The sequence below is a fragment of the Juglans microcarpa x Juglans regia genome, chromosome 1D, assembly GCF_004785595.1.
Source record: "Juglans microcarpa x Juglans regia isolate MS1-56 chromosome 1D, Jm3101_v1.0, whole genome shotgun sequence".
Lineage (NCBI taxonomy): Eukaryota > Viridiplantae > Streptophyta > Magnoliopsida > Fagales > Juglandaceae > Juglans > Juglans microcarpa x Juglans regia.
This window is the reverse complement of record NC_054594.1, coordinates 21,912,573-22,056,751: the sequence shown is the minus strand read 5'-3', so window position 1 is coordinate 22,056,751 and position 144,179 is coordinate 21,912,573. Positions and strand designations below refer to the sequence as shown.

The window sequence follows — 144,179 nt, the reverse complement described above, 5'->3', positions numbered from 1 at the left end:
TAGTGCCTATTAAGTCCATATATATATAAAAAAATAAGTACTCCCACGGTTATTATTTGTGAGATCGTGGGAAAAATATGCTGGTTATCTGATATATTTATTAAACATTGGAACAAGCTGGCCTGATTTGGTTTATATATATATTATATAATATATATTAAGCAGCTTCTGATCGATTTTGGACGTTGTAGCCCAAATATTTGTAACTTTTTTTTTCTTATTTTTACTGTTTGTACTACATATTAATTAATAAAAGGGGTCTGAAAACTGATATTTGCTCGAGATTTTCACGACTGCCCCCACCAATACTTGTGGCCACATGCATCAGCTAGCTATCAGTACTGGCCAATTTTTTTGTTCTCTCTTGGCAGTCGATTGGTTGTAATTTGTCGTGGTTGTAGGAACGACCTCATGTAGTCTTATATGGATACATCAAGGTGAAGAAAAGAAAGAAGCGTTGGTTTTCTTTCATGCTGGAAACCAAATGAACAATATCCAAGAAACATCGGTTTTCTAATTCGAGGGAAACCATGCACATATATATAACACCCAATCGAGAACCATTTAATTACTATGGTTAGCTAGTTAATTAACATGAGAAACGAATAAACTTCGTTTGGTTACTTAACCCACCTCAATTCATCTCAACTCATTATTACAACTTTTTCAAATTTCAATACAAAATATAATAAACAATTCAACTTTTTCAAATATCAAAATAATAATAATATTAAAAAATAATATTCTAACAATATTTTTTCATCACATCTCAACTTAACTCAACTCACTTCAACATCTAAAAATAATTCCTATTCCAACTAATCTTCAATTGGATGAGTTGGTAATATATGGTCACTTAATTATTTAATTTCCTTTCCTTTTATTGAGTTTGTACATGATAACATTAATGTTGAAAGTAATTTATCGGTCAAGAACATTTCTTTTATCTAGAAGGATGAAGGGATCGACGTTATCCTTATAAGTTTTCATTAGTTTTACCACTCCTCTTTGGAAAACTATGTTATTCTTTGATAATATAGAACAATCAATAGTTGGATCAGTTGCTTATCTCTTAAGAAAGAAAATACATAAAGTAATCTTTCTTATTTTGAGAATTGTTATAACTACAAAAAGATTTAAAAAAAGTAAACTCACAAACTAATATACACTAAAACACATTTCGGCTTTTATGACGGACGAAACAATCACAAAAAATAAGCAAACCGTCACAAAAACTTTATTGTGATGTTTGAAACCGTCAACTAGAAGGCATCACAGAATGTTTTTGGTGACGATTTACTGTTCAACCGTCACAAACTTGTGACGGTTGGAAGTCTTCCGCGAGATGTAACGTTCGAACATCATTTTTTTGTGACAGTTAACATCCATCACAGAAATTGGCTTTCACACGTATCAACCGACATTCGAACGTTAACCCGACCGATTAACATTCGAACGTAAAAAATTTGATGTTTGTTGTTTTTGCTTCGCACAAATGATATTTACGTTCGAGTTGTTATCTCAGAGACATTTGAAAGTAGCATTCGGATGTTAAAGGAGAAGTGTTCAAACGTAAAAATTTTAACGTTTGGATGTTGGTTTGTAGTTCGCACGTATCTATTCTAATCATTTGAACATTTAGATTGTTTGTGCATTGAAACGTGCGACCGTAGTGTCTTACATTTGAACGTTTTGTTGGAATTCGCTAGTATTTTGTTTGAACGTCGATTCAAACGTGAAGCCATGTTTGAATGTTTGTTCTTTACATACGAACGTTATAATCAGAAATAGTAATTTAATAAAATTAAAAAGCATACAAATTGTTTCATATTACACCATAAATATAACAACTAATAATATCTTATAGAGTTTTAAAAATAGATAATAAAAGATTCTAATAATGATAATGATAATGATATATTGATTATTTCTTCTTCTTTCCTCATTCATCACGATGCTGCTGAAGTGACATAATACGTTCTATCTGAACCATCATCTCTCTGTATTCGCTCTTGAACTTTAGTGCGTATTCTCTCATCGTGGTCTCTTTGTTGCACTTGCAAACATGTCTCTCAAACAGACTGTCGCAATAAGAGAGACTCCAACTCCTGCTTTCTCGACTTCGTTTGCACAATTTCTTGGCGTACTGCATCTAAATCTTTATTAAGATTCTTAACTTCTAAAGTCGAGGTCGTGGAGGATGAACCGACACACTTGAAAGAACGCCTCAAACCTCTTACCAAACCAGACTTGGTCCCGAGCACTTGTGTGAATATGTCTATATCACTAGAAGAGGATTCCTCAGAAGCTGATTGGATCTCAATCATTTTTTCATACAATTACAACAAAAACACACAATAAGTAATATATTAAAAGAAATGAGGAATCAAACATAATATGAATTCACATGTTGCATAATTTATTCATAGAAAATAACCTCACTTACATAATTATCTTTAACGACAGGATCAACCCACTCACTGTATTCTTCCAACGTCTTGAATTTCTTGAAGTGGTCATGACATCGTCCCTTGTGACACCTAAATAATGTAGCCATCAACTCATTCACAGTTCGCACATCCTCACTACGGCCAAAATTGAGGTCGAATTCATCCTAAGAAGTTAATTGCGTCAAAAATATGAAATCAAAATATCTCTAAAAAAATTTACGTTCATATATAAACTTACCAGTACACAACTCCAAATGTTATCATTCACCTCATTCGGAACATCTCTCCATGATCACACATAAAATGGGGCATAAGCTCGGACTAGTCTACTTATATAGGAGAAAAGCGATGTTACACTATCATCCACTTCTTTAGTGAAGTTATCAAGAATGTTTGACCTTGATTTTTCCATGCCTTCTATTTCTTTCAAAAGCAAGGACAAGTGTTAAGCCATGTTCGCGATGTGACAAGGCATTAGCTAATATTTTTAAAATTATTAAATACAGTCCCCAAAGTATTAAAATATAATTAATTATCAACAAAATTTTCATATTGGTAGGTGTTAACTGGTTGTCTAGCTCCTATGTATTAACTTGTTCAGGAGAGGAGTCCTTAGTTGGGGAGTCGTGAACAGGTTCAGGACTTGGGTGAGGCACATTTCTTCATTGTCATTTTTGTGGCATCCTTGAAAATGGTTAGTATTTAAAAAAAATAGTATAGAATAATTTATAAAAAATGTATTGTACTGTCACCTATGTAAATAAAATATTTAATATTTTTATTCTTCATCTCTAGATGTATTTTTCATGCTTGTTTCAAACTCGACTTCAATAACATCTTCGTCATCATCATCTTCTTTTTCATCTTCTTCATCGACTTCCTCTTCAGACTCTTCTTCTTCGTCTTCTTCTTCTTCTTCTTCTTCTTCTTCTTCACTTACTTCATGAACTGAATGATCATTTAATACAGATGGGTTGAGATGTACGGGTGGGACGTTATCTCTACATAAGGAGATTAGTTCAAGTGCACCGAGGTCAACAAATAAACTAATACCCTCTCCATCTTCTTGGTAGGCCTCTATAATCACAGTGTCATCTTCATCTTTACTATGATCGTGATCCGTTACCATTCCTACATCATAAATATTTCGAGGTACAAATTTTTATACGACTCACCAATTTATCTCTCCACTATCTTCATCGATCCCTTTCAATAGATCAACCAAGTAATAGACTTGGGTAGCTCGAAATACGAATGGATGATCTTTGTACCATTTACATGCATATTGACACTCGTAAAGTGATTATCCCTATGTATTGAAATCCGATCACTGCCTATTTTCCACCAATCACATTTAAAAGTATATGTCACATTTTCACCCAGGTATTTTAATTCGATAATGTCACGTATGACACCATAGTAGTCAATATCATTTGTTTCATGACTTCCCTTGACCAACACACCACAATTTTGTGTCTTTCGATTACGTTTACGGTCAATAGTATGGAATCTATAACTTCGAATCGTGCATGCAATGTATCGAAGTGCTTTATGTGAGGGACCACAGGCCAATGCATGCAATTCAGAAGAAACTGATGCGGGATCATTAGCATGTTATTCCAAAATCTAACAATTGAAATGGTAACAAAATTATTAAAAGTAAACAAGAATTAAAATGGTTCAAAGCGATTTTAAGTCATGGAACATTTAAAATGCATACGCGTTGTTCAAACCGTCCGAGAAATTCTTCTTCGTGTCTTGCCTCTATATTCTCTACGTCTTCTATCCTAAGTTTGTCCATGTACTTACTGTATGAAAGTACAAAAGAATAGAATATTTAAACATAGGAGTTATATAATAATTTTTCAACTGGAATTATTCTATGTATGCAGCAGCATATCTGAGATAGTCATCAATCTTGCGACAATTATTCAACACATACCACCAAACTTTTTCTAACTATCCACCAATTAAGTCGTATCCCGTTTGTGCACCCAAGTGCTATACATTCTGAAAAAACACTGATAGCTCACGAGGGGGAGGAACAGCAAGATCAGCATTTCGTTCTTCATGATTAAATCGTGTCTCAACACCTCGAAAATATAGAGAGCAAAATGTCAACCATTCATTGTGTATATAAGCCTCTGCAATTGAACCCTTAACTCAGGCTTTATTCCCAACAGTGCACTTCAATCTATCCAAATATCTTTCAACTAGATACATCCAACGGAACTACACCAAGTCACCTAAAACTACCTCCCAAGATAAATATATTGCTAAATGGACTATTACATAAAAAATGATAGTGAAAAGATATGCTTGAATTTATACAGTATAGTAGCAATGTCTGCTTTCATCTTCCATAACATATCTCAATTTACAACCCGAAAATCCTTGAAAAACATGTAAAGTTCAGTTATGGTGATGCATACATTAGAAATCATTTTCCCACGAATTCCCACCAGTAACAATTTCTGCAAAAATACATGACAACAATGAATTTTCAATCCACTTATTTTCTAGTCATCAGGGATCACGCATCTACTGAGATTGGAGGCATAACCATCTGGATACTTCACACCTTGTAACTATTTGCAAAAATCCATCCTCTCATCCATTGTCATCGTAAAATATGCAAGCGACATAACCACTCTGTTGCCTTCCATTCATAAATGCAAATTATATTTATTTCCAATTCTCTCAAGATCTTTCCTCGTCTTGATACTGTCCTTCGTATTTTTGTTAATACTCATCAATGTCTCTAGAATATTATCACAAATATTCTTGTCTATGTGCATTACATCTAAACTATGTAACAACATGCATGATGGCCAATACGACAAGTCAAAGAAAATACTATGCTTTGTCAAATTCAATTCTGCAGCGCCTTGTTTTCTCTTATTCTTTCTTTGACCTTTGCTAAAATTGTTTGCTCTAACGTCCAGTAACTGTTCGACTATCTCATCCCCAGTCAACTCCTTTGATGCAGTTTTTTCCTCAACTCTCCAATCAAATTTAGCACATTCCCTTCGTCATGCATGATTTGCTGATAGATACCATCGATGCATCTTCTGCGATTATTTTACGTAACTCACTTGCAGTTTCTTTATTACACGTAAGACATGCTAACTTCCTTTTAGTACTCCAACCGGAAAAATTCTCATATACTGGAATGTCATTTATCATCCACATTACTGCAGCATATATCTAAAAAGATATTGACGTATATGCATCAAAAGTTCTTACTCCTGTTTCCCATAAATCTTCCAACTCTTCAATTAACGGCTGCATAAATACGTCAATATCATTCTTGGGTGATCTTGGGCCGGGGATAAGTAAAGTTAACAGAAAGTTTGGCGCTTTCATGCACCTCCATAGTCGAAGATTATATGAAATTAACACTACGGGTCAAGTGCTGTAACTTGTACTCATATTGCCAAAAGGATTAAATCCATCTGTTGTTAGTCTTATACACAGATTACGAGCTTCATTGCCAAACTTTGAGTATTGATCATCAAACTTTTGCCATGCAAGTAAGTCAACTGGGTGCCTCATATATTCGTCATCCTTAACTCATTTCTCCTCGTGCCATCTCATATCTTGAATTATTTTTTTACACATATATAGCCTTTGCAATCTGGGTTTCAGAGATATATAACGCAAAATCTTCGTCGAAATATTTTTCTTATCCTTTCACCTCGACTCTCCGCTTACAGGACAAGCCTATTTTTCTTCATTCTCATTCCAAAACAAAACACAGTCATTTTTGCATGTATGTATGGACTTGTACTCAAACCCTAACCCCTTCCTTAACTGTTTCACTTTATAAAAAATTTTCGGCAATGCAGAACCTTCAAGAAGCAACTCATTAAATATGTCCAAGACCATGTTGATTGTTTTTGTTGACATCCCACACAACGACTTAATGTGAAGCAGCCATACAATAAATGACATTTTGTTGTATTTTGTACATTCAGGATAAAGCTCAGGCTTTGCATCTTCCCACATTGTAGAGAAATTCTCTGATTAAGTCCCTCAGCCACTTGAGGCATCCTCGTCTATTTCATCCATTAACATCACAATTTCAATATCACCTAACATCTCCTCCATCGCATCCCACTCAATATCTTCATCCATGTGCCACATATCAATACCATGACCAAACATAACCTCGGTTGATTGTTCGTATGGCTCATCATGCAATACCCATTAAGTATATCCCAAATCCATACTATTCACAAATATATGACTTTCTATTTCATCTAATTCTATAGCGCACAGAGTTTTCCACCCTCGACATGGATATTTAATGTAACCGCAACAATCGAACAGAATCCCTGCATGTGCATAGTCATTTCCAAGTCTATCACGAAGACGCATCCAACTTTTATCAATTTCTAAAAAAACCTATCCATTAGTATAATGCAAACTAATTTCACATGCATCACATGCTCCAATTATTACTGCTCTTTAGATCTTCTGTAGTTGGTTCTATCCCATTCAAGATTTTATCATCCATATTGTACAAATTTCATCACTCTTCTACTTTCCAGGTTAGTAGAAATTTCAGCAGCACCTGCTCATAGTTCTCCAAGTATACATGTTCACAGAGAGGGATTATCATCCTATGAACAGTATACCAGATTCACAAATGAGGAAGACACCAAAATTTCATACTAAACATGTAAAGTATGAGTAACAAAAATATGCAATATAGATAATATAATCTCAAACTGGCCACACTAGATAATTTAGGAATTAGTGAACACCTAAGCATACACTAATTCCCAAACGGGTCAAAGGTTGTTCATTCAATGTCACACAAAATCTAACAAATAACATATAGATATATACGACACACAAGCTATGTCGAGAGTTGTGAAACTTTGTTCTAAGTAATGTATGTGGAGTATGTTGCCTGAATTGCTTAGAAATTAATTATGTTAGTATATATAAGTTAAATTAAAGTTAAAGTTATTTTTTATTTATTAGTTATTTACTAAGTATGTTATGAATTACTTAGTATTTTTTTTTATCTTATTTGTTTTATTTACTAAGTATGTTATCATGAATTACTTTGTTTTATTAGTTATATAGTATAATCTAGCATCTTATTAATATATAGTATTTGTTTAATTAGCTTTTTGTATAATATCTTATTAATTAATTATATTAGTATATATAAATTAAATTAAAGTTAAAGTTATTTTTATTTATTAGTTATTTGTTTTTTATTAGTTATTTAATAACTATTTATGAATTACTTAATATTTTTTTATCTTATTTGTTTTATTTACTAAGTATGTTATCATGAATTACTTTGTTTTATTAGTTATATAGTATAATCTAGCATCTTATTAATATATAGTATATGTTATGAATTCTTTACTTTTTCTATATTTTCTATATATCTCCTAATTGTATCTCCTACATTCACAATATTATTAAATTCACAATATTTTTTTTTTTAAATTCACAACATATTCACAATTAATTACCAATACATTCACAATATATTCACAACATGCATATTCACAACATATGTATTTAATTGGGATGGGCTATGCTATATTATGGGCTAACATGTTTATGGTCCGTGACTGTAATTATGAGTTTACTGTGTATATTTCGGGGTCGAGATCACATGTTTGCATGTACAATATTATAAAACCAATTTACGGAGTAATATAACCATGGGTTTTAATCGTGTATTTGTTTGGAGAAACTATGTGAAAATCAAAATATTTTGGGGAGAGTCGATATTTTAGAATTCCGAGGATTGTTAGATATTAAGGAAAAATATAGAATTTTATATCTTAGGTTTTAATTATGAAGTATGTGTTCAATCAGAAATTTATGCAGGTTACATGATTATTTTATAGGTAAAAATTATTAATTGCTCGACACTATTGTGAAAAAATTTAGAAAAATAAAAAATCTAGGTAAACGGGGTTCCTATGCTAAACTTTGCATAAAAAGAAAATGAACTGAAATTGATTTTATGAAAAATGTGTATGATATGTTTTGAAAAGAAATGTGGAAACAACCTCAATTATTTGTTCTGCATTACTCATGAAATCTGTATAAAAGAGGAAAGTATTTTTGTCATGACTTGTATAGACATGTGTAAATTTTTGGCATTCTATCTTTGAACAATGCAAAAAGAGAGAATACTAATTTATGAAAATTGTGCATGTGATGCAAAGATGTTTTGAATCTGTTTTTGAATATGTGAAATGATCTAAATTTGTTTCAGTACTCCATTGTGATATGATGTGTCATTTGAAAACCTTTGGCATGACTTTCTAATTCTGTATCTGATTCTGTTTCTGGTCATGATCCGATTATTCTGATTCTATTTTGCTCTTATATATGGCCTTGTCACAGGTGATGGCCCTGTCACGGGACATAATAGTAACATCTGACCCTGTCACATGATATAATAGTGACCTCTGGCCCTGCCACTAGATATAATAGTGACCTCTAGTCCTGTCACGGGACATAATAGTTATATCTGGCCCTGCCATGGGATATAATAGTAATCTCTGTTCTGAGTGCAATCACTTTGATATTATGGTGATTTATGTTCTACTTGGCTTTCCGCAAAATGCACAACCATACCATGGAGGTTAAACATGTTCTATATTATGATATGATACTCTAATATGATATAATAAGATGATGATGTTCAGTGTTATGCTAAATGACATTTTTGAATGTGAACATTTTGAAATTGTCGCTCTGATATTCTGATAACATATTTTTGGATTCTGCATTTTTGAAACTAAAATGTTTTGTTCTGCATATGGAACTTTGTGGAAAGGTACATATTTACATATTAGTATATGCTCTCTGCTTATTGAGTTGTTGATAACTCACCCCTTATCTTAACAATATTTTTCAAATTTTTTAAATATTTCAGCTAAGGATCAAAATTATGGAGCATGGGTGAGATGATTTAAGTATAGTGGATTAAGCATGAAAGGTTTCTATAAGTATTGACAAATTTTATCAAGTAATTTAGTCATGTTCTGGTGAGTTGGTATTTTGTGAGGTTGATTATATTGAGATAATTGATTTAAAATAATAATTTTATATGGCATGGAGAATTTGAAATTTATATTTGTATTGTGATATATAATTTTAAGTAAAATGAAGTAACTCTTCAACCCTTTCGAGATCAGGGCGTTACACCTCCACTCTAATTTTCTAACCAAAAACTAATTTTACCTTCGAGAATATTCCATGTACTTTAAGATATTGTAAAAGGAAAAGATCTACTAATCAACTTCCATAACGCAAAATGATAATGTCGATTCATATCTGGCTTAAAGTATTTTTGTTCCATAGAGGGCCCATAATGATTTGGAATTAATGGCATATCATGCTAGCTTACTAGATCATTCCAATTTTTGAAGCCCAGTCCTCCTTTAATAAGCATAAAAATGTGTGTCCAAGACACCTATTTCTGCTTGAAAAATATTAACTGTAATTAAGAAAAATACTAACTTACTACTCCAATTTTCAAAAATTGATATGCTAAAAATTATAAAATTTAAAATTTAAAATTTAATTTACAAAAGGAACTTGAAAAAATAGTCTTTATAATTTTTTTTTTTAAGTAAAATTTTTATTAAGTATATGTAACATTACTCTTTCTGCTTGCCCTACCCTTCAAACTCAACCCAAAAAACCATAATTGTAGCCAAGTAACCTCTAGATCCACATATATGAAAACAATTTTAAAATTAATTTTTCAGTGATGTCCCTTAGCATATAAATAGGCTAGAGTTATTCTACTCATCAATCTTACACCGCACATCTACTAAGTGAACAAAATAAAAATAGGTATGTGGTTTAGAACTGTTGACTAAATTTTTTCAATAGGATGACTTCTCATGTACAATAATCAAAATTTAATTGTAACATCGTGGGAAAGACACCTACGCTATTTAAAACAATATGGTGACATGGATGACTCGAATATGTATTTTTCTATTTTTGTACTACGCTACAAAATAACAAAAAAAAAAATCTACTTCTCGTCTCATATAGTACTACACACCAATATATAATTTGTCATTTTTATCATTCTATTTAAACACACATATATTGATCATGTGTAAATATGTATGTTTAAATAGAAAAATAAAAATAATAGATTATATATTAGTATAGTATGTAGTATAGAGATGATAAATAACATTTCTCGTAACAAAAAGGACATGAATCAATTCATTTGCTAAAGGTTTTCGTATTTTGGGTTTAGACCAAATTGTGGGGTGTTGTCCGTATGATCAATCTCTTCTTGTTAATTAATTTCGATCCTTAATATATAATTTTTAATACCTTCAAGATTTTGTCACACACCAGTTCACCCATTTTATGTGAGGCCTACAATTTATAAATAATTTTCAATATATATAACATTTAATGGTACTGTTACGCGCTGGTTGATCAATCAAGTCATGTTCTAGTAACCCATTACATAATAGGCCTTAAACTCCAATAATCCATAATTTAGTAATCTAAATAATTTAAACTTTTTATTAACAAGTCGGTGTGGACAGATGACAATTAAGAGTACGTTTAGATGTTGAAGTGAGTTAAGTTGAATTGATAAAATATTATTAGAATATTATTTATTATTATTATTATTTTGGAATTTAAAAAAGTTAAATTGTTTATTATATTTTGTATTGAAATTTGAAAAAGTTGTAATGATGAATTGAGATGAGTTGAGAAGAGTTATAGATCCAAATGAAGCCTAACTCTCTTCATTATTGATTTAGCATTACGTGATTTGTAAGAAAAATTTAAAAATCAAATATTTTATAAAGGGCCTTGTTTGGATATAAAGATGATTTCATCTCATCTCATCTCATCTCATTATTACAACTTTCTCAAATTTTCACACAAAATATAATAAATAATTCAATCTTTTCAAATCTCAGTACAATAATAATATTAAAAAATAATATTTTAATAATATTTTATTCAATTCATCTAAAAATATATAATCTTATCTCACTATTCAAACTAGTCTGAAACTATGTGTATTCCTATATATGTCGACTTGTAAATAGAAGAACTCAAACAATTAGCGTAAATCATATCATGCGAGCAGTACATGACTTCTCAAGGAAGCCGGACTTAAAAAGGAAATCCAGCCCTTACGACCATAGATACTTGGATAAGAAGAAGAGCATGTTCCCATAACCTAAGCGCTACGAATTATACAATCATGACCTTTTTCACACGTATACTTCGTAGGGAAGTAAAGTTAGTAACGCGTAACTTACCCTTGATTGATAAATATTGGATCGCCGACTCGAAGCCACGTACGGCATGAAGGCACACTCACGCGTACACGCATATGCACACGCTTCCAATTTGAACCACCAGTCCTCGGTGATTTCAAGGTTGACCTCTATGTCTATCCATCACTATAAATATAACTACGGCTCATCCACCAAATATCTTGTCTAACTTCATCGATCTCCGAATATTCTATCCTCTAAGCACACTTCAAAAAATGTTTCATCGGGAAAATCATCATGGCCAGGGACACCACGGCGGCCATTTTCACAGTGGAGGGTATCACGTAGAACATGGCCATGCCAGAGGACATCACGGGAGGCATGGTCCTCATGGATTGGGGGGGCATCACGGAGGGCCTAATTACCACGGTGGAGGACATCATGGTGGTCATGGCCTGGGAAAACTTGGAAAAATGTTTCACCATGGAAATCATCAGCTTCAATTCCTCATCAAAAGACACAATCGCGGCCACCATCATGATGGAGGACATCACGTACAACATGGTTACAGTGGAGGAGGATATTTTCATGACGGTGGACATCACTGGGGGCATGGGCAATATGGTCATGGTCCTCATGGGTGGGTGCATCACGGAGGGCCTGCTCATGGTGGTGGGCATGGTTATGGTCATGGCGGAGGACATCATCCACATTGACATGTATTTTCATGGAGGGGCGGCCAGGACATGATCAGCAATATTAGCTGCCACATTAGCTAGAGATCATCATGAGATCGTTATACTAGCTAGTGCCTTATTAAGTCCATTTATATATAGAAAATAAGTACTCCCATGGTTATTATTTGTGAGATCGTGGGAAAAATATGCTGGGTTATCTGATATATTTATTAAACATTTGAACAAGCTGGCCTGATTTGGTTTATATATATTATATAATATATATGCAGCTTCTGATCGATTTTGGACGTTGTAGCCCAAATATTTGTAACTTTTTTTTTTTTATCTTATTGTACTGTTTGTACTACAAATTAATTAATAAAAGGGGTGTCTATTCATTTGCTCGAGATTTTCACGACTGCCCCTACCAATATTACTTATTATACCGAAGTCTTGTACGTACAACTTGGTTAAGCTTACTTATGGCCGCATCAGCTATCATTACTGGCCAATTCATGTTGTTATATATATTTCATGGATTCATCAAGGTGAAGAAAAGAAAGAAGCGTTGGTTTTCTTTCAAGCTGGAAACCAAATGAACATCAAAGAAACGTCGGTTTTCTAATTCGAGGGAAACCAACCATGCATATAACATGATCCGATTGAGAACCATTTAATTACTAAGGTTAATTAATTAATTTACATGAGATCAAACGAATAAATAATTCCTATTACAACTGATCTTCAATTGGATAAGTTAGCAATATATGCATGCAAGATGATAACTTTAATGTTGAAAGTAATTATATAGGTCAAGAACATTTCTTCTATCGAGCTAGAAGGATGAAGGGATCGACATTATCTTTATAAGTTTTCGTTAGTTTTACAACTCCTCTTTGGAAAACTATGTTATCTTTGATAATTTAGAACAGACACTAGTTGGAATTACTTATGTCTTAGAAAAAAAATACATAAAGTAATTTTTCTTATTTGAGAAGTCTAAATTTGCACAACAGACCGAAAAAGAGGAAATGGTTATCCCTTGTCCACAATGGTGATTCGGGCGTCAATACAATGGTCTTCTTGTTCATCCATAAAATATGTAATAAATAAGTTTAAGTAAAAATAAATATAGAGAGATACAAGGATTTACGTGTGGCCGCACACCCAATCCCGCGTGGAGGCCAATTCTTACCAAGGAATCATAAAAACCCCCCCTTCTTGACATGGATGATTCAAGCCCTTGCCCTTTGGGTAAACCAAGGGCAACAATACCACTAAGCAGTAGTATGTTTGGTTAGTGAGATGATCTGAGATTACCTTAGGCTATCCCACTACTATTTATTACATTTTTATTACTATTCATTACTTTTTTACTATTTTCTCATTACTATTCATAGATTATTTGAGATTAGCTCAACATCTAAGGCCCCGTTTGGTTCCTCAAATGAGTTCAATGCAGTTCATTTTTAAGCATCTTCTACCATCCAAACACCAACTTGAGTTGCATCGTAAATAAGTTCAATGGGACTATACAATACAATGATGTAATTGGTTTTGACTTATGGCAAAGATTCTGTAGTGGCATCATAATGCTTGCAAAACCGAAGGCCGAAAAAAAAAAGAAAAAAGAAAAAAAAAAGGTCATGTTTTGTCCATTTTTCCCTTACTTGACTTGAGGTGGATGGCTGCAAGTGCAGCTTGGAGGAATTCTTTTGCCCTTTATAGGATGTGACACCGGTAGTTTATTTTTGGTATGTCAGATGAACAATTGAATTTAATGATAGGACCCATTTATTTTACAACTTCTTATAAATATATCTAAATGCATCTTAACATTCAAACACATCGAAACTCATCTTAAGTGGAACCCACAAAACTCATCCAACCATCTCAACTCACTACTATTCATAAAAAATTCAACTCAACTCAACTTACCTCAACATCCAAACGCAGCCTAAATGTCACCCGACTTATATTACATATATAGACCCAAAATATTATACGATTTATAAACTTTCCATAACTTTTCTCCTTCCAAAATAATTGATAACTTTTAAAATAAACCCCAAAATATTATTAATAATATATATTATTTTGAAAATATTTCCAACAATCTCCCACCATTTTCACAATACATCTTGGTTAGAATAAAAAACCTTATACACAAAAAAAAAAAAAAAAAAAGTATCTTTTGGACTTGAACCTTCGCATAATGAAAAATACATCAAAACTAATGAGAATGATATAGTAGACATGTTTTGAACTAGCAATTCTATAAGATAAGCTGTATATATCTCACATATAAATTCTCTTCTCTTTGGGTAGTTCATAAAAGCCGATATGTGGATTAGCCATGTGTCTATATCCTGGTTTTATGAGCGCTCTAGAGACAAAGTCTAATTCACATAGGAGGCTGCACCACCCCTGACACTCATATAGGTAGACCTATCAAAAATGTCATGTAACTAAACACCTAACATAACTCTATTATAAATCTAATAAGAGCTTATTCCTCAACCTCTCATTTTCATTACCGTACCAAGCACTTCGAATCTTGGGATGGTAAATTAGTTTGAAAACTAATATTAATATCATAATGCTTGCAAACCACAAACATATATTATACTTTTCTCACTAAACTCAAGTCTTGATATGTTCAAGAGTTGAGTCGAGTTTTTATTATTGGTGATTTTATTATTTTCACTTTAAACTCATCCCTTCGATGTCCCACATCAACTCTCTTGCAAGTTTTTTAGTTAATGGATATGCCAGTTCCAGCAATATCTCATAAAATCAATCGTAATTACGCCTTCTGTGAGTAATTGCCTTAATATGCCTAGACTTGCCATTATATATTTGGCTCAGGCCTGTGACAATATAGCATGACTGTCACAATGCAAAGATATCATTGGCATTGATTTTGGCCAAATCTGATATCTCAATCAATAATTTCTTAGCCACTTTGCCTTTTTGCTACAAGAAAACAATATTATAAACTCAGTTGTCATAGTTGAGCAAGTTATGCATGCTTGCTTTTTTAATCCAAGGAGATTACTCATCCACCAAAGATAAATTCCACCCATTGGTTGATCTATGATCATCATGCTTAGTTCTCAACTGACATCTATATTCCTTCTTCAACTGAAGGAAACCTGTTGTACTCAATACCATAATTCAAGATATTTCTCCAAAACTTTTAAAATTCTTTGTATAGCTATGCAATTAACTTGATCTTTTGAATGCATTATATAAACATAGCAATATATTTTAAAATCATATATAGAAGTCACATTTTTTTTTTATTTGTTTGCATGCATATTCATAAATTAAATCATTTCATTTCTTGGCTTCTAGCATTAATGTGTTCTAAATAACAATGCCGTAAATAATATAAATTAAGCAAAATATTAACTTAATTATTAATATCAAGTTTCAACATGCTTTCACTCAGATATCCTTTCCCCATGAAATTACCCTTTTTGGTCAGCATAAATTTATGTGACTCAAAAACCAAAGTAAACCCAAATTTATTCAAGACTACTAGATACAAGATTATTTCTAACTTCTGGTACATGATATACGTCTATAGGAGTAAGAACTTTTCTGGAGGTAAACTCTATTTTTATTGTCCATTTGCCTTTAACTACAACAATGGATGAATTCCACATGTAAAGAACATGATCATCTTTCATTGGCTCGTACCTCTTGAAGAGGCTCATGTCTTTACATATGTTTTGTTGCTCCGAAGTCAATCCACCAAGAGTTATCTCCTTCAAGAGTGCTGGTCTTAGAGATCATATCCTCAAAATTCTCTCTAGAACCAGAGTTTTGTCGTTTCTTTTTAAGAAAACAACATTCTCTTTTGTAATGGCCTTGTTTGCCACAATAGAAGTAACTTACTCTCACATTCTTCTGATTCTCATTTTAGAAGTAACTTCTTTTTCTACCAAAATTATTCTGCATGTTGGAGATCAAAGAGTCATGCCCTTCATTACTGTCTCTAAGCCTTATCTCTTCTTCTATACGAAGATGTTGACCTAATTCTTCTAAAGACATTTTCTCCATTCTATGTTTCAGATTTCTTTTATAATTTTTCCATGATTGAGAAAGTTTATCAATAATGGATGAAACTAATATTGATTCATCTATTTTCATGTCATGATGAGAGAATTTATCAAGAATAAGCATAATCTCATTGACTTGTTCAACAACATACCTAGAATCTACTATGGTATAATTGAAAAATTTTGTAGCCAGAAAATTCTTATTTGTAGCATCTTTTAAAAGATATTTAGCCTCAAGTGCATCCCATAAATCCTTGGGGGTTGTTTTCTTCTGGTAAGCGTCAAACAATGTGTGAGCCATTACATTATAAATATGTCGCTTGTAGATGTAGTCATCTTGTTCCCTTTTGATCCTTGCTCGACTTTGAGCGATTGTCTTATCCTTATTTGCAGAAGGCCTAGAAGTGATTAGAACATAAACCACTTTGAGACTGACCAAGAGGAAATGCATTTTCCTTTGCTAGTGTCGAAAATTGGCTCTATCAAAACGTTTGAGTTTTATAAAATCCGTAGCAAACTCCCTCAAACTATGTGACATTAGTAATCTAAATATTGTCTAAAGATTGTTGGTGCAAAGGGGCTGTAAAATGATAAAATAGTAAAAGAAAAGTTTGCTTCAAGGCATTTACAATGTCGCTTTCCTTAATACAATATATGTCCCCGCCAATAAATGTATACATATGGGTTACAAGCGAATTTGCCTCCAAGATACAATGAATTCCAGAATAAGTCTGTTTGTTTAACTGCGTTATGCACACACGAAATTAGACTCTGAATACCCTCAAATTTTACTATTAATCTAAAAGATTAAAAATCTGTTCTCTGTAGAATGAACAGATCCTAATAATAAGTTTTGAAGAAATGAAAACTTTTGAGAGAGAGAATTTCAAAATTGGCTTTTGTATCTTTTTTAATTTGTAAGTCATATATCTATTAATAAATGGTCAAAGGATGCGAATAAAAGGTTATAACTTTTAATTTCACTAACATTGGTTCCAAATAGGTATATTTAATATACCTAATGCCAAGCAATGTATACATTGGACACTTGGGGTTGGCTGGGCACTATGCTTTGCGCCCCGCCGCAACCCAAGCCCATGTGCAAGCCCTTCCTATCAAGGAATCATAAAAAACCCCCCTTCTTGATGGGGTGATTCAAACCATTGCCCTTTTTTTTTTCTTTTTTTTTTTCAAAATAAACCTCTGTGTGTTTCCTTTTCGTTATGTATTCAAGTGATTACAAAGCCTGTCATATACAACTTTCCGAACAATCTCAGGTTGGACAGATTCCATCCACACCCTTTCCAACTCTATAGACAATCCTAGCTTGGCAAGGCTATGTGCCACTTCATTACAATCTCTATGAGCAAAACTCAGTTTCCACCCTCTGCAACTTCTAAGTTCCTTCTACAGATCCCCCACCACTTGACCCTCCCATGATTCCTCCTCCCCTTCCTTATTCCCTCCACCACCCTTTTTGCATCCCCTTCAAACCATACATTGTAGAAACCCAACTCCTTGCATAGTTCTACAGCCCTTCCCAAAGCTTTACATTCTGCTATGAAAGGAGAAGTAACATACTTGAACTGAGCACATAAAGATATAAGCACACCCCCCCCCCTACAGTCCCTTCTTACCACCCCTGCTCCCATTATTTTTTTAGATCCAATGCCGCATCAAAATTTACTTTGACACTTGGTTCCTCAGATTTTTGCCAGGGTCTTCTCTGCTGAGTCTGTCCCATCTTCCTCCCAATTGATTTGCTATCTCTTTGTGCTGCTTGGAATTCATCTAAACTAACTAGAGCCTTTCTCATGACACTATTGGGGCTTGAGAAGTTGCTGTCAAAAACTTGATTATTTCTTCTAGTCCATATCCCTTGCCCTTTGGGTAAAGGCAACCATATCACTAAGTCAATAAATGACTTATATTATATATATGGATCCAAAATATTATAAACCTTATAAACTTTCCATAACTTCTCACATTTTAAAATAATTCATAACTTATTAAATAAATCTCAAAATATTATTTAATAATAAATATATATTATTTTAAAAATATTTCCAACACTTATTATACTTTGATCATCTTCTTCTTTGGACTTTGATCATTAATTGTGCAGTAGTCAAGCACATCCAAAACTTGTATCTAGTATTACTTGAATAAAAGTGAATATTAAAAAACAAAAACTTTGGGACTAAACTTTTAGATGTTTGCGCATTATCTAACCAAAAATAGAAAAAAAAGCTATTATCTTCATCATGCAGAGTATAAAAGACTCGAAGGAAAATTATTATCATTTTCAAGGGAAAATTTATGTTAAGACTTGCTGCCAATTTGTATGGATATGAACATGGGAATGGACCACATTTTTAAAATAAGGCCGAGGGAGCCCAAGCACAATATGATATAAGAGATTTAAAATGAAGGCGCCGGGGTCCGTGGCATGGCTTATTCCAGCCCACCTCAGGTCTATCTCTGCCTTCATTTTCTCGAAGATAAAAAGAACTTGTGCTAAATCAACACAAAGTATTGAATGAAAGATGGGGCATTTAGTGAGAGAGGAATCAAAATGTGCATTCTAGGAATAAGATAATGCTTTTGTTTTTGTTTTTTCCTTTCTGAAATAAAATTGCATTTTTTCATTAATCAAACGTGCTTTCAGACATTACAATGGATTGTACACATGATATAATATATACATATATATATATATATATATGTATATATTAAAATATATAGAAGGTATAGATGCAATAGGATTGGACACATAATTCTATACCCCTGCATATTTGGATCTGTGTACATGATTTATATTGCAGCTCTGCATGATCAGTAAGACTTCCCCAGCTAGCTCTTGATCTTCTATCAGATTAACCATGATTGCTCAAATTCACATCCTTCTAACTTAAAAACTTTTACAACTTGAAGAAGAGCACCACCCTCCACTGTAGAACAATGCGTTGGAGCCCCCAAAGTCCTTACAGAATATTACAGCTGCAAGAGCTGCCTTTGATTCTCAATTTAGGGGTGGCAATTTGTCTTCGCGAGTCGAGTCATGTCGTGTTAAGTTATGAATATTAGATTATATGAGTTAAATTAAACATGATTCGTTTAATTAAACGAGTAAGATCATAAAATCCTAACACGAACTATATAAATAACAAGTGACACGACACAACCTGCATAACCCATTTAATAATTAACTTTTATTGGATTAATCTAGACACGATCCGTTCAACTCGTTTCAACCAATTTTATAGAAATGGGTTGAGTTGTCTCATATATTTGTTTTTTAACACAATTAATATAATTTCATATATAACACAAAGATAATTATATAAATCATTCACAATTACAATTGAATTCATGTTAAAATATTTTATAGTCATTATCTAAACCAATAATATAGAAGAAAATTAATGTTTTTATAAAATAAAATTATATATTAACAAAAAAAAGTTTAATAGTTTGAAATATTAATCAGTCAAATATTGTTATTAATATTACATCCTAACAACAATAAATGCATATAAAACTAAACATTTTATAGAATTTGAAAATAGAATTTATTCGTGTCGGATTGAATGCAGGTTTTCGGGGTCCACCCACAATTAACCCGTTTATTAATTGTATCTTATTGGATCAATCCGTTTTGATCCAAACTCATTTATATCAAACTCAAGCCCGCTTATCTCATATTATGTTCGTATCAAATTCACGGGTTGTATTATATATTATCACCCCTAATTTTTATATCCCACATCCTAATTAGCTTTGTAAAATTCCGCTCTTGTTAATTGGTTGCCATTTCTCAATATTAATTATCTTTCCTTACTTGCATTTTAAAAATCTTGTAGCACCCCTTTAACTGAAGAAGATCCTCTCTATTTCACTTGAAATAGATAGAAAGTTCTAAATAAAAACCATGGGTATTTTAATCATTCTACGTCACATCGACAAGTAAAATGAAAAAAATAACATGCATTTTGCACTATATTTGCGATACCACATTCTGATAAGTGATAAAAGTAAGTGGCGTATAGGATTCTACATTTATTGGGAAGAAGAGGTTCTTACTCTTTATAATGTTCCAATAGAACACAAATTCTATCATTGACTAATCTTTTTGGAGTATAGGTCATGTAATTTGGGCCTTCTATTGTAGAGTTATAAATGGAATCAAAGCCTATCCCAACCAGAAATGTGAGACTTGAGTCATGCCACTTAAGATGAACTAGCCTAATGAGGACGTCGGGAATATAAGAAAGGAATATAATTGTTCTGATGGAAGCTCCAATTGTATTATTTTTTTTTTAAATGTCAAATATCATTCATTAGAGCAAATGTTGAATACATGGAGGATAATCCTCAATAAGAATACAGTCCTTCAAGCAGGTGAGGGCAAATTTTGCCAAAACATGGGCAATTACTTTGACTTTCCTAGGAACATGTTGGATAGACCATCCATGAACCTTGGATAATAACACCTTGATGTCTCTAATAACCATACCAGTTGAACTCCAACTCTCCTTTCCTTGTTGGACAGCCTCCACCACACCAAGAAAGTCCCCTTCTAAGATGAACTGGTGTAATCTCAATTCAGCACACAAAGAAGTAGCTTTGAGAGCAGTTGCTGCTTCTCCTAGAAATGGAGCAGGAGTTAAGGGAATAGTTGAGCATAAAGAGGCTATGATGTAACCATCCAAATCCCTGATAATCACACCAATTCTCAATCTCGAGTTGCCTTTATCTATGGCTGCATCCCAATTAGCCTTGAAGAATTTTGGTGGAGGGGCAGACCATTGTGTGATATGAGGCACCTGGACCTTAATCCTTTTTTCCGAGTTCTCTAGCCAAGTGTCAATGGCATTCAGCTCAGCAAGGACCTGTTTAGACACTTGGATAGGAGGGTGCAAATGCTGCTCAAACAACCAAGAATTCCTTATGTGCCAAACATCTTTAGCAGTAACAGCTATCTCTATAAGTTCCAATGGGGATAGTTGATCCAACATTGGCATCAAAATTTCTTTAAAGGAACCATCCTGCATACATAGTTTTTGTATCCTTCTAGAGGATAGTTTTTGTATCCTTCTAGAGCTCATAGACCACACATCTTGGGCTGCTGAACAAATCCAGAGAGCATGTGCAATTGATTCAGGATGCATAAAGCAGATAGGACAAAGTGGAGACTCCACCACCTTTCTCTTGTGCAAGTTGAGATTAGTGGCAAGAGACTCACTAGCTGCTCTCCACAGAAAAGATTTCATGGCTTGGGGTGCCTGGATACCCCAAATCTTCTTCCAAAACTTCGAGGTGATTGACTGCTCTGATGGTTGTCCCAGTTTATCATCCTTCATAGTGCCCTGTTGGTGATATGCACTCATCACCGAAAATTTACCATCTGTTGAGCATCTTCAAGTAAGCATATCATGGCTCCTATAAGGACTAATGATCATCTTACTTATTAGATGATCATTAGTAAACCCTCATCTTTTTCCCGTCTCCTACTCTCCATAGTAAACCCTCAGAGAGAATGGGTCTTGCTGAGAGGAAGCTCTTCTATATAAATGAGTCATTAGCTCTTGGTTTAGCTGAAAGGAGATCTGAGTTGACAAAATGCATAGCCTTAAGCACTTGGGTAGCAAGACAAGTAGGATTTTGAAGAATCCTCCAGCCTTGTTTAGCCAATAAGGCTAGATTAAAATGTTCAAATTCTCTAAAACCCAAGCCCCCACTAGGTTTGGGTTTACCAAGGGCCTGCCAACTCAGACAGTGGATTTTTTATCTATTATCCTTTTGACCCCACCAAAAGGACTGCAGCAGGTGGTTGAGGCTCCTTATAATGGTCTTTGGTAGTTTGAAAATGCCCATGCTATATGTAGGGATTGACTGCAGGACAGCTTTTAGCAAAGTTTCTTTCCCTGCTTGAGACAACACATTAATCTTCCAATTAGCCATCTTAGTCTTGACTCTATCTAGAATTGAGTTGAAAGCTTTGGTTTTGTGTCTTCCCACATAAGAAGGTAATCCCAAATATTTATCAAATGGACCAGAGACTTGAATTCTTGCTTGCTGTAATATGCTTTGTTGGACCTCTACTTTGGTATTGCTGCTGAAGAAGATAGATGTTTTGTCAAGATTAAACCTTTGTCCCGAAACTTGTTTATATTTGCTGAGGACTTGTTGTAATCTACTCCACTCTTCTCGTTTGGATCTACAAAAGACCAGACTGTCATCTGCAAAAAAATAGGTGATTCACTTGTAGTCCACCTCAAGCTGCTGGAATCCCAGATATTAAGCCCTGCAATTCAGCTTGGTTAAGGCAGTGGCTAAGAAATTCAGTACACATGATGAAAAGGTATGGAGAGAGGGGGTCTCCCTGCCTGATTCCTCTAGAAGGGATAAAAGGCTCTTGAGGAATACCATTAATTAAAATAGAATAATTAACAGTGGTAACACATTGCATCACCAAATCCACCCATTTACTGTCAAAGCCCATTTTAAGCATCACTTTATGCAAGAAGCTCCATTCCACATGGTCATAAGCCTTGCTCATATCAAGTTTTAGTGCCATAAAGCCATTAGATTTCCCTTTTACTCTAGTTTGCATAGAGTGTAGCAATTCATATGCAACTACTACATTGTCTGAAATGAGTCTCCCTGGGACAAAGGCACTTTGAGTTGGGAAAATTATGCTGGGCAGGATGAGTTTAAGCCTATTTGCAATTGCTTTGGATATTATCTTGTAGAAAACGTTGCAAAGGCTGATAGGTCTGTAATCTATGACTGATTGAGGAGATTTCTTCTTAGGAATTGGAACAATTGCAATTGCTCCAATTGTATTATTGACTAGTCATTTTGGAGTATAGGTTATGTAACTTGAGCCTTCCATTGAGGCGGTATAATATTGATATTATCCATTTCACTTGAAATGGAGAGATCCTTGACTTCTTTAGTTTAATTTCTTGATCACAACATTTAGATACTTATAAAATAGAATAAATCATCCTTTCCTTCCACTTCCTAGTCATATTATCGTTAATCAATTCATGATAAACTTGCGTTGTTTGAGCAAATATCTTATGAGGAGATTGTATAATAGCAAAAGAAACGGGTTTTGGAATTTATTAGCCTTTCTAAATCGAGGTCTTGTTACCATTAACAACTCTCCCAATCAATCATTCTTTCAAAAGATATTGAGCCTCTCATATAATTCTCCAAGTATAGGACAACTTATATGGCCACGTTTTGCTTCCATAATATTTCAGTTCTTGTAATATATTTTTTGTGCCACGTATAAGGATGTTGACCTTATGATATTGCAAGGGAAAGAAGGGTTACTTAATGTAGAGGAAATCAAAAGGCTACAGAAGGAGGTGGGTATCTTATTAGAGCAGAGAGATCTAAGATGGAAATAAAGGGCAAAAAAGGTAAAAGAATAGGATCTACCAACTAGGAGATCTTCAAATCTACTAAACCATCTAAAGATGTGATTGGTTCAAGCCTGCAATTCATAACAGCTAGAGTTACAGTAGAGATGAATGAAGCTTTAAAGAAAGAAATAACTAGAGAGGAGATTGAAGCTGCTGTTCAGCAAATGGGGCCACTAAAATCAACAAGACCAGATGGGTTTGGGGCATATTTTTTCCAAAATTTCTGGAGCATAGTGGGAGATCAAGTTTGCACTCTCGTTAAAAAAATTTAGGGGAGAGGGAATAGACTAAGACCTTAATTATACTCTGCTTAATCCATAAGGTTAAAACTCCTGTTCTAGTTAGTGAATATAGGCCTATTAATCTTTGTAATGTTTTATATAAGATTATTGCAAAGACCTTAGCAAATAGGCTGAAAACAATTCTCCCTAGTATTATATCTAATCATTAGAGTGTTTTTATCCCGAGAAGACATAACAGATAACATTTTAGTGGCTTATGAGGTTCTCCACACTATGAAGACTAGACAAATGGGTAGAAATGATAGTATGGCTCTTAAACTAGATATGTCAAAAGCCTATGACCATGTTGAATGGGATTATCTTGAGACAGTGATGAAGAAGCTGGGTTTTGGTGATAAGTTTACTGCTTTAATTATGGAATGTGTTACTACTACCAATTACTTAATCCTAGTTAATGGTGAACCTGGTGAGAAGATTTTTCCAAAGAGAGGGTTAACACAAGGTGACCCTTTGTTTCCATATTTATTTTTGTTATGTGTTGAAGGTTTGGGCACTTTGATTGATAATGCAGAATTTAAGGGATATATTAGAGGAGTTCTTGTGATAAAGGGGAACAAAGATAAATCATCTAATGTTTGTAGAAGATTGCATCATTTTCTATAGGGCTCTTTTACAGGAGTGGAATAGGATTGAAGAAGTTATGGGTTTATATTAGAGAGCATCTGGGCAGTGTCTTAATAAAAAATAAATAAAAAAAAGACATCAATATTCTTGAATACAAATTCTAGTAATTCTGAGCATCACAAAATTATGGAGGCGGGGGTGTTAGAGCAAGTGCAAATTGTGAAAAATACTTAAGGTTGCCTTCAATGGTAGGGAAATCTAAGTATACATCTTTCAATTGCATTAAAGATAGAGTATGGCAAAGATTGAGCAATTGGAAGAATATGTTTCTGTCATAGTGTGGGAAGGAAATACTGCTTAAAGCAGTTATCCAAGCTATACCAACTTATCATATGAGTGTCTTTAAGTTACCGAGTAGACTACGTAAAGAGATATCTTCCATGATGGCAAGCTTTTGGTGGGGATATAAGAACAATGACAAAAAGGTTCACTGGAAGAGCTGGGATAAATTGGGGGCAGCAAAATCTGTGGGAGGTTTGGGTTTTTGAGAGTTTTAACAAAGTCATGTTGGCCAAACAATTCTGGAGATTTTTTATTAATCCACACTCCTTGGCTACAAATATTTTTAAAGAATAATATTTCAAAAGAGCTAATATGGTAGAAGCAAAAGTGTTGTACTTTTATTTGGGGGAGTCTGTCTTTGCTTAGAGTGGCTGGTATGGAGAGTTGGCAATGGTAGGGATATTAAGATTTGGAGGGACAAATGGTTACCTACACCTTCTTTATTTTGTATCCAATCTCCAGTTAAATCTCTTCAAAATACCTCTCAAGTCAGTGATTTAATTGATTCAAAAATGGGTTCTTGGAAGATTGATCTTATAAAAAATGAGTTTCAAGAAGCTTAAGCTGAGGTAGTTTGTAATATTCTCATTAGTAGAATTGGTTTACAAGATAAAAGAATATGGGGTTACACAAAAACAGGTACATTTACTGTTTAGAAGTGCTTATCATCTAGACATGAGTATTAGGAAGAATTTGAGTGCTCAATCCTCTTGGGCTACAAATGAAGTTGAGATATGGACAAAGATATGGAAGATGGAGATCCCTGAGGTGGTGAAAACATTTATATGGAAAGCAGTAAATGATATTCTACATACTAAGTCCAACCTATACAAGAAGAAAATCATAGATAATTCCTTGTGTCCCATTTGTCATAGAAGTGAGGAATCAACATGTCAAACTTTGTGGAGCGGTGAAGCTGCAACAGATGTTTGGGCAGAAAGTCTAAGTCTAGTAAAAAAGTGGTCAAGTCATGAAGATAACTTTCATCATATAAGTATGGTTACAAAGCTACAACAGAGTGATTAAGAATTTGGGGCATTGACTATGAGAAAAATATGGTTGAGAAGAAATGATTACGTTTTCTAGAATAATTTTACAAGTCCTAATACATTTATGCAACAAACAGTGGAGAATCTAGAATTCTATTAGCAAGTTCAAAAAGATTTGTTACATTTACAGTATGGGGCTGAAAGTATGAAAGCAGAAGTTAGATGGATAACTCCAGAATGGAAGGTGGTGAAGTTAAGTTGGGATGTTGGCTTTGTCTCTAAGAACAAAAGAATGGGGGAAGCCTGAAGGTATAATTGTTCGAGATTGGGAAGGGGAGGTTTTGGTTTCAATGTGTAAGAGCATACCCTTTGTAAATCACCCAGAATTTTATGCATTGTGGTGAGAGAAGTCTAGGCATATTTTATGTAACTTATGAAATCATGTTTTATAAAATGAACTTGAACTTTGTAATTTAACTTAATGAATACCCTACAAACTCTCTTTTAATTTACAAAATAGGTTTCAATTTTCAATTTTAGAATCTTTTATATCCTTAGGAGGAAAGAAAAAGTCTTAAAAAATTCTGTAATTCCCGTCTTATTTTATAAAACTATTTTCTAAAATCTCACCACAGAAACGGATGTTACACATCTCACTTTTAAGTGGCCTAAGTGGCCTTACCCTTGAGTCAACCATAGGTTGTGTATGGTTCCTAATTTTGTAGAGTAATCATAAAGCTATAACTATAATTTTATAACCCATTTATAATCAAATAATTCAATTATGTTATTTCATAAAAACAAATTTTAATTTTACAAAACTACTGGCAATTTAATATACAGTTTGTATACAAATTGTAAGGTTACCATTTTTTATTTTTTGCAAATTAATTTTGTAATTAATAATGTATTATTATGCTACAAAGTAATTAATTACTTGAGGAAGAAAATATAAAGATCTCATTTTGATCACAAACAGTATTTCATACATATGGATAACTTAATCAATTTTATGTGATCGATATAAAGTTATAAACATTGAAAGCAATCACAAAAGGTATATTTTTCTCACTTGATCAAGTTTAAATATAGGAGTATTAACTCTATTCTTTCTATTTCTTTTCTGTGAGAGTCCAAGTTTTCTTTTATTATTTACAGAAATCAATAATTTATAAATCAATCAATCAATCAATAATTTTATATATGTGTGTGTAATGGATAGAGCTTAATCTACGCGGTTTTCATGATTGTGTCACGTTAGACTTGACTTGTAATACATGTGATATCTATTTGGCTCCACTAAGGACCACAGCCTCTTTCTTAAGATTTGGCAACGTGGGGCATTTACACATTCTACACATCTACTTTCTACCGACATATCAAATTATTCAATAGAATCTAAAATAAAATAAAAAAACGGAGGAAAACACAAACAAAAAGGCCTAAAATCAAAAGCAAAAGACTAAAAAAAGTTAAGAAGCACCCAAATGGTTCGTAATTGGACAAATGGTCTTGTCATGTAAGATGGAAGAGTAATACTATTTGAGAAATAATACTAAATATATAAATATTATATAATTATTTAAAAAACAATAGATATGAAATTTATATAAAAAAATTATTTTTTTAATAATAAATTTTACTCCTTTTTAAAATAACTACACAATACTTACATATTCTACAACTACATATAATATTACTTATATTATTTATAATCGTGAATTATATAATTATTGTATAATTTTTTTAAAAAAATAAAATTTATTATTAAAAAATAAAATTTTTTTTATAAATTTTATATTTATTTATTTTATTTAAAAAAATCACACAATTATTATATACTTTACATCCATAAATATCATTTAGCAACACGGACGGACACCTTTCTGCTTCAGATCAGAGGTGCCATTACTTTCTTTTTCTTTTTTCTGTTTTGTCCTTTACCAGATTTTTTTAAATGTCGATTTATCTGCGCTTATCCTTATGGATAAGGACTCTCGATGATGACGTGCCAAAAATGTTGTCGACTTATGGGGTATCAGAGATTTATTATGATGGACTTCTGAGGCCCCGCCCACAAATCCAAATAAATCCAAACAAAGCCACGCGTTTCAACTTGCCAAGTTCAATCCCACTTCCCAACTTTTTTTTTTTTTTTTTTTTTAACTTTTTTTTTTTTTTCAAATACATAATATATAGATGATGAAAGAAGAATTTAATTAATTTAATAAAAATTAAATAAAATTAAAAAAATAAAATATATATAATATGTAATGTAAGCTGTTGTATAACAAAATTCAAAAAGGAATATACACAAATGTTAAAAAAAAAAAAAATCATTCAATACAATATTTTATAACCTTTTTTAGTTAGGATTAAACTCAACATCTCCATCTAATAACTTTTAATTTAATATCGAAGGGTGTTATAGAGAAGTCTTATATTCTACACATTATTTAAAATATATGTAATTTTATTTTTTTATCTTCATATTTTATAAGTATAAGGTTTATGTCTAAAATTTTTTTTTTAATAATCATCTTTCTTTATTTTATTCTTCTTTTTAAGAGGGATTAACCCATTTTTTCATCTTATAAATAGGTCATATGATGCCTGGTATGATTCATAGCAAACCTACTTATCTTCCACCGAATCATCATATTTTCTGATCTCAGAAATTAAACCAATCTCGGGTCAAAATGTCTCATCTCGAACACCCACCTCATGGAGGACATGGCCATGGTGAAGGGCATCCGGGGCCAGGAGGGCATGGTCATGGTGAAGGGCAGCCGGGGCCAGGAGTACATGGTCATGAAGGGCGGCCGGGGCCAGGAGTACATGGTCCTGGTGAAGGGCAGCCGGGCCCAGGAGGGCATGGTCCTGGAGGGGGACATCAAGATGGGCATGGGCATGGTCCTAAAGGAGAAGGGCATCATGGAGGAGGCCCCGGCCATGAAGGGGGTGGACATCGTGAGGATCAGCACGGCCATGGTGGAGGAGGAGGGCATGAAGGTGGTGGTCATGGTCATGGCGGTGGGCATGGCCCCCATTAAAGATATCAGATCAGCTTCCTCCTCACGGAAGTTGATCGCCAATGTCTACGTATAATTAATGTTAGAGAATAAGGTGCTCTCTGTGCAGTGTAGACAGAAAGCTCTAAAAAGTAATATATAAGTTGTATTTGTGGAGTGAGAGGCCATAGGATATGTGCTCGATCATGTTATGTATGTTTCCCAGTTCATGAGGTTCTACATCTCTACTACTCAGTCCTCCCACATTAATATATACGTCTTACTACTAAATGTGCAAGTTATACCAATAAAGGAGCCTTTTTTTTTCTTTAACTTGTGAAAGATTGGAGACTTGTTAACAAATTATTAAAAAGAAATAATATTTTTTTAAAATTTATTTTATATATAATTAAAAAGAGAAAAGTTTGAGGTCGGATGGATGTGAAAGAATTATTCACACTGGCTCATAACAAAATGCCATGTAGGCATTCCAAGATGAGGAACTTAGCACTTGCATGCACTCGACGCTCTCTCTCTCTCTCCATCTCCCCATTTGCATTCGTCATTTCGAAGCCAGCCCTCTCATTTCTCTCCCTCCCGAGCCCCATCTTCGTATATAGTCTTGTGAATGAGTGGACATTTTGTGTTTTCACCATCCACTTCTTGGTCCAAGAAAAAAAATGAAAAAAGTTGGGCTCAAAATATAATGCCTACATGGCGTTTTGTTATTGGCCAATGTGAATAATTCTTTCACACCCATTCGATCTCAAGCTTTTCTCAATTAATTAACATCAAACGCAAGATTAGTGCAGCACAACCTTGAAAATAAATAAATAAAGAAAAACGCTTGTTGCAAGCTCCTTGTGTAAACGGTGTACAAACGTGACTGACGTGGAGATACTTGATGAGAGAGAAATTGAGCTGATGAGAGAGATGAGAGAAAGCTGAGGAGAGGGAGAGACCGCGCTGCTAGAGCTGATGAGAGAGGAAGAATTTATTTTAAATCTGAAGTGATATAGACGATTGCATCCCGATTATATCTACTGTTTGTATATAAAAAAATTAATAAATAAATAATAATAAATAATAATAATTGTCTGACCAGTATCCCAGAAAATTGCTACCTCAGTCCCCGCAATCGCCTCCATTTTCCTCGATCACCATGTCTCGACGTTTTAAACATTTATATCTTGTCGGCCACTTAATAGCCATTTGCTTTCGGCCTTCTAAATAGTAAATTATAAAAATCTAAATTAATCTTAAAAAGAAAGTAAAATTATAACTTGTTCTTCAATTTTAAAACAAAACAACTTTATTATTTTAAATTTACTTACTTTTTTAAGCAATTTGTAATTTTATATTAGACTGTTCATCTGAGTTGGATTTTTTCTCAGTCCAGTCCAGAACTCGATTATCCTGGTTCCGGTCCGGAATAATCCTGGGCCGGTACCCACTTTTTAAAACCCAGGCCTATCCGGCTCGGATACGGTTTTAGACACTTGGTACCGGTTTAGGCATCGTTACCCCTCCCCGGGCGGGAATCACACTCTCAAGTCTCAACTATCATCTACACTCTCTCTACTCAACGAAGTCGATGCCCTACGCCTCCCTCCCCCCGATTACTTTCTCTCATCTACTCTCTCTCTCTCTGCTATCTGCGATGCCGAACGGTGGAAGTGCTTGAGCTTGGAATCCAAGAAATTAGACTGTATTTCCGTTTGGGTATGTTTTCTTTATTCCCTCTGTTTTGTTCTCTCTTTGTTGATTTTGGATTTTTATTTTATGAGAATGTTTGAATGTCTGAGTAGTATTTTTATAGATAGATCTGTTTGAATGTTTAAATGTTTGAAGAGTATCTGTTTAGATCTGTAGAGCTACAAAATGCTAGAGTCGTGGGTTATTATTATTTGGAAGATTTGTTTATATCTGTTTGGATTTGTTTAGATCTATTATATCTGAAAACATATATATTTATATATAATAAAGATTTGTTATGATTTGGAAGAAATGGTTTTTAGGATGTTGTATTTTTGATTTTTCAAGATTTTTTTTTTTAAATTAGTTGTGTTTCTGCGTGGAGTTTGGAAAAAAATTTAGGGCCTTTGGGTTCCAAATTATTTTTAGGAAAAGCAAAGACTTTAGAGAGTTAAGATAGGTTCAATCTAGTTTCAGACTTTAGAAGTTGTAGCCTTCCACTTTTGGTCCATTCCCATTGCTATGTTCTGATTCATTGACCTGGTATTCTATTTAGGTGGGAAGATCTACATTGGTTTACATTTTTTAAAGCTCCATGTTTCCATCAAGCTGATTTATTATCTTTGGTGAAGCAACTAGTCCTCTAATCACATTTCTATATTTAATTGTGAATATCTTTTACAAATTTCAACCTCGCGCATTTATTTTTCTTGTTAAATATCCACTTTGAGGCCAACTTTGGGGATCAGCAACAATTTCTTCAAGGTCATGGTACTGCACCAACTATTTGAACTATAGTTTATATAAACATACTTGAAAAAAAAGGTTTGAAATTGCATACTTCAATGAAACAAAGAGGATGTGCTTTAGTCAGGTTTTGTTGTATGCTTCAATAAAACAAAGTTGAGTACGTACTAGCACAAGTACTACTGTATTAAGCATTTTGTTATTCATATTGTTAAGCGAGTGAGGACAAATGGAATGTGTAGCTTTTTGATAATTGACTACTACTCTGTTTTATGCTCTTATTTATTAATTTTGTTAAGAGAAGTGGATGTCTAGGGATATCTATTTGAATGAAAACTCTACAAAATATTTGTTAGTGTGGGTGTATTTGGAAAAAAAAAATAAGAATCCATTCACATCTTAATTTTTAATTTATTAAGTGGAATTTGTCTTAATCCTTGTATATAATCATTGTTCAAAATTTTGTGTGTTTTGCAGGATCTCTGAGTCCAATTACTTGAAATTGGTGTGGAGATTAAATCATTGATAAACATGTTACTGATTTTGCAATTCATATATTGTAATTTTGTATATTGTAATGTAATGTATAAATAACAAATAATGTAATATGTAATGGATTGCATTGTGATGCATGCATCAATGAATTTATGCATTTAGTATTTAGAACACATTATGCGTTCCAACTTAACTTCTTTAAAAAAAAATTTAAAAAAAAAAGGCTCTTATATAAAAAATAATTATGGTTTGAAGTTTTTTGTGTTTTGCTAATTGAGCTTTTAGAACATAAATATTATGCATTTCCTAAACTGGATTTCTTAGGAAAAAAAATAATAAAATAAAGGCTTTTACTTTAAAAAAAAAAATCTGGTTACAACCCGGAACCTGGATTTCAAACCCGGGTTCCCAGGTCAAAAGCCGGATAAACACCCCTAATTTTATAAACAAATTCTAAAGGAAAATCTTAAAGAAAATTAGAAACCGTAAATACAACTTTATTTATTCACTCGTATACTTGTGTTATTCGTGCATGCATTGGTATCCTCAGTTATTCCTTATTTTATATGTACTTTTTTTTATTAAAATTGGAGAGGCCTAAATCTCCTCCCGATCTCAAGGCCCACCTACACGACTTAAAGATCCACAGGCCTAAAGGAACAAACCTACGACAAGCCCCAAACGTCGTGAGGGCCACCCATTCAGAATCCACACATCATCAGCAGGTGAGGGATCGATCCCGTATCAGCAAGGTAGTTTCGAATACATCCTTGCTGATCAAATAAGATCAAATAAGAAGGGAGATTCACTTCACTAACCCGAGTCTAATTCTAAAAAGAGATTAGGTTGTTACAGAGACTAGAGCAAGCCCCTTCCGACCTCTATATATATGAGAAAAGGCGCACTAGCCAAGTAAGTGAATCTGAACCCCTATTCTTTATGTATGTCAAGCAACATCTAACTTAGGCATCAGAAGTGTTTCGGTACCCTTCAAGCCTTTCTTGGTTCTCGTATTGTAGGTCCATAGAAGATGCACGCAGGAGAGCGAAACATGTCCATTAAAAGAAAGGGCCCAGATGGCAAGCCCAAGAATCCCCCCCAGGGGGAGGGGGGACCTCAATGTAGACTGCCCACCCTTCCCCTCGGCGAGGAAGGCCCACTGACAGGAGAGGGACACCCCCCACATTTAATGAAACATTCAGGGACGCATGCTAGGGACATCTTGGAAAGGATAAGTCGCCGACAAATCAACATCTCGAGAAGCATGACTTACGGAAACCTAGGAAGATGGGTTGCGTTGGAGGGATCGAGGAACGGTGTTCGAAACGGGTAAGATAACTCTGGTCTTAGGTTTTGGATCCCCAGCATCATCTGACTTTGGCATCGAAGGCTCCCCAACCGTAGCCATCCTTCTTTTTCTCCCTCTCTTAAGAATCAGGTAGTAGCTCAGGTGGACAATTACAAAACATGCCTTAATAGTTGGTGTCGTCCGTGTGATCCAAGTTATCTTGGCCTAACAACATCAGAGTGCATTTTGTAACTCCTACCGTGACCCGCGAACGCATGGCTGGAGTGTCTTCGATCCCGACGGACAACAAGCCCACACCATGAATGGAGGAGCAGATGACAAAACCTCCCCCTAAGGTGGAAGAGCCCTAACATAGTGAGGGAGGATGGACGAAATCGGTGTGCCCCGCCTCACCGGCTCTCCCTCCACCCCCTAACTTGTTGACCAGGACATGGAAGTCCGAGAAAAACGGAACCTGAAACAAGGAGAGATCAATGAACCTCTTGAGCTGGTACCGATGGACGTCGCATGCCCAGAGAAGAAGGTGAGGATTGGAACGATAATGAGCCCATAAGCAAGATCCTGATTGATAGAACTCCTCGCGGAACATTAAGATGTATTCTCTTGGAAACACTCCGACATGTGCGGCATCAACACAAGAATGGAAAAGGTCAACTGCCTACTGGCAGTAGGGTTCATCTAGGAGGCCCACTAATCGGAGTGGCTTTCCAACGTGGTCCTCGTCCGAAAGTTGAACAGCAAGTGGAGGATGTGTATGGACTTCAACGATTTAAACAAGGATAGCTTCCCCCTACCGCCTATTAACCTAATCGTCGATTCAGCATTAGGCCACAAGATGCTAAGTTTCATGGATGCCTACTCCGGTTATAACCAGATACGGATGAGCCTAAAAGATGAATAGAAAGCCGCTTTCACAATGGACCAAGGTCTTTACTGCTACCGGGTGATACCATTTGGTCTCCAGAACGCCGAGGCCACCTACCAAAGGTTGGCCAACTAGATGTTTAAAGAGTAGACAGGGAGTAATGTGGAGGTGTACCTCGATGACCTCCTGGTCAAAAGTCGAGACCCCGTAGGACATCTAGACGACTTGTATGAAGCCTTCGCATTCCTCCAAAAATAAGGGATGAAGCTCAACCCAGCGAAGTGCACCTTTGGGGTTGGGTCGAGGAAGTTCTTGGGATTCATGCTCTCGAAGAGGGGGATAGAGGTGAACCCCGAAGAAGATCCAAGTCGTGCTCTACATGAAGCCTCCCCGAACCCTGAATGACGTCCAAAGGCTTACTGAGAAAATAGCAGCACTCAACCAGTTCATCTCCCGATCCACCGACAAGTGTGCGCCATTCCTCCAAGTGTTGCAGAGAACTCGTGGATGGGATGTTAGCTGTGAGGAGGCACTTGCCCAACTCAAGACATATCTTGCCAACCCGCCACTATTGAGTTAGACGGTCCTAGGGGAAGAGTTATACCTCTACCTCATCACTACCATCGTCATCTTGGAGGTGCTGGTGTGGGAGGAAGGCAAGGCACAGCGCCCCGTTTACTACATTAGTCAGGCACTGAGGGGAGCACAACCTAAGTACCCACCCATGGATCTACTGGTGTTTACGTTGGTGGTGGCCACCCGTCGACTCAGGCCGTATTTTAGGGCACACTCGATCAAAGTCCTCACCGAAGCATTGCAAAAGAAGATCCTACAACACCTAGACATGTATGTGTGTTTGGTGAACGAGGTCGATCAAGTTAAGCACATTCGACATCAACTATGTTCCCCGGACAACCATTAAGGGGCAAGCCCTAGTAGACTTCATGCCGGAAATGATGAGGCCATGCAAGGAGAGCCCCATTCCCCTAGCCCGAGGGTCGCCCGTGGCATGTCTATGACTACTGGTCGTCGTGCCCAAAGGGTGAGGGCTTGGGACTGTATGTAGTCTATGAAAAGGAGGAAGAAGCATACCATGCAATCAGGCTCGACTTGAAAATCACTAACGAGGCAGAATATGAGGATCTTCTGGTGGGCAGGCTCTTTTGGTAGGCCTCGCCATCGCCAAGGCAATGGGTGCAATGGATATGAAGGTAGAGGCGGACTCGGAAGTGGTGATGAATCAGGTTAAAGGAGAGTACATGGTGAAAGGCGATAAGCTCCAATTTCAACATCGAGCAAATTTCCCGAAAAGATAACTGGAAAGCAAACCGGCTAACTAAAGCCGCATCAGGTATGGACAACGCCAAGCTTCCATGGAAAGCTACCATGCGGGTAGTAGAAATCCAGCAATAGGGGGCCGCAGTCGCCGAATTGGGAGACACCACCCCAGATTGGGCTTGAGGGATAGGCGAGTTCCTGACCACTGGAAAGATGCCGACGCAGAAGGAAAAGGCGAGGAGGATAAGGAACCAGGCCACACGCTTCACCTTGCTGATGCAAAGTTGTACAAGCAGGCCTTCTCTTCCCCCCTCCTCAGGTGCATCTCCCAGGAGGAAGCTCAATACGTCATGACAGAGATACACAAGGGGTTTGTGGCAACTAATCAAGCGGAAGAACCTTAGCAGGACAAGCGCTGAAAGCAGGCTACTATTGGTCTCAGGCCCTCCAAGACATGGAGGAATTCGTTCGGAGGTGCAAGGCATGCCAGGTGCACACGCCTGTCTCTCACTATCTACCGATGGAGATGACACCTATTGTCTCCCCCTAGGCTTTCATGCAATGGGGGTTGGACATCATTGGACCAATGCCGAAGGGATAGGGCAGCGCCAAGTTCATCCTAATAGCAGTGGACTACTTCACCAAGTGGGCCGAGGCAAAGCCCTATGCCACCATCACCTCACTCAGTGTGACCCGATTCTTGTGGAAGACCGTAGTGTTTAAGTATGGCAATCCCCAATCATCATAGCCAACAACGGCAAACAGTTCGACTCGAATCATTATCGAAACTGGTGCACCAAACTGGGAATAAAGTTAGGCCCCATTTGGATAGTAAGTTGAGATAAAATGTGAATAGTAGTGAGATTGTTGAGTTGAGATGAGATGGTTTTTAAAATTTTGTGTGTTTAAATTTGAAAGTGAGATGAGATGGTTTTAACTTTTTGAGATTTGATAGTTGTGGATCCCACCAATCATTGCATAGTTTTTATAATGATTGAATTTATAAATAAGTAATATTAATTAATAAATTACCTACCCATAAAATCTTCAAATTGCATAATTAAAATTACTGAATTTTCTGAATTTATATTAATCAATTATTCTTAGCATTTACAAAATTTATAGAAGGTCATAATTCTAACAAATCGAAATTTTATTTTAATATATCATTATAAATAGATGAGAAGGATTCCAAAACAAGAAAGATTCAAAATGTACTTACTAAATGCTAATAAATTTCAATAATAAAATTACACTTACACCGAGAATAGAATTACATGCATGTCAAGTTAGGAAAACTTTCTATCGGGTTGGCCTTGGATGGACTATAAGGCACGCAAGGAAATGTCAAGTTTGGGAATGAGGTGCGTAGATGGAGATGAGTGAGGGGAAGGGGTTCGAAAATATGAAGACCTGTGTTTTTTCCTTTCTGTTGAAAAAGTTGCATCCGTTTTTCCTTTCCTATGAAAAAGCAAAAAAAATTGACAGTAAGTTGAAGAATTTGTCATTATGTGAAAACACAATCTAAAACCATCTTTAAAATTTTACAATTGGTGTTTGGATACGAAACTATCTCTCCATACATAATCAGCTGCATCTCAACTTTGTATCCAAACTACACTTAAGTATTCATCTCCAGGACACTCGCAGGCCAACGGCCAAGCAGTGGCCACAAACACGACCCACGTGGGAATTCTAAAGAAAAGACAAGCAGCCAAGAAGGAGGCATGGGTGGAAGAGCAATCAGGCATCCTATGGGCCTACAGAACCTTGATGCGAATCCCCACTGGGCAAACTCCCTTCACCCAAGTATATGGAAATGAAGCAGTCGTACCCACAGAGGTGGGCATGCTGACCTTCCGATTTCAACATTTCAAGGAGGAAGTGAACGACGAGGGCCCAGGCGCTAGCCTCGACCTAGCATATGAAAAGAGGGACGAAAGCAAAGGCAAAAGTCGCCACTGGCTAAAGAAAGACCGAGCAATACTTCAATCGGAGGGTCAAACCCCGGTCATTCAAGGAGGGGGACTTGGTATTGAGAGAAATGGTCGATGTTGAGCACCTCCCTCACTGCAGATAATTGGGGAAAGACCCTCATTAAGTCCCCCTATGAAGAGGTCAATTCAGACTCAAGTAGAGTTCCCGAGAATTGTGATTGGCAACCTCAGCATTAGCAAGCGCCAACTCGGCTCGCAGCAATTCCAACGAAGGGAGTCATTAAGCCCCACTATTAGTCAGTCTCACAACTCGACCTCCCCCTTGAGTTCCTTGAACTCGCTTTGGTAGTAGTTGAGTTCCTCATCTCACCTGGCAGCGTCCTCGTAGAGGCAAACGACTTGATTACGAAGGCAGGCGCAATCGCCCCTTTCAAGTGCAACCTCACACAAATGCCTGTGAGGGCCTCAACTGCGCCATCCCTCTCTGATTGAGCTTTGATCACCTATTGCAGGCTTGGGCCGTGAACTTCCGCAACTCTTAAACCTCCCTCTCTATCTTGAACCAACCATTAGCAATCCAAGCAGGTAAGTGGTCAATCCAATGGAATACCCAAGCAAAGAAACTATGGAAACTGAAAGAGGCGAGAGGCTAAGTCGGGATGAAAAAGAAAAGGGAGGGGCATACCATAGATAAGATCCCTCTAAGTTGGAACATCATGTCCCTGACCGCCTCAACCAAGGCGGTACTCGAGCCCAAGCCGCTACTAGACCCTCCCGTTCCATGCCACTTCCTACTAAAAAAGGACCATGTTTGTGGAATCGGGAAAAGGCAATTCGGCGGGGTGACAAGGTCCGCCCGACCGTTCCCTTCTGTGCTCAATGGATCTGTGGCCACTAGCCTAGAAGTCTCATCATTGGCAGGAGGCTCATCGACCGTAAGGGGCTCGTCATCCAACGGCCGTCTAACCTCATCAACGTCGTGGCACCGGGTGCGAACCACCAGGTCCCCACAAATAGACTCTCCACCCAGACCTCTCTGGTAGGAGCAATTGAGGAAGCCTCCATCGCGTTCTGAACAACCTCCAACGACGGACCGAAAGTAAGGCGTGTCCCCTAGAAAATAGTTGACGGAGGTGTGTAGGGAAGGGCACTATCCTCTCTAGTGGCCCCACAAGAGATTACCACCATGGGAAGATCATCGAAATATTTGAAAGGACCGCCTGTGCCTATTGGGACTAATGGGGTCATGTCCAAAAAGGTTGCAAAGAAGGCCAGGTCGAGCTCCCGGTCATCATTGTCCTGCCCATCCGATGTCATCTGCCCACGTAGGGTGGATCACCCAACACCCGTGGCAGCTAGACAGTCTGCCTCAGCCTACTCCATGAGGGCCTGAACATCATAGAGAAGAGGGGTCGCGATGCTCAGCCGAGGGCTTTCGACTACCTTGGTATCGAAAAGCGATAACTAGTACTGACCAAGCTGTTGTTGGGATCTAGGCGGGGGTGGAGCACTCCCCGTACCGGAAGGGAGTTCCGGACCCTCCACACTAAGCCCGGGGCCCGCGGAGGACTAGACAGTCGAAGTGCGACCTTGCTTGTGAAACCCATCAGCCCACGAACTGTGATGTCTCTTTCCCTCTGAATAGGAGGCAGTCCCTTCAAAAAGTCGTAGCCCAAAACTCCAGACCGATCCGACATCACAACGAACAGCTCAATGTTTGGGCAAGTCAGTAAGGCCTCGCTCCACACATCCTTTTGGTGCACCTCAACCTAGGCTTGAACTCGCTCGATGAGCGCCAGCTCACGGGCAGACAGACTCACTGCGAAGTCTCGATCATATGGATGATCTCCCAAATGTCCCTGATGAGAAACGCCTGGCGAATTGTCTCCCATGGGGGAAACTCCTAGCCTTGCCCCGATACGAAAAACTTCTTCATCCAACTGCTCACCTGTTTGTACTGAGGTTCCACACGAGCAACTTTGGATCCCGTGCGAGATCTAAAGCTGCACACATTGCCCTCCTAAAGCTGGATCTGATGAAGGTGGAAGAATTCTCTCACAGTCAAATCCGGTTAGTCCTTGCCCAAGTCACATAACACCCAACGCCAAACCACGCAACAAAACATAAGGATCCTCCAGGCATTGCAATGAAGCTGCGCCGGGACCAGTCCGATGAAATCCTAAACATCTTAAACCGAGAGGCAGAATGGGAGACGCAACCCATTAGCAAACATCATGAGGTAAAAGGCGACCTTTGAGGCGAACCCATTTGAGTCCACAGCCCCCTGTCGGGGCCTTGGTCTCTCCAAATTGATATACTTCGATATCCTGTACGAGCTACGTACGGCATCGATGTCAGTCCTAGAAATGGACGAGGACCAATGGTACCCCTCAAATACCCCTCAAAGAACTATGAAGCCTTGAGGGATAGCTCGTCTTACCGTTGGGGAGGAGCTTTAGGACACGGCGCTCTACCCAAAATATGAGAAGAAGATCTAGGGGCCATTCACTTCGACCAAGGTTCGAACACACAGGAGGGGAGAACAAATGAAGAAAGAAAACAGTCCGAAGTGGGGGAAAGGGAGACCCAACTTCAACCTTTATAGTAAAGGTGTCCTGGTCTCCATGCGGGATTAGAGGTAAAGGCAAAAGTTGGTTGTACCACATGACGGCTTAGAAGAGCACATGAGGTGAGGGCAGGAGAAAAGAAATATACAATTCTCACCACACACGCGGCAAGAATTGACGGGGTAACTAGAAGAGAGAGATAGATGGCCCAAATGGCAGGCCCAAGAATCCGTGTTAGGACCTCGATAAAGACTGCCCACCCTCCCCCTCGGCAAGGAAGGCCAACATCCCTATGGAGTCGACATTTTGGAGAATGATAACCGAAAGCATAACTTGTACGTCGAAAATGTTTTCTCGTGTCTCTTCATATGCATCGTCATAATAATGTGTTTTTATTCATATCTCTGATTGTTGCTATATAAGTAATTATTTAAGATTAGTAATTGAAGAATGTCTTGTTCACAAAACTTTGTACATCATACACAAAATTAATAACTTTCCCGTGTAATACACGATTGTATTAAACATATGACACCTTTTAGAGTGGCCCTCACAGCAATTTCGTGAGTGGACGTGTGGTATCCTTGAGGTCACTTTGCAAACATGATCACGACTCACGAGATCGCTCACAGCCACCACGAGAAGCCTTGCAAAGCCAAGGCCTAATTGTGGGGTGGCAGCCACCCATGAAGAGAGTTAGATTCCTCCATTTGGACCAATTGTTTATTTTTTTAATAGTTTAACTAGTATTTTAGATTCGTTTAGTAATTTTGAGATTTAAAATACTTTTTATACCTTGATTATAATTTTTAATAAATTCCTTGATTTATAAGTAAGATGACATGTCAGTTTCTTTTTGGCCAACACATGTCATATTTGTCACATGGTCTACAATGTTGTTAAAAAAATGCCGCATGTAGATTTTCATAGGCAAGAGAGGGGCAATCGATTTCACGACCATTAACAGTCGTGCGCATTTATATAATGCATGTGCTTTTAAATGGATGGACACTTTGGAATGTGATTTTTTATTAGAAGTAGAATAAGGAAATATATATATATATATATATATATATATAAATTGAGCTTCTTGCTTCTATGAGATCCAATTGAACAATCCAACTGATACAACATTAATAGAGCCTCAAAAAGATCTTACAAACCATCAATCTACTCATCCATTATCATAGTTTTGTACATGCACAGTGATAGACCAAAGTCATTGGGGGCTTGGTGGGCTCAGTTTCTATTGGGTGTGTTGGCTTGTGGCCATTAATTTTATTTACATGTTACTGTTGAATTGGGTCATGGCCCCAGTTATAGTTTTGTACATGCACAGTGATAAACCACAGTGATAGCTATTTTTATTTTATTGTTTGGTTATGTTAGCTTTGGGCCCATTACTTTGTAGGAGTATGTCAGTATTTATAGTTGTGTTGGACGCATTTGAAAATGATCCAGAAGCTTAATATACATATTTTCTATTCTTCTCTCTCTTATTCTCTTAAAGGCTAGGTCAATCTCAAATCTGACCAATTTCCTTCTACTTTCTTTTACATTTTCTATTCATCCAAGCACCAACCATCAGGAGTGCTACATCCACCAAACACAAGCTAACACTCTCCTAGGACGACCTTGCTTCCACAACATCTGGAATTCAACCAACAACCTCCAAACCACTCTCTAGCCTACTCCCAAGTCTCCCCTTATGGCCTTAATAAAAGCCATTCAACACAACCCAAGCTCTCAGCCCATCCAACCCCACTTCGCCAATCCAAACAATCATCAACCAGTAACTTTGAACACACAAACTCTCAGGAGCACACCAAAACAACAGCAACATAGCAAACAACAGCAAAGCAAACAAGGGCCCCACTATTCATAATTTTACTATTCACAATGTAGGGTTGTGGAGCATGATTGGTTTGTGAGTTGGAAAAGGCCCAGACAGATTGTTTGCTCGACTGTCGCTCAACCTGGCACTCAAGCGAAGCTCAAGCAGTGAGTTTGCTCAAGATACGCTCGATAGTTTGCCTAAGCGAAACTTGGACAACGACAACCTCGTTCGACAGTCTGCTCGAGCCAATGTTGGATTGGATGTTCACTCGTGGTGCACTCGACACCCGCTCGAGTGAAGAACCTTGTTTTTGCCAGATTAGAATTTCCAAAATTGTTTACTATACATATGCTATGTTTTGGAATAGAAATGTATCAGATTAAACAAAGAGGGACATAAACAGTGTAGAGCAATATTGTGTGAGAGAAAAAGTCCTAGATATAGTTGAGATTTGTTATTAGAGTGAAACTCTTGTAACTCACTATGTACGATTGTAATTTCCTCTGTAATAAAATCCATTCCAGCTCTGTGGATGTAGGCATGTTGCCAAAGCACGTTAAATATTGTGTGTCATGTGTATGCTTGATTCTAGTATTTTTGCTTTTATTTCGCTGTCTGTCTCATTATCATTGTGTGTGGGTGTGGTGTCTTTCACAACACATGACTCCAAAACAAAAACCCATGTGCCACCCACACATACAAAGAAAAATCCTAACTTTACAAACTCTGAAACCTTGATCCATGTCCCTTCCCATAGTTTCCCATCAACAACTCCTCTCTCTGTGGAACTATTCATAGATAACCTTCCACATCAACTCTATTGACAAACACACATTAATTACATCAATTGTCTCATACCAAATCGCCAAAAGGAACAAAGAAACTATCCCAATTGCTAGCTGCACCAACTCAATCCTCCACTAGCAACACTCTACTAGACATCCACATAATCTATCAACACCAAGCATCTCATCCCAATTAAAGAACCCTCTCCCTTCAACTCCCTCTATAGACACTTCATTTGATTCACAAGCAATCCCTGCAATCTTCTCAACACCTCCACCTCCTTCCCAAACCCCACCTTTCGCCAACAAAACTCTCACGACCTCAAACAAACTAGCACAATCTCCCCAAATCTACACCTCCTCAATTCCCCAAAGGGCCAAAACTACTAAATTTACCCTTTCATTCTATAAAAGCTACACTTAACCAATATACAACCCACACTCCTTCCCCAAATAACACACATCTACCAACTACAATGGCAAACAACTTTCCTCCACCCCTGCTCACCAAGCCCCCTTTGACCAGGTAGATAAAAGTTAATGAGGCTAGCTCTTGGTAGAAGTTGCTGGTATTTTAGAACAGAGAGGTTAGGGGCCAGACGCAGCGTTAAGAGGAGATTTACACCCTCCAGTAGACTTGTGACACGTATGCTTTTTAACAAGTTAAAAATAGAACCGATTACAGGTAACCAAATCTCATACACCCCCCCCCCTCTCTCTCTCCCCCCTCAAGCCAAAGCTCTCACTTTCTCTCACGCCTCAATCATTGTCCCTCCCTCTCCCCTCAAGCCATCACACTTGGTTCTCTTTCTCAAGCCCGCAACTCTCTTTCTCACCCCTTAGTCGCTGCAATGGTTGTAATGAGAGAAAGTGAAATGTGTGATAGCTCATAGCTGGGTTATTGGTAGCGGTTCTTGGACGCTTCAAGATGACTACCACCATGTTCAACGGATGCATAAAGGGTAGGAATATACCAATTGATATGGAAGTAAAGAATGTAGGAACAAAAGCAGATTGCAAAAGTGTCTTGGCATAAGACATAAAGGGAAAGGACAACATCAATTGATATGGAAACATATAAGTTATTCAGGAAAGCCAAATGAAAAAGCATCGTAGAGTAACTTCATGCTCCTCAGGGTTTGTAACAATTCCAGGTATCCATATCCCAATTATGTTTTCCAATTACATTTTCTTGATTTAAAGACAACCATAATAAATATTCATGCATTCATACCACAAGTATAGTAGACGATGCCTTGAGTTAGCAATTGGGTTGAGGGGAGAGGGGGAGAGCGACTGAGAGATGAGAAAAGTGAGAACTTCGGCTTGAGGAGAGAGAGATGAGAGCAAAAATAGGTCTTAAGAGAGCAAGAGAGGGGGGGGAGAGAGAGAGGTTGGGGGGGGGGGGTAGTGTATGGGATTTGGTCACCTGCATTTGGTTCTATTTTTTATTTGTTAGAAAGCATACGTGTCACAAGTCCCCTGGAAGTTTTTCAGCCTTAACACCACGTCTTGTTTGAGGTTTTTCAATTGGAAAATGATTTACTCATAATATTTTGTACAACACATTGTACAACAATGTGTTAAATGAATGGTATTTTTGTAAAACATCTTATAAAAGTAACATAATTTTACAAAAATACCCCTCATTTAACACATTGTTGTACAATGTATTGTATAAAATATTGTGGATATATCATTACTCTTTTCATTTTTAGAATCCTCGGTGATATAAGAAAGAGAAAGAAAACAATGTATTAGGAATATAAATTATCCAAGACCCCCACCTATTGGGAAGATTAATATTATTCATGCAACTATTTATAACTTATTTAATATGGCATTAGTACTAATTCATCAAAAATACTAAAGTTGTTTTTCTTTAATCTCAAATTTTGTGTAACTGTTTTTCATTTAAAACAGAATTGTAGGAAAACTTGTATGTATATATCATCATTGTACTAAAAATTTTAAGGGATTTCTCTCTATTTCAATTTGTATTTACAAAAAATGAAGAACTTCGCTTACACTTGGGTACCATGGGTGTAGGGCTGTAATCGAGTTGAGCCGAGCCAGTCTTTAGTTTGCTGAGCTCGGCTTAACTCAAAAAACTCGAACTCAAAATTTTTATTTAGTCTTTGTTCGAGCTCGACTCGATATGCTAAACTCTCAATTCTGCTCGAGTTGTTTATTTATTTTTTTAATAAGATTTAATAATTAATAAATTAGATAAATAAAAACTAAAAAACCTAATTTTAAATTTGTACTACTAACAAGTAGAACCTCTATTGAATTACAAGATTTTAAAAATTTATAAATAATTAATATCTAACTAGTTGATATTTATCCATAATAATAATATATTATATGTCTACATAAATTATTAATACATACTAGTATATAAAATTATTAAATCTTATCGACCAATTATTGTACAAATTATAAAATATAATTATAAAGCATATTCAATATATATGCATATATAGGTTACATATTATATATTTAATTATAAAAGGGATATGCTTATATTATTTAGCTAATACATATATGTGTGTACATAGGTGTATGTATATATTTATCAATATATAAATGATTTTTAATCAAGTCGAGCTAACGAGTCTACTCGAGCATAAACAAGCAGGTTTTAGCCGAGTCAAGTCGAGTTTTTTCAGATGTGTCATTTACTAATTGAGCAGGTATCTGTTTTCAAGGACGAGTTTTTTTTTCACGAGTCGAGCTCGATTTGAGTTTAACTAGACAAGTACCGAGCGGTCTATCAAACAGACTGACTCATTTACTGACCTACCTGGGTCAGTCCATCAACGATTATAGTGCTATCAACTACATTGATCATTGTTGGTTAGAATACTTAGTTTGATCTTTTGATAACCACACCAAAGTCCGACAAATTGTGTTCAAAAAGTTGATCAACTAAATGAAAAATTTAAATAAGCTATATATATATGGCCTCGTTTGGTTACATAGATGAGATGAAAGTTGAATAAAATATTATTAGAATATTATTTTTTAATATTATTTTTATTTTGAAATAAAAAAAAAAGTTGAATTGTTTATTATATTTTATTTAAAAATTTGAAAAATTTGTAATAATTAGATGAAATAAAACAAGATAAGACAAAATGGCTTGTTTGCCTAAGTGTTAGGGGAAAAAAAAAAAAAAAAAACATCTGACACAATTTTAAGAGTAAAATCTTAACTAATAATGTAAGTATAAATTACCAATTATTTGATAGTTATAGAAGATTGCCGATAATTCAATATTGTGCTAGACTTGAGAAAAATGTAAACACAAAAAGAAGAAAAAGATTTTAAAAAATTAAGTAAAAGTGTAAAACATGTATTTACAATTTACCCAACGCCCATTTGTAAATCCTTATAATTTGTATTTTCCTTACATTTATTATATTCAGTATATAATAATTTAGAAAGCCAACTGTAAAGAAAGAACAAGTATTGTTTGATTATACAGATGAGATGAGATGAAATGAGATGAGAGTTAAAAGTTGAATAAAATATTTTTAAAATATTATTTTTTAATATTATTTTTTTTAAGATTTAAAAATTTTAAATTATTTATTATATTTTATATAAGAATTTGAAAAAATTCTAATAATTATATGAGATGATCTTATCTCATCTATCACACCAAATCAGGACTAAAATCTAACATTTTGTATTCTTTTTCTTTTTTTTTTTGGGCTCATAATATAATTTTCACTCGAAACAAATAAAGATGAATACTATTATTAATTTGAATAATTTGTTATATTATATTAACTAATAACTGGAAATTTATAAGATAAAGGAAACAAAAACCTTTGGAGAACAATATTCGGGACCGTACAGATAACACCGTGGAGAAAAGTCAACTGCTCTAAACGGCCTCAACCGTACAGGTTAACCACCGCCACCGCATCTCATCTGTATCTCGCGCGATCTAATTTGTACCCACTTAACTTTAATTCCCTCGAGAATCCTCTCTCTCTCTCTCTCTCTCTCGCTCTCGGGCTCTGATTTCCCCTAAAGATCCGTCCAATTCCCCCACCCGAAGATGGACGAAGGTCCGACTACCAGCGGTAGCGGAGTTGGTGGTCCGGCGCCGTTTCTGATAAAGACGTACGACATGGTGGACGACTCGACGACCGACGAGATCGTGTCGTGGAGCTCCGAAAAGACCAGCTTCGTGGTCTGGAACCCGCCCGAGTTCTCCCGCCTCCTCCTCCCCACCTTTTTCAAGCACAACAACTTCTCCAGCTTCATCCGCCAGCTTAATACCTACGTGAGTCCACCCCCCACCCCGCGATCCGATTCCCTCCCTTTGTTTTTCTATTTCTACTTCCAATTTCATTCTGTTTTTGTTTTCGTGTGTCTTTTTTTTTTTTTTTTTTTTTTTTTTTGGCTGTTGTTAGAATCTCCGGATTCAAATTGGGTGTTTTATTTTGGTACTGAGTTTCTCAAATGTTCTTTCCGATAAGTCTGGCCTGAAAATTTAGCAAGTCAGTGCTAAATTAAATTAAGAAATTGTTTATCGTAGTGATCTTGTGGTGTCTGTAATCTCTCCCTTGATCACTCTGTTTTAGCAACTACGTGGTAGCATTCTTTTCCATGCATTCTGATTGCTGAAGTTTTCAATTCATATCCTTGCCCTGGAACCAGCGATTGGCATGGAATGAGTTCAATAGACAGGAGGGAGAACTCGATTCTGATTGCCCCGGAACTAGTTCAAGTTTTTCAGGGATTGACTGTTACTCTGAAGCACCTAAATTTGTTACTGATTAAAATGCATTTTCTCAACCACTTGGTTTTCCTCATAACTTTCCAGAATTTACCAATAGACCTATGAAAAAGATTATTTTCCAATAGTCTTTTCCAGTTTTCTAAGTTATGAATAATTTTTGGCAACCTTTTTTACCATTAGTTTTTGCAACATTTGCCATCAGTTGTTTTTGGTAGTCCACAAAGAGGTGTTATGTAATTTTTGCAACAACCCATGTACAGAGGTCTTATTTAATTAATCGGAGATTGTTTGGTTTTGATGTGAGCAGGGATTTCGAAAGATTGATCCTGAGAGATGGGAGTTTGCCAATGAAGATTTTGTGAAAGATAAGAAACATCGTCTTAAAGATATCCACCGCAGAAAACCTATTCACAGCCACAGTAATTCTCAAGGTTCTGTGGTGCATCCAGAAAGAGCAGCTCTTAATGACGAGATAGAGAAGCTTATGCGTGAGAGAGCTACACTTGAGGCAAATGTTTTAAGGTCAAAACAACATCGGTCAGCTGCAAAGTTTCAGTACGAAGACCTAAAACAACACGTGGATAAGATGGAGCAGAGGCAGGAGAAGTTGCTGGCCTCCTTAGACAAGGCTCTTCAGAACCCTTCTTTTGTGGAAATTCTTGTTCAGAAAATTGAATCTATGGGTTTCTCAGCATATAATAAGAAAAGACGACTGCCACAGATTGATCACTCACAGCCAGTTGTAGTGAACGGTTTTGTGGATAACCATAGCAGTTCTAGATCTGGGTTTGGGAATGATTCTCATCAATTTTCAAATAAAGTAAGATTAGAGCTATCACCAGCTGTTTCAGACATTAACTTGGTTTCACATAGCGCACAGAGTTCCTATGAAGATAAAGCATGTCTGCAGAGAAAAGTATCCGAAGAAGAACCAAAAGGTGGGCAGACCAGAACTGAAGGGTTTGTATTTCCACCTGAAACATTAGAACTCTCAGATGCAGGAACGTCTTTTACTCAAAAACTGAATTCCAGTTTGTCTCAAATGGTGCCAACCAACGAAGCCCCTAGGCCCCAACACTTGCAGCCAAGTTTGGACTCTAATGAAGAAGGTGATAGTCATATTTCCTTCCATTTAAATCTGACCCTGGCATCTTCTCCATTGCAAGTCGACAAAAGTCCTTATTCAGCAAGGATGCCCCAACTAGCAAAGGAAATTGGGAAGTCCCGTGATTCAAAGTCTAAGACCAATGGTGAAGAATCTGATACAACTACTCCTATGAGAAAATATCAGGCTGATGACACAGATTTATCTTCCTCTCAAAGGGCACCAAGAAACGATCAAGCGCCTGTGGTGGCTTCTGTTAGAATAAATGATGTCTTTTGGGAACAGTTCCTAACTGAAAGACCAGAATGTTTGGACAATGAAGAGGCAAGTTCTACATATAGATCAAACCCAAATGATGAGCAAGAAGGGGGGAGTTCAGGCCTTGGAGTGTCCGGAAAGACCAAGAACACAGAGCAGCTAACCCTTTGACCGTCAATTTATTATGAACACAATGACAACTTACAGAAGGCTACTCTCAGTTCTTCCCATGCCTTTGGTAGGTTAATTCATACAAAACATGCCGTGAAACTGTCTGTTATTGGTTTGAAAAGTTCTTGCCAAGATGCCAGTGGTCCTTGGTTGCTGCTGGCTATTATTAGAGGTAGTGCCATTGTTCCGGAATGAATGCATTAACAGTGTGGCATTCATGTGTAATGTGAAACCAAGCATCTGATTGTATTAACAGTGTGGCATTCATATGTGGAGAAAATCAGGCCGATCCATCTTGCTGAAGAAGTATTCGTGTGTTCCTAAAGTGATTTTAAATTTGAAGTGTGATACCTGATTTAGTAATATTGGTCGAGTGACACAATTGTAACGGGTGTAAATTAAAATTATAAATATTTTGAGGTGTATAAATTGAAAAGTGTGAATATATGTGATGGTTGATGAAAAAAAGTAGTTTTCTCCTATTTTTTCTATCCTGTCTTGTTTTTCCTCCCCTCCACTTTTCCCTTCTCTCTGTAGGGGTACCATGAAAGGTAATTGAGTTTTTATAATTAATGATTAAAGCTAATTGATTTCTATACTCCACTTTTCTTAATCAAACATGAATTAAAGATATAGAAGAAAGGGTGGGATAACCCGTATAAAAACCTCGTTACAGCAATAATAATGCTCGAAACAGGGGGTAAAATTAAAACAAAGAGAATGAATCAAAAGTTCAAGCCCATGTGAGGGACCATTAGAAGGCAGCTTAATGTGTTAATAAGTGGATTGATTATCTATGGTTGGAGCCTCAACCTGAAACGAGTCTAAACAGGATGCATTGTTGGAGGCTACAAAGCCATGAGTTGCCTCAGCTGGAATTGGCGGGGGCTTGAAAACTCTCGTACAATTCATGAACTCCACATTTTGATGAAAACAAAGTGCCCTAATGTTGTTTTCCTTGTGGAAACAAAATGTAATAGAAACAAGGTGTAGTTAGTGAGGAATAAGATGGGATTTGATTGGAGTTTTGTTGAGAATAGCAAGGGTCTAAGTGGTGGTTTAGCTTTCTTGTGGAATAGTACAAGCACTGTTTGTTTGGACTCTTACTCACAAAATCACATTTCCATTGTTGTTACAAGAAGTGAAGATGGAAAACAGTTGTTGTTGACTGGTTTCTATGGGAACCCTAGCATTGCTCAAAGGAGTGAGAGTTGGAGATTACTTAGATGTATGAAACCTAATAATGAAATGGCCTGAATGTGAATAGAGGATTTTAATGAAATCTTACATCATCATGAAAAATATGGAGTTGTTACAAGACCTTATCAGCAAATGGAGGATTTACAAATAGTTGTGGAGGGTTGTGGTTTAAGTGACCTTGGATTTCAAGCAAACAAGTTTACCTGGAGCAACAATAGAGAAGGACAAATGTTCACCAAAGAGAGATTGGATAGATATTTTGGTAACCTACCATGGTCTATGATGTTTGATTGCACTGTTGTTATAACCTTAACTGCACAGACTTCATATCACAATCCTCTTTTGATTAAAATGGGGGTCAAAAGGGAGGAATTAATAAGAAAAAACCCAAAACTAGCTCAAATTTTAATCATACTCCTAACTAAGGTTTTGCTCCATAGGGACTTCAACAGGTTCTTCCTCTAGGAAGAAATATTTTACAAAACCAAACAAATAAAGGGGAGAAAAACTACATTAACTCTGAAAAATTAGTGCTAAGAGGGAAACCCACATAGTTATAATCATCAATTCCTCTCAAAAGCACTGAATCTGTATTTATATTCTCTTCAAACATCACACTAGATCGCCCCAAACACAACTTAATCATACATTTATATAGAATATCGAAACAAGGTTTTTAAAAGTACAATCATAACCAAAATTAACGATGTGGCTGGTCTCATCAAGGCTTTCCAACCTCTAACAGTACAATTCTATTCTCGGCAGTAAATTTGTACTCTCTGTCTCTCTGCAAGCATAGAAATTTTGTGCGCATTTCCGTTGTTATCATAAATAGTGTTTCCTTATCATAAATAGTGTTGTTCCCTTTCAAAGCTTGCCAATAATTACAAACACTTTATCTATATATTTGTTTAAAACTTAATATAAAAACCAATATCTTGGATTAAAGTAGGGATCTTCGTGCTTGATCTCCATCAAATATTTTTCTACACGTCTTGCATTGGATGTAAAAAATGTGACAAGATATGAATACAAAGAAATGTTTATATGTTATCATTGCAAGCACATAATCAATTCACAACCACAGTATGCATGTTTGGTTCATATTTTAAACTATAAGCTTTGCTATCACAACTTTCACATTAATTATCCATTCTCAATTATGATTATATTTTCATTGCCTTCAATTGTTGAGCCTATGTTGAGATGGATGGCAATACTGGACAATTGGTAGCTTCATTGTTTGGGCCAACTGCAAAGGAGACAATGGGTTGCACAACAATTGACTTCATGAACCACACATACGAGCTGATCAATACAATAACCTAACTAGTCAGCAAGTACAAATGGTGCTACATTTTACACAAAAAGAAAAACAAAAGTATATTTATAACTACACAACTATATCACATATAGAACATTATAATCCTGATAGATTCACTTTTTCTATCGAGCCACCACAACCTTGTCAAAATTATGATGTATAAATTTTACGTTTATATCCTTTCAGTTATTCAATAACCACTCTAAGACAAAAATTCATTTGATGCAAGATCATTTACCCTATCTGCAAAACATTACAATGCAAGCTTCGGAGAATGAATGGATTAACCAACTCGGCGTAGAAATAAATCAGCTTCAGCAACAATACCATAAAAGATTCAATGTCCTTTCTATCCATGTTGTGGACGAAGTAACAACATGACATACAAATACGCATCTCCCTCAAACTGCTTAATCACCATTTTGAGAACTTGACAAGACATTAGCTAGATATATGCTCCTACTGCAAAAACACTATAATTTTCATTCCCATGAGTAGCTTTCTTTGTTGAACTTGTGTGAGACTATGGTCTATTTTAACTCATCTATACCTAACTTAGTACTATATAAATATAATAAAATTATTGTACATCTTTAAGTTCATGCATTTTATCCGTTCATCTATTAGCCTTTGATTTAGGAATTTTGAATAGTTGCCTACTTGTGTTAGGTTTTGTGTTAATATATGGTAGGCAATTGACTGATCAATCTTACCTACTCTTTGATTTTTTTTATTATTAATTGGGAACTAATAGTTAATTCAATGAGATGCAATTTTATGTTGCATGTAAGGAGTTCTACTATATAGCATAATGCCAATAGCTTTGATGTATAGTTCTATGTTCAATAATTGTGTGTTCACTTCTATGTTCCAAAAATTATGTTGTATAGCATAATGTCAAGAATTATATTGTATTTAATGTCAGTAGTTATATTGTAATGCCAATAGTATTTAATGTCAATAGCTTCTATAATGCTATACAGTATACTATTGCCAATAGTTTTGACAATGTCACTAGTTATACTATAATATCAATAGTTATAATGCTAGTATAATTCTTAGAGTCAGACACAAACTTATACATTAAATATAAAAATTATACATTGAATTTTATTTAATGTATGATGAATATAGAAGTGTCTCATAAAAGCTATGTGCCAATAGAATTGAAAGAACTATACACAAGATTATTGGCTATGTTCCAAGATACTATAATTTTAATGTCAATAGCTTTGTGTTGTTGTATGTGAGACAATAGCTTTGATGAAAAAATTGATACACCTGGTGTCTATAAGATTTGAAAGGATATGCCAAATCTCATTCAGGCAGTCAAATTGGCACAAAATATGATTAATACATAGAAAACCTAGAGAATTTTGCAGCAATATAAAAGACGATTCCTATTTATTTACAATGGTATACTGAACGGAAATGAATGATAAACATTTTGAAAATTGTGAGTGAATTGCATAGGAGTTCAAAACTTCTTTTTAATATTTTGTTCTTTTGGTTAGCCAATAGATTCTAATGTGCCCATTTTTTATTTTTTTAGTCTATTTTCCTATTATTAATTAATTTTTCTTCTTATATATTACCTGTAAGCTTTGGCTCTACCTTTCATGTGTTTTAATAAAATTTTCATTCGTTTCTAAAATATAAACATGCAGTTCAAGGCTGGTGGGATTTATAGACACAAATAAAGAAGAGTGGAAGGAAGATCTCATAGAAGAAGTGCTGGGAAAAGAAGAAGCAGATATAATTTGTAAAATCCCTCTCAATAAGCTGGGGCTGAGTGATAAACAAATATGGGGTTACACAAAAAAGGTAATTTTTTAGTGGAAAGTGCATATCACTTGTATATGAGTCTAAAGAGGAGGTAAAAAGGAGAATCTTCGAGTATCTCTAGTGAAGGCCCAATGTAGAGGGAGATATGGAAGTTGCATGTCTCTGCAGTGGTTAGGAACTTCATATGGAAAGCAGTAAAAAACTGCATTCCCACTAAAGAAAATCTGGCTAAAAGGAAGATAGTAGAAAACCCATCGTTCCCCATCTGTAATAGAGAAGTAGAATCAGTAAGTCACTCACTTTGGAGTTGTGGTGCTGCAATAGATGTGTGGGCAGAACTTTCCAGTCAAGTCCAAAAATGGAACAACAGTGAGGTGGATTTCTTCTCAATTTGGAAAATGTTAGTGTAAAAACTGAAATAGGAAGATCTAAAGAAAGTGGTAGCTATAATGAGAAACATATTGCTGAGGAGAAATAGGGTAATTTTTTAAAAGAATTTCTTAAGTCTGAAAGGGGTCATTAGAAAAACCTTGGAAAATCTGAATGAGTATCAGATGATACAAAAGGAGAAATTGGTGCTTCATACAGTAGTCGAGTATTCTCGAGTTGGTGCTAGATGGAAGAGGCCAAGAGATGATAAAGTGAAGGTGAACTCGGATGCAACCTATGATTCAAAGAATATGAAGATGGGGAGTTGGAATTGTCATAAGGGATGGGGAGGGAGAAGTGCTAACTTCTCTATGTATGAGTAAGATGAAAATCAGTCACCCAATCTTAGCTGAGATTTATGCATTGTAGCGTGCAATGGAACTTTGCACAGAACTGAATTTCTCCAAGGTGGTTTTTGAAGGGGATGTCTTGGTAGTAATAGAGGTTGTTAATAGCAATGATGAAATATGGGTATGGTATGGCCAGTTGATAAAGGATGGTCTAGTAGAGATTTTTACATTTGTATTATAAGATAAACTTTGAAATGACTGATTATAATTGAAATAAAAGTATACATGTTTACTTCAATATATACATATTATATAAACATGCTAGCTTCAGTTTTGGTTATTTGTATTTAATATTTGTAACCTAAGTTGGTAGCAATGTTGCCAAAGCAAAGTAGATATCATTTCCATACATAAGCTTATTGGACTTAATTCTTCTTCAAGCTAAAACTATTTAGCAAGCAATTATATGCAACTAGCGATAATGAAATCTCTCAACTTCAAAAATATTATTGTTTAATGATTACTCGAAACCAAAATGTTGTGGAATTGTTAGTTTGGAAAAGAGTTCATTTCCAATAGATATTTATGATAGAAAAACTAGAAGTTTTCTTGATTTTGATTCATGTGAAATGAGGAATATCAATTCTACATTCCTAACTTGACTTTCATAAATCATCCCTGAATTTACTTAATTTTGCCACTTTTTTTAATCAATTGCAACTATTGTCTGCTACTATTTTTGGTAGGACTTATGTATTCTTTCAACCAGGCAAATGTGTCTCGCTTGTAACAATATGAGAAATTATATATGCAGTCTTATGTATGCAATTTCCACGTACTCCCTTTAAAAAAAAAGTATATAAATTTGGAATCCACATGAAAAAAAATCTTTTTTAACGGTAGACTCCATTTTTTCTCAAAGGAAATGCGTAAGGCTTATTGTCAATTCACAAAAACATATTGATTATGAGAAATATTAATAATACTACCTTTTTTTAATGCAAACTATGCATCAACTGATAATTTGATTTAGATGCCTTGTCAAATAAAAAATATTAACAATCCAAATTATTAACAAGAAATGGGATAGTTAACTCATTAGAGCACACCAATCACTCTTTGGGTTAGTTGCATGAAGATGGTCATGACCACCATTAAATCCATATATAGAGGTGGTTGTGCTCAACCCAATTAAGCCCATGGTCCTTATGAGTTATGAGGATGGTCGGTTCTACGAATTATGTGATGATGCTTTGCTCAAGCCAGAGTTTTTTTTTTTTTTTTTTTTTTTGAAATATCTCATCCATTGATAAACTGTGCTAAAACACAAGCTGATTACAAATTGGAGTCTCCTACAATTCTATTACACATTCTATCACTGTTAAGGTATTTTTTTTCCCAACATATGTGCAACTAAATTGGCTTCTCTGTTTACATGCTTAAAGTGACAAGAACTGAATCTATTAATTAAAACTTTGATGTATGTAATAAGCATTCCAAAGTAGTTGTTCTGTTGATGCTTCTTTTGTATTGCATGAACCACTAGATGTGAATCTCCTTCCATTACAACATTTTTCATGCCAAGTTCAATACAAAAAATGACTGCTTTAAAAGCTGCCATAGCTTCTACTATTAGGAGTTATGGGATGAAAGTCAACTTCTTCCTCATTGTGGCCAAAACATTCCCTTGCTCATCCCTAACAGCTACTCCTATTCCTATTTTACACGAGTTTGTGTCCACTGCAACATCCCAATTTATCTTACAATAAACATGTGGAGGACATTCCCATATAATTCTACTAATATTATCTGGTATGCTATGGTTGATTTCTGAAATTTGCAGCTTCTAATTCAATCCTCATTTGACTCACTCTATGTATCACTTGTTTTGATTCAATGAAGATATTCCTAAAAGTAAGTTCATTCCTTCTCCATCATAAGTTCCAAAGAGTCAATATAAATTCCATCATTTCCTCCTTGTCGAGCTTGTTTTGCATATATGATCTGATTGAAATTGGTTTGTGTTGTCTGACTCTTCTGAATCTTTCTGGATGAGGCACTCCATACATCAGAAGCTGATACACAATTCTACAAAATGTGTTCTACTGTCTCTGATTGTTGAAGGCACATTGGACAGGTTGAATCTTCCATAATTTTCTTTCTACATAAGTTAACTCTAGTTGGCAAAATATTTTTGTAAGCCCTTCACAAAAAGTTTTTAAAAGCTGGTGGAATAGGAAGTCTCCACAGTTTGGACCAGTTGTCACTTGGGAATAGTTTATAAGATGTTTCAGCTTGCTTTCTAGCTTGCAACTCCATCTGAAGATGATATGCACTCCTTACTGTAAAATCACCATGTGTTGTGCCTCTCCACATTAATTGGTCCTGTTGTCTGCTCAGGCTAATAGGAATCTAGGTGATTAGATCAGCTTCTTGAGTGTTAAAGACAGCTTTGATTAAGGGGACATTCCATTCTTTGATATCTTCTTGTATAAGTGTTTTGCATCTCTTTCCAACAGATTTATGCCACTTTGAGGCTTGAACAAATTAGGTTGAGGAACCCAAGGGTCTTACCAGACTCTGACTGAGCTACCACCACTTATTCTCTAAATTAAACCCTGTTGCAATAAGTCTCTAGCAGATAAGATGCTCATCCACATGAATGAAGGAGCAGTGCCCAGTCTTGCCTTCAAGAATTCTAAGTTAAGAAAGTATTTTGTTTGCAAAACCTTAAAAACTAGGGAATTAGGATATTTGAGAATCCTCCAACCTTGTTTTGCAAGCAATGCAAGGTTAAAGCATTCAAAGTCACGGAATCCTAATCCCCCTCTGCATTTTGACTTTCCCATTTGAGACTAACCTAACCAACCTATCTTTCTCTCTTGCTTGGTTTGACCCCACCAGTAACTTACCAATAGTCTGTACATTGTTGTAGCAATCCTTTAGGAAATTTGAAGACTCTCATTGCATAAGTAGGTAAGGATTGTAACACTGATTTAATCAAAACTTCCATTCCTGCCTGTGATAACAATTTTATCTACCAATTACTCAGTTTAGCTCTAACTTTGTCTAAACTTTCTCTAAAACCTTGATTCCTTAATTTACCTATCAGATTAGGTAGACCAATATACTTTTCACATGAATTTGTACTCATGACCCCTCCTACACAAGTGATGCAATCTTTGGTTGAGTTTGCAATGTTCTTGCTAAAAAATATGGAAGATCTTTCCTCATTCAATCTCTGGCCAGATGCTGATTCTTAGAGGCTTAAGAGATGAAGTAGCCTACTCCATTCCAGTGATGATGCCTTGCAAAAAAGTAGACTATCATCTGTAAAAAAAAATAGATGATTTAAGTCGAGTTGATCCCTTGCTAATGGAAGACCTATTATCTGACCTTCACTTGCTGCTTTGTTAAGCATCTGACTTAGTGCTTCTGAGTATAGAATGAATAAGTATGGTAACAAATGGTAACCTTGTCTAATGCCTCGAGATGGAATAAAGCTAGGTTGTGGTATTCCAGTGATTAGAATAGAATATGAAACTGAAGTTACACATTTTATAATAAGATATGTCCATCTCTTGTGAAAACCCATTTTCTTCATCACCCTTTCAATAAAACTCCACTCTAACCTATCATAGGCCTTGCTCATATCCATCTTAAAGGTCATATAGCCTTGCTTTCCTTTCATTTTACATTGCATAGTCTGCAAGGCTTCAAAAGCTACTATTACATTGTCTGTTATTAGCCTCCCTTGAACAAAGCCACTTTGTGTTGGAGAAATGATGTAAGGCAATATCTTCTTCAATTTGTTGGCTAAGACTTTTGCCATGACTTTATATAAAACATTACACAAGCTGATGGGGCGAAATTGTGTAACATTTATGGGATTTTTTGTTTTTGGAACTAAGACTATGAAAGTCTCATTAATGGCTTTGTCCCATCTGTTTGTGTTTAGTGACAATGTGATAGTTTCACAAAGATCTTTACCTGTTGATTTCCAATTCTGTTGATAAAAATCAACTGAAAAACCATCTGGTCCTGGTAAACTCATGGGATTCATGTGGTGCAATGCTTCCTGAACTTCTGTCATCTCAAAGTCTTTGATTAATTTGAGATTCATCTCATCTGAAATCATATGAGGAATGGATGCCAAACATTACTGTTGACCCGAGGGCTGAGAAGTTATGTACAAAAGAGAGAAGAAATTCTGAAATGTCTTATTGATGCCTTCTAGAGAAGCATGTGAAATGCCTGCCTCATCAGTGATCTTGTTTATGGCATTGTTTTTCCTCTTTTGAGTAAAACAATTGTGAAAATATCTTGTGTTCCTATCTCTTTCTGTCAGCCATTTTTGTTTTGATCTTTATTTCCATTTGACTTTCTCTTGCTTAAATCTCAGATTTACTATTTGCTGGAGCTGTTTTATTTCTTCCTAGGCACCACCTATGTTCATCTCTTTCATTTGTTTAATGTGGCTCATAAGGTTTTCAATGTCTTGATTTATGTTCCTTTCTTGATTTCTATTCCAATATATCAAACAGTCTTTGCATCTTTTAAGCTTGTAGGCTAGTGATGTCATAGATCTGTCAACTGGATCATTTTCTTTCCATGCCTCTTTAATCTGATCCCCACATGAATTTTTCAAGCCCCCAACTGAGCTCATATCTAAATGTTCTATGTCTTCTATTAATAGGTGTTGTTTGAGTGTTCAGTTGTGTTAACAGAAAACTATGATCAAAAGAACATGTTGCTGATGTTGAGACTGAAATTGCTTAGAACATCCTTATGCGAAGTGTTAGCCAAAACCCTATCAAGCCTTTCTTTTGTAAAATCATAACCTTCTCAATTATTTGACCACGTATATTTTGTATCAGTATAACCCATGTCATTCAAGTCAGTATCTTGCTTAACTTGTCTGAAGGCTTCCATTTGAGATCAAGGTTCTTAATGTTCCTCCATACTTTTCATGCTGATAGAGAAGTTCATTGAAATCTCCCATACACAGCCATGGTCCATTATCTTTGGGTTGTAACATCCTCAAAAGTTGCCAACTCCCTTCTCTCTTGGCAGTAACTGGATCTCCATAAAATCCTGTAAGTGTCCAAGTCTTTCCCCACTAAGAAGGTAAAACTTTGACAGAGATATGAAAACATGTGTAATTTTCCACTTCAATGTCAAAATTAGACTTCCACATCATTGCCAATCCCCCTCTGGTATCTCTACTATCTACAACAAAACTTCTATCAAATCCTAATTTATTCCTTATGATCTCAATTCTCTCTCTTGTGATTTTATCTTCAATGAGAAAGAGAATTTGTGAGAGCTATTGCTTCACCATAAATTGAAGCTCATTAACTATTTGAGGGTTCCCAAACCCTCTACAGTTCCATGACATGCATTTCATTGCTGTTGGTGGGGCTCTATAGTAGCCTCCACTTCATTTTCCTGATTTATGCTCTTTTCAGAATTGAGCCCCTCTTTTACCTTCTTTGAAATTCTTTGCTGGTCTCCATTCTTTTCTTTGTTATAATCTCTCTTCCTTGTACTGAAAATAGCTTGGTTGGATTCTCCACAATCCATCTCTTGACTTCTTAACAGTTTAATAGCTCTGGTCCTTCTTTTCCAACCCAGTGTCTTGGGTGGTATAACCACCTTTTCTAGAAAGTTACTATTGGTTTTGTTTTCATTATCTGATGTAAGGGTTGCCTTTTGTTGATCTTCCTCGTGATGGAGTTGCTTCTATATATCATCAGTTTCTTCTTGATATGTCAACTCCTTATGTACAATTTGTTTCCCCTTGTTTGTTGATTCAGTAACTTGTGATAGGTTCTCTGGTTGTTGCTTAGGAGAGAATTCAAGAGGAACGTCCTCAGTGTATACATGAGTCATCTGCTTAGACATATGAGTTTTGCTACTTTGTCCCTTTATATTACCCTGTTGATCTTTTATAATTTTGTTCCCCTTTCCCCCTTCTCTTTTGTCACCAATACCCATTAAATTAAAAGCTATAGCTCTCAACCATTGGCCATATTGAGATGTAACAGTTCCCTTGTTTATCAATCTATTTTTTTCCACTAAACAACCCTTATGAACATGCTAAATTGCTCCACATTGAAAGCAAAATAAAGGGAGCCTCTCATATTTGAAATCAATCCAGCTTTGTTTGCCATCAACTCAAATTAGTTTCCCTCTTGGCAAAGGTTGAGTTATGTCCATGTTCAACCTGATTCGAAGGTATTTTCCCCACCCTACCCCTTCCTCATCCACATCCACAGCTAAAATCTCACCTATTGAAGATCCAATTCTTTCCTCCCTTCTATTGTCATAGCTGCAAGAGGCAAACCATATAATTGAATCCAAAATGGTTCATGCGTAAACAGAACTTCACTGGGAGAGTTGTTGCTATCGAATTGTTGTATGTAGATTACGTGCTTATCACTGGACCAAGGCCTGCCCTTTAATACACGTTCCATGTCCACAGATTTCTGAAATTCCACTAGGTATCTATGGTGTCCCACTTCATGAAAAACTATACTCTCTTCAAGATTCCAGATCTTAGTTATAGTTGCTTTAAAAGCTTCTTTGTTGAGGTTCTTTTCTATAGGATGAATAACAGAAGGCATCTATGTGCTTTCATGTCTGCACGTTTGGTCTCTTCTCTAGTAAAGAAAACCTCTTCTCTCTTTGCCTCTGTTAGGTTAAAGTTTGCCCACATGCTTGACAATTCTTCTGTCATGTTTACTAATCAGTTAACTAAAGTTCTAATATGTTATCTATCCAAACCTTGCTCCACCGCCTTATCTTCAAGAAGAAAGGACTCTCACCTTACCCGTTAAGGAAAGGACTCTAGTTGAGCCAGAGCTAAGCTAAAATAGATTGAACTCTTGAGGCAACTTGAATGCCAATACATTATTATAATTCCAATCTTCAATCAATACTCACTTCTAATTCAAATGAATTAAATTTAAAAGAAATATTTTAGTCATAAAAATAAATTCATAAATTGATATTATTTAATATGATACATTAAATTATAAAATTATTTTTATTATAAAATAGATATAACGTATAATATAAAACCACGTCGAATTACCGGTATGATTAGAATATGCTAACAAATAATCTCTAAGAGATTCCTTCATTCCTCGGTGGTGCTTGCTCCTTCAAGGGGACAATTGTGGTGGGGTAATGATTTCGAAAAGATTCCCATTTCCCACGATCAGAGAGGAAAGCCATAGGCACTGTGTATTTGCGTGTAGAAGAAATATTCATTGATGGTGTTTGGTCCCTCTCATTCATCCGCGGATACCCAGTGACCAGTAAGTAGGTGAGCGCCCACTGCCTCGTACTCAAAACCTAATATATTTATTTTAGGCTATTCAGTTTTCCATACGTGCAGACTTCATTCCTTTACTTCAGGTACAGTGTTTTTAATATTCTTTCTGGACAATGGAGGAAATTATCAACATTTCGAACTTATTTTTATTGAGTAACGTTATATACAATTGTAAAGTGTATAAGTATTGTATGATTGTTTTGAAAAAATATGAGATTACTATTAAAAAATTAATTTTTTTCATGTAGATCTCATATTTTATTTATTTTTTTCAAAGTAATTACGTGACGTTTACACACTTTACAGTTGTTCGTAGAATTACTTATTTTTATTAGTTTATCCCTTTTTTTTCAATTTTGGGGTGCCTCGTAAAAATTAATTAAAAAATTTATGAACAGAATATGGTGGATAATTTAGAGGTTAATATTTATTTTTATTCACTTTGAATTATAGAGAATAATTTTTAAAACAGATTTCTTGTATTCCACCAACAAGAATAAATTAGAAATACCTTCGTCCAACAAATAGGTTTTTTTTCAGTTTTTATAAACAGTTCATGAGAAAGTGAATACTAATAGCCTAAAATTTTTTCAAAATCAATGAAATTAGATAAAGGAACGTTGTTCCTATCAAAAAAAAGAGATAGAGGAACGTTGAAATTTTATTCTAAAACCACAGAAGTTCTGCAAAATGATTTTCATGCTCTAAAAGGACGTACAAGTGGGTTGGATGGTATGGTAGACAACAGTTATCGCTTTCGTGCTTCACAGTTCATCACCTTAAGGTAATCCACGTCTAGAACTTTGGAACAGTATGTTCCATTTATGACCTTTCAACCACCAAGAATCTCGGTTTCACAATTGACAACACAAACCCAAAACAAGAACACTTGAAACACTTGATCAAAAATGTCCATTCCCAGCCTGGTTCCCCTGACCTTCCTCTACCTGGTACTGCTTTTCCTCCATACCCAAGTGTCGATCTGCAATGGGGTCTCAGTTCTGGGCCTGGATTCGCTGGAAAACAGTGAAATGGATGCAATGGTGAAAAGGGTTTGCACCCAAAAGATTGGGGAATGTTTTTCAGATACTGAGATGGATACGGAGACCAACAGGAGAGTTCTGGTGATGCAGAAGAAGTATATAAGCTATGAGACACTGAGGAGGGGCATGACTCCATGTGCTAAACCGGGGGCATCATACTACAATTGTCAGGCTGGAGTGGCAAATCCTTACAACAGAGGTTGTGAGGTCATTACTAGATGTGCAAGAGGTATCACCAAAACTTGATGATGATGCTAGGTGCATTAGTTTGGGGAAATGCAAGTACTCCCTCTCTTGATTTAATGTTTTATTGTTGGGTATTAATCATGATTGTACTTTTAAAAACCTTGTTTCGATATTCTATATAAATGTATGATTAAGTTGAGTTTTGGGCGATCTAGTGTGATATTTGAAGAGAATATGAATACAGATTCAGTGCTTCTGAGAGGAATTGATGATCATAACTAGGTGGGTTTCCCTCTTAGCGCTAGTTTTTCGGAGGTAATGTAGTTTTTTTCCCCTTTTATCTGTTTGGTTTTGTAAAATATTTCTTCCCAGAGGAAGAACCTTTTGAAGTCCCTATGGAGTACTTATCAACAAAAAAAAGTCCCTATGGAGCAAAACTTCAGTTAGGAGTATGATTAAACTCTGAGCTAGTTCTGGATTTTTTCTGATTAATTCCTCCCTTTTGGGTAGAATGAACTTTAAAACTGAAAGGGTAAATGAGCCAAAAGCTACTTTTTGTGCTTAGATTGTGTATTTATATAATCTTTCTGGAGTATTGCATTAATCTTTACTTATCAAGAAAAAACATTATTGCGTCAATCTTCAAGATAGAAAAGTATATGATCTGGCCTTTCCTTTTTTTCAACAGTTTCTTTAGTTCAATCTCACTTCATGGAATTTTGGCACCTTACCCCGTGCCACCCCCTCCTTTTTTCTTTTCCAACATGCCATATTCATGTTCAGAGAGCCAGCAGCCTGAGGTCTTTTGGGAAATTTTTTTTTTTTTTTTTTTAGAAGAGGACAAGAACCCAATTTTATTGATGCCCTCACTTATGGCAGAGGAATACCGTGGAACCAATTAGACACCTTGAGCTTACAAAAGAGCCAAAACCAAAGTGTAAAATGAACTAAGATAAGAAATCATAAAACTAAAGCCCTTAACAATGAGCAATACATAGTTATAAAATCATAGCCTATTACTTACATCATAACACAGGCAATTCTATCCTATCAAGTCTCAAAAGACCTGTTAGCTCCTTTGGGGCCAGTTCAAAATCTACCGTATTCCCCTTGACACCTTCTTTGGCAAGAAAATCAGCAACTTGGTTTATCTCTCTATGTGCGTGCCTAACTAATAGATTCAGATCCTTTGCAGAGTCAGAAATTCTCTCCCAGACCTCTTGAATAGACCAGTATACATTACCCTTTCCATTCCATCAGTTACTCAACAGTTGGTAATCCGTTTCGACCACAATATTAGTCTGCTGCTGCATCATGCAAATTCGCAGGCCATCAAGCAATGCCTTAGTCTCAGCCATGGTGTTAGTGCCGCATCCATAATAGGCCATAAAACCACCCAATAGACCCCCTCTAGAATCCCAAACAACCTCTCCACCACCACATTCACCAAGATTCCCCAAACTACACCCATCAATATTTAACTTGACAAAACCCAATGGTGGGAAAGACCATTGCAGAATCACAATTTTTGTGCTTTTAAACCCAAGACAGGAAGTCCTAATCTATGTAATATAGCCTCATCAGTTGTGCTTACCTTCTTGCAAGCAGACACTTTCACCATTTGTTGAGATAGCATGCTTTTAATCTTAAAACAAACCACATTAGTAGGTTCTGATTTCTCTTCCATACGAGCTTTGCACCTTCCAAACCATTCTTAGGGAATCAAATGCTTACCATTCTTGTAAAGTAGCCCATTACAAAGTCCAAGCTGATTAATTTTATGGCATGTCTTGATGTAAGGGATATGCATCTCCCTCATGATATAATAGGGGATAACCTCATCAACATGTAACCAGTGAGAGCCTTGGTCGGCACTGCTCTATTGCTGCTTCATGCTTCACTGTGCTCTCCACCATCCTCTAACTTGAAAAATTAGCTTCCTGCTGTGAGCTCCACCATCCTCTAACTTGAAAAATTAGCTTCCTGCTGTGAGCAGGAAATGCCACTCTGAAATGCCTAATCCTATTGCAAAATTTTACTTCAGGCCCCGTTTGGTTTCACAGATGGTCTCAAACCCATCTCATCTCATCTCAACATCTAAACACCATTCAAGCACAAGCACTTTTCATTTCACATTTTCAACTTTTCAACTTTTCCATCTAATCATTACAACTTTCCCAAACTTCCACACAAAAAATAATTCAACTTTTTCAAATTCCAAAACAAAAATTATATTAAAAAATTATATTATAACAATATTTTAACTTTATAATATTTATATTCAACTTTTTCTCTCTCCTTTTCCAAAACCCCATAAAGCATCTTAACTCAAACCATTTCACTACTATTCACAAACTATCTCACTACCATTCACAATTTCTCATCTCATCTTATCTATGTAACCAAATGAGGCCTAAGAATATGAGGCTGGAACTTCTCACACTAACTTCAGTGTAAATTGCTGCTCACTAGTACCAATTGCTTCAAAACATTTAAATATTGTCCTCAAACTTGGTCATAGATTCTGATTCTGTGTCATTGTTCTGCCATTTCTCTCGGCCAATTTTCCAGTAGATACAACAACGATGTCCTCAGTCTCAGCCATGTACCTAAATGATTTTTTAAGATAAGGTTGTTTGTCACTTCGTGATTCTATTTTTTCTTTGGAATGCCTAGCATTTTTTTGCGAATTCTGTGTCTAGGTTCTGAGTTTTTCCTAAAGGCTTACAAACACTTTGCATGATTCTGAAGTTAGAGTGAAATAACATTGGTGTTAATGGCATGGGAGAGAATATAACATAACTAGTTGTGATCATTATGGCACCTGCTACATGTAGACCATTCCCTTTACCTGTTATTGATAAATACTATAGTTTAAGTTATGATCCAGTGGTTTCAGGTTTCACCCCGTGTCTTTGTACTTGGCTCTACTGCCCTCATATTTCCTGGCAGCTTCTTTAAGTCTGGCAGTTTCCACTTTCTGTATCACGAGAATATTGAGTGCCTTTAAATAGGCTTTATCTGGAGTTACATCATATTGGTTTCTTCCACAGGATGTTGTCGTTGACATCTTTCTGGATGGGCATGGTCACCTGATGCCAAAACAATTGCTGGACGTGCATAGTCACTATGTTGTCTTTCTTCTTTGGTGTTTCTAAGTTTAAGGACTATTGCTGCATAATCTCCACAATTTCCATTCTCTTTTCTTCCTAGATCCATGACCCAACCGATGAATATGATCCCTTGTTTCCTACATTGTGCATCAAATTGCTCAAGCAAGTTGAATGACAACATTGTCTTTAGTTGTACCTTAGGCTGCCTCATAAGCAAGCTAACCCCAATTCTCCAACACTCATGGATGTCCTAGGGACTTTTTGCCTGTGTGCAATATTTGATCATTCAATTTACAAACTTTTTTTAGTCCTTGTACATTTCACTTTCTTCTTTTCATTCTCTTTGGTAGTATCAGAGTGGCCTTGGTTGTTCTATGCATTGCAACTATGTCGTCATGAAAGGCAAAATTCCTAGCAGCTTGTGATATGAATAAACTGCTACACTCAAACTTAATGATACATAATTAGAACAACTAAAGTTGTGCCACATTTTTCAGATGATGCATATGTTGTGCCATTGACAAATACTTGATTAAGTCTAAAAATTGTGATGGTTACTTGGATTATATAGTCTTTTTTTTTTTTTTTTACTTGGAATCTCTATAACAGAAAGCTTGCAATGTTAGATCCTAATTAGCAATTTCATCTAGATTTTAATGAAGTAACTAGTCTGAAAACTAGTGCATCCTAAAATTCAGAGTAAGATCATGGGGCAAATAACCATCTGCCTTCTCTGCACTTAAAAGTTTTGGCCAATCACTGGTCCTTGCCTGTACTTTTTCATTTTTAATGCATTTTCTCCTCGTTTGTGTTACTTTTTGCTCATTGAGACGGCTAGGGTAGCTGACACCTAACATGATGCTTTTTGTTCTTGGTAAATTGAGGATCTGAAAGTATGATTGATTTTGTGATTAGAACTCGCACGGCACAAGTCAAGTTTTGTTTAACCTCAATTGCAATAATAATCTGAATCCCTAGAATGACCTTATGAAAAACCACTGCCAAGTCTTGCCCCTGGCCTCCTAGTCTTAGATCAGGGGAAGGAACTATTTGACGAATTTGCAAAATTCTGTCCATGGAAACAAGTTTCTTTTCTTGGGAAATTCTTCTCTCTCTTTTATTTGCTTTTATAACTCATTTATCCTGTAGAATTGTCTAGTGAAATGCGTCCTCTCTCTTCAACTGGATTTGCTCAAGAACTTACTCTTCTGGGTGTTCTTGAACTCTTTCTTGAACAGTTTGAGAGTGTCATTCTGCAGTCAGTACCAATAGTTTGTAGGCGTACTGTCAATGGGCAACCAGGCTTTAATCTTAAGTTTCACTAACGGTGCTTTATGGTGATGCTGGGAGTTATGCTCGCATTGTTCCAGCTGTCAGAAAGGGCCATCATAAGACAGAAATGGTTAATGGCTTTAATGAAGTGAAAAGAGTGATGTAAAATTACATCAGTTATGCTGATGGCTAGTATTTTCGATAATCTTATCTGAAATTTTCCATGGTTTAATAATGAGTTTTTCAAATAATCTGCTCAATGAGACGCTTTAAGTTGTTCCATTCTAAATGCAATGTGAGATCTTGGTGTGTACAACGGGCGGGGTATTCAGATTCAAGAAGCATGCCTGTGCAAGCTAGAGCCTGGAGTTGGCATGCCATAGTTCAAAGATGTGAAAAGGCGCTGTGCAGGACTGCAGGAGCCATTGCAGATTATTGTCTCTGGTGGGAAAGAATAGATATGTGGAGAAAGGAGATGGACTATAGAAGTTCATTTCTTACGCTGGAGAAAGCACTCAACTCAATGTTGATGGAGAAATAAGGCAACAAGTTAGAGCTTGACACGATACACAGAGTAAGTACTGTTTAGAGGAATAAGACAAGGCAAATATCTTTTAACAAGTTGAAAGTTTGATAAGAAAGAAGAAAAAGTTGAATAATTGATTTAACAAAAGGCAAAAGGATAATCCTAAAAAAACGAAAGTTTCCACAAGATTAGATTTTTAACCTACCACCATTACCGATCTTTTTCTTTTTCATGAAAGCTAAGAAGAAGAACAGCCTCTTCTTTTGTCCTTTTGTTTTCATTTCGGGGGTAGGTGTACGTGGAGGATGAGATAACCCCATTTGTCTATAATTTTATTTTATAAAATTGGAAAATGCAGTAACGATGATCCGAGTGAATGTTAAAAGAGAAATGGTATTTGTAAGTCGAGAAATGCGTAAGTATTATATAATTATTTTGAAAAAATTAAATAAATATGAGATTTGTATAAAAAAAAAAAAATTAATTTTTTAATAATATATTCTCCTCTTTTATAAAATAATTATAAGATACTTACGCAATACTACTCCCATAAAAATTGACGACTTTATTTGTGCTTTTATATACATTGTGTACTGTGATGGGATTCGTTTGATTATTTGGATCCTCCATAGGCTTTAGGGACCTCTATACCTTTTTGTTATTTTCGGATTTTTCGATTAAAATCATTTCCTAAAAATAAAAAAATTAAGCATCCTCTCTCTCTCTCTTCTCAATATTTACTTCGGTCTCGTAACAAAACGCTATGCATAACTTATTATTCATTCTCACATTTTATATTTACAATTTTTTTATGATGATATTTTTTATAAAGAAAATGATAAAATTACTACTCTCTTACTACTTATTTACTACTCTTTTTATATTTTTTTAATTTTTTATTTTACTTAATAGTTAAAGAAGTGATTATTAATAAAATTATATATTTTTTTAATTTTTTCTTAATGATTAAGGATGTTAAAAAAATACTTGAAATAAAATAATAAAAAAATAAATATACTATAAGTAGTAAATAAGTAGTAAATAAATATCACTATTCTTTTTATAAAATATTCAAATATTTTTTATAAGATGTGAAATATGAAATAATGAATAAGTTAAATTTCTCATTTTATGTTGGGTTTAACATTTAAGATTGTCTTTACTTCTCGATACACTGTTTGTATCGAGAAATCTAATCCATTAAAAAAAAAAATATATATATATATATATATATATATATATATATCAATTCATCAGAAACAAACGTTGCTGACCGTCCACATCCTTGGTTTCTTGCTTGTCACCAGTATGGACCTTTCCAAACTTGCATAAAAACACACACTTCCGCTTATAAAATTATATATAGGAATGCAAAATATCAACTGTGGAGGAAAAAGATGGCCGATTAACATTCGATTAACGGGGAGTTTCATTACTGGAAAATCCCCCAATTGTATAAAGAAGACTTATAATTAGAAAATAACTTTAATTTCTTTTTATCAATATATCATTAGAGAATAACTTGAAAACGAGGGAAAAAAAAATGCAATATTGTCAATTAATAAAATAATAACTATAAAGTTAGAAACTAGATAAATCATAAAATAAAATAAAATGAAAAAAAAAAAAAAAAAAAAAACTAGAAGGCTGCCAAATCAAGATAATGATATAACAAATAGTAGTATTTTTTTTCCCCTTTTGAGTGATAACAAAAGCAGCAAAATTAACAAAAGCAGCAAAATTCAAAGAGAAGCAGTTACAACACATCCCACATACACCCATCCATCCTTATTCATTTAGAACCCAACCAGGTCGGTCTTCTTTCAACCGAGACCCGGCAATTTCTTTCCTTCCAACACATTCCACCCACCAGACACATACAAAAAAAAAAAAAAAAAACCCTAAAAAAAATCATACCTAGCATCCTACCAAGTCATGAAGCCGTAACAGACATAATCATGCCCTTCAGATACCATATATATATTATTTTCCCCCTCAAGCTCTCTCATTTTCAAGAATTCCCTCAATACCTGTAGTGACCAGGCTTGTAAGGACCCTCAACGGGCACGCTAATGTAGTCAGCCTGATCCTTGCGGAGCTTGGTGAGCTTAGCCCCAAGCTTGCCAAGGTGAAGTGCTGCAACCTTCTCATCAAGGTGCTTAGGCAAAACATAAACCTTCTTCTCATACTTCCCACTCGCCTTCTCCGTCCACAGCTCAAGCTGTGCAATCACCTGGTTTGTGAAGGAACAGGACATCACAAAACTAGGGTGCCCTGTGGCACAGCCCAAGTTCATGAGCCGACCCTCAGCCAGCACAATGATGCCCGTGTTCGTCTCGGGAAAGACCCACCTGTCTGTTTGGGGCTTGATGGTGATGCGCTTCACGCCTGGGTAGTTCTCGAGCCCGAGCATGTCAATCTCGTTATCAAAGTGACCAATGTTGCAAACAATGGCATTGTTCTTCATCTTCTTCATGTGGTCAACCATGATGATATCCTTGTTACCGGTGGTTGTGACGAAGATGTCAGCCTCTGCGACAACATCCTCAAGGGTCAGAACTGGGATGCCTTCCATAAGGGCCTGAAGAGCACAAATCGGATCAATTTCAGTCACGATCACTCGAGATCCAGCTTGCTTCAGGGCAGCAGCACAGCCCTTTCCAACATCACCGTAGCCACAGACAACAGCAACCTTGCCAGCAATCATTACATCAGTAGCTCTCATCAAACCATCGGGGAGGGAGTGGCGGCACCCGTACAAGTTATCGAACTGTTTCAACCAAGATCAACAGCCATTATAAGATTATGGGTGACAAAGGAATCAAGCAGTAAAAACTTTCAATTTGCTAAGAAACTATTTGGCACTTCCACTAGGCTTTAAGATCCCCTCCCAACCAGGAACCCGCTAATGCATAAAAATTCAGCTTGTTATTTGAGAAACCATTGAAAAAGAAAACTAAGTCCGTCCAATATTTATTTGCAATCTTGGAAAGCTGACGAAGGCCCAGTTTCGAGAAAGACATACTAAGCAAAGCAAAGCAAGGAACAAATTGGACCTAAGATTCGAAATCCTAGGAATCAATATTCAAAGATCCACTAGAATAACCATTTTGATAGAATTTCCTTGTTGGCTGAGATCAAATATATAGTAAAGACTCGAAATTTCAGGCGTCAACTAATAAGAATGTGCATGTTTCCTTGAAGTTAAAGTGTAAGAACAATGAAAAGTAAAGGTAGAAAAAGCAGGACCTTTATACAACAGATCTGATTCAAGACTATTGAGACCAACTAGATCTATAAGCAATCCAATTATAGGATAAAAACCTAATAGATCTGAAGCAACATATCAATTAACACAAAGAGGGGAAAACAAACACTACCCAGATCTGAAATAAAATCTCACAGATCTACAAACATAAAAAGTGAACAAAAAAGAAGATTATTACCTTGCTCTTGGTGACAGAGTCATTAACGTTAATAGCAGGGAACAGCAGAGTGCCACTGGACTCCATCTGGTAAAGCCTCTTAACTCCAGTGGTGGTCTCTTCCGAAACTCCGACCAACCTGCTCTTCATCTTGTGGTACCTCTTGGGGTCAGTCTTGAGCCCATCCCTGATAATGGTCAGCACAATCTGGAACTCGGCATTGTCGGTAGAAGCCGGGTCCGGGAGCTTCCCAGTCTTCTCGAAGATCTCCTCGGCCTTGACCCCCTCGTGGATCAAGAGTGTGGCGTCTCCGCCGTCGTCCACGATGAGGTCGGGGCCACCGCCGGGGCCCCAGTCGAGGGCACGCTCTGTGCACCACCAGTACTCCTGGAGTGTCTCTCCCTTCCAGGCGAACACGGCGGCGGAGTCACGGGCTATGGCGGCGGCGGCGTGATCCTGGGTGGAGAAGATGTTGCAGGAGCACCAGCGGACCTCGGCGCCGAGGGCGGTGAGGGTCTCGATGAGTACGGCGGTCTGGATGGTCATGTGAAGGGAGCCAGTAATCCTGGCGCCCTTGAAGGGCTGGGAGGGACCGAACTCAGTGCGGCAGGCCATGAGACCAGGCATCTCGACCTCGGCGAGCTCGATCTCAAGGCGGCCGAAGTCCGCCTGGGACATGTCCTTGACCTTGTACTCACGGCCACTCGTGGTTTTCTCCACTAAAAGAGCCATTTTCAAGGGATTCAAGCGACGAAGGAAGTAGAGACTTATGCAGATAGGAAGAGAATTGGAGGGCTGTGAGCGAGGAGAATCAGGAGAGGGAGAGGTGCTATAAATAGGTTAAAGTGGTCATATAGAAGGTGGGGATTAATGTATCGGGTTGGTGGATTTGGTAAATGACAGCGAAACGTTTTTGCGTGCGACACGGAACATCATACGGCGGCTTCGGCCAATGGACGATGATGCCGGGCGAAGGTCTTTACTATTTTAGACGCGTGTTAATTTTTCATTGGCTGATTTTATAGGATTTATGAAATTGTTCTGTACTTTACCACACTGGGTGCACTTCTCGTTCTGTTTCTCAGTTCAGCTTGGCTTGTATGCTGAATACTTGCCACAATTTTACAGTCTTGACATTTAGGAGCGGTGGATTAATGTGATTTGTAAATTGTAAAATAAAAATTAAATTATTTATTATATTTTATGTAAAAATTTAAAAATATTATTTTAAGATTTAAAAAAATTGAATTGTTTATTATATTTTATGTGAAAATTTGAAAAAGTTGTAATGATTAGATGAGATGAATTGAGGTGAATTTTGAATTCAAATGAAGCCTTAAAACCTCTCATTTTTATTATTTTCTGCTGAGTTATTTTATTTTTAATTCTTTCTATAGACTGTATTATTTATATTACTTAAATGACCAAAATATATCTTTTAAATCAGATCGTATCATATAAATATTGAGAAATATTATGTATCAATTACTATTCTCTCTCATATTTTATATCTATAATTTTTTCATAAAGTGTGGGAGTGTTTTTTATAAGATGTAGGATGTAGGATGGTGAATAATAATTGATAAAAAAAAATTTCATAAATATTGTACTAAATGTGCTATACACGAAATAGATTTTTTATCAAATAAGTAATTTCATAAATTTTTTAAAGGGAGGCATGCCACATTTATATTTTTACTCTTCAACTATAACTATTTTTCAATTTACACCATAAATTACCAACTCTTTCAATTTACATCCTAAACTACATAATTTTTACAATTTACAACTTTAGTAAAGGATATTATAATTGTGTTACCATACATGATACAAAAATATTTATAAAAATAATTTAAGATATAAATATATAATTAATGGATTTATCAATACAATAATATATTAATACGACACACATTTATAGTAAGTAAAGATGAATATCATTTTTCCTTCTTTAACAAAACAAAAAAAAAAATCTCCAACGTTAACTATTAGGAAAAAAATGTTAAAAGTAACTTGAAAAAAAAAAAAAAAAAGCCATGCATAGAAAATGTAAGAAAACATGAAAAATCTTGAAGCATGAATCATTAACAAAAATCTTAATTTATATTTTAAATATTCGCTGAAAAGACATACTACTTTTTTTTTTTAATAAGCTTTTATAAAATAGGAAAAGGACAGTGGGCCCCAACAGCCGCTTTGAGTTATTACTCAATAGATAAATAATGTTAAGTACCAATTTTAAAATAAGTATGTCCTTTATAAAAAAAAGTAGGTCTACTAAAAAAAATAAGTTTTTTATACTTTAGAGTCTACGTTTTTATAAAAATTTAAGCAAAATTTGTGTGGTTAGGATTTGCACAAAGAATTTTGTTATTCATTATTTTCACATAATACACTTATTTTTATCATTTTTCAAATTTTTCCTTTTTTTTGTTTTATTATTTTTAAACTAATTAAATTTATTTATTTATTATCTATATACCATATACTTAATAAAAAAATAAAAAATTATATATAATATGTGATACGAGAATGATAAGTAAAATTTTTCTTATACCATATATGTTATTAGAGATGGGCTTACATATGGTTTGATGAGTGACAATTCATAGGTTCGATTTTCCGACATGATAGTAGGTTGCGTTTGGATGTTGAGTTAAGTTGAGTTAAAATAATAAAATATTGTTAAAATATTATTTTTTAATATTATTATTATTTTAATATTTGAAAAGGTTAAATTGTTTATTATATTTTATATTAGAATTTGAAAAAATTATAATAATGAGTTGAAAGGAGTTAAAAAACGAAACGAAACCTTGACCAAACTTATGCCTTTTTAACTCTGTCGACCAACCGGCATTGTAGCGACTAAACCGCCGTTAAAATTTGTTAGAGAATTCAATTTTATCATTTTAGGCTTTAGCTGGCCATTTATATAATTCTTTCGACGGTCTTATTTTCTTTTATTATAAAATATGAAATTCTTCTCAACATTTTTTTATTCATTTTAATACAAATTATTTTGTAAAATTATTTTTTTACTTTCTTTTAGTAGTTAGTTCCCTTTTTCATATTAAGAATTAAAAATTTATTTCCCTTCGTTAAATTAATTGTTGTCTAGAAAAGACTTAACAACGAGACTTTCAAACATACATATCGGTGTATTTTATAACTTAAGAAACTAATTTTTATTTTATTTTATAATCATATAAAGTAAAAATACCAAATTTAAGAAAAAAATTAATGTGACAATATAAATAATTGGTCAATAACTTGTACACCTTTACAAGACCTTAACCAAGCACCTACCCACCACCCAATTCTTATTTTGGTTCCTAGAGAAAGTGGGACTTTGACACCAATTAAGATTGAGGCTTCGTCTAGTTACGCAGTTCAGATGAGATAAAATATTTTATTAAAAGTTAAATAAAATATTATTATAATATTATTTTTATTTTAAAATTTAAAAAAATTAAATTATTTATTATATTTTATACGATAATTTTAAAAAATTGTAATTATTATATAAGATAAGAAGAGATGAGATAGTTTTGTTTTGTATAACCAAACCAGCTCTAAAATAATTTATTCCATGGACATCAACTTGGAAGGTGATATACACGGGATAAAAATGTCATCCAACAGAGCATGAGTATATAAAGACTGAAAAAAATAAAAACAGAGCATGGGTTTGTAAAAAGAGAAATGAATGTTGCTAATGGTATAAAAAATGATGAAATGAGAAGAGGGAGGGAGAGCACCGGAAATAAAAATGTGAGATTTTTCTCAGCTCAAAGTCTCCATGGTCATATATTTTTCAAGTGTGTTTGTTGTCACTTGTCAAAATATGTTTAAGGTATAAATTGGCAATCATCATAAATCAGGATTTAAATTAAGGGATTAGATCCCCTATATTTCGTAGGGCCTAAAATGGGAAAGACATAGGCACATATAGTGAGTCCCAAGGTTTAAAAAATGATTAGATTTAAGCTACATCAGTTAGAAATTGAATTGATTTTAGTGAATTTTTTGAATCATTCATTGAATCGCTTCATTCAATTTAGTTGGTTCCAGCCTGAATCATAACGGATCCAGAACCCGGACCATCACGGTCCGGGTACGGGTTGGGGACCCGGGTACCTGGTTTAAACCCGGTACCCGGGTCTTTTTAAATAGAATCCCGTGCGAATCTCCCACCCCCGACTCACCTCTCCCCTTCTCCCTCTCTCTCTAGTCTCTGGTTGTCTCTCTCGTTGGCAAAAGCAGAAACCCTAAGTGCCTAGCCGCTGCCATCGCTCGTTGTTCCGGTACTCTCTCTCTCTCTCTCTCTCTCTCCGAAGAAACCCTAGCCTCCTTCCCTCCCTCCCTCAGTGTCGGCGAAAAAACCCTAGCCTACCTCCCTAAGTACCGACGAAGAAACCCTAGCCTTCCCCCTCAATGCCGATTGAAGAAACCCTGTCATCCTCGTGACCCCATCATTGTCGTTGCCGACTCGCCTCATCCTCAAGACCCAAGGTTTGTTCTCTGCAATTTGGGTCCATTTTATTCCGATGTGGGTCTGTATTATTACCTTGGAATGACGACGATGAAATGCTACGGCTTGTGTAGCTTTTGTTCAGGTAAGATTTGGGTTTTTTTTTTTTTGTTAAACATGGGTATAAAGTATATGCTGTAAGTTTGATAGATCTGGGGTTTTTTTTGTTATTTTGCTAGTAAACAATATCATGAAGCAGTTGTGGATAATGTCTCTCCATCAACCATATATGGTTCTGAGCATCTTTTACGGCTCTTTGGTATGTTTGTCTATAATAAGTACTGATACTTTTGAATAGGCATTGGATCATCTGTAAGAATGTTTTTTCATGCGACCAATATGTCAGAATGCCTTTGGTTTGATGAAACTGATGTGGCATGCTTAGAGTATTACCCTCTCCTTGAGCTTCTATTCTTTTGATCTCTCAAGTCAATTTCTATATTTTCTAGTGCTGGTAATGTTTGATGAAACTGATGTGGCATGCTTAGAGTATTACCCTCTCCTTGAGCTTCTATTCTTTTGATCTCTCAAGTCAATTTCTATATTTTCTAGTGCTGGTAATTCTTGGACTACATGGCATACACAAATTCCTATTAAGCCTACAAGCAAGTTGTTTATAAAATGGAATCACAATTTTTTCTTTGCATTTATGCACCAAAGAATCTCATAATCTGCATACACTTGCCCATATCTTCATTTATAAGAGTTTATTTGTCTTAATGTTGTTTGGAAGCAAAGTTTTGTTTTTAATTTATCTGTCTTTTAGGCTTCTACTAATGGTGATATTGTTTTGGTGTTTGCAGTTAAGTTGCCTGAGCTTTTGGCATATGTGAATATTGAAGAGGAAACGCTGACACGCTTGCAGCAGAAATTACTTGATTTTTTCAAGTATCAACTCAATCCTCACTCTATTGCATTGAAATATAGTATTTGACTGATATAAGTTAATGTAATATATTATTTATAAAATTTTGAATTTTTTCATGATTCGCTGAAGTTTAAAAACAGTTGGGTGGGGTTGTCGATGTCATGGGACTGAATTGTGACATTTTCCCTTCCATGATTTGTCACTGTTTTTCAGCTAACATTTGTTTCTTCGTTTTTGCTTACAGAATGTGCAGGATCTCTTTGTCAGATCACTTGAAATACTACTTGCCGGAATTATTTTGTAATTCGTATCTTGTAGTTTTGTATTTTGCAATGTAATGTAATGTGTAAATAACAAAATAGTGTAATATGTAGTGGATTGCATGCATTTTAGTTTTTCATTTTTATATATTTTTATTATTCTGGAAAATGTTAGTATTATGCTTTTTAATGATGACTCAGAAATTGTTTTCATAAAATATCATGCTTTTATAAAAAATTATGATTTTCAACACTTTTTTTAAATTTTTTTTAATAAGTATAAGAAGAATTATGGTTTTCAACATTTTAACTATAGGCTTTTATAAAATAAAATAAAAATACTTCTAAACGCTTTACATGAAAAAAAAAAAAAAGGTACAATCCGGAACATGGATTTCCGAGTTTTAAAAATCCGGATTCACCCGGGTTCCGGCCTGGGTCTGACCCGAACCAATCCAGTCCGAGTTTCGGTCCGGATATACCCGGATTCCCGGGTCGGAACCCGGATTCCCGGGTCGGTACCCGGATGAACACTCCTAATTCAATTGATTTAGGTCAATTCAAACCAATTCTAATCGATTTTAGGTCAATTAAAACTGATCCCAACTGATTTAAAATTGTATTTATTTTTAAATTTTCTAACAACTAAGTTTTTTGTTTCTTTTTTACTTCTTGTACAAAAATATGATAACACTAAATATATTACAAAAATATGATAACATTAAATATATATTAACATTTTTATCATTGTATTCAATGAGAGTCGTAGAAAATTGAGAGATAAAACATGTAGCTCTTTATTTTTTTAGTTGAACAAAAAAACTAGGAGATGAATATTTTGTATTAAATTTTTAGTTGTGTAAATATTTCAAAGCATTTACACCACACACCATGCACCTGACATAATCTAATTTGGAATATAAGTTTTAAAATTTAAATTTTATAAATTAAATTATGTCATTTAGATGGCATGTAGAGTAAAGACCTTCAAATAGTACTACTCGTATAAAATACTACATTTTCCATCTGTTTATAACTTAATAGTCTTTATCTTCTTTACATAAGAGGTAAAAAAAAAATGTTTACAAGTGAGGTTAAATACATAAATTATATGTTTTTTGAAACTATTTAGATTCATATCATATTTTTATTGAAACTAGTCAATGAATTTATAGTTTATACTTTTTTATACATAATATTAAATGCTTGAATTTCATTATATATGATTTTTAATAATTTTTATCAATATTAAAATAACTGATTTAAAATTGTTATGAATGACCTGATTTCAATGTATTGAATCACAAGATTCATTGAATTAATCTTTACTTGATTCCGAACCTGATTCTTATTTTTTTAGGCTTGGCGAGTCCAACAATATTTATTTTATAAATTTTATGCAAGTCACTTTGTGTCTCTATCTCTATCTCACTCTAGCCCTTAAGATTTGGACAAAAACTCAATGGAATCTAAATCCCAAATTAGAAGTATGTTAGTAATTGTCTCATAATTTTTTTGGTCAACAGATTTAACCATTGTGAAATTTACACATTCTAAGACTGCAAAGATAAAAAATTGAACAAGATGGATGAAATCTCTCTCGTCTACCACGTTACACAATTGGTAGGCAATCCGTGAAGATAATTTGTGCCATTTTCTGTTCTCATACACATTGTCTAATTTGTGAAATTGTAGTACATGTTTACAATCGTAGAAAAATGAAAACTCAAAAGACGTGGAAACTCTCCCACTCAAAAATAGAACTTAAGATAATTGAGAAATTATCAAAGTCAAAACAATTAAAGTTGCTAGCTTGCCAAGAGTTTGTTGTGTTGTGAACCCTAAATAGTTGGGGTTGATGATTTTTTCAGAGTGTTGAGGAATTGGACACGATTCAAATAAAGTATTAAGATATATGCATTGAGGTAAATACATATATTTAATTATTAAGATATAAGGACAATTATTGAGTAGATGGAGGTGTACTATGAAAGAAATGCTACTCATTAAAATGTAATCTTTTTCTTTTTTTAATTTAAACACACATATTTGTGGATGTACTATCTGCATCTTACGGTGCGGGGTTGCTCTCATCCCGCCCGTCGCCCCCGCATGGGGGGGGGGGGGTGTTTGCACCCAGCAATCCACCCCCTTGATCTAGGGGCAGGCCCCTCGGCACACGCGGGGGTGGACCCATCATCCATCTACCCTCCATCCATTGCCCCTCATGATTGTGAGTTGTCCTGGCCGAAATAAAATACACATAAAAGAATTCAAATTCACAACAATACACATCAAAAGCCAAAACTAGAAACCATATCAAACAAAAAAAGTCCGAAATTTAAGGATATGAGGAAAGGAAAAAAAAAACTAAACATTGTTGGCGAGTCTCCGCTGCCAAAGATGAGAGAGAGAGAGGAGGAAGAATAAGATGGAGCGTGGGCCGCACCACCACGGTGAATGCGAGAGGGAGAGAGGGCAGCTTCGCCGCCCACAGTAGATATTTATACATCAATATATGTGTATTTAAATAAAAAAAAATAGAGCACTAGCAATGATTTACTTATCTTTATCTTCATCTTCATATTTGCATAATATGTCTTTAAATTCATCTACATTGACTTATGCATCTCTAAATTTTTACATAGCTATGAATAATGCTTCTTAATTTGAAGAAGCATTATTCACTCTCCAAATATTATTTTTAATATTTTCTCTCTCTCCTACCCATTAAAATCAACTTTATGAAATTTGTATTAAGATATTTTTTATATATAAAATTTGTATTAAGTTAATGATACAAAATGTTTTTTAGTACATATTAATATTTATTAATAAAATTGGTCATTTTGATATATGAATTTGATAATATTTAGATATATGGAATTTGTATTTTTGAGCACATGGTGTTGATTGTAAAATATATAAATAATAATTTTAAGATAAAAATAAAAAAATAAAAGATAATAATATCTTATTATTATTTGGTTCAAATATGCATATTACAATGTGAAAGTTTTTCTTAATATATAAAATTAATTTTTAAAAGATGTAATTTTAAAGATACATATAAAAAAACTAATACGGCTTCGTTTACTTCTTAAACTCATCTCAAATCATCATTACAACTTTTTCAAATTTTAATACAAAATATAATAAACAATTCAAAATTTTCATTTCCTAATTCGTTAACGAGATAGACGATTCTGTCGGTCGCTTCTGCTGCATAAACCTCTACTGTACAATCACAACTGGAGACAATAGGCTGTTCCCATTACCGATTCACAGAATAATAAGTACGGTCATCGTGCTATGCTACTGCTAACCGCGCTCGCCACGAAACGAATCCCACTTCACTCATTCAGTGTCGGTCTTTGTTTTTTTTTTTTCCCTAAAAACAAACATAAATACGAGATCGTGTTGAAACGTGAGCATGTCTGGATCAATGGACGGTCCTACTACTGGCATGTTGCATACTACGGCAGGATAATATTACCATGTGACTCTGTCTGGGTCCAAGGGGGTGCACGTAGCCTTTTACGGCGACTTTTCTCACATACGGAAAAACTAACATGAGAACGCGACTATGATATGGTTCATGAGCTCATGCACTCCCACTTAACAAATTCAGCGAGAATGTCCCCCTCTTCACAGCATAACCCAACCTCTATTTTTTAATACTTTTAGCATTTCTTGCTAGAGAAAACTCCCAAGAAAATAAATAAATAAATAAAATAAAGATGAATAATATAAAATATTTATTATGTTTAACATATATATATATATATATATATATTAATAGGTAGGTGAATAAAATAAGAGTAGAAATGAGAGATCAAGATCACATTTTGACCAAAGAAATAATGTCAACATTATGTCACCTTCTTCATAGTGCAATTTCATGATATGTTTTTTACTTTTTGGTTGTTGTCTTAAAATAAAAGAAAGTAAAAACAAATTAAACAAAATCCTTTGACTTCCGACATCAATCATGGTTCATAGCCTTAATTTTTTTTTTTTTTTTTAATATGAGCTCATAGTTTATTTTTTTCTTCCTTAAAACCAAAGTACCTACTTAGTAGTTCATGTCGTAGTTCTTGATGAAGTTGTGGGCAGGTTAAATACCAATGGTTAAGTACCCACCATTGAACCTAACCAACCCTTGTGCAAATTTACCAACCCATTTTTAATGTGAGCTTTTCTTGGTCATTTTTTACCCATTTTTTATATTTATAATACCAAATATCACTATAAAAAAAAGGGGTATTTGTAGACATTTTTTTTTTTACGAAAATGACTATTTGCGACTAAAACATATTCATTTTAACTAGAAATAGTCATTTCATTAAAAATAACTGATCATAAATAAGTAATTTTCTTGTATTGTATTGATGTCATAGACATATTAATACCTACCATGTCATTTTATATGTTAGTCATTGTCACCTTAACGATGGTATGCTCAAAATGGTATGAATACATGTTTTTCTATAAATATAATTACGTGGAAAAATTATATTCACAGGCCAACAGGGAGGACACAACCTTCACATCTTCGACGTGGCATAATTCTATTTGTCAAAGAGCTTAATTTTAAAATATCTTATGCAAATATAATCTTGTGTCAATGACGGGAATGGTATATTTTTCACGCCGGTTTACAAATAAAATGACTTAATTGCGTATAGAGGTTAGGCTTCATTCGGTTTATAAATTTATCTCAACTCATCTCAATTCATTATTATAATTTTTTTAAATTTTAACATAAAATATAATAAACAATTTAATTTTTTCAAATTCTAAAATAATAATAATAATATTAAAAAATATTAAACATGTTAATATTAAAAAATAATTAAGAGTATAGATATGATTAAACATGTTAATATATACCGACCCCTTGGGCAGCTGAGCCCAATGCCCATCCTTCTAGTATCTTTTTTAAGTCCTGGACTTTCATATTATTATTATTTAATATTAATAAAGGGACTCCATCTACCTGATAGTTCTTCTTATTTTTTCTTTCTTATTTCTTTTATATCTCAAATTACTATATTTTTCCAATTTGTATCCTAAACTACAAAATTATAAATTCCAACAATAAGTTATTATTATTTTTTTATATATAATTTATATTCTTGAATTAAATTTAACTGATAAGATCGAGATTGTGATCTAAGATGCTAAGTATTAAAGAAATATGATGTGCAAATTAAGGTTATGCTATTTTGAACACAAAATGGAAAAGTGTGATAGTTTAAAATCCACTATACTTTCTCTATATATTTATTTATTTATTAATACATTGATGTGACTTAATACGTTACATCAAATTATAAAATTATTTTTATTATAAAATAGATTTAATAGATCATATAAAACTAATCAATTTATAAATTTAAATTTATGTGATATTTTTATATCTGTAATAATTCTCGTATGTAAATCATGCATCTCTCCCCGGGCAAGATAGAGACAGCTTCAGATCCTATGCTTCTCTTTGAACAGAATCAAGTTGAGACAGGACATAACAAGAATGCTCAAGCTAATTGTTTCGCCATTTACGCTCCTCACTAAAAGGTGTTTGAGCAGAACTGTACGAAGCAGGTGCTCTTTTCTTTTCTAATAATACTATATAAGGTTGTGAAATGTATAAATATCATGTAATCGTTTTGAAAAAAAATATAATTTATTATTAAAAAAATTAATTTTTTTTATATAAATTTCATATTTATTTATTATTTTTAAATTAATTATACAACGCTTGCTTACTTACTATTGTAATTATCATTCCCCTTTCTATCAATGGAAAAATTACTGCAGGATGTGATTACTTGTCCAAAACTCCTAGCTAGCTACTTGGGGTTGGTGTGGGGTTGGTGAGGGTGCATGCTATGGAAGTCCAGACTTATTTACTTTCATCTTAATCTTACATTAAAAGCATGCATGAAATGACTAACATCGTCAACATGGCTTTCCAGTAGTACTCTTTCTGGTTGAAATTACTTGAAAACGCACTGCCAACAACCGCATAGACTGCAAAAAAAAAAAAAAAAAAAACAGAGAGAGGTCAGTATCAAGGGGGTTGGTGCCTTGCAAATTACCAAATTCCCTGATCTCAACAACCCCCACAAACTTCCGAGTTTCATTTTCCGAACCACAATCTCCTACCATTTTACCAACTCTTACAAAGACATGCATGGGCGTGAACACATGATCATTAATAAACTTCCATTTATTCCCATAAAAGTTAGGAAACTTGTTCAAAGCATTGTCATTAGCTTAGCTAAATGCTTTTTTATCTTTAAATTTAACTAATATCATTCACATTTGACTCGTACATTGAATTAGTCAAATTGATTTAATCTAAAAGTGCTACAGTAATTCTATCTTTCTTTTCATATTTGAAAAATACTATAGCAAGTCTAAAATGAATATATGGGATTATTATATATTTATATATATGAGGTTTTTATGGATTGTATATATGAGATTTTTATTTACATATGAAATAATGCACAAATATGTACATATGAGATTATTATATTATAGATTGTTGGATTGTGAAAATGAAAATAAATATGATTGTTAAAAATTATTGAAGATTACAAAAATAAAATAAAAAATTAATTAAAAAATATAAATTAATTAAAGAAATATAAATAATAAAAAATAATAATACTTTATTATTATAGAGAATGTGAAAGCTAATTCAATGTAGATTTTAAGTATTAAGTGATTAGGTAAAAGTTAAAAAGTTACATATTCTTCAAATTTTGAATATTGGAATGACCAATCCAATGCGAATGCATACTTGCATGTTTGTGATGACATCATTTTCTTCCTTTGTAGATGACATGCATCCTTTATTAGTAGAGTAGTCTAATGTGGATTTTGAAATATATAGGTTTTTCTAATATAAATAATTGCTTTATTCTTTTACATATTTTATTGGATTACCCCAAATAGATGAACAATGACTAGTAGTTCCGGCAACTTAATGATAATTAAGGGAATGTTTGGCTGTTAATATGAATGAAACGTAAGTGATATCACATGAATTAATCGCTCCAAATTTTTAAGGATTGAGTGCTTGTTTTGCCTGTCTGTGGTACTGAGCTACCATAACAAAAAGAAGTGTGCTTCCTTAGATTGTTGTTGAGAATTCGTTGAAGAACTTCACTTTCTACGTTAGAGTACATGGAGAAGTATGTCAAACTGTCTTTAGTGAAAGCATAACATACATAGAGATTAGCATGGTCAGATCTTGAAAACCAACGTTTAGAGAATCTAATAGTATGATACACATAGTTGTAACAGTGATTGCACATGAGAATTAATCACTCCACTTATATCGTGGAACTGACAGTTTTGATAAAGTATCAACTTGTACAAGTGATGCGGAGTCGCACCTATTAAGTAGTGATGTGGAATCATGGTGGTCGGTATTGCCAGAGTTGATTGGCCACTCACGCAGTGGCCATACCCTGGCCATCACGGGTGGCCGAAAGTGACCACCCTGCAAAGGCTTGAGCTCGGCCACCACATGGTGTTCGCCAGTGAAAAGGAGAGTTCAAATAAATCATGTCATATCGATTAATTTCTAATTAATTATTAAACGAGTCGAAACTGATGATACGATACGACTTATTATTTAAATAGATCGTATTATGATTTAAAGATATGACACATTTAACTTATCGGGTCGGGTTTGAATTGAGTCATATTGTCAAATATCCATATCTATTCCTTAATTTGCATATCGAAATAGCTAATATATTTTTTCTTACAGAAATGCTATATACAACCGCCTGAGTAACATTTGGGAAACCGTTACTCACGTGGAAATCAAACAGTCAGCCGATATATATTTATTTTTGTTAAAAGTCTGAGCGGGTCACTATTATGGCAGAAGATGAGATATATGCAAATGAAGACAAATTACAAACAATGGATGCAAGAAAGAAAGTTGGAGATGAGAGATGAAGAATGGATGCTAGCTACAGATAATCTTCCTGTAGAAAATTGGCCTTGAAAAAAAAAAAAAACCTCACTGACCCAACTACCTCATCTTCATCTTCTTTGCGTTAGATTTCTTGTTCGATATTTTCGTCCTTCATTTTTGGGTCTTTTCTTTGTTATCTTCTCTCTACCCTCTTGCTCCTTCCTAGCATTCATTCCTGGGTTTGCTTTGGCAAGTTTTTATCTAGTTTTTTTGGAAGAGAAATCACAAATGTCTGTGACTATGGCTTCCTTGGGTGTTGGGACTCACTTCAATGGATTTCACCTCAGTAGATTTCAGCTTTGAGTGGATTAATCGAAGGGGGCTTTGATGGTTTCTATCGTAGGTTCATGGAAACTAGATCTGAGTGGAGAAACGAAGGGGTTTTGAGCAAACCAGCTCTGAGTGTAGAAGACAAAGAGGTTAGCTTCGTGGGTAAGTGAAGAAGACGAAGGGAGCTTCGATGGTGGCTTCGTGGAGACCAGATCTAAGTAGAGAAGAGAAAGGGGTTTCTCTGAGTGGAGATGATGAAGTGGTCTTCGATGTTGGCTTCGTGGAGACAACCAAGGGTGGAGAAGACAAAGGGATCTGCTTGGTTGAAGTGGAGAAGACGAAGAGAAGGGGAGGGGCGTTTGAGTCATCAAATGAAACATGATTTTTCATATTCACGTGGGCAACGATTTCTCAAAGGCTACTCAGAACGGTTGTATATGCATTTTTTGTTTTTCTTAACGTGAGATATAAAAAAATTGACTCTGGATATTAAATATAAAGATTTAAAAAAGGGATAAAATTAAAATCTCCAACTTGTGTGGTCTAGCCACCTCCGCACACCTAAATTACCTAATACTCCAACTCCCACCAACAAAAGGGCTAATTGGTACTTTCACCAGCCGAAGCAACTCCTATAATTATAACCCAGATTTCACAGCATTTCCTTGTCCACTCCTCTCCTTCTTCTGTACCACTCTCTCTCTCTCTCTCTCTCGAAATGGATCCCGTAAACGATTGGGGAAACACGCCTCTCCAAACCGTCGACCCAGAAATCCATGACCTCATCGAGAAGGAGAAGCGCCGCCAATGCCGCGGCATTGAGCTTATCGCCTCGGAGAACTTCACCTCCTTCGCCGTCATCGAGGCCCTCGGCAGCGCCTTAACCAACAAGTACTCTGAGGGCATGCCCGGTAACCGTTACTATGGAGGTAACGAGTTCATCGACGAGATCGAGAACCTTTGCAGGTCTCGTGCCCTCCAGGCCTTCCACCTCGATCCCACCAAGTGGGGCGTCAATGTCCAGCCCTACTCCGGCTCACCTGCTAACTTTGCTGCCTACACGGCCGTGCTCCAACCCCACGACCGCATCATGGGTTTGGATCTTCCTTCCGGCGGTCACCTCACCCATGGCTACTACACCTCCGGAGGGAAGAAGATCTCCGCTACCTCGATTTACTTCGAGAGTCTACCCTACAAGGTGAATTCCACCACTGGGTATATCGATTACGATAAGTTGGAGGAGAAAGCCTTGGATTTCAGGCCCAAGTTGATCATTTGCGGTGGGAGTGCTTATCCCAGGGACTGGGATTACGCCAAGTTCCGCTCTGTCGCCGACAAGTGCGGCGCGCTGTTGCTTTGTGACATGGCTCACATTAGTGGTCTTGTTGCTGCTCAGGTATATGATCTTTTATTTTTTATTGCTGATATCTTTTGATCTCTTTGTGATTTGATTGGTTATTGCTATATTCGCTGGGATTAGATCTGCATGTGACGTTTAGGTTGTTTTAAGAAGGAAGAATTTATCAAATTCTTGATCTGTTAATTTTCTAATCCAAGCATATTTGTTAGTTTGCGAACCTAACCTTTTAGCGATTGGTTGTGTAGATCTGCATTTGCACGGTTCTTACGCTTTTAACAATCATTTGCAATGATGTAATTCGAATTCGTTCCTCAGCTTTTGGATGCATTGTATTATAGATTTAGTAGATCGTAAAAGTATGTTGTGGGAAGGAAATGGGTGGGTGTCTGGTTTCATGACGGTATTGTAGTGCCGGATCTGGAATAATTGTACCGGGAGATTGTAGCTATCTATTGAAAGGCTGTGCTTTCTATTACACTGCCTCATGCAGTGGACATGCAAGTTCGGACCTGCCATAGTAACATCCCCTCTAGAAAAAAGTAAAGATAAGATGGGTATGAATGTGGAAATATATTGTTGTTAGCGCTTTATCCTGTGTAATTTGGTTAGATGTCAATTTGATCCTTGGAAATTTGTTTATAAGTGAATGACTTATCAATCTTATTTTTTATAAGTGAACGGATTGATTCTGGTTGCTTGCAAAATATGCTGAGCTCGAAGGTATTATGAATGTCTTTTTACTAGGCTTCCTTTTTTTCTCTTAATTGATCTCTTTGTCCTGTACAGACAGTCAAGTTGTAAGTTAAACTAAATTCAGTCTCAGAATTTTTTGTCAGAAATATGTTCAGAGCTTGGCACGAAGTCTTGATTTCAAATCCTACAAATAAATAATGCATTCAATTATTGGATCCCTTCTACACAGCATCTTTGGATTGCAAATCAATTAGAGCTTTGAAACATTTGCATTCTCGTTTATATATGGATCTTACGTTCCTACTTAACTTTTCAAGACCTAGGTGTTTCTTGTCTAAGTATATGCTTTTCTTTTTGAGTGTAGGAAGCTGCAAATCCCTTTGAATTCTGCGATATAGTTACCACCACAACCCACAAGAGCTTGAGGGGTCCTAGGGCTGGTATGATCTTCTACAGGAAGGGGCCTAAACCAGCCAAGAAGGGCCAGCCAGAGGATGCAGTTTACGACTTTGAAGACAAGATCAACTTTTCTGTTTTCCCCTCTCTTCAGGGTGGTCCCCACAATCACCAGATTGGTGCCTTGGCTGTTGCTCTGAAACAGGCCACGTCACCTGGGTTCAAGGTCTATGCCAAACAGGTCAAGGCCAATGCAGTTGCCCTTGGAAACTACCTGATGAGCAAGGGATACAAGCTTGTCACCGGAGGAACTGAGAACCACCTTGTCCTGTGGGATCTTAGGCCTCTTGGGTTGACTGGTAAAAGAAATGATATTTTAGTCTAGTAAATGTAACTTTTGTGAGCATTGGTTCCACTAATACAATTCTAATATGTTAATGGTGTTCTGCAGGCAATAAGGTCGAGAAGCTTTGTGACTTGTGCAATATCACCGTGAACAAGAATGCTGTGTTTGGTGATAGCAGTGCTTTGGCTCCGGGAGGAGTACGAATTGGTGAGAACTACCAGATAAACTAGTTTTATTTTAACGGTTTTTTAGTGATTAACTTGGAGAGGAAATGAAAGTATTCATGAAAAATTGTGATGTTACTCCGAGGTTAAGATGTCTTTAAATACTACTCTTTTAACGGTTGTATGCATACCTTGGTAGAATGACTTTTAAAGAGAACTTGACTTGTATGAAAGTTTGATAACTGAAATTACCATTGATATAAAACGACATTCTTGGGACAGTTTGTTCATGCAATCAGGCTTCTTTGGTTATGGTTTTCATTTTTTTATTTTTATTTTCCTTTCACGTGATAATATGAATTGCAGTTGTTGTTCGTATTTTAATTGTTGGGCATCCTTTTTCTGTCATGGATAAGTAACAGTGAGTGTTTTCTGGCAGGTACCCCGGCCATGACTTCAAGAGGGTTGGTGGAGAAGGACTTCGAACAGATAGGAGAGTTCCTTCACCGGTCAGTGACTATCACTTTGAGCATCCAAAAGCAGTATGGAAAGTTATTGAAGGACTTCAACAAGGGCCTGGTTAACAACAAGGACATTGAGAGTCTCAAGGCTGATGTTGAGAAGTTCTCAGCCTTGTTTGACATGCCCGGCTTCCTGATGTCCGAGATGAAGTACAAGGATTAGGTTTAGAGCTTGTTCATTGCTATTATATTTGTTTACTAAATTGTCCACGCAAGGGAAAAAAAGAGAAGGCTTTCGTTTGGCTTTTGTCCTCTGTTTTTTTGATGGTTTTGTTGGTCGGTGTTATATGGGAGTTTGATATCGTATCCTCTCTTTCAGTAGCATCTCTCGTCCTACCTTGTTTTCTGATCATTTCTTTTGTGACGTGGGGAAATTATTAAAAAAAAAAAAAATCATGTGCTTTTCCCCCCTACTAATGAACAATAAATTCCAATTTCTTTATTTTTTCTTCTTTTTTCCTTCTTTCTTTTGAGCAGTGTCCGAGTCATTAATCTCAGTAACTGTGATGCTTTTCTGTTTCTTTATTTTATTTTCCTTATGTTTTGTTTTTCCGTTGCTTCCTTGTATTTTTCTTAAGTAGGCATAGCATTTCTCTTTTTTAAAAGCATTGTTTGGGTCATTACCCTTTATTTGTTTTTTCCTCAAAAGAGGACATATATTTTTCCTCCCCCGGCCAAGGAAAAATATGATGCAATATTTTTCTTTTAAAAAGAGGATATGACTGAAAGATGGAAGAACATAATTCATAATCTGGTGTTAATTAAGACGGATGATAGGGTCTAGTAGTACTCTTGTACCTTCATCAATAAACACCTCCCAATTATTTTACTTAGAAGGCAAACAAGGAGATTTGTAAGATCCGATTGAAGGTGATGCGTCAAGTTAATGGAGAAAGCTCAAGAAGATTTTGAAATTCGAATTGTCATCTCATTACCTAAAGGAAAATACTATATGTCTGTTTGGTAAGGAAGTGATGCTCCCCCCAGGAATTTGATAGCACCTTTAAAGCCCCTTGATGCATATACCCCACCCAAGTGCGGCATGGCTCTAGCTTTTCGTTTTTTAGAGATGATGCGATGCATCTTTGTGTCAAGACTCCATGTTTTGTGTCCCATGACCAAGCTGTCAACCAAGCCATGATAAGCCGGCCCATGGCTGATGCCTTGATGCTGTCACTGACAAGTCTGGACAGCCTCACGGCCCATGCCTCGACACTACTGCCGACATGCCCTGACAGCCCTACGGACAAGGCCTTGCACTGTGGCTGACATGCTCTACCAGCACCACAGCAACCCCACAGGCATGCCATGGCCCCTGCCATGACACGCCCAGGACGCCCAGTGAAGCTAGTGACCAGGCCAACACGCGCAGCACATCCAGCATGTCCATTGCGCGCAGCAGCCCAATGCCCAGCACGCACGCCCCACGTGTGTGCACCACAGTGCCCAGGCACCTTACTTGGGCCATGCCAGCCAAGCCAGCGCCCAGGCCATGCCTAGGCCATGTCAGCCACATGCCTACCAACATGCCAGCCATGCCCATGGGCCAACTTAAGCCACCATGGGCTTGCTTAGGCCACCAAGGGCCAATGCCGTGGGCCCCACACTACTATCATTTATTTATTTTATCAAGGGACCTATTGGGGGTTTCCACTTTGTAATCTCTATAAATAGGACCCTTAGTCATTTAGTTGAAAACTTTTGATCATTTGACATTTTTCCCTAGGTGGAACGGTTTGGCTTGTTCTTGTGAACACTTTGGTGCTTTTGCACTTGGGCTACTTGAGTTACATCCGTGAACCCAAGGAGAGGATTAACACTTTGCAACTCGTGAATAGGTGTTGTCCATTTATCTATCTTTGTTTCACCACCTTGAAATCTGTGGATAGGTGTGATTCTAGTTTATCCAATATATGAGAAGTTTCCTTTCATTTTTGTGCATTCTTGAATTGGTGTTGAAGTTGTTCATCATCGTGTTATTAAATGTTCATGCGTGTTCATCCATTTCATTGTTCATTCGATCCATTCCATACCATATACTTGACCACCATTGTGTTTGTCAAACTTTCCATAAGTTTGTCAAACTTTCCATAAACCACTTCATCCATCCAATTTGACCTAGCCGAAATCCCCTTGTCTCCATCTTTCCATAATAAGCCACTTACCATACCTAGCCTCTATAATCTCCATAAACCCTAACCGAAACACTTGTCTTCCATAAACTATAGCCATCCCTCAAGAGTCTCACTTGGCAACTTCCTTAATTTTAGAAAAGTTGACTCATCTCAATCACATCCCTTAATTCTAGAAACTTCTCTTGAATCACTCAATCCCTCCAATCACTCAACCAATCCCTAAAATCTCTCTATTCTTCCAATCCATCTAGTCAACTAAAGACTTCCATCATCGTGCCATATTCAAATCCCATCTACCATATCCAAATCTTATCTTACCATATTCAAATCTCATCTACTATATCCAAATCCTATCTTGCCATATTCAAACCCTATCTTCCATCTCCAAATTCCTAAACTCTAGGAACAACCACATACTCATTCAAATACCTTCCAAACCCTAGCATCACTCTTCCACATCATTCTCAAACCCTAGCATCTCATCCTACACTACAACTCTAAGCTAACTCTTCCAATCTCGAAATCATCCTTAGCCACCACACAAAACCCTAGTTACACTTCACGCTACCAACCATAATCATCATCCAAGTGGCCCCAACATTAAGGGCAGCCTTCTAGCCTTCCACATTGCATCAAACACCCTTATTCATCCCTTAGATCACCCGAATTCATCATCATCATCATTTCACCACTAAACACATTACCATCATCAACCTAGGAACTCATCATTACCATCATACATTGTCATTATTGTTCAAAGTTCAAGCAAGAGGGCTAAGGCAATTGGTCATCACAAGGAGAACCAAGGCGAGGACAACACAATATACAGGGACTAGATCGAGATCCCTAACACTTTGACTGTCTGTTGTATATTCAAGATTAATGTAAAAAGCTTGTAACAATGGCTTTGTTTGTTTTCTCATTTTATCTCAATCTTCCCTCACCCATCACCATAAGTGCATCACTCATTCCTCCTTTTATTTTTACATATATTCACCCTTCTCTCTCCCCGTACCTAATTTTTTTCGTATTTCTTTTATTATTGTATCTACTACTACAACTACTACTATCAACCTCTAAACCTATTACTTTCATCAATCCCTATTTGTCAAGGACCAAGTCAACCACAAAATCAGCATGTAGAATATTGAGGCAAATAATCAGGAGAAGTCATTAATCCTGAAGCCTAAAGTTTAGCTATTTTAAAATTTAAATTTGTAACTCAAAGGCACAATTCATGACATCTATTATGCATCAATTTGCCTTTAAATAGTCTGTACATGATATACATTCAAATCAATAAAAATACAATTTCAAACACTTTCCTTATTTTAAATTCTACATGGTATCAGACTGAACCAATCAACTAACGTCTAAGATGGCTTCTTCCAATTCTTCAAATTTTACTACTCTTCCCACCTTTTTCACCCCGCCTGCTGTCAATATCCACAAATTAACCAAAGACAACTATTCTACATGGAAAGCTCAAATGATCTCTTATCTTCTTGGCCTTGATTTATTTGGTTACATTGATGGAACCATTCTCAAACCCCCTGCCACTCTTCCCTGCATTGCCAGTGACTCGATTTCTCCTTCTCCCAATCCTACGCATGCTCAGTGGATTCGTCAAGATACTCTCATCCTGAGTGCTATTATGTCCACACTAACTGAGCCTATTGTGGCTTAGATTTCCTCTCAGCGTACATCCTATGATGTCTGGCATGCTCTTGAACAAACCTCTACTTCTCAATCGAAAGCTCATGTTGTCCATCTTCACTCTCAACTTTCTAATATATGCAAAGGTTCCCAGATAGCCACTGATTATTTCTTCAGTGTAAAGAAGATCACTAATGAATTGGAAATTGCAGGCTAAACTTTGTTATGTGATGATGTGATCACATATATTCTTGCTGGACTTGGCCACGACTATGACTCATTGGTCACTATTGTTACTGCTAAAAAGGACTCTGTCACTCTAGAATAGCTCTATTCCTTGTTGTTAACAACTGAGGCTCGAATTGTCGCCAATAATTCAACCTATCTTATTGTCAATGGATCTGCTAATATGTCTACTCGCCAGCAAACTACTTTTACACCTCGAGGTTGTGGAGGCTTTCGAGGGCTAGGCGGGGCGTGGTAACTATCGTGGTGGATCTAATTCTGGTAACTCCACCTCTTATCATGCTGGCCTAGGATAGTTTAATCAAGAGCCCACTTATTGTCAAGTTTGTGACAAACCAGGACACACTACCAAGAAGTGTTATCACAAGTTCGATATTACTTATATTGATCAACCTGCTAATAGACAAATGCAAGCTATGGTTGCAGCCAACAATCAATCTGCTGATAATGATTGGCATCTAGATATGGGAGCAACACATCATCTCACCAATGAGATGACCAACCTGACCCTACGCAATGATGATTATGATGGCATAGAACAAATTCAAGTTGGCAACGGTGCAAGTCTGAGAATTACTATTACTGGTTCCTCTACTCTCTCAACTATTTCTAAATGTTTTCTACTATAACAGATTCTTCTTGTTCCTGAAATTCAAAAGAACTTACTATTTGTCAATCAATTTTGTAAAGACAATAATGTATACTTTTAGTTTCACGAGTATATTTTTCTTATAAAGGATTACCTGGGGAACGTCCTTCACTAAGGTCCGCTTAAAAATGGTATCTACTCCTTCTTTGCTTGCTTGAATCCTAAACCACACCATGCCTTCTCTGCTGTCCATCTACCACTCAGTCTATGGCACAAAAATCTGTTCAGAAGCATTGTAGGAAGTCTTCATTATCTCTCTTTCACTCATCCGGATATAGCATTTGCAGTTCATCATGTCAGCAAATTTATGCATGACCCAAAAGATCCTCATTGGAAAGCTGTAAAGCGCATTTTGCTCTACTTAAAAAACACAATTTCCTTTGGACTATTCTTGCCAAATTCATCATCATTAAATTTTCAGGCATTTGCAAATAGTGATTGGGCAGGAGATCCTGATGATCGTTGGTCAGTTGGTGCCTATTGTATTTATCTCAGATCAAGTCTAATCTCATGGAGTTGTAAGCAGCAAGCCACAACCACTCGAAACATCACAGAGGCTAAGTACAAAGCCCTTGCTAATGTTGCAACCGAATTACAATGGTTACAAAAACTTTCGGCTGAACTTGGTATTCAAACTACACATCAACCCATTATTTGGTGTGACAATATTGGTGCAACATATCTTTCTGAAAATTCTATTTTTCATGCTCGGACGAAGCACATTGAGATAGACATCCACTTTGTGCGTGATCTTGTCAAAATTGGAAAGCTACAAGTCAAGTTTCTGTCCACTAAAGATCATATTGCTAACTTACTTACCAAACCTCTAACTACTAACCGGTTTACACATATTCGGTTCAATCTTAATGTCTGCGAACTTCCCTTGAGATTGCGGGGGCGTGTCGAGGATCAAGTCAACCACAAAATCAACATGCAGAATATTGAGGCAAATAATCAGGAGAAGTAATCAATCCTAGAGCCTAAAGTTTAGCTATTTTGAAATTTGAATTTGTAACTCATAGGCACAATTGACGACATCTGTTATGCATCAATTTGCCTTTAAATAGTCTGTACATGAAATATATTCAAATCAATGAAAATACAATTTCAAACACTTTCCTTATTCTAAATTCTACAATCCCCATCATATTCAAGATATGATCCTGCAAATTCAAACTATCCATATCTAGATCCAACCTCACTTGGTATAGATCTTGAACAGTCCAAACTATTCCCCCTATTGCTGATTTTTGCAAATATAGGGAATTCATATAAGTTTTCCTTGCAAAGATGGTGTGGCAATCAATTAGAAGTAAGGCACACATACAACATCATCAAAGCTTGCTAAATGCTGAACAAACATAGCAGTCCACTTGTGGACTATATCCCAAACTATGCAGATAACTTCTTTTTTGTTTCAAAAATGCTCCTTTTATTGGTAGCTAGTGTCAAACAAAGGAAGGCCTGACTCCAACGAGTTGGAATCCACAACTCTAAATAGAGTCGGAGTCTTTTGTAGACTCAAGCTTTGAGTGACCACTAACTCCAACTTTTCTCTGCATGTTTGGTGTTGGAGTTATTTTATTTGGAATTGAATGATCTATCCATTAATAGTACGTTGATTGGTATGGACTCTTCGAGTGAGGGGTTGTGATAGGATTCTCCCTCCTAGATTGGATGAAGAGAGATGGGGTGTAACCGCAATATGTTCTATTTATGGGGAAAAAAGGAACATTTTGTTTTTTTGTTGGAAGAAAGCACACCAAGGGCGACAATGAATTTAGAGCCACCTTCTTTTAGCCCCGGTTTGGATTCGCAGATGAGTTCATCTGGTAGTAAAACCATCTCCAATCCAAACGGTGTAGTGAAGTACATCTCATCTATTTCGTATACGACAAAATGGCTCGTAAACGTTACTTTTTGCTTTCTAGAAGAGACTGCTTTCTCACGAGTGTAATGAAAACTCCTCGGCCCCTCACCCACTCACCGTTAATTTAAGCACAATTTATTTATAAAAAAAATTATTTTATATATATAAAAAATAAATATTTAACGATTTTGGAAATAATTAAATTTTTATTTGATATTTTACAGAATAATTTGATTAGAAACAAAATATTGTCATCTTATAATATTATTATGAAATATATTATAAAAAAATAAAAATTCGGTAGTTAATTTATAAATTATTATTACTTATTTATAAATATATTTATAAATAAAACAAAATCATTATAAATACTATGCAATAATTTGTGGACTCACATCAATCTCATCTCCAAAAAGTTAAAACTATATCATCCTACTTTCAATCCAAACACAAAATTTTCAAAAACCATCTCATCTTAACAATCTCGTTATTGTTCACAAATCATCTCAACATTTCATCTCTAAATCCAAACTGGGCTGAATCTTTTCCCAGAGTTCGGTTATTTTCATCAATCATTACATTATCAGGATTTTTTTTTAGACATAATGATTGCGTGGAATGTAGCCATTGAGAATCATCATTTTGTGGATTTCTTCCAAATTGTCTATGCATTTTTTTCTGAGTTGAAAAGAATTTTCACCTAAATTAGTACACTATCATTAACTAAAAGGGAGAATTGGTAACTCAAGGAAAAATCATCCTAATTTGACGGCTACAAGAGTGAATGCATACTTTCGAACCCATAACCACTACTCCACCCCTTGGGTTTTTAATGTCAATAACTGATGCTTTTAAATAGTGAACAGTGTTCTTAAGCCATTCGCAGGCACTTGAGGACATAACTACCATCGATTTATTCGGTTCACCATACCTAATTTCAGTGTCTTCCAAATTATGGATGCAAAATGATAACAGTAATGATCAGATGTATACCATTTTACATTCTTTATAAAGCTACCTTGCTTATTTTTACCCTTATTTAGCTTATTCCTAAAACACATGAACTACAGATTTTGAAAATAAACCTTCAAAATCATGATAACACAACCAAACCTTCTCCTTCCATGTTTTGCCTTCTGTAAAGCTCATTGGTTAATGATGAGGTACACTTTAGATGGAGCAAAAAATATGCTCATCAGAACTTCAGTGAATGCCAATTAACTGTTCTATACAAAGCTTATATACAACAGAGAACTCTAGCATTCTGCACTGTACAGAACCTTCAGTATGCTTTTACATCCCAACAAATGACACTCCGCACAAAACCCTTTTGGAGAAACCTCAGTCAAATATCTCCTGTGCTTCAATTATACTGTGCTGACTGAAAAAGAAAACGGCACGTTAGGGTGATTGAAGCAGCGCATGAAATGAAACCATGTGTGGAGCAGAGAAATCTAATATAGGGAAAAAAATAAAAACAAAGCAGAAGTAAAATCAGTTTGAGCACGATAAGATTATGGTCTTACTGATCATCCTTTGTGACCCGATAATATTTTTCTGCATGCTGCCGTTGACCAATTAGTTGAGCAAAACGCTCATCATGAGTAATCACTATCAGCTGAAAATTTTCCTGGCCCTTTCTGTCCTCCATAATTCTGCAGAAAAAGCACAGAACATGGGGTAATAAGCAGGCCTTCATTATGTAATGGAGTCTCCAGTGACGATATAGTATGTTCATACCTCAGAAGGGCAGCAGCAAGACTCTCTGCATTTGGGCCATCCAAGTTTGTGGTAGGTTCATCAAGTGCTAGTATACCACAGTTGAGGCAGAAAGTCTCAGCTAAAGCCAATCGTATTATCAAGGAAGCAAGGACCTGAACTAAACAATTAGTTTTCAATTCCTTGTAAAGGAAAGAGGTAGTAGATAACGTTAGCCTTCAGTCATACCCACCTTCTGTCCAGCACTACACCTACCCCTCATTTCTAACTCTGCATCACCAGTCTGCATGAGAACCTATATAAAAAATGCAATGGATAAATAGAAATAATTGACAAAATAAAGGAGTTATAAACATATATATATATATATACACACACACACACACACACAACACACACACAAGACAGGAACACCTCAAAAAGAATTTCCATACCCTGTAGCTGTAGGACCGAGTCCCAGCACCTTCAGAATCTGAATGGATACTAATGTAATCTATATCTTGTCCTCTGTATGTTTGCTGCCACAATTCTCGAATAATTTTATTTATTTCCTCCATTTTCATTGTGTGGAAGCGCATAAGAGCTCTGAAAGGAATGGATGAAAGAAAAATAAGAAATGTATCTATTAAAAACATTGACATTGTGATAGAAAATAAATATAATAGAAAAGAAGATGGAGAAGAGAGGAGAGAGAAAAACTTTGAGGGCTACATCTTTGCTATTCTCAATTGTGATTGAATACAAAGCATTGATCCCTATTTATAGGAAAATTACATTTTTTTGATGAATAATAAGAAAATTACATGGAGATGAGATGAGATAAATATATTCGAAAAGCAAATCTCTTGATTTGATAATAACAAAAATCAAATTGGTTGATTTGATAATTATGAAACCAAATCAAAATAATTATTGATTTGATATTATATTCAATATCCCCCCTCAAACTCAAGGTCTAGAACTTTGAAACATTGATGAAATTGAATGTAGTCTTCATATCTAGGGGTGAAAGTTGGTAGGTCCGGACCGGAGAAATAGACCGGACCGACCCGGGACCAAGACCGGTCGGTCTCGGTCCCTGAATTAAAATATATATTATTTATATAATAATTGTATAATTAATTATGTAATTTTCATCTAACCTATCACCATTAAAAATATAAAATTTTAAATATGTTATTAATAAATTAATATTCTATCAATTGACTAATTATATAGTAATTATATAAGTTAAGAATGTAATTTTCATCTAATTTATTATCATTGACCATATAACATAATTTTTTATTGAGTTAGTTACATAATCCACATTAATAATTTACTTAATTTTAATTTAGTATTTTAGATAAATTTTTTATTAATTTATTTAAAAAAAAAAGAAAAAGAAAAATATAATAATAAATGGGCCAGACCGATGGCTACCAATCCACTCCGGTCCATAGGGATGTTCAGTCCGGGGAAAATGATGGACTGAAAATTTCGGTCCATCACCCCCCGGACCGGAACGGACCAATTTACACCCATATTCATATCTATTGATTGATCACCAATGAGATGATGAGAATGAGATTGGTGATAAAGTGACTGGCAGTTGGAATATCAAATCTGGAGCTGTGGCCAACAATGGGTTGATAATGGGCCAACAAAGGGCTAATAATAGGCCACCAACCCTTTCCACAAAGCCATCACTTGATGGTGGTCATCGTATCAATTTGAAGGTAACCCCTCCTTCATTCTAGCCGGCAAATTGAAAGCTTTGAAAAATGACCTTAAGCTTTGGAATTCTCTATCCTTTGGAGACATAAGGGAAGAAAACCTTGGTGGAGGGGCTTCAACAGTTTGATAGTGTACTTGAGGATAGAGCCCTCTCTCCTAAAGAAGTAGTGTGGAAGACAGAGTTGGCCTCAGAGTTGGAAATAGTATTATCTCTTGAGGAGATTTCATGGCGTCAAAAGTCAAGAGCATTGTGGTTGAAAGAGGGAGACCGAAGCACAAAGTTTTTCCATAGTGGCTAACTTTCATAGAAGAAATAATACCATTGAGATAATGAACATCAATGGTATTGAGTTATTGAGTGCAGGGAGGCCCTAGTGATCCGGGATCATGTGGTCGATTTCTTTGACCAACTGATGACAGAACAAAAGGGGTGGAGGCCAAAGCTTGATGATCTTGGTTTTGACTCTATTGAGCCACATACTGCGTCATGGTTGGAGCGCCCATTTGAGGAAGTGGAGGTATACAATGTGGTAAGACGCATGGCTAAAGACAAAGCACCAGGTCCAGATGGCTTCACCTTGGATTTTTTTCCAGATATGCTAGGAAGTAGTAAAATTGGACATCATGAATGTGTTCCAGGAATTGTTTTTGGCTAGGAAGCTTGAGAAAAGCTTAAATGCTACCTTTATTGCACTGATTCCAAAGAAACTTGGAGCATCGGAGGTTAAGGATTTAGGCCCATTAGCCTCATTAATGGGGTATACAAAATTATCTCCAAAATGCTCGTGAATAGGTTAGGGGAGGTGTTGGGGAAGATAATAACGAAGCCGCAAAATGCGTTTGTTCGAGGTTGCCAAATCCTTGATTCAGTCCTTATAGCGAATGAAGGCCTAGATAGCAGATTAAAGTCTGGCTCCCCGGGGATTATTTGCAAATTAGACATGGAGAAGGCATACGATCATGTAAATTGGAATTTCCTTCTTTATTGGCTTGAAAGATGTGGTTTCGGGAAGAGATAACGAACGTGGATAAATTGGTGCATCGCAACGGCAAAGTTCTCTGTCTTGATTAATGGCAGTCCCTTCAGTTTTTTCAGTAATTCCCGTGGCTTAAGGCAAAAAGACCCGCTCTCCCCACTTTTATTCGTGATTATCATGGAGGCTGTCAGTAGGATGATTTCGGCAGTGGTTACAAATGGGTTTGTGGCTGGTTTCTCGGTTGGTGAGCCCAATCAGGGCATTATTACTTTGTCTCATTTACTTTTTGCTAATGATATGCTGTTATTCTGTAAGGTAGATCAAAACTAGTTGAAGCCAGTGAAGGCTTTTTTACTATGCTTCGAAGCAGAATCAGGCCTGAAAGTGAACTTTGATAAGTCAGAGTTAGTGCCAGTGGGGAACGTCAACAATACTCGGCAACTAGCTAGCACTTGCGTGTAAGGTAGCCTCTCTTCCCATGACTTATCTGGAATTGCCTTTGGGAGCCGCTTCACGGGCTTCTTCCATTTGGGATACAATCATTGAAAAGATAGGAAGGCAATTGACAGGGTGGTTGATTAACTCTCATTAAGAGTACCCTTTCTAACTTACCTACGTATTTCTTGTCTTTGTCCCTATTCCAGCTAGTGTGGTGGCTCGGATTGAAAAACCATACCGTGATTTCTTATGGAGCAGGTTGGGGGATGAATTCAAATTCCACCTAATCAGTTGGGACAAGGTGTGCAGGCCGATCTCGTCAGGTGGGTTGGGTATAAAAAATTTGATAACATTCAATCGAGCCTTACTCGGGAGGTGGTTTTGGAGGTATAACATGGAACTAGAAGCCTTATGGAAATTGGTGGTTGATTGTAAATATGGAAGCTTGTGGGGTGGTTGGTGTACCGGAGAGGTAGGTGGAGCTAACGGAGTGGGGGTTTGGAAGCTCATCAGACATGGGTGGGAGGAGTTCAATTGCCATTCTCAGTATTGGGCTAGGGTTCCCGGATAAAGTTTTGGAGGGACAAATGGTGCGGGGACGAGGCCTTAAAGGATTCCTTTCCAACTATATTCCGAGTGGCACGTGATCAAGAAGCCTCAGTAGCGAACCTCATGCTTCGATCAGGGGACCAAGTTCAATGGATGTCACGTTTAGTAGAGTGATGCAAGATTGGGAAGTAGACAACTTTGAGGCTTTCTTCAGCCTATTATATTCTGTGGTGCCGAATGGACAACAAGCTGATAGGCTATGGTGGAAACCGGCGGGTAAGGGTGCCTTCTCGATTCGATCCTTCTACAAGTCCCTTACACCTATACCAAACAACCAGTTCCCATGGAGAAAAATTTGGAGGAATGAGGCGCCTCCTAAAACGATCTTCTTTACATGGACAACAGCCCTGGGGAAGATTTTGACAACTGATATTGAGGAAGCGCAAGGTCGTCATCCTAGACTGGTGTTGTATGTGTAAGCAATCTGGCAAGACAGTAGAACATCTCTTGTTACATTGTGAGACAGCTAGAGCCTTGTGGACTGAAGTGTTTAGTCGGGTGGAGTTATCGTATGTAATGCTCGCAACAGTGGTTGAGCTACTGGCTAGCTGGACTCTCTCGAGAGGAGTCCCACAAATTAAGGAGGTGTGGAAGATGATCCCAACCTGCATCATGTGGTACATTTGGCAAGAACGTAATGATCGGACTTTCGATAACAAGGAGCGTTCACCCGATGAACTTCAAGCATTATTTTTCTGTACTTTATTTCTATGGGCCATAGCTTTAGATTTATTGGTCTGAATTTTTATGATTTTCTTGTTTCCTCTACTTCATTCTAGAAAGGCCTTATCTCTTGTATTCATCTTGTGTACTTGGGCTATGCCTATCTTTATTAATATATCATTTACTTATAAAAAAAAACAATAGATCACCGACAATGGGCTACATATAGCCTTTGTCAACTATAGGATCAAAATCAAAAGGCCAAAAATGGGTCTAGGGCTTCAAACAAAGCTCACAACAGACTAAAACCCAATAAAAATGGCTCACATCTAATAAAGATATCCTAAATGCATGGATTTGAGACGAAACATGGTTGAATGGCGATGAGAATTTTGCAAGGGGTAAAAGTAGTAGAAGAACTTTAAAAGAAATAGTCCACAGGATCGAGCCTGGCATTAGCAAAGGGCTCTAATACCATGAGAAATCATCACTTATTCCAAAAACTTGAACTTAAGCGGAAGTGTGGTGGGCCCATAGCCCACAAGTCCCACAATTGTAATCTGTCTTTGATATCATGATAGAAAATAAAATAAAATAGAAAAGATGGAGAAGAGAGAAGGAGAGAAACTTTGAGAGCTACATCTTTGCTATTCTCAATTGTAATTGAATACAAAGCATTGACCCCTATTTAAAGGAAAAAATTTCATGGTGATGAGATAAGGTAAATATCTTTTTTGATAAGATAAGGCAAATATCTTTGAAAATCAAATCTCTTGATTTGATAATTATGAAAATCAAATGAGTTGATAATTCTTGATATGATATTATCTCCAACACACTTTCCATAACAGAACTTGGACAAGTTAGCATCAGTCATTAGAACTGTAAAACAATGCCTTCTCTAATTTTCAACATCAGATAAGAGCTTATACATAAATATAGCAGCTGAACATTGCCAAAAGGAGATCCATATCAGAAATATGGCAATCAAGAAGCACGTTCTAAAGGTCAGCGTGGTTGCAATAGGATGCTGGGCACTGGATAAGCAGACAACTAGAAGTAACTGGGTCATCCCATTGGACCCACCATTAATGGTTCAGTTACAAGGACAATGAATGGTTATCATGTATAGATATTGGGACTCGTTGATAGTGTACTTTTGAAGCATCAGAAATTGTCCAATGAAAAAAATAGAGGAAAAGAAGAGCTTCACTGCAGTAATGAAGTTGAGATGTATGACCCAAAATTTAAGATAGAAAAAACAGGTATATGTTTGTAAGAAAATCTAGAGTAGCATCAATAACGGACAAGATTAGTGAAAAATAAAAACCAAAACAAGTGACTGATCTTTTCTTTTTCAATTCAGTGGGCCTTGAACACAATTCCAACCTAAGAAAACTGGTCATGACAAAGTGACACGGGATGTCCTATGATTCTGTTGGATTACAAGTTGTCTGGAAACATTTTTTTTTATCAGTAAAAACTCGTGTGAACTAAGACTTGTCCGAAAGAATGAGAACCTAACACCTTAAACTAATGGATTACAAATTCTTGTCTGTCACACAAACAACGTGAATCTAACACCTTGGTGGTGAACCATCAGAACAATTTTAAACAATTAGAAAGTGAGCCAAAAATGTATATATCACACGCTGCTAGATTCGAAGGATGATACACCTTGGATGGTGCAGATAAGTAAAAACAATATGTGCAATCAATTCAAAATAGGCAGAATTTTCTAGGGTAAAGTCTTGAACCCATGACCCCACCCTGCATCCTCTAGTCACAGGAGATCCCATTTAAGTTAGAGCTCATTGGATAAAATTAGAAGTGAAATGATGTTCAAAAACAACATAATAAATTGGTTTGAGTTTTGCCATCACCTACCTTAACCCAAAAAATTGAGGAAGAATTAAAACCTCAACTAAATTTTTTGATCGGTAAAAAAAACCCTCAACTAAATATAACAGGTGATGTAAAAACAAGAATACTATGCTTACTTGTCAAGGGCATTGTAGTATCTGTCCAAGTCCTTGTTTGCCATCTCAGTTGTCTGTCACAAAAAATTCTCCAGATATTAATAATATACAGGTCTTATTAACAAATAAGGAAAACACTAAAGCAATTAGAACAAAAATATCAAACCTTAAGCTGGATTAGCTGATCAAAGTACCGTTTGTCAATGTCCTTGTACTGTGCCTGTTTAAGATCAATTTTGTTTTTCGAAATATTGCTTTGGTAAACAGACATTGTTCCATGACACCTGTTCAACTGTTAGGAAAATTACCAAGGTCTTAATTCTTTTCATGTAAGTAAAGGTTGTTGCTTCAAGATAAAACTTTTATAAGAGAGAGAAGCAATCTTAAAAGCATAAACAAATTGTACAAGATGGGAATTTTATATGCACATATGCACTGCCTCTACCAAGAAATCCAACACCAACCACATTCAAGTCACTTTTCAACTAAGATTCATTGCATTCTAGAATGTGTGCACTTTGCAACCATAACAATAAAGTTACCTTCTACTTTTTCTCCTTTGTCCGCTCCTCTCTCCCTTTGTCTGTGCAATACCCCAGATAATGTGATTATGTATATGAAGGTGGTGAATGAAGATCCCACATTACTTGAGAGGGAGAAGTTTGAAAGTGCACATTGAAATCTATTAGTAGTTTAGAATACCCATTGCAAAAAGGGGTGGTAGTTCAAGGATGCAAAATGTTATTTCTCTTTATTCTCATATGCCAAAGCCCATTACTAATAACTAATTCATTAAGTAAAATATTGGGCAGAACCCTAGTACATGCAAAGTTCACAAGAGAAGCTCAGGAAAAAAAGTATACAAGAGAAACATCCAATAATAGATCTCACGTGTAATATTCAAAAGGTCCAAAAACTCCCACAAGAACATAAACTCCATTTCAGCGCTGGTAACTTACAGCCCTCAAAATTTGCCATGTTTTTCCTCTCAAAATACACCGCATGATACTGTGAGAACACCAACTAGCAAACTACCCATTACTAAACTAAACTCATCTAATACTAAAAGAGTACCACGGTCAACGACTGTGGCTTAAGTATAGTAATTACAGAATTAACAAATACACTTGGTTCAATAAAGGCTCATTAACTTAATAAGGCCTTTAAGTTGTAACAACAGCTTATGTCAGCAACTACATAAATTATTAAATAAAATTAACCTTGCCTTGGCGGAAAAAAGCTGAATCTAAAGTAAATTAAGATACTAATGACTTAACAAAATACCATAGGCCCTTGTTCCTAGGCTAAAATCTTATATGTTATAGGGCGCATGCCTTATGCTTTTTTTTTTTGTTGGGGGGGTAACACTACTTAGCCTTAGGCTTAGGCTTCCAAAGAGGGTATTTCTTTTCTATCCACTTATAACCATACAGCATCAGCGATTCTCAGCCAAAGGACACTTCTGGAAGTAGCAGCCCCAGCAGTGAAAGCTATCCCCAGAGGAGGAAGGACATGGACCTCCCCTAACTACTACCAGTCGCACTTCCTCCTCCTGGCCCTCCCTTCTTACTGCCCAAAAAAATGCATATGAAAAAGACATCTTTGAAAACTTTCTGTGTATACTCAGCCTCCAGCACAACTAATTGTCCCCAGCACCTTGCAGCTTAGCTCATTATTTATTCCGTTCCAAACTTTTATTTTTTTATAAGTAAAAATTTATTAATATCAATAGGCGTAACCAAGTACACTGGGTGTATACAAGAGAGAGAACACCTAGCCCATAGTAGAGTACCCCTAATAACCAGTAAGTCCATCCCCACAGCAAAGCAAATCGTTTCCACAAAGCTAAGACACCAACTGAAATTCCCTTAGAAGCTACATTCTACATACTACTCCCGAAACTAATACTACACCCCTTCCTACAAGGACAGAGGAAGGTTTCATAATCCTGCCCTCCCTCTAGTCCTTCCTCGACTTGAACTACCTCCCTTAGTGTGGTAGTTGATTGCCAAAGTAAGACGCTTTAACACCCTGCTCTTCTTAAATCTTGATTTCGTTTCAAGTGACCCGCCTCAACAGCAGTGAGTAGTGCTGTGAATTGGTCGTCAAATCCTCCACATGTAATCCCCACACACTGCTGTATTTTATTAACCTTTTGCAAAACCCCATCCGATGATGAACCAGGTAACGGAAGAGATATCAAGAAGACAACATCTTCCCCAGACTTAGCTCCCAACTGTACACCAGGCTCTAAACATTCCTCATCGCAAGGCACCAACAACAAGCCCAAAATTTCCTCCACACCATCCCCTGCATTCAAATGCCATACCTCCTCAACAGCACCCTTGTTACTGTCACAGGATGCCTGAAAAGATACCGACAAATTGGTTCTCTCTGTCATGAGTGGTGAGGCCATGGTCACCATTGGAGGTTCTGGGTTGGCGGCAAACCCACAAATTTCCTTCACCTCCGACGAGGGTGTCGTCGTTTCGTCGGTGAGAACTGGAGATGCATTACCCCCCTACGATCCAATATGTGCCACTTTGGCAGACCCTAGACCTCCCTCAAGCCTCGGCATGACACTCAAGCTCCGGTGAGGGTACCATCGTTTCTTCGGGGAGAACGCTGACCCATGGAGGAGGGCATTCCATTTTGGTTGTCGCTACACCGATACCCGACGTAGAACCCACTTTGAATGACCCTATTTTCCTTTTGACCCTCAACACTCTTCTAGATCTGGTTATAGAGACTAGGCCGAACCCGACTTTTTGCTTTCCTTTATCTGAATTTAACGGATTCTTGGACTCCCTCTTATTGGGCCTTACAGCCTTATTACCTCTAGCTGAAAGCAAGTCTGTTTTCATAGATAAAAAAAGCAACCGCTGCCTCCAAATCGACAAGTTGGATTTTCATCTCCATTTCAAACTTTTATTGAATTTGATTGGTATAAAGAGGCATTTAAGGAGAAAAGAGGGAAAAAAGCAACACATATAAGGAGAAAAGACGATGGCAAAGCGTAGCCATACAAATAAGTCTTTGACTGCTTTCCAGAAAGGGAAAAAAATATAGCATGTCTGCATGTTTGAAATGGGCATCAACTATTTAAATGGGAAGGTAAACATAGAACAATGGAATCTGTAGGATTTATAAATACCTCTGAAAGAAGTCTCTCTCTTTCCTGAGAGAGCTTTCTAAGCTCAGCTTCAATGGTTGAAACTCCACCAATTTTTAGTATTCTTTCTTCCAGTGATTCAATTTCATGAGTAAGCTCATCTACCTCAGCCTTTGTTTTCCTGTAATTCAAGTTGTCCTCAATATTTCGTCTTAGTTGATCCTGATTCCTCATCAAGTCTTTACTTTTGTTTAGTTCAGCTAAAATCTCCTGCTTCCTAACGTCACAACTTTGAAGCTGAGATTCTGATAGAGATTGCTTTTCTTGCACCTCTGTCAATCTATCTTCTTTCTTTAGATCATAATACCTGGTAGAACAATATGGTCAAGATCAATGGCATTAGAGGCCTTACAAATCAAATCTCAGGCTCAACTTACTCTTTAATTCTTGAAGCAATTTTAAGTAAACTCTCCACTTCCTGCTGGTAATTTCTCTTTTGTTCTGCCTGCTCCTCGTATTCACGATTAAGCTTAGCTTTCAATTCATTGTGGTCACTCAGTAATTTATCTTTCTCCTTTGATAGAGGGCCAAGGGCCTCTGCCAAATGCTGAAATTAAGAAGACCAGTGCATTATGCACATCAACACCATAATAATAAGACTTTCTTTTCATGAAAACTCCACAAAGTCAACCAAATGTTAAAAACAAGGAGAGGAAATAAGCCTAGGTTAAAGAACTTGACATATGAGATAGGTAATGCCAACGCAGATGTTAGATGGACAAACAACCTTATCATCGAGATCAACTTGACTTTTTTCCTCAGTTAAACGTTCTAACTCTTCCTCTGCCTTTTTAACATCACGCAATGTATTAGCTGCGTTGACTTTCTCCTCCCTTACAGTGTGCCACCGTATTTGGATGTTGGATAAATCATTTTCCATGTACCTCTGCTCATCCCTTAACTTCTCCAGCTCATTGTGCAAACCATCCCTAAATAAACGATGTAAAGAACTTATGTCCACACCACATAATTGGCTGAAAACAAAACAAAAGGTGGATAAGTTGAAGTGATGTACTTTGTACTTTGCAACGTATTCAGCTCTGACTGAATTTCTTCCATGGTTCTCACACCTTGTCCTCGAAAATCAAGCTTATACTCCAAATCATCAACTTGCTTTAGCCAAGTTTGAATTTCTTGGAAGAGCCTGTCAGCAGTGTCAATGGGTTGCACCAAGACCTCAATTGAGTCCTTATCAGCCTTTACTTGAGCCAAAACACCTAACACCTACACCACATGAACAGACCTTGTTATAGCCCATACACATAGCAGTTTCAAGACTGTTTTTTTAGATATAGCAAGTTAAACAATCTTCATACACAATTTAAAAAGAATAAATAAGACTCTCTTACTAGGCACTACTCAGACCCTCTTTGGCAAAGTTACAGATGTATGTGTGTGTGAGAGGGAGAGACACAGAGAGATTTTTTTTTTGTTTTAGTTCTCAGATAGTGTGTGAAAGAGTCTATTCCATCAGTTCCTGTTATGGTTGTACTCTGTATCTTTTTGGTGAAATTGACTTGAGTTCTAGAAAAATGACCATTACCTACTTAATGCTACAACACTGTCATTTTTTTATCAGCAAACACTGCCAATTTAACAGAGCCATATCACTATTACTCTCGTGCTGGTGGCAGAAATATTTTCACACCATTCTGCTCTATCAAGGGGTGTATCCTCTGTTTGATCACGGAAAATCACATCATTTTTCACTGCTTCGACCAACTTCCTTTAGTCTTTGTAGTGCCTCTAACTCAAATCAAGTCAATCCTAAATGTTTAGAATGAAAATGACATGATCATCATCATAACCTGAAGCAAAACGGATATTATAGCTTAAAAAAATAATAAGCAAACATCTGCTCTTAAGTGAAAGTACTATTGGTTGAGCTTTTTTATTTGTTTCGAAATCAAGTTGAATTAAAGTAAAAATCAAGGGGATGTTTGGAAATTATTTTCATCTCATCTCATCTCATTCCCTAACATAACTCAAACACAAACACTTTCAAACTAATCATTACAACTTTTCCAAACTTTCAAACAAAAAATAAAAAACAATTCCATTTTTTCAAATCCCAAAACAAAAATAATATTAAAAAATTATATTCTAACACTATTTTAACTTCATAATATTTTTTATTCAACTTTTTTCTATCTTTTTCCAAAATCCAAAAAATCATCTCATCTCATCTCATTACCCAAGCATCCCCTAAGAGGTTACTAATGATATAGTCAACTCAACCCATCACAGCATCATCTGAAATACTCTTGTATCAGCAGCATGAATACTTTTCAACATTCTGCTCTCCCAAGGGGCATATCTTCTGTTCAATCAAAGGCAAAAAAAGGTCACTTTCCACCCCTCAACCCGCACTCTCTTAGTCCTTCCTCCAGTCCTATTTGTCGTGTTGAACATGACACCATCATCGCAATCATTCTCAAAACACAAAGATTTCTCTCTCCTCTCAAAACAGTAAGCACCTGCTCCTAACATGGTAATTTCTTAGTGTTCCTAATAATTCCTAATAATATTAAATACTTCTGTCGAAACTATCTTAGCCAATATATTTCTTAAGCCATAAGTTAAGGACAGTCAGGACCTAAAGTCTTTCACTTTCATTTTTTTTCCAGGATTTTCTATTTCTTTTCCCCTAATCATGCAGAAGTACCAAAAATATTTCTCATGTTTTGCTGGCAATTCCTGTGATCCCCCCCCCCCCCCCCCCCCCCCCCAAAAAAAAAAGAATAAATAAACAAACCAATCTACAAATGAGGAAAGTAGGTGAAATCCCTTTAAAAAAAAATCGATAGGTAAAAATAACTTTATTAATGAGAATGAAATAGGTGTTGCCCAGGTACATGGGGAGTATACAAAAGAAAACACCTACTACATTCTATGAACCAGAAAGAGAAACAAGAAATTCATGAGCATTAAGTCATGCCTGTGAAGCAAGTTAACACACTGAACACACTGAACAATAAGTAAAAACAATATGCCAAGTCCTCATCAAGTTTCCTGTGGTATAGATAGATATTTTTGTACAATACAGGCTATCAAATTAGATATTGAGGCATTATGCATCGAGGAAAATACAGTTGTATAAATAGAAATACTTGTTTGGAGGTTGAACTATAGTGAACAGTGCACATGTCACATGCTTCGCACAAAAGTTGGTTAGACTATAAAGGCAATATCTACCAGAGTTGGTAATTACATCATCAAATGCCTGAGACTTTTGATCCAGCTCTTCAGTCAGCCCATGCAAATCTTTCTCAGCATTAGGAATAGTTTCCTCTCCAATTTTAACATATTCTTCATAAACCATACGAAGCTTGTCCAACTGCTGGAAAAAAGAGTCAGCATTTGAGGTCTCCACAGCCAACACCTTCATGTGCTCAGCAGAACTTGCTGCCTTCACTCTTTGCTGTAATTCCAATGAAATATTAGCCAATTCAGCAAGAACTTTAAGAAGCTCAAGGAGCTAAAGGGACCTGAGTTGATGGAGATCTGAGTGAAAGACCAAACATTTTTAAAAATTCAATAATGAAATAAACAAACCTTTTTAACAAATTCATCTTCCTCTTCCGCAGAGAAAGGGCGCTCACAGCAAGGGCAAACATGATGAGCGCGGGCAACCCTTTCAAAAGGATCAAACATTTGCCGCATACCATCTGCAATGTTGTATTTGCTGCAGGAGTTTCACAAATACAGTTTTAGCACCTTTATAACAACAAAAGTGATGTAGGATCATTTCGATATGCATCAATTAATATAATTATTGAAGTAAGCAGCAGGCACCTTTTCTGGACATCCTTTTTTTCCTTAGCCGACTCAAGTACTTTGAGATAAGCATCAATACTAAGATATTGCCGGTCTAAGGACTGAAGTTTTGATTCAATAAATCTCTTCCTTGCTGCACGAAAATCAAATTATGAAACTATGAAGCAAATGATTTTGACCTGACAAACTAGATTACAAAAAAAGGGGGAAGCCAGAAAAAATCTTCCTTGTTGCTGCACTTAATATGACAAATTAGGCCACACTTGATAATTCAGTATATTTTGAAATTCTTAGATGTTATATCTTGCGACTATGGGCCGCTATAACTATCCAAGAAGACACTAAGAAAGTCAGCCCCTAACCACCATCACCTAAACTGCCATTTACTTGCATGTATCCCAAAATACGCCATCTCTGACATATATCAGTATCAGAGCCCTCTGAAACAGGGATGAAGCTAGCATTCACATACATTCACATACATCAATACTAAGATATTGCCGGTCTAAGGACTGAAGTTTCGATTCAATAAATCTCTTCCTTGCTGCACGAAAATCAAATTATGAAACTATGAAGCAAATGATTTTGACCTGACAAACTATATTACAAAAAAAGGGGGAAGCCAGAAAAAGTCTTCCTTGTTGCTGCACTTAATATGACAAATTAGGCCACACTTGATAATTCAGTATATTTTGAAATTCTTAGATGTTATATCTCGCGACTATGGACCGCTATAACTATCCAAGAAGACACTAAGAAAGTCAGCCCCTAACCACCATCACCTAAACTGCCATTTACTTGCATGTATCCCAAAATACGCCATCTCTGACATATATCAGTATCAGAGCCCTCTGAAACAGGGATGAAGCTAACATTCACATACATCACAAGTGTAGTAGATAAATGATGGTCCCACCAAGTTTTTTTAACCAATTAGGCAGCCAGGATGTATAAAAGAGAAATTCAATTTAATTTACCTAGCTATTTACATCTACGGATGATAAATTTTATGTTGGAATGTTACCAGATAAGTGCAGCGTCCAACCGAATTCTTTAGCAGAACAAGACCACCACATCAAGACTTGTAAAATCCTAAAAAATTCAGTGAAACATAGAACTTTTCTGAATCTGTGAGTAATGCTTACACTCCATATCCTTGTGATGTTTGGAAAGACTATTATTGACTTCTTGTATTTTAATCTGCAACATATTCACCTCCTTCTCAGCTTCACGGGATTTTGTATTCAAGTCATCGAACTCAATTCCAACAGCCCTGCACCAGGAACAGTGTCAATTTGAAGAGAAGCACTAATACATATCCAAAATACATGAACCAAAACAAGAGTAATAAACACCCATAAAGTTTTCCAAGAACCTCTGAGCTTGGATCTAGGAGCAGAGAACCCTCCCTCACATAAAAACAAAACATGTCACTTAAAATTGAACAATAGATAATCAAACCAGAAACATACGGGAACATGAATGCAATGTCAAGGAACTTAGAAAATGTATATTTTACTTGGGAAGAGGATGGGGGGGAAGAAAAGCTCAATGCCCTGACTTAATTTTTTGGACTCAAGAAACCCTTTCAAACAAGACCTCAGCAGGTTAACGCAGGGGTCTATCAGCAGGCTCAAGCCAGGGTCCAAAACAAGATCTTAGAATCCTACGTTAACTGTCACCATATGATAGTTGCAAGCAAGCCTCATCTTTAAATCTAATCCTTGCACATAACCCAGAAAAAACTGAGGGATCAGCTTGGAGTTAATTCCTGGGTGGACGTCATTTTGTTGCATCCTTATCGCTTTGGTCCAAAAAAAGGAACTCTACAAGCAAAAATATATTATATAAAAATACATGCTCAAGCATGACTTAGAAATGCACAAGAACTTGCACCCTCCAATCACCAAAACATAGCAAGAAAATTGGATTCTTTAAAAGAAAGGGGAGTAAAAATAAAAAGGGAAAGAAGAATGATACATCCTCAGTTACAAGGACCACATACCTTGGTCAAGTCTTTGGATTAAAAAGCATGTGACGTGAACGGATGACCAACTTAGAATAAAGTCTTTCATCTAAGTCTGTTTCTAGTTCTTTGATCAAGTAAATATTATTTCTCAGATAATATTACAGAGATCAGGCAGATACTCTTTCTTTTTATGCTATTATTTCATGTAGTTTTTTTAAGACTTCACAACAGACATTTTTCACTTCAGTTTCTATATAGCAAGGTAATTTTTTTTATTAGTAAATAAGGATTTTATTAAAAAGGCAAAGCCAAGTACACAGAACAAATACATGAGCAACACCTATGCATGAGTGTCTAAAGATACAAGAAAGTCATGTACATTCATTGTTCATTGTCTGTTCACGATCCTCAGAACTCCGACCGTTCCGCTCCATCCATATGCACCATAAACAAATCGCTATTATCTTCCACAGTTGCAATTTGAGAATTACCCCGGATGCCTTGCCAGCTGGCCATAAAGTCAACTAGAAAAGATATCATTCCACAAGTTCATGGCTACTTCACAATGCAATAATGGATGATCCATCAACTCCCCACTTTTCTTACACATATAAAACCAATCCAACAAAATGATTCGGTGTTTTCTTAGGTTATCCAAGGTGAGAATCTTCCCTAATGAAGTTGTCCATACAAAAAAAGAAGCTTTTAAAGGGGCCTTAGTCTTCCATATGTTCTTCCATGAGAATGTATTTACTATTTATAGAGTGCGTCATTAGGGACTTATAGTACGACCGTACAGTAAATCTCCCCTTCTTGGACAGGGACCACAAAAGCTTATTAGCTCCTCCATTCACTCTATAGTTATAAATGAGATTGAAGAAATCTGTAAATATGTCAATTTCCCAGTAATAGGCAGCCCTTAAGAAATGATATTCCATTAAGAAGAGCCACTAGATAGATCCATGAGCTCTGCCACTGAAGCCTCTTGTCTTCGTGTTATGTTGTATATTGTTGGATAGGCTTCCTTAAGGATTCATGTTGAGAATGTTTGTGAATAGTAGTGAAAAAGTAATAATAAAATATTAAAAAGTAGGTGAAAAGTAATGAATAGTAAAAAAGTAAGTAAAAAGTAATAATAAAGTAAAGAATAGTAGTGAGAGTACCTCAAGTACTCTCACTTGCCAAACACAGCCTCAATCTCCACAACATAGGTCATCCTAGAATTTAATTCTGGAACCATCCCCGACTGCATAGTGTGTGTATCGTTGGAAATTTGTCCAACCTCTTCTTATGTGTTTCCAAAGCCCCCACCCCATGCGATCCGCTCACCGCATTCGAGCACCATCCCCCCACAATCCACCATATTTTAGATCTATGATAACCCTCCACAAAGATCCCCTCTTCTTGGTATCTCCACAACCATGTCAGTACAAACCGTAGCCCAATTCACCGAATGGAACTTGAATTCTTCATCCATTCCCCCCAACAGAAATCACGTTGCGATTTCTCTAACAGATGAGCCACCTTGCCTGGTAATGGAAATAATGATAAGAAATAGGTGGGTAGGTTGGATAAAGTGCTTTTTATCAACGAAACTCTACCACCTTTGGACAAATACATCTTTTTCTAACTCGCCAGTTTACACTCCATTTTTTCAACCACCCCATCCCAGATAGACTACAACTTAAAGGAAGCACCCAAGGGAAGATCAAGGTACTTCATTGGTAAGGTGAAGATTTCACACCTCAGAGTATTGGCCAAGCTCACAATGCTTGGAACATTTCTAACTGGAACTAATTCTGACTTGGTGAGATTCACTTTCACACTCGATGATGTTTCAAAGCAAAGTAAGAGAACCCGAAAAGCTTGAATGTGATTATGACTAGCACCACAGAAGACAAGAGCATCATCTGCAAATAAGAGGTGAGTCTTCTCAAGGGCGCCGATTCTTGCATCCCCTACTACAAAGCCCGATAGAAATCCACCTTCCACAAGACCTGCGATCATTTTACTAAAGGCTTCCAATATGACAACAAAAAGTAGTGGAGATAGGGGATCACCTTCCCTCAAACCCCTTGAACTTCCGAAGAAACCCATTGGAGTATAGCGAGTTAATTTGATTTCTATCAATCCCGAAAGGATCAAAAAAGTGAGAATGGATAAACAAGAGTTTTTTTTTTATATAAGTGAAAGGATAAACAATAATTAGTCAAAAAATATATTAATGTCTTAGATAAAAAGTGACAGCTCCCACTAACAGATTCCTACATCCAACCTACATATCAAATAGATCTGCATATAAGATTAGACCACAGTACAACGCATAAATGGATAATTCTTTTTTGTGTTAGTTTAAATTTTAAAATCCAGCAAATAGAGTTTTTAAAATAAAATTTAGATTTAAAACTATCATCATGCTATCATACAAGCTAAAAAACTAAATGACTGCAAATATGGACCAAACATGAATCACATGTTGTATGACTTTTGATTTGATCCCCCAACATGAATCACTAGTGGCAGTGGTGCACACATTATGTAGGCACGACAGGAAACCTAGCCATGTCAGTACAATAGTCATAGACCATGTGATTGGCCCAAACTCATAGGAGCTGGTGGCTATGATGCACATTAAGGTTGGACAATGTGGGCTCGTCTCACCAATACCTTCTCTCCACCCAAATGATACACTTATTGACACATTATCTACTGCAGCCACCAACACCGGTTTCGAAGTCCTTGTAGGTGGCAATGAAGGGTGCATGGGTCCAGTCTGTCTTGACCCAATTAGTGGCATACCCTTGTTTTTCATGCATGCACTCTAGTCCACATCCACCAGAAACACAACTTGGCACTGGTTCCAGAAGATGGAATATGAGTGGAACTCCTTGGAGTGATCGAACCAGAGTTTCAGCTTTTGCTCTCAGTTATCCACACAATTTACATATACATTGGTATGGATAGAGTACAATTCACGGTGGTGTTGCCTAGGAACTCAAAATCAAACTCACTGTGATTTGGACTGTCCAATTACATATAGAAAAGCACTTACAGTTCCAGAACATTCACCCTCCACAAGCTTAATTTGAATCCTCACTTTCCCAAGCATATGCTTGCACTTCAATGAAAACCCCAGCATCAGAATAATTGTCAAATTTGAGCTTAAGAAGGTCTCTCAATCATAGATAAAATGGACAAAACCCAGCTTGGCTGAAATAGCTCCTCAAACTTCACTGAGCTAACCAAACCCACCAATACAAGGCCCACAAAGAAACCCAAGAACACAGTCACAAGTGTGTGTGTGTGTGTGTGTGTGTGTGTGTGAGAGAGAGAGAGAGAGAGAGAGAGAGAGAGAGAGAGAGCGCAAAGTGACAATGCTCTGTATATCATCCAGCTCTCAGAATCAATTATAAGCCTTAAATTTGAACAGAACGCAACAATTTGGACAAACCCCAAAAAGAACATGAAAAAAGAACATATTGAGATTTAAGGGGGGAAAAAAAAGACATTCACTCAAGCCAGAAAAATAAGCCAAAAAAGTCTTAACACATAACATGCTGCAAAACAACAAAACATGCATGGAGCGCTAGTATATGCCTAAATTAAGTAGCATTTGGTTACAGAACCAACCAAATCTAAGAGACCAAGATAACTAAGAAAAAGGCAAAGAGATAATAACCAATTATCATGATAATAAGAGGCAAGTGAAGTCAGTAAGCCATATGATGGGAAACTATCTCTTGCATTCGGAGAGGACTCAGCTGTTAGTTAGTACCCCCAATCATAAAAATATCTATATTACTTTAATTATGAGTCAGAGGTTGTCTATAGAGTAGCCCTAGAATCATACACATTCAATTTTTTTTCAGAAAATATTTCAAAGAAATTCTAGATCAACTATGGGGCATGTTTTTTTTTTTTTTTGTTAAGTACTATGGGTTAGAAAATAGTAGTAAAAATTAGAAAAAAGTAAGGAGATTCATTGAGAAATGAGAATGCAAGCGCAAAACCTTCATGCCGTTGGATGTTAGGAAGCTTACAGTTTTGTGTGCATGCATGCATACAGACATAAAATAATCCACTATAAATCCATGCTTTGAAATTTCACCTTGCCAGTTCCAAGCCCACATCAAAGAGGCCAAAGTCCAAAGGGTTGTATGAGAGAACAACATTAAAATCAGACCAGTCCTGTAAACATATACTAAAGAGCTACAAAAGTTTGGTCCATGAATGGAACGTCGGTTATTCATGTTATTTTCCCACTTCCAACTTGATTCAAGCTTTAATGTGGTTTAACCGTGTGGGACATAGGAAACAAATTATCAAATACCTAAGTGAATCTCAGACATTTTTCTCAAGTACAAATCTTAAGGTAAACAACAAACCACAAAACAAAAGTGATAGATCAATAACACCAACAAAGCAAAGATAGAAATTTGTGGCCATATTCTTCTCCTCTATATCTTTAAAGCAAATCCAAATATATCCAAAAGGTGGCTCCTGAATTGTTGTTAAAAAGATCTTTCGAAATTTCATATTCCAAACACATCTGTCACAAGACTGGAGAGTTAACTGATTGGAACAACAGCAAGTTTGAATAATTATTGGCATTGCATTGCCTGAGAAAAGACCTGTGAGTACCAGGCATTCCAGTAAGATAGGGAGGATAAAAAAGTGTGACAGAGGAAAGGTTAAGAAATGATACTGACGGACTAGACTCTCAATCATTAAAGTTATTTGCCTTCAAATGAAACCTAAATTAAAATACCACACGCTTACTCTCTGTATAAATGCAATTTGCAGGAATAAGGAGTGAGGCAGGGGGAGGAAAAAAAGAAAATATACAGAAAATACCAAGTTGGCATTATTCTGCGTACTCAAATTCAAGGATCTACCAAATAGATTGTCAAATAACATTTAAGGTCAGAGTATGAGCTAAGTTGCACAATCGAACCCTATCCTATACTGATCTTAGTAATAGATTTACAAGGACAGAGGTACATCAACAAAGGACAGATCGCGGAGATACCATCATATGAAAATGTCACCAATGAAAAAAATAGATACACAACCTTAGGGCTTGAGTTATTTCCTTTTTCAAATCCTTTTCAGGTGGAAGCCGCCCTTTCAAGACTCCTCTAATTCTGTCCTTGTACTCATCAATTCTGTGAAGAAAACACCACTAGCTTCAGAATACAAGAATACAGGATGACAAAACATTAAACCACAGAAGCAGAAAAAGAGATCTTATTAACATCACTAATTAAAAAAAAATCTGACTAACATCTTTTTGTGTTTCTTCTTGTGATTATCCAACTCTGCCTTCTTAAGAGACAGTTTCACTCTGTCCTCGGAATCAGCAGCCATGATGTCTTTCTCTCTATTAATAGCCTTTATCTTTTGCTCTATGCTATATAGCTCACTCTGCTTTTGACGTATATTTGATTCAAAATCTTTTTCAGCAAGCTGATTTGTTTTTCTCTCAACCTCAATGTGCTGCATGATAACAAAAGAATTACTTGAGAATAGTATAATGTTTTAACTAGGACCAAGTATATGAATTCCAAGCAAGACTAGCATGCAGGGTCATCTCACCAAGTTCTTCTCTTTTTCATCAATGTGAGAAAGATTGACATTAGAAATATGGAGCTCAAATGAATCCCGCTCATTTTCCTTCTCTTCAATGCGTTTCAAAATGCCGCTCTGCATGAGTTACATTGAAACATGAAACATGAAGGAATTGGCAGTTTCAAAGTTATGTAACATGAAGTTTTTGGGCACAAACCTTGATCTCCAATTTCGCCTGTTTTTGAGCATCCATATTTTTCCAACGGTCATTTGCATCCATGTAATGGTCCCATGCTGTCTTAAGTTCATTTTCATTTGATTTCTGAAATAACATCCTTCCAGTCAATTCTCTTCAGAACGATTATATAAAGCATTAAAGCTCTTATATCTTGGATTTTGAGATAGATAAATTCATTTTTTGTGCTGAATTAAAATCATGTATCTCAGATAGTCTGATTTAGGGTATGTTAGGGTAGTGAGGTGATCTCAGATGATATGTGAATAGTAGTGAAAAAGTAATGATAAAATAGTGAATAGTAGTGAAAAGTAGGTAAAAAGTAATGATAAAATAATGAATAGTGGAGTGATCTGATCACTCCACTACCCAAACATAACCTTACAAGAAGAATGTTGTGAGCCTATAAGGGTTTCTACATGAAAATATTCATTTAGCCAAAAAAAAAGTCACCTTTTTATCCTCCAGATCCTTCTCAAGATTTGTCAACCTAGATTTTATTCTATTTATGAGGCCCAAAGCACCTTCATTGCTAAAAGGTGTATTTGGAAGAGACCCTAGATTATGCCTTGCAAAAAGTTTTTGAATGGTGGAATCCCGTTCATTCTTCAAGGACATATGAGCCTGAAGTAAAAGTAAAAAAGGTGATCAGAAATAAACCCCACATGAATTGTACAGCTATAGGATAAAATGTGTATCGTTTCAATTACTTCAGCTTCAGTTTGAAGCTTGCTAATCTCCCAGATATATTCATTAATTGTCTGCTTAAGAAAAGAACTTTTAGTCTCTGTGTCATTCATTTCCCTCTCCAACTTGCTTATTTTAGATTCCAAAAGTGCAATCCTTTCTTCAAACTTATTTTTCCATTCCTTCAACTCTTCATCAGTGTCTGACAAAAACAAAGGAAGAAACAAAAGAACCGTATAAAATCCCAAGATACGTCGCCGAAGAAATAAAAGTACAGCATAATAAAAACAATCAGCATGAAGGGGGAAAGTATGAGAACACCAGAAAAAATAAACTTCAAGAAATGGGACAGATTATCCTGCTTTTTTGCTAAGCATTAAGAGACCTTCATTCTCCTCAGCAAGAGCAGCATATTGTTTCTGCTGCTCCTTAAACAAAGTACTTCTTTCGGCAGTCTTGGTTGATATCTGGTCCTGTAGTTTCCGCAAATCTTTCAGTGTTGCTTCAGTATGATGAATTTTAGCATCCACATTTTGGATGCTACCCTCCAATTCCTGCATTTGAGTTTTCAGAGATTCTGTTCTCTCTTGATCTTGAGCAATGCTTTCCCGAAGCTGTAAGGGCATAACTCATCACAAAAACCGCTTGATTACAGCATAGGAACATTGGATATCAAACATCAAATTTCTCGTGTAAATGGTACAACTGAAAAACCAATCAAGTTTCATAACAGTTAAAAGCAAAGACAAAATTAAACTAAATCAGCATCTCAAAACACTTCTACAAACCTCAAACCCCCCCCCCCCCCCCCCCAAAAAAAAAAAAAAAGAAAAGAAAGAAAAATAAAACTAAAAAATAAATATAAGTGGGTACAATCTCAATCTCTTAGTATATGCTTCGCGAACCACTTGCGTAATTATAGGTACTAAAACATTTATTATCACTAGCCTTCCATCCAGCTACAATCTTATAATTTCATTACAAGCCTAGAGTGAAGCAAACCGCAAACCAAAAGAAAGAAAACTTGCAAATACATGTATACACTTCTTTGGTATATGATTATTTTGGTACAAGAGGGACAAAGAAAAAGACCTTATATGCAGCATCTTTCAAAGTTTGAAGATTCTCCAATTTTAACTTGTAGGTCTTTATTTCATGAGCTTGATCCTTGTGAAGTTTTTTTATAACCTCCAATGCCTTTGTATATCTGCTTAGAAATACATAGTTAGGTATAATTACCACTTACTTTCTAAGTCACTAGCATCAGCATATTTAACAAAATCAACCGAAGCATGCATTTTATAGAAAGAAAATTTGCAATGAAAGATTGAATATAGTAACCATAAGGTTATGCCAACAAACTTTGAGTTCATCATAGCATTTTGCTCGGATTCACAATCATGCAAACAATCTATTTGAAATACTTTTTTATCTTAACAGAAATGGAGGCTTTGTGGAGATTGGTGATAAATACTAAGAACAGTAGTTTGAGGGGAGGTTGGTGTTCTAAGGACATAATATGGCCTTTCTTTTTATTGGCACCAAGTGTCTGGAACAAAGTCTCGACTAATCCCGAGGGTGCACAAGCCCTCGGCAAGGAGTTTCCCGCAAGTGCACCTTGGATAATTCAAGGGGAAGTTCTCTCAGTTTGTTGGCCACTAGAAACTGTTTATACCCAAGGATTTAAACCTTTCAACCTAGAGGAAGCATACCACCAAGACTGAGACTCTTACCATTTAGTGTAGAAGTATGGAAATATATAAGGAAGAGTGGGATACTTTTCCAAAATCTGTTGACTTGTGGGCTGCGATGGTTCTAAGGTCAGCTTTTGACGTGATGTGTGACGTGGAGAAGTACATTTGAAGATATCTTACCCGGATTTGTATAGTGTCACACGTTAGAAGGACGAATGGGTTCATATCAGGTGATCCGCTATCCCCATTGCTCTATCTTTTTAATGGAAGCCCTTAATAAAATGATTGCAACTATGGTGGATGGTGGATAATGAGTCTAAACGTGATAGAGAAATGGACTCAAGTGATGCATCATGCCAAAATTTAATTTTTTGTATACCACCCACCTTAACGCGGTATATCTAAAAAATGTATTGCGACCTCTTCTTCTGGGCTTCCAAAGCCCCACTCGTTCGAACATGTCATTCCTCATTGTGATAAGTGAGGTTAGGTGGTGTATGGGATCCCATATTACTTAGGAAGGAGAAATTTTTGCTCCTTATAATATTCTAATGAGGCTCCAATTGTATCAACTAGTCTTTTTGAAGTATAGGTCATGTAACCTGGGCCTTCTATTAAGGCATTACAAATGGTATCAAAGCCTATCTCAACCAGAAATATGGGACTTGAGCCGGGCCACCTACAACATACTAGCCCGACGAAGACATCGAGAATATAAGGAGGGGAGATTTTGATACCCCATTCTGATAAGTAATAAGGGTAGGTGGTGTATGGAATCCCACATTACTTGGGAAGAAGAAGTTCTTGCCCTTTATAATGTTCCAAAGGGGAGGGATGCTAGTCTAGTTAATGAAGCCTAAAATACTGTCTTGGAATGTAAGGGGGATCAATAATGTCAATAAACGCCTCCGCATTAGGTCCATTATTCATAGTTGGAAGATTGATGTTGTATGCCTCCAAGAAACAAAATTGGAAATTGTTGATAGGAATGTAATTAGTAGCTTGTGGAGGGGTTCGTTTGTAGGTTGGACTTATTTAGCTTCTTCGGGTGCTTCTGAGGGAGTGCTAGTCATGTGAGATAGTAGAGTTGTCGAGATGGTAGAAGAGTGCATTGGAGATTACTTGGTTGCATGTGTATTAAGAAACATGGAAGATGGGTGGTCATGGGCATTAGCAAGTGTATATGGTCCCAATAGGATCGGGATAGAAACTTGCTATGGGATGAAGTTTTAGGGTTGTATTCTGTGTGGGATCTACCTTGGTGCATATATGGGGATTTCAATATAGTTCGATTCCCAAGTGAGCGGGAGGGTCTATCTTCAATGACTACAGCTATGGAGGTTTTCTCACAACTGATTTTTGATTTGGAATTGCTGGATTTGCCATTGGTGGAGGGTGAGTATACGTGGTCCAATTCTAGAGGCGTTTCAAGATTGGACAGACTTTTAGTATCATCGTCGTGGGAAGCTCATTATCCAAAGGTGTGCCAAAAACAATTTCTAAGGGTAGGATCGGACCACTTTCCCATTATTCTTGAGTGTGGGGGTATTCGTGAGGGCAAACGGTACTTTAAGTTTGAGAATATGTGGCTGGAAGTGGAGGGCTTCGTTGATAAGGTAAAAAGTTGGTGGCTGTCATACCAGTTTGAGGGGACTCCTAGTTTTGTTTTGGCTAGTAAACTCAAAGCCTTAAAAGCTGATTTGAAGATATGGAATAAGGAGGTTTTTGGGCATGTTGAGCAGCAGAAAAAAGCCCTTTGGGATGAGCTTCAATCCTTGGAAGCTGATGGGGATAGTGAAAGGAGTTTGTCTACGAAGAACGAAGTAAAAATAGAACTTGAGAGGGTTCTTTTGAGGGAAGAAATATCATGGAGGCAAAAGTCGAGAGTTCTTTGGCTTAAAGAGGGAGATAAGTGCACTAGCTTTTTCCATAAAATGGCTAATTCTCATAGACGTAACAATGCTATTGAGATGTTAAGAACTGGAAATAACCTGCTATCCTCACCTGCCGAGATCCAAGAGCATGTTGTGCAGTTTTTTAGTTCTCTCCTAAGTGAGACAGAAGCTTGGAGACCCAAGATTGATGGATTGAACTTTACAGCGGTGGATGATTTTTCAGCAAGTTGGCTTGAGAGGCCGTTTGAAGAGCTTGAGGTGCATCGGGTGGTGTGTGGAATGAGGAGAGACAAAGCTCCCGGGCCGGATGGGTTTTTTATGGCATTTTTTCAAGATTGTTGGGAGATTGTGCGGGAGGATGTGATGAAGGTATTTCATGAATTTTATGAGTTTCAAAAATTTGAGAAGACTTTGAATGCCACTTTTATTGCCTTGATTCCAAAGAGAGTGGGTGCTTCGGAGTTGAAGGAGTTTTGCCCAATTAGTTTGGTAAGTAGTGTCTATAAGATTATTTCAAAGGTATTAGCAAATAGAATAGGAAAAGTGATGGAGAAGATCATTTCTAAATCTCAAAATGTATTTGTTAGAGGACGACAAATTATAGATTCGGTGTTGATTGCAAATGAATGTGTAGACAGCTGCATGCGGGAAGGGGCTCCGGGGGTCCTTTGTAAGTTAGACATGAAAAAAGCATATGATCATGTAAACTCGAATTTTCTTTTGTATATGCTTAGAAGATGCGGCTTTGGTGATAAGTGGTGTGGCTGGATAAGCCATTGTATTTCAACTGTCCGTTTTTCTGTGCTTGTTAATGGGCAGCCTTGTGGGTATTTTCCGAGTTCAAGAGGTTTGAGGCAGGGGGATCCCTTATCTCCCTTCCTATTTGATATTGTTATGGAGGCTTTGAGTCGAATGGTGGAGGCAGTGGTAGGAGCAAGATTTATCTCGGGTTTTTCAATGGGATCTAATTCTAATGGCCCTTCTACAATATCACACTTGCTTTTCGCTGATGATACCCTCATTTTTTGTGAGGTTGTTGGGGAACAAATTCAAGTTTTGAGGGCTGTCCTGCCGTGTTTTCAAGCCATCTCTAGATTAAAAGTGAATTTAAGTAAATCGGAGTTGATACCAGTGGGAGAGGTCCACAACATTCATCACTTGGCAGAATTTCTGGGGTGCAAAGTTGCTTTTCTGCCCATAAAATATTTGGGACTACCGCTAAGGGCATCTTTTAAGGCCAAACACATTTGGGATGGGGTGGTCAAGAAGATAGAGAGGAAGTTGGCAGCTTGGAAAAGGACATATCTATCTAAAGGAGGTAGGATTACTCTTATAAATAGTACTCTCTCTAATATCCCTTCCTACTTCCTTTCTTTATTCCCTTTACCAATTGGTGTGGCCAATTGTATTGAAAAATTGTATAGAGATTTTTTGTGGGGAGGCCTGGGAGAGGAGACTAAAACTCCCTTAGTGAGTTGGAAAAAAGTTTGTTGCCCGATTGTTGATGGAGGTTTGGGTATTCATAGCTTATGTAGTTTTAATAAGGTGTTGTTGGGGAAGTGGCTATGGAGATACCATGGGGGAAGAGGAAGCATTGTGGAGGGGGGTGATCGATCGAAAGTATGGTAGTGATTGGGGAGGATGGTGTACCAAGGATTGTAGGGGTTCGTATGGAGTGAGTCTATGGAAGTTTATTAGGAAAGGTTCGGGTCGCTTCCTGAAACAAGTTAACTTCTCAGTTGGAGATGGTTCAAAAATCAGATTCTGGTCTGATGTTTGGTGTGGGGATACTGAATTGTTTAGAGCCTTTCTGGTTGTTTTCAGATTAGTGACTAATAAGCAAGCTTCAGTTTCAGAGGTTATGGGTTTTTCCAATGGAGTGGTGCTTTGGGATGTAGGTTTCTCCATATCTGCCCAGGATTGGGAAGTAGAGGAGGTTACTGATTTTTTTAGATTGTTGTATTTAGTGGAGATAAGAAGACAGGGCAGGGACCAACTATGCTGGAGACAAACAGTCTCTAAAAAGTTTACAGTTCGGTCATACAATAAGGTGATACTAAATCAGCACCATATTTGCTTTCCTTGGAAGAGGATTTGGAAGGCTCATGCTCCATCAAGGGTGGCTTTTTTTGTATGGACAGCAGCAATAGGGAATATTCAAACTATAGATAACTTGAGGAAGCGCGGAATGATTGTTTTGGATTGGTGCTTTATGTGCAAGAAAGAAGCGGAATCAGTGAACCATTTACTACTTCATTGTGAAATGGCTAAAGTGATGTGGGATGGAGTGTTTGGAAGGGTTGGGCTGAGTTGGGTTATGCCAGAAGCAGTGGTCGATTTTCTAACAAGCTGGACCAACTTTCAAATGCATACTTGTTCCCAAGTGGCAGCTGCATGGAAAATGATGCCTCTGTGTATTATGTGGTGTATTTGGTTGGAGAGAAATGAAAGGTGCTTTAATGACCGGGAACGCAATAGAGATGCATTTTGGAAGTTTTTTATAAGCACTCTACTTAGCTGGTTCTCTGCTATTGTACTCAAGGGTGGGGCTATAAACGAGTTCTTATCTTCGTTTTTCTAGTTTTAGAATGTAACTAGGTGTGTCTTCTGTATACTTCCTGTGTATTTGGGCTTTGCCTATTACATTGTTCTTAATAAAAATTTTAACTTATAAAAAAAAATAATGTTCCAATGGGGTTTCAATTGTATCATTAACTAATATTTTTAGAGTATAGGCCATGTGGCTTGGGCCTTCCATTGGGGCGTTACAGAACACTATCGTCCCCATGCTTCACCATACCTTGATTCTATGACGGTCTTCCACAAAGCCCCCTTGTTCTTGTTGGTATCTCCATAGTCATTTACCCAATAAAGCCCTGTTAAAAGTCTACAAATTTTGGGTACCCAGTCCACCTTCTTAAATAAGGTAACATACTATGGCCTTTTTACTAAATGAAAACCAGACTCATCATCCATCCCCCATACAAAACCCCTTTGAAGTTTATCCACGCGATGGCCACCTTAGTGGAAAGCGTAAATAGATATAAGAAATAGGTCAGCAAGTTGGATAAAGTACTTTCAATAAGTGTAACCCTACCACCTTTGGATAAATGCATTCTCTTTCAACAAATCAATTTCCACTCCATTTTTCCCAACACATCATACCAAATGGATTTCAATTCGAACAGAGCACCCAATGAAGATATCTTGCATCCCAAGAATACTCTCCACATTAGGAATATAACCCACTGAAACTACTTCTGACTTGTCCAGGTTCACCTTCAATCTAGAAACAACTTCAAAATAAAGAAGGGGAGCCCTAAAAGCTTGAATATGACTATGGTGCGCCCCACAAAAGATGAGTGTTATCGGCAAATAAAAGGTGAGATATATTGAGAGGACCAATACTACTTCCCCCACTGAGAACACAAATAAAAATCCACCCCCCACGACACCTAAGATCATCTTGCTAAAAGTTTCCATTACAAAAACAAATAATAATGGGGATAAAGGGACACCTTGTCTCAAGCCTCGAAAGCTTTTAAAAAAGCCCATTGGTGTGCCATCCACCAAAATAGAAAAGTATGCAGTAGAGAGACAATATCTGATCAATGAACACCATTTCACACCAAAACCACATCCCTCGAGCATATAAAGCAAGAATCTCCAACTGACTTGGCCTTTTCCCAGGCACCCCCATACTTGGAGTCAATAACAATTTTCAACAGCATAACTAACAACTGCATAATTAATAACAACCACTATTATTTCTAGGTAGTTTAGTCTAGAATTTACATTTATGCTTATATTTATAACTAATACACAAACGACATGTGTGTGTGTCTATATATATGTTTATCTTTAATAAATATTGTTACTTTACAAGTATATTGTATACATATAATTCTTATATTTATATAACATAAGGCAACCTTACAAGTCAAGTCGATCTTTATACGAGCTTCTTCACGAATATTTTTTTACAAGTAAAAAATTTATTAATAGAAAGTCCAAGCGAAGCCCAAGTATACGTGACGTATACAAGAGTAGACACCTAGTTAGGGCAGAGAAGAAATAGATACAAGGAAATCGTGGACATTAAGCCCATTGAAATCTATAGCTATTGTCCAAAGAAATAGCGTGTTAAAAAAAGAGACTTGAAGTTCTTGTAGTGGACATTCATATCTTCAAAGCTCCCATCATTTCTTTCCCTCCAAATACACCACAAAAGGCATGTAGGGGTCATCCTCCCAATTTCTGCAATCTGCAGAACACCATAAAGACTTCTCCAGCTAGCAAGAAGATCAATAACCCTCCCTAACATAACCCATCTACCCCCCACTCGGCTGAAGAAATCATCCAGTAGGGCACTAGCAACCTCAAAATAAAGAAACAAGCTTATTCACTAACACTACCCAAGTCGAGTTTTATACGAGTTGTATTGATAAATAGTCAATCATGATTTCATGTTCATGAATGACTTATTTAATAAACAAAACAAGTACAAGTCAAGTTTAATTGAGCCGAATCAAATAGCCTTGTTCAGGTTACACCCCTATTTTATGTCAAAATTCATTCAAGTGTACATGAAATTTAGTCAGTGAAGCAACTTAAGGAATATTCCATTAACATCAATAGTGAGAACGATAACAGGGTCTGCTGGAGTTTGATGAGTAAGAATTTTGGGGTAGAATCTTACCATCAACCTCTTAGAGGTGGGATGAGAGAAAGCCTCCATGAAGGAATGTCTAGCATGCAAAGTTCCCTGACTTTTTATTTGAAAAATGTTTAAATGGTTTACTGAACTGGTATGCAGCAAAAGAGTTCAAAAAAAGTTGAGCATCTACTAACATTCAATAACAGGAGAGAGGGGGATGTCACCATCTAAGAGCCCTATTTTTTTTTTCCTTTTAGGCCTCCCATACATAAGTTAAAACAACTGACTTTACATAGCATGATTGAAAAAAAGATCACATTGTTAAAAGAGTTTGTTCTCATACAGAAAATTGATGGTGTAAAGATGATAAAAAATAATGTATGAATACACAAGTTTACCACAACATCTTTATGGAGGCAAACAGTAGATAGACAATACCGGGTAGCAGAGAAGATATCGTCAAACTTCTTTTTTAATGTGGAAGGATCTTGCAATGGCCAATTAGCTTCATCTTGGTGTACAAATATCACGTTTTCCAGAACAGCCTTTGAAACACCCATTAAAGCCGGGATCTCTCTATCCATATCAGCACATCTATAGCTAAGGCAAACTTTCTGCAGTTAGGAATAAAGAGGATAAATGCAGGTTGATGTTAGATTTACACAAGTGAAAATATTGAATAAAATACAGATACCGTTGTATTTTATAAGTAAAGTAAATAAATATGGATATCGTTCTAACCAATTAAAACATATATACTAAGGTGGCAATGAAAAAATTTTGGAAAAAAAAAGAAAAAAGAAAGAGCTAGCTCAACTTTCAGGACTACAAAGCTTAATTAAAAGTGCAATTGCGTATAGCAATTTGATGAACAAATCAATCAGTTCCAAGTACTCGATCTATCATGGATAATGAGAACAGCTATGAGCAGAAGAAAAAATATGCCTCTCCAGTGTGAGGGTTAATTGTTTGAAGCACGCTCTCAATTGCCTTATATTCCATCTTCGATGCCTTCTGTGTCAGCTGAAACGACCTTATGCACACCACATCCTTCCCCGCTGCTGTCTTGAAACGAAGCTTAATTTGCCCTTTTGTCTCTGTTTCCCCAGCAACCTACAACCGCACCCAGAAAAGAAAACTTTGGAAAATTTATAGAACGTCTTTAAAGACATTAAAAAAAAATGAAAATAATCACCTTTTGGTTACTGAGAAAACGTAGCAAAAGAAAAAGAAAATTGCTTTCAGAAAACCCAGAAACAAAAAACATTAAAGCATCCATTCAACTGAAGCTGATACAGTTGCTGAACTCTATTTTTACGAAATATTAAAACAGGCATAGACTTCATATTTTTATTTTGCCCCGTATTCCCGGGAACCAAACAAAAAATGAAATAACATCAAAACGACTGAGAAATGGAGAGACCTTGGGGTCATGAATGAAACTGTGGCCGGACCTTGCATTGGGAGGCAACTCTCCGGTGCACGAAAGCTTCAAGCACTCTATAATGGTCTGCAGAATCAAACCCAAAACTCTTAACATACATATCCGTATACATAGATATATAAGAAGGTAGGATTGAGAAGGGAATTACGGTTTTTCCAGCTCCGTTGGGGCCGACGATTAGGGTTAAGGGCTTGAAGAAGGTGATGACGTTCTTGTTCTCCGGATCGAAGCTCCGGATGCCTTTGATTAGCATTTTATCGACGGTGCTCATATTTCTTTTTACTGATAATCTTCTAATTTAACTGGAGGAGCCGTTGATGAATGCACCGAGAGCATGAAAATGTCGCCGGCAGTGTTGGGGTTGCAAGTGTTGAAGCTGACAGAGGGAGAGGAGGGAAAAAGGACTGCCTTTCTCTTTCCGCAGGTTTTGATTTAAAAAATAATAATTCTTATTATTATTATGATATCGAATCTGGATACAGAAAATTAAATAATTTTAAAAATGAAATGAATTGAGATAAATTAAAATTAAAGTTAAAAAATTAAATAAATATTATTAAAATATTTTTTTAATATTTTTTTTAAAATTTAAAAAATTTGAATTGTTTATTTTATTTTATATGAAAATTTAAAAAAATTATAATGATAAAATGAGAAGTTTTTAAAATTTTAGATTTTAGTATCGAAAACAACCAGTCCTTTAGGTCCATTTTCGTACTAAAATTATTTCGATACGAGTAGAGAACCAATTTTATTACTATTTTATTATTAAGTTATATTTTTTAATTTAAATTTAAATTAAAGTTTTCAAAACATGACTTTTTTATATAATCTAAAAAAAATAAATTTAATCAACCAATCTAATAATGTATTTCAATTAAAAATAAATTCAAAGAGTAAAAGAAGATCAATCTAAAATATGACCTTCTTATATAATCTAAAAATTGACTCAGAGTAAAATAAGGTCAATTTTTATAAAATTGAATTTGTTTTTAATTAAATTACATGATTGAATTTATTTATTTTTTAGATTATGTAAGAAGATTATATTCTGAGATTTTTAATATACATTCAAAAAGTAAAAGAAAAAATAATTAGATAATAAAGCGGTAATAAATGAATTGTAAGGGTATCTACTTAGCCTCCCAATCTATTCCTACACCGTACTTTTTGTGTGATACAATTTTTTTTTTCTCTTTCACATGAAGGGGGAGGAGATTCGCATGGACGTCGCACAAAAGATGAGCAGCGATTTTCAAGGTAAGGGTACTACAATCGGTTGGAAGAAAATGAGAGGGAGAACCAAGGGGGAGGGGAAAAAATTCGAATAGAAGAAAAAATGAATTCATTTAGTTTAGGTTTTTATGCAAAAAGAAAGGGAAAAAAAACACATCAATACAAAGAGTGCGGTGTAGGAATAGATGGGGAGGCTAAGTAGATTTACTCTTTCGATATATAATATTTAAGAAATAGTTTAAATTACAATATTTTATTGAGCTTTAAGAAATAAGAGAAAAAAATTTAAATAAAAATATTATAAAATTAAAAAAATTAATTGAATATTATTTTAAATATTATTTCTATTTTGAAATTTGAAAAAGTAATATTGTTTTTTTTTTGTGTTTTGTTTGTGAGTTTAGAAAAGTTGTAATAATTAGATAAAAAGTTAAATATTTGAAATTAAAAATATTTCATGTTTGAGTGATATTTGAAAAGTAAATATCTGATAATCTTTTAGAATACTTAAGAATAGTTGTGTTGCCAAACGGACCCTTAAGGCTCTACAAGTGAATGTTCTATAGTAAGTATTAGATCTATTCCGTAAGTTTTGCACATAGATGTGGTTTAATGTAATTTCGTTGTAGGGTTGTAAAAAAAATGGGCGAACCAATAAAACTGACCGAATTGATGTGTTACGTTAGGTTCGAAACCAGTCTGGTTTTGGTTTCTAATGATCAAAACCGATTAGAAAATCGGTTCGGTTCCAATTTTGATATTTAGAACAACGGTTCAAACCGAATCAAACAGATATCTTTTATTTTTTATATTATATATAAAATGTTTCTTGTATGATTTTTTATATTATATATTGTAACACCCCACTCCCTCAAGGGTAAGAATAACGTCACTTTTTAAGAAATCAAGGGAATCGGTGTGCTATCACTGACCTTGACTTTTAAAAATATTTTCACTTATTCTAACGGAAATGCTAGGTACGAAGATTCCTTATAATAAATAAAATCGTACAAAATATTGAAATCATAGAAAAAAAAGTACACAAAAGCATTTATTCAATTTTCTTGAACTTACACTATAAAAATCATAACTGAAAAACTATGTACACGATTTAAGCCTCTGTGACTCCTCCTTGGGCTAAGTCTAGTTTTATAGCTCCACCTTCATAAATATTTTGGCATGGGGTTGTTTAAAATATAAAATAAAACTAAAATGAGTCAAAAACTCAGTAAAAAATCTATCATAACGTAAATATACTAAACGTAAGGTTTTTCATAAAATATTTTATACTAAGAATTTAAAATTATGATCATTCATAAATATGTTTATGGCATGCATAACATGTCTTGAATTATCTGGCTAGCCAACACACTTAACCATATGTGCAAGGTTGTGCACCGGTCCCATATCCTATGGCCACAAGGGGAATCGTTGATCTGATTTGATAATAATACTATGATGGACCATTCTTGATTCTGTGGCTTGCACATCCACCTTGACTGCATTGATATCATGCATTTGAATAACCATTTGTTTAATCTTAATTTGTATATTATATTTGTCTTGTGCAAGTTTATGTGTCTTGCATAATACATAAATACTATAAAATGCAAAATTAAACTTGATCATGAATTGTGATGAATGACATACTTGCAAATGTCATGACATGTGTGGCACATAAACATTGGCTTCTAAAGAACTGGCTTTAATAATAATATATCAAACTAACTTACATGTGTTAATTCTAATTTTATGATCAAGCTACTTACCTCGTAACGTTTTTCAATATTTTCAGCACGAAATCGATCACCTATAAAATAGGCACATAACTTACACCAATTTATAATTAAACACGTATTTTGATATTTAAACTTGAAATACTTAAATAACTTATTTTTCCAAAAAATATAAAATTCTCATTTTAACCTTAAAAATAGTCAAATATTTCATGGACGCGAATTCTCATAAATCTTTATTCTCCATCAAACCCATAAAACATAACTACTAGCCCATAGCCCATTTCAAATTGTATAACCCATAACATACTATTCATACCAGCCCATAATCGAGAGAAAGAACTAACATGAGAGAGAAAAGTGAGAGAGCTTAAGTGAGGGATAGAGAATTACGTAAAGGGAGAGAGACCATTTCTTGGTGACAGTGGCCTGCCTTAGGTGTATATGCGGCTGAGTAACAAAATATGGGCTTACTATGTCCAAGTGCGATTTTACATGGAATGAAGAGGTTGATCTATGTGATTGTTAGGCAACACACATGGTTGTTCAAAGCTGGTGTTGGGGCATGGTGAAGCGGTCGCTGCCATGGGTGGTGAAATAGTGATGAAAGGAGGGCTGAGGAACAATTAACTTGCTTTGTTTTGACTTCCTAAAACAAAGGAGGCAGTGGAGCATGCCTTACGGCATTGTGGTGTTGCGGTGACCTTGGTGCAATGGTTTAGGGCAGAGCTAGCTTGTCTCTTGGTTGTTTGTAGCACATGGTGTCGTAGGGATGGTGGCAGTGAGGCATATGGTGTCATCGTGTAGGCCCTCAATGGTGGCTTCAGGTTGCAACTGAGAGAAGGGATGAGAGCTTCTCACACATGCAAAGGAGACCGACACCAATGCCTTTGGCTAGATAGTGCACGGTGGTTCTTGACTCTAATTAGGTGCTACGATGATTGCTGATGGGGCCTGCTTCTTCTCCAGATGATTGATGTCGAACAAGACTGGGTTGTACATGCAGGGGTGGTCTACATGGTGGTGCAACTAGCACTATGGTGGTGTCTTGACAACGTGCATAGGAGTTTTAGTTGAGGAATGAGGTAGTCGGCTATTGGGGCTAGTGCTCTGTGTGTGATGATTTGGTGCAGCAACCCTAGGTTCATAGGGGAGATGATGACATGTGCATGGGACTACATGGGTATATATAGAAGGAAATCATGTTTAAGAAATTTTAATGTGAGAGGACTGTAAAACTGTAATCCGGGAGAACTCTATTGAAACATGAACCCTAGTGGAAGGTAGAGACGTGCATGGCTTAGAGTTACAGACAAACCAGCCATGGGCCTTACAACTTTGGGTTCATTTTAGTCTATACATATTAATTGAACTATAACTTGATTATTGAGCTCAATAAAATCCCATAATTTACCATAAAAATGTATGAGCTCGTGGCCTTTTCAAAATTACTCGATAAACCTAGATTGGGCTTTCATGAATATTGGCCCATTAAATCTAATTTAAGCCCGATAAAATTATCCATGTTATATCCCTAATAGTATTGGGTTAGGTCATTACATATATAATTTTTCATATTATATTATATATATATATATATATATATTATATGTTAATAGCTAATTAATATGACATGAAATTTTAATCTTTTTATTCATGTATATTAATCTTATAACATAAAATTAATATAACATTTGAATTTTGAAATAACATATAAACTTTAATGTTATGATATAAAATTAATATAACATAAAATAAGGGATATGGGTCAATCACTTGCTAAAGTTTTGTTGAAGTATAATTTTTTTTATTCGTAAAATCGAAAAAACCAACCGGACCAGACCGAAATCGGAAAAACCAAAAGTTTAATTTCAGCGGTGAATCAGTCTGATATCAGTTCTAAAATTTTCAAAATCAATGTATACGAGTTTAGTTTTAAAAAATGTCTAAAATCGGACCAAACTCGACCGATTACACCCTTAATATCTATTTTACAATATAAAGATCTTTCGTTTTGATGGAGTACGTTAAAACATGTCAGTATAAACTATCTGATATAAAATTTAGGGTAATGATATCCTTACATTTGCTCTACTACCCAGCCCACGTGGCTTTTTTTTTTTGTTTTTCTTTTGCCTTTTCTCTCTGAGATTCAAAGTTTATGTCAGACAACTAAGGACCTCATCTCATCTCTCATTCGCACCCAAAACAATCGCTCGCACCCAATAGCTCAAGACCTGAGCTCTTCCTTCCACGCCCAAAAGCCACCGTCAATGGCGATGACTCGAGAAGGCTCGCGAACTCTCTCTCCCTCTCCCTTTCCCTCTCAGCATCCCCATTCGCGCCGCATCTTCTGGTGTGGCCATTATTCAATGACAATAGCCTAAGACAGAGAGACAAAGGCGCGCGCTCGCGCACACACACACGCACACACTCTAGGGGTGATACCCGCCCCTGCATATGCGGGGGTGGAGAATTTTTCCCCGTACCCTGCCCTCGCATGGACTGGGGCGGGGTACCCCGTCCACTGGCCGGGGTGGGGGGTGGACCTCCATCCGTCCGCACCCCCGCATCCCCCACTGGGCCTTCGGCACAGTACAGTTTTCTGGGCCCTAAATGGCCCAAAATCGATTTTTGGGCCCAGAATCCCTTTTTGGGCACTTTAACCCCATAATTTAACTTAAAAAAATATATATATATATATATAGATTGAACTATTAAGTAGATATTAAGTTTCAACTATTAACTATTGTAGCAACATTACAATTAATTGTAAATTAACAAAATCATAATTTTTCAATTTGATCAATTTGATTTTGGGGTGAAGTCATGGCAGTGAGTTCACTGAGTGGTGAGTTGTGTCGACTGCTGTGAAACTGAAAATCAAGATCATAAAAGTTAATAAGTTATAAAACCTGAAATATTAATAAATTAAAAATAAAACAAATTAGAATTAAAAAGTTATAAAGATTAAACAAAATTTTAAATGCAAAAAATAATTAAGGGAGAAATTGTGCAAACCATGGCAATGGTGGGTCCAATACAAAGTCATACTGCATCGGAGGTAGCCGTAGACGCCATCTCATGTATCACTATAAGTATTAAATTTGAAATCAAATTAATGAATACCAATTAAATGAAAATAAATAAATAAAAATAAGAAATTAGAAAATGAAATTAAAATAAATACCAGATCCAGGCTGATCATCACCCTCTTCCTCAACGTTGGCCTCCTCATACTCAAGAACATCCAGAACATGAATTGGAGTTCCTTTGATCCAATTCTGCGTGCAAAATGCAAATCAAAGCCTCTACAGTGGCAGGAGCTAATGAACTCCGAAATGAATCTAATACACGCGCTCCAGTGCTAAAGGCAGACTCTGAGGCTATGGTGCTAACAGGGATGACCAAAAGTGTGTGGGTTATCTCTCCAAGGATGGGATACTTCACGGCATTCACCTTCCAACAACTTAATATATCGAAATCTCGTGAAAATGATAGAATCTCTACTGCTAAGTATTTGTCTATCTCTAACTGAGCTTCTACAAAACCCCGGAGGAAGGGAGTCTGCTCATACCTCTCACTCCACTCCAATCTACGTCTTTTCCCAACCTCGACTTCAGGAAACTGTGAGCCTGAGGCTGAGGGGGTAGGTGTAGGTGCCGCAATATTACCACCCCGCAGGGTGGAAAACTCATCAAATAATCTACCAAGGGTTTCCCGAACTCTTGCTGCAATAAGCTCCGCCCATACTTGCCCGTACACAAGGCCTAATCCAAATATCATGCCATCCAACTTATACCTCGGGTCAAAGACGACAGCTACATATAATAAAATATTAGCCCTAGTTAAATCTCTCCAATACTTGTCGTATTTTGTCCTCATAATCAATGCCATCTCTCGCAGCCTAATGTGACCACCCGCTACCATGCCATTTAATTCTTCTTTACCCTACATATTTGCTGACTTACAACATCGGATGTAGGGTACAAAGTTCCAAATAGCCTCGTGGTGACATCGTAAAAAAGTCTTAAAAACTCTACAAAAATAGCTACAATTTCCCAATCATCATCTACGGGTTTTCCCAATCCCCCGTGATCATCAAAATATTTAACATATTGGATGCTTTCGTCACCCAATAATGCAAATGACAGCTTATATTCTTTGGTCGCCTCCAACATAAAAAATGTTGAGGTCCATCGTGTAGGCATATCAGTACAAAGGCCCTTCTTAGATGTTAGGCCCGCAAATTTCGCAGCAACCTTGAATTTCTCCAACCTCGAAGGAGAAGATCTCACCCATCTCACAACAGTCCTAACCCGAGCAATCGCGTTATGAAGATCCCTCAAAGCATCAGTGACAATCAAATTCAGAATATGTGCCGCACATCTCGCATGCAGACACTCACCACCAATGAATGTCTTATTTGCCTCTCTAAGATAGGTCTTCAGATGTCCCAATGCAACATCGTTAAACAAGGCATTATCGACTGTGACTGTAACAACTCGGGTCAACCCTCACTCTTTTATTACGGCCTCCAAGGACTTCTCGATTGTCTCACTTTTATGATCGGTGATTTTACAAAATTTTATAATTTTCTTTTGCAATGTCCAATGACAATCAATAAAATGCACATTCAAGACATATAATTAAAATTTTGGACCGATGTCCAAGTGTCAGTGGTGAGACAAACAAATTGATCCGCCAATTGACCCCTCAACTTATCATTTTCAATATAAAAATATTTTTTTACATCCTTTGCCACCGTGTGGCGAGAAGGAATATTAAATATTGGTTTTAAGTAGTGAGAATACGCTTGGAACCCTTTCCCATCAACAAGTTGAAAATGTAGCTCGTTCATGATGACCATACGAGCTAGGTGTCTTTTACACTCATCGGGATCATACTTAGTATACCCCCTCAAAGTTGTACCCTCACTAGTCCAATCCACCATTTTTTGAAATCCAATTTCTACTCTAGATTGGCTTTTCTCTTGTAATGATATTAAAATTGGACTTTTTTTGCATTGTTCTTTTAAGTGCACCTTTAATTGTGAGGTGCCATGTTTCCTATAGTGACATCCATAAATTTTCCTATAATGGTTACACTTTGCTTTGGGGTTACTTGGGTCACCACCCTATAGTTTAGTGAAATGACTCCAAATTATTGAAGTAAGTTTCTTGCTGGGCTTGGGGGCGGGGCAAAGGTGCCGTAGGGCTAGGGGTAGGGGTATGAGTAGGAGGGGTAGGTGTATGTGTAGGCGTAAGGGTGCCCTCGGCCTGGAAAAGAGTGCTCGCACTAAAATCTGTTGGTATATCTATGAACTCAAGCAAACAAGAAATCTGAAATTATAGAAAATATAGAAACATGCCAAACAATTAACATCCTGATGATCTTTAATTTCAGACACGATAAAAAAAATAAAAAATATTATGATTGAATGGATCAGAACTACTACGAAAACACGATAAAAAAAAATAAAAAATATTGAGCACTTTGTTTATATATGTAGTAAAGTATATTAACAATATAGTTTCTTAGACTTGAAATAATATAAGCATAGCAACTATATAATGAACATAAAAAAAACTAGAATAAAAAAAAGTATCACTTGACATTCATATATATATATATATTTCATCTTAATTAATTATATTGTATTTCGAAATACCCTAGTGCATTCTTTTTTTTTTTTCAATTTGGTAGGGAACATGAAATTCTGTTGAATTGGAGGACGGTCTATTATATATGATCACAGTAACAATGACCTAATTAGGATGGTTTTCAAGATATGATCCTTCAAAGTATTAATAATTCCCCGAATAAAGCATAAATCATTTAACAAATGGAACATCATCGCATCGCACCAACTAGGAGAGAAAACAATACAAAATTTAATTCCTTTGGAATGTAGCACTTTGTACAGAAAAATAATTACTCGGATAAGGGTCAGATTAATTAGAGAGAATGGTAAACAAAGTCTGTGTAATGGTGAAAATAAGTATGAAAATTGTAGCCATGAATGAAGAAATCGACTATGGATTCCTGAAATAATCACGCATCAAGGTTATTAATTTAAAGGCTGAAGTATTGTAAATTTAGGGTATTTCAAAACCCTAAATTTAGGGGTTTCAAAGAATGAAACCCCTAAATTAATTTAGGGCCTCGGATTGGAGCTCTAAATTAATTTAAAGTTCCAATCTGAATTAATTAGACACAAATAATATCATGATTCAGTGATTCACACACATTACATAATGCAAACAAAAAAAAAAGCAAGAACAAACGGATGAGACTCACGGGAGTCATTCAAAGTTCAAACCACATGCACAATCTAAGCTCCACAGCACACAATTCACAAAATCTCATTCTCATCTCCGATAAACCCCATCCTTCCTCCAATCTCCACTAAATATATAAATTACAAAAAAAATTAAATTTTGAATTTAGGGTTTCTTACTTTCTGACCTTCGGTGACGGAGATGAAGAGAGAGGGACCGGGTGCGAGTCGTGCCATAGCGACGGCGACGGGGACGGGGACGGCGATGCAGAGAGAGGGACCTGGTGTGAGAGCTCAGAGAGAGGGAAAGACTGAGAGCGAGGGAGAAGTGAGCGAGGGAGAATGGAGATGAAGGTTCGGGAATCGGGAGGGGGCCCGGGGGGGTGAGTTTTGATATAAACCCAGGCATGAAACGACGTTGTTTCATGCCTAGGTTTTTTTTGTTTTTTGTTTTTAAATATATATAAATATATATCCATGCGGGGTGGGGGTCACCCCCATCCCGCCCCCGCCCCCACCCCCGGAGGTAGGCCCAGATGCGGGTGGGTGGCCCCGCCCCCTACATCTGCCGGACGGTGTGATCTCAATGTTTTGAATACCGTACCAGACGTCGTACCAGTCAAGGCACTGGAACGAAATATTTCGGTACCGGTACCGTTTCGGGATAGCGTTTCGGGATAGTCGATATATGAATAAATTATATATATAAATATATATAAAAATTATATTCCAAAATAATAGTCTATATATAAATAAATTATATATAAATACATATATATATAAATTATAAATAGTCTAGTATGAATTGGGGGTTAAAAAATAAGCTTGTAGTTTGAAAAAATGAAAAAAAAAAAAAACACAGGCAGAAATATCGGCCGGTACCGGCCGAAATATAGGCCGGTACAGGCCGAAATTCAGTCCCAGCCGGTATTTTGGCCGGTACGGAACAGGTATAGTACCTGTACCGGCCGGACGGTCGAAACGAAAAATTCCGGCCATACCGGCCGGTACGGTACGAAATTTAAAACACTGGGTGATATGCCCCGCTGCACGGGGGCAGTAGGGCGGGGGCCCCACTGCCCACCCCTAGCATTTCTCTCTCTCTCTCTCCCTCTCTCTCTCCCAAGCCCCTCTCGCGTCGAGCCTGGGAGAAGCGTCCACTCCCTTCTTCGTCAAGACTCTTATGGTGTGGCCACCATTCAACGATGTTGTCTCAGGTGAGGATGCTTCTCTCTCCCACACTAACACTAATTTTCTCTGTGTCTCTTTCCCACACTAGCTCTCTTTGTGTCTTGAGTATAGGCGGTTTGGATGAAATAACAAAAAGTGCTACCACTGTCGTCGCCATGCATAGCCGTCGAAGACGCCCCTTCCGAGCCTTAAGTAAGCCTTACACTTTTCCTTTGATTTTCCACTATTTATTTTGTTATTGAATGTATTTGGGACTTGTTCAATCATATTCCAAAGCTCCTATAGGAACTCTTATATTTGGTTGTGAAATGTATGATCTATCAGGATTTGGAAAATATTGCCAATAGAGATTTGTGGATGTATGAAATTACATCCACAATGTGATTTTGTGGCATAGTATGAGCAATACCAATTTATGCAAATTGTTCTTCAAATCCAAATAGATATACCATATTCATTCTAATCTTTGCCAAAATGATTTTTGAGATTATATCTTAAATTTGCAATTTTACAATGTGCAATTTATGCTTCATTCTTCAATAAATTGTACCATAAATTACTATGCATTTTTTACTAAATATTGGCATGAATTACTCTACTATACGTAACCTTACTCTGTTTTATGTAACATTTTTTACTAAATTTTGCCATGAATTCTTAGGAGATTGATTCCAAAACCTTTGTAGTGCATATGATGAATTAAATAGAAATTTGAGCTGGTTATTCTCTAAGAAATTGACATCAGCTTGCCAGAATTAATGTAAAGGTGAAAAAATTGTCTAGAAAAATATCAATTTGCATTTCTAAGAGCAATTATTATGAACCCAAATGTACCAAAGAAATAACTATTCTAAACGACCGTTGTATGTTAATCACCACTATTTGCGATAGTCTAACATTGCTTCAGTCACGTTTATTGAGTTTCTTATTTGCATGCAACATACCAAGTTCTTTGATAAGTTTTGGTTCTACTAATCACTGTTTGCAAGATTGATAAGTTTTAAATCCCCATGTTTGCAATGAAAATTGAGTTATTGCTCTTATCATTATAAGGATATTATAGGTGTATGTAGGGATGGAACCAAAAGTTGGAGGCAAAGAGAATGAGGATGTTGAAGAGCCAAAGGTGGGAATGGAATTTTCCTCAGATGAGGAAGTATGGGCATACTATACAAGGTAAGGAAAAAATTTGGTTTTGAAGTGACAAAACAAAGTTCCAAAACTGAAGCTAATGGAAAAGTAAGGTATTTCACCCTTACTTGTGTCCGTCAAGGCACATCTGTGAGCATATCATTGAATATTCTTAAACCTAAACCGATGGAACATAAATGATGCGAGGCAAAGATCAATGCCATATTGGGTTCTAAAGGAAAGCTTTTTTTTACCCTTGTTGTGTTTGAGCACACATGCTCTCAATCCTGGCAAAGCAAAATACATTAGATGTCATAAGAAGTTGTATGAATCAGGGAAGAGAAGATATGACCGGCATTTAATTAAGCAAGAGCTACAATTCTTACGTCGCTAGGGCAGGAGCAAGGTATGAGAATCTCACGTTTTGAGAAAGGGATGCATGTAATTACATATGTGAGGTCGGATTATTTCGGCTTAGGTTAAGAGGTGCCTCGCACTCACATGGGCAAGGCGGACCCCTATCTTCCAGATGCGGGTGGTAGCCCCGCCCGGAATCGCAACCCAGTGTAAGCGGGGGTGGACTGGGCCCAACCCCCGCTTATATATATATAAATTGTATATATTACAATTTGTTAGACTTGTATTCATAATATTGTATTACATTGGCCTCTTAGACCAACTTTTATATAGGAGGCCAATGCAATACAAGAGTCTTACTTTAGCAATGTGGGACTCACTTCTATTGAGTCTCACATGGCTGAAGTAAAATTATTGTATTGTCTTGGCCTCCTATACAATCTTGTGAATATAAGTCTAACAAATTTAAAAACCATGTTATTGGTTTTTAAATTATGGTTATATTTATAAATTTTAATTTATAATTAAATTATATAATAATTTGGGTCCAAAAAAATATTTTTGGACCTAGAAATAATTTTTAGGCCCAATGGGTCATCGGTACCATTGAAGTGCGCAGGGGAAAGGGCGGATGAGATGTCTGCCCCGGCTCCCGCCTCCCTTGGGTGGGGTGCGAGGTGGAAATACTACCCCTTCATATTTGAGTCATGACTTAAGTGCATGAGTGGTCGCGCATCACATGTCATATTAACAGACTAGGATAAAGTTAAGCAAAATGTGATTGTAAAGTTGTTTCCAAAATCTCAACACCAGTTTTGCTTGTGGCATATAATGAGAAAAATTTGGAACATACTGTAAATATGAAAACATCAAAAGTGAACTGCACTAGTATGTTTTCTTGACAATGAATATTTCTTGAATTTTGCTTTCTCTCCTTGTGATATATTATGGGAAAAAAAAAACTTGATATCGTTGGTTGTGTTCTCATAGCCTCATAGGTGTATTTATGACACATTGATTCATGATGAGTTCGACAAGTGTTGGCTATAACTTTTAGATAGTTTTGATTTGCGCGATCATTTATGGCTTGAATGGTTATATTCTGAGCATTATCTATAAGCAATGGCTTACGTGAGAAATCACTTTTGGGCCATATTGTCAACTACTCAAAGCGAATGTGTGAATGCATTCTTTGATAATTACGTTAATTTGAAGACAACATTAAAACAGTTCATAAATCAGTACAATAATGCACTTATATGCAAGATTGAGAATGAAGGTGCAACTGATTTTAGTTCCTTCCACACAAATTTCGTGCATAAGTTATTATCTCATCGAGAGGCAATGCCAGGATGCTTATACAAATTGTAAATGTAAAAGTGGTTGGTTAGGATTAGATGACTAGGAGGATAGAGATTTATTTGAGTTGAGAGATTGTTGAGATTGGATGAATGTAAATATTTTATCTTTATCTAAAAACATTTAATTTAAAATAAGTAGATATATGATAATATCTTAGATAAGTCTTGAGAGTGTGTATTCGAAGTTCAAAGAGTCTGATATTATCCAGTTGAATAAATTCTATATTTGATAAGAAGACTCAGCGCCAGGTGTTAGCAGAATCCTTTTCTAGCAGAGTTTTCCTGTCAGCAGATTCCTACTACACCTGAAAGTCCTAACAGACTGAGCCCGTCAGCAAAATCCTACTATAGATCAAACTCCTATCAGATTTGTTCCGTCAGTAGAATCCTATTGCAATTGGAATTTATTTTCAAATTGTTTATTTAAGGGATCCTATTGGTTATGATTAGTAGAGATTCAGATCTGCATATTTTCTAGAGCACTTTCCAGTGCATACTTTGGTGAAAAATTCCTTAGAGAATTTTCATACTGTTTCTCTCAAAGAGTTGTACTTGGGTGTGAGAAAATTCTCTTGAGTGCGAGAAAATTATCTTGAGTGCGTGCATACTCCATGTCGGAGTTGAAGTGATCGAGATCAGCCACTGGAGTTTCAGGAAGGAAGTCAATAGTTTGAAAATCACCAGAAGTTCTGGCTGCTACTGCAGTAGAAGACAAACGGATCGTTTGTCTGGTCAAGTAAGAGAGTCAAGTTACAAAGATTTTGTAATTGTGATTTACTTGTAATTGATTTTCAAATAATAAAATTAAATTTTCTGGGTTTGGCTACTCCGTAGAATTTTACCTTTAAAGAGTTATTTAAAGGGTTTTCCTTTGATACCACTCTTGGTGTTATGTACTTCGTTTATTTTATGTATTTGATTGTTTATCAAATTAATTACATGCTTGATGACTAACCAATTTGTTGAGTAAATTGGTAGATATTTTCGCTGTGTTACAGAGGTACTTGGGTAATTTCAATTGGTATCAGAGAGTGGTTTACTCATCCGAGTGTGATCCGTGTCCCTGTAGATCATGACATTGTCATTATATGTTCCATCACACTTTGATGAGAAAAAATATGCTTATTGGAAAGTTCGTATGAGGGTTTTCCTAGAGTCTTTAGATGAACGTATGTGTGACATTAAGCGATAGGACTACTTGCATGTTCTTGCATTCTTTGCATATCATTAGCCTATGACATGCATTTTTGTTTAGTTTTTGTTTAGTTTTTCTGTTTTTCAATGTAAAATACATTTTTTTGGTTTGTTTTTTAGTTTATTTTTTGAAGGAAAGTGCATATTTAGTGTGTCAAGGTTTGAGCACTTGAGCTCTCACATAGTAAATTTTTAAATTTATGCATCTCTCTATTTTGTGCAGTCAACTTTGTGCTTACTAACCCTATGAGTCATCGTGACAAAATTCATTTTCAAGCACTGCGAGGAACTTATAATTATGCTTATTATAATCATATTCCGTATTTATTATTGAAATGCTCAACATAGAGGGAGTCCATGCCATAAATTGACTAATACTAGTTGAACCTAGTACTAAAAGTAAGAGATCTCCCCTTGCCGAATAAATATAGTTGATCCATATAGAAAAAGTCAGTTTTTAATCATTACGAAAAAAGTCAAAGACCCTACACGGATCTGTCCCTTAAGTCATTATAGAAAAAATCATTGCTCTAATCATTATGGAAAAAGATGAGAAATAAAAATGGACATATCAAATGGTTGTGCAAACTTGTGTTTGGAGGAGAGATACTCTTTCAAGAATCTAGACTCTAGTATAAAGTTTGATTTTTAAGCGTGAGAGATAATCTCTTGGGAGTATCCATGGAAAGAAAGAAAGAAAGAGAAAAAAAAGAGATGAAAAATATATATAGATGATTCCTTGAAATAAGTATTCTCACTCACAAACTCACATGAACTTTGATATTAATGATTTTATGAGGAGTGAACACCCATTGTGATTGTTACAAATATGAGAGTGTATTTTATTTTTCTGCGTGAGTGACACTATGGTTGAATTGATATGCATTTAAGTATGTTTATTGCTTATTTTTTTTTTCAAAAAAAAAGGAAAATATAAATATATTTTAAAGTCCTTTTATAGTTTTATGTTTTATTTTTTTGGGTCTTCCTCATTTTTGAGTAGTTTAGTGTATGTGCATAAGTCTGGAACTGGTGGTTGTTTATTTGGAATAAGTCTTTGTTTTAATGGCTTAAGTCCCAGTAGGGACTTTGTTCTAAAAAGAAGGGTCTCGCGAGTAGCACGTTCTGTGTCTTAAGTGACTTAAGTCACTCACCTAGGCTGATAAGCCCAAATTCCTTCATTCTCGATATCCACTCTCCACGCCTCTCTCAGTTTCTTTCATACCATATCTTATTCTGAGTGTGCATTTATCCACCGAGTGCGTACGAAATCAAAGAGGACTCTTAATTTGTACTACTCCTATTCGAGATATGTGTCCCATACGACTCTCCACTGTTTTTCCAGTTTTAGGGCACGAGATTCCCAGTTGAGAATGTACTTTGTGAATTGGTTTGTTGGGTGTTTGTGATATTGATTTTAAAACAAATGGGGTATGAATCACTAGTTTATCTGAGTTAGGATTGTGTTTTATTTGTATTGAGAAAGGATTTTGTATGGATTATGATATTGTTCATCTCGGTTTTCTAGTAGTGCCCATCAAGTATTTGGTTTTATGTCTCAACCAGGTTACCTCCATTATTTGCTCACTATTTGACATGTATTCACATTCATACATTAGGTTTATCAAAATGCATGGTTGAGTTAAGATCAGAGAGACTTTTAGCAATGTCAAATCAAGA

General features: G+C 36.2%; 6 protein-coding genes, 1 long non-coding RNA gene and 1 pseudogene across 11 annotated transcripts; 5 read left to right on the top strand and 3 right to left on the bottom strand.

Annotated features, from left to right (window-relative positions):
• The first annotated feature begins 28,694 nt into the window (after window positions 1-28,694).
• Window positions 28,695-29,434, top strand: LOC121235520. 2 transcript variants are annotated; one of them, XM_041131872.1, is made up of 2 exons: window positions 28,695-28,858; window positions 28,955-29,434. In XM_041131872.1, exons 1-2 carry the CDS (start codon window positions 28,815-28,817, stop codon window positions 29,196-29,198), a joined length of 288 nt encoding a protein of 95 aa, XP_040987806.1. In that variant the 5' UTR covers window positions 28,695-28,814; the 3' UTR covers window positions 29,199-29,434. The 2 variants fall into 2 exon arrangements, with proteins under 2 accessions (XP_040987806.1, XP_040987801.1); XM_041131867.1 differs by having other exon boundaries at window positions 28,698-28,891; window positions 28,952-29,434.
• Window positions 29,435-46,477: 17,043 nt separating this feature from the next.
• LOC121236974 (heat stress transcription factor A-5-like) lies at window positions 46,478-73,517 on the top strand. Of its 2 annotated transcripts, XM_041133522.1 has the most exons (3): window positions 46,478-46,916; window positions 47,683-48,940; window positions 73,476-73,517. In XM_041133522.1, the coding sequence occupies exons 1-2, from the start codon at window positions 46,689-46,691 to the stop codon at window positions 48,907-48,909; spliced, it is 1,455 nt and encodes a 484-aa protein (XP_040989456.1). In that variant the 5' UTR covers window positions 46,478-46,688; the 3' UTR covers window positions 48,910-48,940; window positions 73,476-73,517. The 2 variants fall into 2 exon arrangements, with proteins under 2 accessions (XP_040989456.1, XP_040989448.1); XM_041133514.1 differs by lacking the exon at window positions 73,476-73,517 and having other exon boundaries at window positions 47,683-49,338.
• LOC121236987 (protein RALF-like 24) lies at window positions 61,991-67,122 on the top strand. 3 transcript variants are annotated; one of them, XM_041133534.1, is made up of 2 exons: window positions 61,991-62,548; window positions 65,396-65,524. In XM_041133534.1, the coding sequence occupies exons 1-2, from the start codon at window positions 62,185-62,187 to the stop codon at window positions 65,464-65,466; spliced, it is 435 nt and encodes a 144-aa protein (XP_040989468.1). In that variant the 5' UTR covers window positions 61,991-62,184; the 3' UTR covers window positions 65,467-65,524. The 3 variants fall into 3 exon arrangements, with proteins under 3 accessions (XP_040989468.1, XP_040989477.1, XP_040989484.1); XM_041133543.1 differs by lacking the exon at window positions 65,396-65,524 and adding an exon at window positions 65,559-66,801 and having other exon boundaries at window positions 61,993-62,548; XM_041133550.1 differs by lacking the exon at window positions 65,396-65,524 and adding an exon at window positions 66,857-67,122 and having other exon boundaries at window positions 61,996-62,548.
• On the bottom strand, window positions 69,081-71,661 carry LOC121236968 (adenosylhomocysteinase-like). Its single transcript, XM_041133501.1, has 2 exons — window positions 70,863-71,661; window positions 69,081-70,186 (listed from the first exon to the last, which is right to left on the bottom strand). Exons 1-2 carry the CDS (start codon window positions 71,571-71,573, stop codon window positions 69,440-69,442), a joined length of 1,458 nt encoding a protein of 485 aa, XP_040989435.1. The 5' UTR covers window positions 71,574-71,661; the 3' UTR covers window positions 69,081-69,439.
• An 11,914-nt stretch (window positions 73,518-85,431) lies between the features above and the next one.
• LOC121252790 (serine hydroxymethyltransferase 4) lies at window positions 85,432-88,561 on the top strand. The gene is made up of 4 exons (XM_041152608.1): window positions 85,432-86,174; window positions 87,196-87,586; window positions 87,679-87,780; window positions 88,177-88,561. Exons 1-4 carry the CDS (start codon window positions 85,497-85,499, stop codon window positions 88,419-88,421), a joined length of 1,416 nt encoding a protein of 471 aa, XP_041008542.1. The 5' UTR covers window positions 85,432-85,496; the 3' UTR covers window positions 88,422-88,561.
• Window positions 88,562-92,639: 4,078 nt separating this feature from the next.
• Window positions 92,640-101,371, top strand: LOC121252784. The gene is made up of 3 exons (XR_005938279.1): window positions 92,640-92,650; window positions 93,924-93,929; window positions 100,651-101,371. It is a non-coding gene; the product is annotated as an uncharacterized LOC121252784 (long non-coding RNA).
• LOC121252772 (DNA repair protein RAD50) lies at window positions 95,914-128,451 on the bottom strand. The gene is made up of 27 exons (XM_041152576.1): window positions 128,162-128,451; window positions 127,993-128,079; window positions 127,515-127,682; window positions 127,008-127,183; window positions 119,416-119,530; window positions 118,709-118,937; window positions 118,347-118,525; window positions 118,090-118,260; window positions 117,619-117,723; window positions 117,429-117,536; window positions 117,118-117,329; window positions 116,906-116,998; window positions 111,010-111,137; window positions 109,883-109,997; window positions 109,643-109,772; window positions 109,299-109,508; window positions 107,103-107,311; window positions 106,815-107,016; window positions 106,465-106,634; window positions 106,070-106,394; window positions 103,082-103,207; window positions 102,937-102,989; window positions 96,968-97,118; window positions 96,766-96,828; window positions 96,555-96,688; window positions 96,341-96,469; window positions 95,914-96,195 (listed from the first exon to the last, which is right to left on the bottom strand). Exons 1-27 carry the CDS (start codon window positions 128,282-128,284, stop codon window positions 96,156-96,158), a joined length of 3,951 nt encoding a protein of 1,316 aa, XP_041008510.1. The 5' UTR covers window positions 128,285-128,451; the 3' UTR covers window positions 95,914-96,155.
• On the bottom strand, window positions 114,351-116,898 carry LOC121252781 (annotated as a pseudogene).
• Window positions 128,452-144,179: the final 15,728 nt, after the last annotated feature.

What these genes read in the sequence shown, in the direction of transcription:
- LOC121252790 (XM_041152608.1), top strand. Translation starts at nt 85,497, where the DNA reads ATGGATCCCGTAAACGATTGGGGAAACACGCCTCTCCAAACCGTCGAC. An exon ending in GTGGTCTTGTTGCTGCTCAG is followed by an intron (nt 86,175 to 87,195) that starts GTATATGATCTT and finishes TTTTGAGTGTAG; the next exon opens with GAAGCTGCAAATCCCTTTGA. An exon ending in TCCGGGAGGAGTACGAATTG is followed by an intron (nt 87,781 to 88,176) that starts GTGAGAACTACC and finishes GTTTTCTGGCAG; the next exon opens with GTACCCCGGCCATGACTTCA.
- LOC121252772 (XM_041152576.1), bottom strand. Translation starts at nt 128,284, where the DNA reads ATGAGCACCGTCGATAAAATGCTAATCAAAGGCATCCGGAGCTTCGAT. An exon ending in TTAACCCTCACACTGGAGAG is followed by an intron (nt 127,184 to 127,514) that starts GCATATTTTTTC and finishes TCCTAACTGCAG; the next exon opens with AAAGTTTGCCTTAGCTATAG. An exon ending in TGAAAGATGCTGCATATAAG is followed by an intron (nt 118,938 to 119,415) that starts GTCTTTTTCTTT and finishes ATGCCCTTACAG; the next exon opens with CTTCGGGAAAGCATTGCTCA.
- LOC121236968 (XM_041133501.1), bottom strand. Translation starts at nt 71,573, where the DNA reads ATGGCTCTTTTAGTGGAGAAAACCACGAGTGGCCGTGAGTACAAGGTC. An exon ending in ACTCTGTCACCAAGAGCAAG is followed by an intron (nt 70,187 to 70,862) that starts GTAATAATCTTC and finishes TGGTTGAAACAG; the next exon opens with TTCGATAACTTGTACGGGTG.
- LOC121236974 (XM_041133522.1), top strand. Translation starts at nt 46,689, where the DNA reads ATGGACGAAGGTCCGACTACCAGCGGTAGCGGAGTTGGTGGTCCGGCG. An exon ending in TCCGCCAGCTTAATACCTAC is followed by an intron (nt 46,917 to 47,682) that starts GTGAGTCCACCC and finishes TGATGTGAGCAG; the next exon opens with GGATTTCGAAAGATTGATCC.
- LOC121236987 (XM_041133534.1), top strand. Translation starts at nt 62,185, where the DNA reads ATGTCCATTCCCAGCCTGGTTCCCCTGACCTTCCTCTACCTGGTACTG. An exon ending in CATTACTAGATGTGCAAGAG is followed by an intron (nt 62,549 to 65,395) that starts GTATCACCAAAA and finishes GTTATGATCCAG; the next exon opens with TGGTTTCAGGTTTCACCCCG.
- LOC121235520 (XM_041131867.1), top strand. Translation starts at nt 28,815, where the DNA reads ATGGAGGACATGGCCATGGTGAAGGGCATCCGGGGCCAGGAGGGCATG. An exon ending in AAGGGCAGCCGGGGCCAGGA is followed by an intron (nt 28,892 to 28,951) that starts GTACATGGTCAT and finishes GAAGGGCAGCCG; the next exon opens with GGCCCAGGAGGGCATGGTCC.